We start from the raw sequence: 144179 nt of genomic DNA, 5'->3' as shown, positions 1-144179 counted from the left end.
GTAGTAAGTTGTTTAAAATGTTATTTGTGTTCTTAGCTTGTCATGTATTTTTCAAAAGTGACATCTCCTGCCCTTTCCAAAGTTCTATCGAAAAAAAAAAATCTGTCTGGCTCGCCATGGAACGTGAATATTTATGCAAGCTTTTAGATGACGGAATAGAGAAGGCGAAACCAGTATTGGAGGTAGGATCTGGCACATGCCTGGGAGAGCGGAAGTTTTGATCATTTTTCAGAAATATGCCTCCTTAAAACAAGAAGAAAAAAAAGGGGGGAGGGGTGGATAAACGAAAGGAATAAAATCCACCTGTGCCGCAGGTACTATGTGCCGCTTGACACTTAATGCTGCGAGGATGAAATAAAACAGGTTGATGAAAGACAGACGCTTTCACACACGTGTCATCTATCACATCTCCTTTGGCACCAGTATAAGTGGGATTGTGCGTATATGTTGTGATGATAGTTATTAATGATACTGAGGAAATCATGTTTTCGATAGAAGAGATATAACAGTAGGATTAATAATTGCATTCATAGTATTAAAATAAACAATAGTACACGAACACTCTGTATAGTTGTTGTTGGGTTTTTTTTAAATCATACAAACTACGTGTATTCAAATGATGGAAAACAGTACGGACGTGTCAGTAAATGCACTAGAACCCATTTGACACATGGCAAGACAAATTATTTTTCTTTAATGATTCACGTTCTTGATCATGTTCAACATTTTTTTCAAACACTGATGATCTTGAGCATTTAGTTCTATTCAAGCATAGTCATAGGTATGAGGTCTCGATGCCTTTGCTGCGGCTTCTGATGACCGTAATCTCTCGTTTTAACGCCAAGCGATCCACCATGACAAATTACATCAAAGGGTTATTTGTAAAAGAGTAAGAGTGCCCTCCCTACAAAATAATGTTTGACCCGACAGGGAGATCAAAGAAAAAGTCAAAATCAAGGGAAAACGACTTCGCCTCTTTATTTACAGAGGAAAGTCGGTCTCCTTTTCTGTCTCCATGTCAACCAAACCGTCCAGTGCCCGACTCAGTTCGCAACCTGTTCCACCTGTTGGCTGTCGTCATAACGACGCAGTTTCTCCAAGGGGAGGCCTCCGAGTATACATGAACTTAAAGGAGCATGATACATCATGGATGATAGAACATGAAGTCGTGATGAACTGCAGAGAGTGAGAGAAGAAAAAAAAAAACCCACGACTCTAGTCTAACAAAATGTGATAACGTTTACTCTGTCTATATTTGAACGGCAGTTCTTCAGTTAACATGAAATGATTTGTAAATTTGAATTATAACATAGGTGACGTCATGGTTATCTGATTGTTTCGTCATTTAACATTTTCAAGAATTTATTAACCCGGATCCTTTCATTCTGAAGATTATTTTCCCACAAAATGTGTCTCAAATCAAGGTGAAGAGTAAAAATACCCCCTTACATTCACGGGAAAATGCAACATGATATTCTTGTCATTTTGACTAGAGAAAAGCAAGCCAGCGGTATAACACAAATTATGACCAAAAAAATGTTACGCAAGCCATACATCGAACCAAATATTTTCCCGTTGTTCATCCAATTAAGCCAACAGTAGTTGTGTGTTTTTTTTTTTTTTCATTGGTGGCCGTTCTTAATCCAGAATTTGTTTTTACCTAACGTTACTCTCCTTTAAGAATGTCCTCAATGTCACGAACGACATTGGCTGCTAATCTAGAGCGAGTTAACACGCCGCCATCTTCCGTGAAAATATTTAGAGCATATCCCATTCGATCTAAGCTCTCTTCACACGTACCTGGGTTTTGGATGCAGGGCAAACATGAGGACAATATTGGCTTGCCGCCGAGATCAAGGCGATTTGTACAAATTTAGAATACAATGCATGCTCAGAATAGGTCTGTGGAAGTGTTACTTTTCTGTTTTTGTAATGTTCACTGTAAGGTTTTGACTTTCTATTTTGTTTTGGTTTGTTTTGAATGGATAACACCAGTTTCATCGCGGTAATGATATTCCAACGAAGATCTTTCCTCCATGCGAATAAATGCATGTTGATCTTTGCTACATAATTGTTGTGTCTGTGATAATGAATACTGATTGGACCTGCATGTAGGGCCTATATATACCGATTGGCATATTGTTAGGACAATCCTCTCCCAGTCGCAGCGTTGGCCTACAATACGTTAGACTGATTAATATGATGTACACGAGAAATAATGTCGCTGGTTATTTCATCTGACATTTGATTGTCTCAGAAAAGCTCTATGCGTCACTTGAAATTATTATTTTTTTCTTCGTTTGTGTTTGCATGTGTTTGTATGTCTATACACCGTAAAGTCGGAGTATCGAATACATGGTTCTGACAGTAGCGGCCTTACATAACTGTCTTTACTCTTTTGTTCCCTCAAAATTGTTTGTAATATTCTTGTTGAAAATTTCCCCTATATGTGCCAATGCTATTGTGGGAGAGAAAATTTAACAAAATTTACTTATAATCCTTTTTGGTATGATAACAATCAACACAATTTGTTGATTCAATTTTTCATAATTTTATGACAAAATACACTTGTCACATGCTAGCAAGGACTATAGGCCTATAGTGTGTACCGTTTTGTGTATCAAAACTCACAAACAAACGTTCATCCCTCTTAAAAAAAAACAACAGCTGATCCTGTCTAAAGATGTTCAGTACAATAAACACAACTTAAAATAATATACTCTTGTTTTGTTTTTATTGTTTTTATTATTACTCTTTTCTTTTTGCCTGAGCAATCATGGCGAGGATCGCCATGCAAACAAAATCGTGTCATTTGCACAATGCAAGAAGAGAAATAGACGTCAGCAAGACGTAAAAGAGAACAAGAACCTAAGAATCGAATGAGAGACAAGAATGGGGATGTGAAGACATGGCGAGTAGACATTGTGACGAAATTTCAGTCACGCACACCTAATGTCCGTGAACTTCGGTCCGCCGCCACCCGGCGTGTTCTAATGGCAATCCGTCGCGCGGTGTAGCTCTTTCCGTTCAGACGTGACCGAGATCGGCAGGAAATACGTCGTCATTATTACACCAATGTTGTTCGGAGGCGTTGACAGATTGATCTTGCCTTCACTTCTCTCATTCTTCCTCGATCTCTGATCCCCTTCGGTGTTTTCGTTATGACGTCTCTACATTTGTCTTTCTTGTTTCCCTAAATGCTGTTCTCAATCCGTGATAACGTTGGCTAACACATGTTCCTTCCTTATAGTAAATCTGACAGATCGGTGCTCACGAAGGCAGCTGTAACAAGCACGCGATTCCTTGGCAGAGAGAAGGGATGCGGACTTACTCCGATTATGGTTTAACAAGATTTCATCGCAGTGCTCCCGTAAGGCACAGACGTATAGCCATGCAGGCTATTCGATCATTTCTCTAAGGTTGAGCTAGAAATTATGATTCTCCCGGTGCGGTGCAAGGCGTGTCTGTACAAGTTTGGTTTTCGAGAATATTTTCCAGCTGAGTGCATCTTCTTGGAATGCGGCTCCCTTGAAGAGCTAATCGCACTACTAATACATACAGTATGTTTCCTCAACTTCAAACAAGTACTTTATTAACAGGTACGCTTGGTGGAAACAATACATAATTTACTGTGCTGTCAATGTTCACGCCTTTGTCGTTTGTCTTTTGTTCACTTCAGAAAGGAACATTTCACATCATCGACCCATGACTCCAAACCACCACTCTTCATCCGGGGGAAGATGAAGGATGTAGACAAAAGATAGCAATCAGCAAAGTTTACAGATCGATCTACTGGAGACGAACCGAGGGGACGCCATAGGGATTCGGGACCGTTGTGAAGGGAGTCAAGTTGCGGTGATGTGTGAATATCCATTGTTGGCAAGAACCTACCATTTATTAGCGAGTTAAGCAAAGAAACAGAATGTGACTGCCACGGCCTCATGAAGATCGTTTGGATGATTCCATTAGACTCTTGAGAAGGAGAGGAGGGGAGAAGAAAGGAGAGGGGATGGGGTGCGGACCGGAAGGAACGAAACCAATGTTGCTCCATAACGTATCAACAAGGAGTAAGGCCGAACGTTAATCATTCGAGATCCTGATTGAAAATGGGACAAAAGAGAGCGGGAAAATCCACCTGTTCAGAGATCTCGTTCGGTCGAATGTAACCAGTCGACGTCCCTCGAAACTCAAGGTAACTAGCTCAATCTTCATCGTGTTCTGGTTGTAAACTACGAGCATTGAAACAAATCAAATTTTGCTTAAGTTTACGATAAAATGTAATTTCCATGAAGCTCTGAAAGAGTAAATTTTCAACCACTTTATTCTGCTTTGCAATGATGAATGAATTCGATTTATTCACTTTAAGTTTCGTTATCCGAAACACGGTCCTTCATATCAGAAACCTCCGTGTGAAGTCGAGCGTAAATCAAATTTTCTTTTAGCGTTAGAGACGTCATCGACAAGTTCGGCAGATTAGGAGATTATTCTGAATTGACCATGAGCTAGTCCGAGACTGCTGTAGAACAATAACGATGTATAGGATTTATCCAAAAAAAAAAAAAGATTTATTAAAGAAAAAATCAGCACGTCCAATTATGCTTCTCTTTAATTCAAGCTTATTTCGAGGATTGAGATCGCAATCAACGTTTTTTTTTTGTTTCTTTTTTTATTGATTTGATTTACTTTTTTTATTTCAACATGATTTCACACATGAATCAGAATTCATTTCAGTAATATCTTAGAAAACATCGACGTATATAGATTACAATGCAGATGATTAAAAGGAGAAAAGATAAATGTATACATAGATTCCATAATCAAAATGTGTTGTATAACTAAATTGAAATAAATACCTGAGAAATTATGCAGAAGAAGGACTGCCACTATATAAGAGGGTGATTTTGTTTGTTCTTTTGTGTGTAATGGCAACACACTCTGTAGTGTATCACTTTTGGGAAATAGTTTGTCGATATTCAGCTCTACTGAGTGGATATATTTCTCTGAAATATGCAATATAAAGATAAAGTAAAGTTATTTCTATGATTTAGAGTGAACCAGAACACTGCCATGTGACCGTACGTAACCGTGTATTGTCACTGCATGATTGTATTTCGTTTACTCTGTATAGCCTTGCAATGTAGAGAGACTGAACAGTGGAATATGGACTGCTTTTGAAGGCAACAGTCATTCAGGTGGAATTTATCCCCTTGAGCATTGATGCGCATTATTCTATTGTCAGAGTTGTGAGATTTCTTTGACACACCTTAACACACCTGAACGGGAGCAGCAAATTCTATCAACACGTTCCGCTATCAGAGGGAGGGCAACTACTTATTATTGATGCTGAAGTGCCACATGTGATGGTCGCTTTTTCTACATCAACGTCAGGCGTGAAAGCATAAGACCAGACTGTCTATGAGGTCACATGTGGTTCACGATGGTATGATTTTGGTTCTTTTCTCTGTGAAGATTTTGGCCGGATTCCTATAGGCCTATAGGGTATAAGATGACAGGTTGTTGTTTTTTTCTTATATAATCAAAGTGGTTAAGGAGACGACAGTATTTGTTTGCTTGTTTGTATGTTGTTTGTTTTGTTTGTTTGTTTTTGTTTTTTTTTACAATTTTTAAGGAATAGACGATCTTTCTTTTGCATGGGTTAATCTTTCCGAATTCTTGTATTGTACTTTCAGATGTGGCCTCGACGCTCGCTTCGTCTCTTCGACCGTCACCATTGTCCCGCTCGACGGATCTTCACCGTCGTCGGAATCCTGGTCATCACCAACACCGCCTTTCACTGGGCCATGGTCGAGGACGTCAACTCGCGATCGAGCCATGATCGTGGCGGTGGTGCCACCCTGGATTCAGGGACTGCGAACAGCCGCCGAGATAAGGCAGCGTTATTCCGCGATCGCGTGGCCAGCATCAACAAATGGTACGAAGACTTGAATGAGCGATACCAGGAGGGGAAGGGCGTGGCCATTCATTTGGCAAATGACCCGAGGGGCGATGAAGAGAGGGAACCACTGATTACCTACATCACACGGAAGCCTTCGAACAGGAGGCCTCTTGGTGAGACGCCAAGCAGACGGGAGGGGGTTACCAGTGACTCAGCAGGGCAAGAACATTTCGATAGAAAAATAAATGGAAACATGACGCGAAAGAAAACTCTGTACAAGGCAGGTGCGCAAAATAGGAGTGGTGTGCTGAAGAGGACTGGTGCTAATCGCCAACAAATTGATGCTTTAAGAGAAAGCGTTCGCGTGAGAAAACAAGAGATTAAGACCGGACGCTTGGAAATGCGGGAAATTGTTCTTCCGTTCTTGCGAGAATCGAAACCTAAATTGCGTTCCGCTCCCGACTTGAATGCACAAGGCGGCAGAATTAACGGTGAGCATGTCGCGAAATTAGAGCGCACTTTGAGAGCTGTGATGGGTCGCCCTATTATTGAGGTTTATTCGGATCAGAAGATTCGTTTCTACAGCCAGCCGAGCTGGCTTGACAGTCGGGATGTAGAAGCCATGAACGCCTTGGCAGGTTCGTGGATTTTGGGCAGGCGACAGGTTGAGAATTCGACAACCATAAGCCATGTCAGCCACAATAATCATCTCGCCCTGGTGTCGAATGCTGAAATCGAGCGTCTGGCCAGTTACGCTGGCGAGAAATCTGATCTGAGCGCGGAATGCGAGCTTGCCAGGACGTCGACTTGTCAACCGGCATGGTGCCGCGCCGATCTCGGGCTGGTTGTGGCATTCCATTTGGACCGGGTAATTGGCTTGAACGTCACTCCACCGACGGTTGCCCGCGAGCTTCGGGTTGGGACAGGGCACCCAACCGCGCCGCGACATGTCATGGGATCGCGGGAGGTGCAGAATGCGAGTTCACAGATCGCAGCAGATCGACTGGTACGAACCGTCGCGCTGGGCGTGACGTCAGCTCGACCTGGAGGCATAAACTGGAACCCCACTGAGCTGGAAGACCGTGATAACAAGCCATTGACTCGGGCGACATCGACAAATTTGGAAGTCCCTCCGGATAGAGTCGAGAAGCTGTCCATCTTTTGTTTTCTGTTAAAGGTAATATCTGTTGAAAGAAAAAGGTTTGTAATTCGGTTTTCCACCAATGTTATGATGACCCGACCTTTAAGATCAATTACCTCAAAGTCAATTTGGAGTCTCTGGCAGGACACTTTTCAATAGTTTGACGGTTAGGTCTCATTTAATCTTCAAATTATGAAATGTAACAGACCGACGGCTATAATGAAAAGTGGTGTTATCGTGCTATCTCTCTCCAATTCTTTTTTTAAAAATCATGTTGGAGCCTACCTGAAGGGGTTTTCTATCAATGAAGCATTCCCTAATTTATGATGCACTTGAAATACAAATAACCATTCAACTCTATTACACAGTAGACAGGCTTATTTCTATTGGAACATACAAGACCTAATAGAAATTACTGACCGTAGACTTTAAGTTAATTTTTTCTTCATTTTTTTTTTCTTTAACAACAGATCTCAGACTGTGAGACGAATGTGCTAGTATGGGACGGGAACTCCGGCAATACGCGGCGCCCTCAACGTTCACAGGGGTTTAATCAGGGAAACGCAGTGTTTCCCTGTGCGGAAGCGGAAGGTTCGCCGGTGCAAATCTTCCGCGAGGCTGGTAACTATGACGATGCAGACGATCGCCAGATAGAGAGATTGAAAAGGTGTGGTTAATATCTGGTTAATGTCTTTCCAATATTTTTCTCGCAATTCGCGTCTCTGTTTTTGGTTTTGCTTTTTTTTTTGCCCTATAGCATGAAAAATACATAAAACTCCCAACGAAACGAATGAAAGAGGGCATCGATTATCATGTATTGACAGCTGCGTGGATGAATAAAGCCCGTTCTTTATTTCTTTTCTTTTTTTGTGGGGAGGGGGTAGTTCCAGCAAACACAAGTTAGGCCATAGACGCTATTATCAAACTTCTTTGAATTTCAACCGAACCTAAACAGATGAAGAAGAAAATTTCACTCGATCAAGTGGGAAGTCATGAGCATAATATACTCATCATAATGGCACAACAAAAATGGTACTCCATTATAATGATATAAAGATAATTGATCAGTGAACGTGATGTAAATTGTCGGTACGTTGTGTATGTGTGTACTAACAGGCCTACATGATTTTGTGTATGCTTGAGTTCTCTAGTTTTCCCCCAGTCTGTCTCTAATTCCCCAAAGAATCTGTACAATGCATCATGCAGCTTTTTAGTAGGTTCCTGCACAGAAGCTTGGTCTTCATTTGATCTTAGTTGAAGAAAAAAAAATTCTCTTTCCTCCATCGACTTCTATGATTTTTCCTTCCTTCCAAGATACCATTGTAACTGAAAGCTTTTTTTTTTTTTTTTTTTTTTTTTTTTTTTGGGGGGGGGGGGGTAATTATACATGCAATCACTAATTTGTTATCTGCTTAAACCCTCGCAGACGTATGCTCTGGTGTGGTATTAAATGTATTCTTTGAATAGTTTTGTAATACCGTTGTTACAAAATTATCATCTATAATGCTATGATCTATTGTTTCTGGTGTTGCATACCCTAATTGGGACCAAACAATGTGATACTAAATGTCATTAAATTATCTAAACCTGAAAAGGAATCATACAGAAGACGAAACTACTGCAGCACACTAAGTCTTACCCAGCATATTTATAGCTGTTCGTACAGTTTACCTTAATGATAACATACCTTCCCTCCATTTCGTCCATTGATATTCCTACCGGTCTTCGCTCTCCGGTCGTCTGGCAACCAGAATTTCCCGCGAAAACCTCGTCTTCCTACATTCTGGCCTGGTGAGACAACGTCTGCTCCAGTCGCTGTTCATCGACAAAGTCTTCTGGACAGAGGCGGGTGGGCGCCGAGGAATAGAGGACGCCCTCAATGTCATAGACAGGCGAATCAAAGAATTGGTCACGTTGATAGCTAGGCGACCGATGAGGACCTATTCATGATTTTTCGTTTGTTTGTTTGCTTGTTTTGTGCGGATTTTTTTTTTTCTACAGTATGGAGTATTAATAAGATTCTGCTTGCTAGTGCTGTAAGTAAAGTCAACAACGCGCAAGTTTAATCCTGAACGTATGATGGGAAAACCATGCCAAAAAAAAAAAGATTCAAACAAAATGTTGTTTTCATAGAAGAACTATTAAGAAGAACTATTGTCTGTTGATGACAGAAACATGTTGTCACACCCGTATGTTTCAACTGTCAAACAGGCAGGTACGTTTCGTAAAGACAAGCAATTCCGTCCCAGTAGTATCAAGGAAACATGGTCTTCAGCAGATATAAGTAATTTGTTGTTATGCACATGACACAATCAAGAATACACGACAGTTTGTTCATTCATGTCTCCAGGAACACGATAACCTATCAGTAAGTATCATACAATTTCGCTGGGCTTCAAGATGAAGATGGGGATAGAGATTACGTTAGAAGTTGTACACTGACATAATCTTCACCAAAAGCCCCTTGCGTCGAGCAAAATCAAATATTGAGGCGGAAAAAAGGGTGGCTAATTAAGACCAACCTAGTTTGCTCCCAAGTAACACATCTCTATAGCAATAGTTTCATATTATGGTTAAACCGAAATGCTTTATCATACAGCGTGTCCAAAATAAACAATACACTTTTTACAATGGCTCCAATGTGAAAAATGAAAGATAAAAAATAGAGAAAAAAAACCGGATCTTTTTCTAAAAAGATAGATATGGATAGCTGAAAGTCTCTTCTATCACTTGTCCAAAAATATACTGCCCACTTTTGTAAAGGACATGGAAAGTACGCCGCGCATTAATAGTCACTTTATATCCATTTAGTCGGCTGGTGTTGTTGTTGTTGTTGTGTTTTAAAGAAAGAAGAGAGAGAGAGAAAAAAAAAAACCGGGGCCCTAATATACAACAAATAATTTGCCCCAGACAATACTGACTTAAATCAAATATAATAAATCTTAAAAGTATGAAACAAGATTATTAGATATACCATAATGAAGTCTCTACGAGGGAGCTCATTTTGGAAGTCTCCGCAAGGGAGCTCATAAAGTCTTCATGAGGGCTTGGCTGGTTGGCTGGTTGGCTGGTTGGCTCCACGAGGGCTTGGCTGGTGGCGAAGCATAGACCTGTGGCTGTGAGAGCCCCCGCAAGAAAATTGTTTGGGGTAAGAAAAATATGGGGTGAATGGTTTAGAGTGGAGTAAAATACCAGCTAGGCATGGACCTATGACAATGAAATACGCCTCCATGAATTGTGACATGTCTCACACACTCACACACACTTTCACTTCACCCTATTAAAGTGGATAGCCAATTCCTGCGCAACCTTATTTTCACGTCCTATGTAAAAGTGGGTGGTGCTTTAATACTTAAGCATAAAGCATTTTCTGATCTTTTTGGCGTCATGAGATACAAGAGACCTTCAGCTACCCATATCTATATTTCCCCAAAAAATTGAATACGAATTTCATTTTTATTCAATTTCATATAGGAAAACTTCATTTTGGGACCATTTTAAAAGTGTGTCGTTTTATTTGGGACACCCTGTATAACGCCTGTATGCATGATATATATAGGACAACACGTTTTGCAGCTGTAGCAGCTATTTGTAGAATTCAAAGCTAATACCGTTACAAAATCGATACATCACTGTATCACCGCATTTTGCATTCAAGTAGGCCTACTTGTAGTATACTACAGTACATGATTGCGTTGACTTTCACGCGAATGAGAAATGCGGTGTTAAGTGTCTGTTCAATTGCCTTCCGTGTAGACGAAGGAGTTTATAACATGCATGACAGCGCATAGTTGGCAAAGAAAGAGTGCTAATACGTTAATTATTTATCAAATGAAAGTTTCATGCATTAGTTTTTAGGGTTTTTTTTTTTTTAAATTTTTTGTTGGGGGGGGGGGCGTGGGTATGTAGATGGCTTAGAGGAGATTTATAGGCACACAAAGACGGTATCAATGATAAGAGTTTTCAATTTTCGATTTCGAAACGCGGAAGTCAAAATAACTATGGTAATAAAAAAAAAATCAAATTATCACTTACAAACGCAAATTTTAAAGGAAATATATTAGGATAAAAGAACTCATTTCTTTCATTGTATTTCCTTGAAAGTTCGTGGCTTGTCTTTCTGATATCTTTCGTAAATTCATAATAACTTCCCAAACCGGCCCGATTAATGAAAAAGGTCAGCACCATAACAATAAAACGAGATGATAATATGTTACTTAGAGGGGGGAATGATTACTATGTCCCATCAATGTAAACAAAATTTGTTTGTGTGTGTGTGTGTGTGTTGTATTGTATTGATACCGAATTTATATGGATGCAATACATTATTAAGATGTAATCTAATCAATAATCTTTTGGAAAAAAAATGATGTAAAGCCTTTATCAACATCGTTCAACAAGACGTCCAACAAGACATGTCTCGGTCGACAAGATATTTGATTGGGTGTTTTGTTCTTGTTACGTTTTGCATTACATGTATTTTTTTTTTTTAACCGAACACCAAAATTGAGGCTGTACACCGCTGTAAAATGTTTAAGTGCAATTCAAGCCAGTGTTAAAGTTCTGTTTATAAATGCTGAAAACAGAAAACCATAGTCATATCTGAGATATTAAAAAAAAATACAATCTGGATTAAAAAAAATTTACACTGTTTCACGAAACAGCGATATTAATCACAACCATAATTAACGATTTACGACAAGTTTGATTGCAAAGCAAGTTCACTCCACTCCTTTTAATTTCAGATATTTGCGATTGAAGCTGCTAAAAAAACGAAGAGAGTGATAAGAAAATAAGGGATGTTTTAATCATAACTCCAGGAAGATTCCTTGTGATGTAGTAAGTGCGGTATCACATGTGATCACTGGCAAGGTTTGATTTTGCACTACCTGACGATAGACTTACTTTAAATGGTCGGTGACGCTTACTAATCCATTTTGAGATCAAACTCGACATATATTATGCAAATCCAGAGTAATGATGTCATCTACTCACAATTCTCCAGTGACCTGTTACAATTTGTCTTCGCTAAATTTTCTTTGTTGTCAAGAAATCCTTGATAATGAGGTGAATCCGTGTCATCATGTTATTATTCTTTGTGATAGAATACCAGCGATTACTTTGTTGGGGAAAGGGGGTTGCAACTTCTAACTTACGAACCTCCCCACCCCATCCCCCCCCCCCCAAAAAAAAACAAACAAACAAACAAACAAACAAACAAAAGTGTTGTCAACAAAATAAAACAAAACCAAGCAGAATTTTGGAGTAAGAATCCCCTCTCTGATCTGCATATCGTATGGTTGATACCAGAAACTCGCATTATTTTGGTGGAAGCGTGTGAAAGTTTTGAATTACATTTTGATAAAATCTCGTTCATTTCGTTCGTCTGATCTCGCTCTACCATAGAAAGCAACTTAAACATGACATAGCTGTAAAATGTTTGACACATTGTCTTTGTGCTGTGTCTGCTTTGCATGGCTCTGATAAGTTTCTCTAAGATCTTAGAAATAAATTGCATCTGAACTCTGATTGAATGCATACTGTCGATGGTGAGTTTTACTTTACTCTGTAACTGTAATCAGTTGTTGTTGTTGTTGTTGTTTCGTAGGGTGACGTAAATAAACAGTCATCCATGCCTGAGTCCATCTCGTAGAAGTCGCAACAAAATCATGTTTAAATCGAAAAGAACAACAATAACAACAACAACAACGACAATAACATGTGTTTATTTTATGGCGTAAGCCGAAGCTCACGTATTAAAGTTAAAGTTAATTAAGCGACGTTGACTGTATATTTCTTAAACATCTGTCTTCATTATTATGTTTGCTTTCTATGTGTGTTTGTGTTTGTGTGCGTGTGTGTGTGTGCGTGTTTATTTGACCTGAAAATAGAGATGATAATAATGTAAAAACTCAAAATTATCCACTGTTACACGTACATTGGGTCATAACTTATTATGCCAATTGAGACCAGATCTGTGGAAACATTATTGTTGAATTGACTGAATAAGTTTATGTACGGAATCATTTAGCAGAAAGTAATTTCCCTTCTTTCACAGCAGTTTCAAAAATTATTTTCAAATTAAAATAAATCATGTTATCAAGGGATGAATAACAAACTACGGTTGATAGACGAAAGCTTTTTTGTGTAACAGCCCGTAACACTCGGAATGGTGCACGGTGTACGCGTATTTTATTCTCTCATCGCTCTTGTCACGCAGTACACTGCTAAACTGTTTGAGAGATTAAGAAAATGGCGATGGCAATCAATGAATGATTTGTCCACTTTGCTCGTCCCGCTGTAATTAATTTTCAAATGGCGAGCGTCAGAGTTGCTCGCCGGATCAGCGATGTGATGCGGGGCCATCACGCTCTATGCAGCCAGGGATCCCGTAAAGCTCCATGATGCGTCCGCCTATCCAGGGCTGCTGCAGATGTGCCTCGTTAAAACCGGGCGGAAGGTAGAAACTAGCCAGCACTCACTTGTTTTGAGGGAGAACGAACTAAGTGTGGTTGTCGCCGCACGTACGGCGGTGTTCTGCGATATTGGTCGACAGTTGGCAGGTGTTTTTGTTTATGTGAATTAAAAAATAAAAGATATTGTAAAATTTTCTGCCACCTTCGACTCTGATGGCGTTTCTCTAGATGTAAGTTCTACCATTGTACACGCCAGAAAGAGTGTGTTAGTACATATTTTGGAATTTGGATTTTCCCTTATATTGAGAAAGAGGATCACGAAGCGTTTTAGCTCTACACTCTTTATCCAACCAGAACTGAGCAGGGTGCTTCGACTACTCTTGGACACCCAATGGCATCTCTCCCACACTTTGCGCTTCTCTTTGCTCTTGGTAAGTTGTGACGTTATTCATTATGATTGTTTACTGAATTAATGTCTAAATATTTTAAAGAAAAACTTTTTAAAGCTTTGACAAGGCTTTTTGTAAGAAGCGGCATTAAATCATGAAATCTGATGTTACTCATTAAGATTGGATATTTTTGTCATCCTAAAATGAATGGAATGATTGTCAAACAAACTCTAGAAGTGTTAACAGTACTTTCATTGAACAGAGAAGACCTTGAAATTTTGGATGAATTTAAATGTCTTTTTTTTTCTCACTCTTTCAATACGCCTAAGAAAAGAAGAAATTTGAAGTTGCATGATTCATATTCTGAAAGTTAGTTTTATTACTCTCCTGAAACTTGTAATGTTCATTCTGTGTACGCAATTAAAGATAATTAAAGTCAAAGTGCCCGACCCTAAAAAAAAAAAAATAATAAAGAAATATATAAAGATCTTCGTAGGGTATTCATGTACCGTATTACTAGGTGTCAGCGGTACAGGAAAGTCCCATAGAGAAATCCAGGCTGGGCTGAAGAAATGTGGATTACAACACACACACACACACACACACACACACACACACAAATCACTAAAAACACTTCCTCTTGAGAGATGAAACTTCATATTGTCGTTTGAAAGACGATAATTCCATGAGAATATTCAGATATCAGGAAATAAGCGCTACTGACCCTAATAATTATCCTCCTTTATTTTATTTATTATTTTTTTTTACCAAAGTTGAACATGACGTGTGCATTCTTTTTTTATTACAGTAAGGTGTTTCAAACTCGCATATAGACGGTAGAAGTGTGTGTATGTTTTTTTTTTTTTTAGATATTACGCAGAAAAAAGTCCGGTGATAAATTTGAAACACCGAGAAGATGTTAGATTTCCGGTGCTCATTTATGGTGTTAGATTAACACCTCCGGGTGTCATTTCAAAATGTAAAATTGTCTTTTTGATTTATAGTTTCTTAGTTACTGCTCTTCTTGTTGATTTTGAACTTAAACAAGACGATCAAAAATTTTCCGACAAAGTACTTGATTTTTGAAAAAAAAAAGTGTGAAAACATTTACATCACAGTAACACCAGTTGGTGTGGTCTCCTATTGAAGCTGGACGGGTGTTATACCATTGATATTAACTCCAGCAATATCAAATCAACACCATGCGGTGTCATTGTTGAATTAGCACCAGTGCAGTGGCAAAAATACACCAGCTACAGTGTCAAATTAACACCACGAAGTGCCAGATGAACATTTTTCAACGCCATCACAACATTACTTTCTACGCCTGTGGGTGAGGTCCTCTATTAACACTTGACTGGTGTTAGATTTAACACCCATGGTTTTAAATCTAACACCGATGTTTTTACAGTGTACAGTTCTTAAGAGTATGAAGTTGTGATTTCCACTACGATCAAATCATAATCAATTATTTTATTGTTATCGTCAATATGAGCCGATGACTTAAAATAGGACGAGCAGGATATTATGTTTGATGAGAGGAATTTGTGTAATTTTTCATTTTACTGATAGTTATGCAGTGTCAATGCGTCTCTCTGTCTATGCGTAGTTTTTAGATTGTACAGAAAATACCATCTTTCGTACACGGTAAAAAGAGAGGTGTTAAAAGTACGTTTTGATGGTGTTGAAAAGTGTTCGCCTTTCCTTTCCTGGTGTTAATATATAGCTGGTGATATTTTGACACTGTACTGGTGTTGATTCAACAATGACACTTCTTGGCGTTGATTTGATATTGCTGGTGTTAATGCCAATAGTACAACACCAGGACAGCTTCAATAAGAGACCACACCAACTGGTGTTACTTGGGTGTAAATGTGTTTACAACTGGTTTTTTTTTTCTTCCAGATATCAAATACTTTATCGGAAAGTTCTTGTTGTAGTCGACTTATTGAAGTTCAAAATCAACAAGAGCAACAATAACTAATTACCTATCTAAAAATTAGTTTCATATTTTGTACTGATCTGACACCCGGAGGTCTTAATTTAACATCACAAATGAGCACCACAAATTTAACGCCAGCTTGGTGTTTCATAATTAACACCCGTTTTTTTTTTTGCTGTGTTTATTTTTTCCTCCTGTTACTTGTCTGAAATATGTAGAGGTATGTCGTACAATAAACCACACAAAGCCAACACTCGAGTATATATATATATATATATATATATATATATATATATATATATACATATACATATACATATACAATGTATCTATATCTACCGTAGATGTACGTACAAATACATGAGTACGTACTATTTTCATACATACGGATACATTATACATACACCTATATCACGTATCTGTGCGCATACAAAGTGTGCGATGAACCGACACCCGAAACAGTGGAGCCGCCCTGTCTCGCAATGCGGGGGATGGATCGGCGATTTTAATCCTCCGTCGTGCTGCTTGTGATAAAGTCAAATAATAATGAAAAAAAAATATAGAAATAACACTAGTGCCCGGTTCCCGTAACAAACATATGGGTCAAGGAAATCGATTCTTTTTTTTTTTTTTTTTTACTTCGACTCGGTTCCCATCATTAAATTCCATCCGCCCGGCAATTATTCTGAGTAAACGCACAGATCACGAATAACTGTTGCGGAGATCATGTCATTTTGGTCACGAGCATATTTCCGCTTTTGTCAGGTTCGACGTTGTATTGAAAAGCGAGTGAGAAAGAGAGACGGAGATTATTAGACGTATATGGCAAGCCGTTTGTGTAAAAAGTCGATAAACTCTGTTTTTCACCGATAAACTCTGTTAATCACTTGATAAACTGAGTTTATCAAGTGATAAACACAGTTTATCAGAAAAACTGTGTTTATCAACTGATAAACATTGTTTTTCAAGAAAAACTGAGTTTATCAAGTGATAAACAGAGTTTATCAGAAAAACTCAGTTTATCAAGTGATGAAGTCAGTTTTTCAGATTGATAAACTCTGTTTATCAGAAAAACTGTATTTTCAGTTGATAAACTCAGTTTATCAAAGAAAAACTGTGTTTATCAGTTGATAAACACTGTTTTTCACTGATACACTCTGTTTATCAGTGATAAACAGAGTTTATCGACTTTTTACACAAACGGATTGCCATAGACGTACATATGAGAGACGTAGAGACGTACTTATGTACGTCCAATGTCAAACTCGAATCATCAATATTAAAACATTGGCGAGTGTTTTAACGAATAATGAAATGTAATATTCTCGCTATAATTCCTTATTATATACTTCACTGGTTTCCAGGCTAGCAATATTCCTATATATAGAACGTTGTCTGCATTCTCACTTGAGATGTATTTTTGATGGTTTTACATAAAAGAAAGAATATAAAATGAACTATAGAGGAGTACGAGTACTCCGAGAGAGCGGACCTCCGCTAGTAGAAGTGTTGTCTCTACAACACGAACATAAAATAGAGGTACAGTGACATCTACAAAATACATTTTGTTAAAATCTTATAATTCATTGTTGAGTTATTTGGAAAGTAAATTCATTTTATGTCCATTATAACCGTATAAACTTTGACACCATGAACCCAAATTTAACTGTTACTTTTTTACTCCATTTTGAACACACCCTGCAAGTTTAATGAAAATCCGATCATCTGTTATTCAGTTATTGGGCTTATTTTTATGTCCTTAAAGATCACTATGACCTTTTACCTATGATCTTATGACCCCAAGATTTAAAGTTTTTTTTTTCTTACCTCATTATGAACAAACCCTAAAAATTTCATTTTAAAAAAGTCGCTCAACCGTTCTCGAGTTATCTTGCACACATCATACACTGAATCTACTGAATCTATTGAATCTATGAGGGTTTTTTTTTTTTCTGTTATACTATACCGTATAGCTACATGCACGGACTTGCAGAATAACAGCCGATGACTGAGCAAGTTCCTTTTTATTACCGTGTTGAAATAAAACGAAAATGAAATAAGAATGGAAATAAGACAGACAGAGGAACATACAGTACAAACATACGGAACCGAAAACATAACTTCCGCCGACCGTAGGTTTCACCTACCTGATGAGGTAATAAAATTGGAAAATGTAAGTGCATATTAACTGGTATCATCGGAAGCAGTTATTCATCATTTTTTTCATCAGTCCGGAAATTTATTCCAAATGAAGCTTTATCATTTTATGCACTACTCAACACATCGCGCTGCCCGTCAACCTTGAAACTTACTTTAGCACATGTACAGTGTATGTGTACATTACTATGATTACGAAGGTAACATGGATCAAAATCTCGTGCGCTAAGCTTTAGAAACCAGCATGGTATAATGAAGACCGATCCGGCTTCATTAATTCGTGTCATAGTCAGTGTTGATGAGGCGATTCTTTGTAATATATACACGTATATATATATGTATATATATATATATATATATATATATATATATATATATATATGTATGTATTTGTCCGATTTGTCCTCAGTCTTGATAAAGGGCAGGGCCCGAATGCTCGAGAAGTAAAATCAAATTGTGAGGATTCGAAAGCTACGTCTACCGCCTCTTCTTTATTCTCACATATACACTCAACCAAAAAAAGTAAGTTCCCCCTAGCATTTTTGGATATATCTCAAAAAGTATTTTACCGATTTTCATAAAACGGGAATGGATAGGGAATTTTATTACTCATAACATGAACGGCATATCATTGCCACCAGATATCATCATTGGTGTGAAAAAAAATGCATTTCTTGTCAAAATGCACTTGGTTTAGCACTTGGATGATCGTGTAACCGCATATATGTGTGAACGCAATGGACAGAAGTTGGAGGGAAGGTATTCCTGACAAGCTCTACAAAAATCCTAATTTCTCTTTGGGGTTTTCTGTAAGATGTTGGTAATAAATTATAAGTTTATACCCTGTAACTGTACTTAGATTGTTCGCTTTTTTTTAAATTATATATATATATATAATTTTTTTTTTTTTTGGGGGGGGGGGTTACATTCGGTAAATATACTATTGCATTTTATTATGACAGAGACTAATTAGTATTGTAAAGTACAGACAAAAGCAATTTCCTTGTTGTTTTGGCACTTTGTGAAACACCACCACCAACAAACAACAACAACAACAACAACAACTTAGAAACCAGGAGCTAATTATGGAATGAATGGGTTGCTACACGGTCAATGACATCATGCAGTAAAGAGGCATGAATCATGCATGCAGGACTTAAAATCACTTTAATCAGGAGATTGAACGGGTCAAGCGAGACTCAATGCTGAAATGCACACGTATTCCACTATTTTCCATTTGTTTGCGGATGAAACAAAACCAGGTTTTAGTTATTCATAGTTCTATAATGTGAGTTAGGAAAAGAGACAACCAATGTAAAAATGTTAATCAGTGTAGACGTATTGTTAGATATACAAAGACTCGATGCTGAAATGCACACGTATTCCACTATTTTCCATATGTTTGCGGATGAAACAAAACCAGGTTTTAGTGCTTCATAGTTCTAAAATGTGAGTTAGGAAAAGAGACAACCAATGTAAAAATGTTAATCAGTGTAGACGTATTGTTAGATATACAAAGACTCGATGCTGATATGCACACGTATTCCACTATTTTCCATATGTTGGCGGATGAAACAAAACCAGGTTTTAGTGCTTCATAGTTCTAAAATGTGAGTTAGGAAAAGAGACAACCAATGTAAAAATGTTAATCAGTGTAGACGTATTGTTAGATATACAAAGACTCGATGCTGAAATGCACACGTATTCCACTATTTTCCATTTGTTTGCGGATGAAACAAAACCAGGTTTTAGTGCTTCATAGTTCTATAATGTGAGTTAGGAAAAGAGACAACCAATGTAAAAATGTTAATCAGTGTAGACTAACGTTTAGATATACAAAGACTCGATGTTGAAATGCACACGTATTCCACTATTTTCCATTTGTTTGCGGATAAAACAAAACCAGGTTTTAGTGCTTCATAGTTCTATAATGTGAGTTAGGAAAAGAGACAACCAATGTAAAAATGTTAATCAGTGTATAGACGTACTGTTAGATATACAAAATGCGAACAATAGTTCTATTAAATTGTTTATAGAATAAACCGCCTAAAGATATGGTTTATTGAGGAAATAAATAGTGATATATCCATATATTTTAGGCTTTTTTGCGAAATTTCTTTCATGGTCAAATAATCTGTGAAACAACTGACCTACATACATGCGTCAAATGTGATAATTAGAACATTTTTTATGATCATTGCTACCAGTGGTGATGATAAACAGTATAAATTGCGTTTGTGTGTGTGTGTGTGCGTGCGTGTGTGTGTGTGTGGCGCTGTCGGCTTATGAGTATATATAGTAAAAAAAAAAGAAGAAAAGAAAAGAAAAGAAAAACTGCGACACAGGCACACAAACATCGATTTTCTCCACAGTATATTATACAAATACACTTTGTCTTGAGAAAGTCACGTTGAAATTAAGATAGTAAAATGAAATGACGTAAAATGCCTTTATCAAACAAAAACATCGTTAACAAACATAGTATAACTCATTGAATTAGTAGTCAAGAACATTAAAGTCGGTAAAGAAGAAAGCAATAGCAAGCAGGCTAGTCGGGGCCAGTCCTTTTACAATACAAAATTAAAGCACGGATTTCGTTATTTACAGAAGTTATTATTAAAATAGTGCAAAGGTTTTCACAGGGAATCATCAGACGCCGTTTTCCCAAGAGGTTTTTGCGGAGAAATCATTTTGAAAACCTCTCTAAACTGTATTACTTGCATGCGTCATATATTTTTTTACCAATTTCAGATTTGATTTTTTTTAAAATTTTGTTTTAGTTTTGTACCATAACCATGCTCAATGTCGAAGCAATAATCAGATACGCCGTAAGTCAGATTGTAAAGAATGAGGTCAAATATTACACATCCAATCACAAATTTGTACAAGTTATCAATATGATTTGGAAATTATGTAATAAAGGTCCAGTATATGCTCTCTAATCCCTTCGAGGTAGATTGCAAGTATTAATTTCTTCTGTAACAAAAAGCCAGATTGTAGATATGAATGTTAGGTATGTGCGTCTCTAGACCATAAATTGTAAATGAAAGTACGGGGGTGTTACATTACCCTTGTAAGATTTGCCTAGACACAAGCTATCTAATTCTAGATCTGATTCCAAATTTTTCCTCACTTCAGAAGAGACACGCTCAGTGTGTTTTTGCCACAATGATTTTTCGTCTGTCTTACCTCCAAGAAAATAAATGAATGGAATGTACCTGTTTTATCATATTTGTGCCTCTGATAATATTCTCATTTTACTTTGAAAAATCGTATTTGTTTCTGACGTTTTAATTCAAATTCAAATGAAATTTAAAAAGAAAAGAGAAGAAATAATTGGCTTGTATACATCGCAAATTAACTCCTAGAGCGATGGGACAACACTCGTGTTTCTCTTAAAGTAAGAACGTCTTCCCGCATCTACCTACACTGTACTTTAGTGATTATATGGCCAGAGGTAAGGACAAGTTGAACTTGAGGCACCGTGGCGCATATACTTTGGTCAGACAACCCGAAATAGAAATAATATTTTTGTTTTATATTTTGGATCAAAAACTTAGACAAAAGAAGGGAAAATTATGAGGTGCGAAGTTGTGTGGTGGATGGGATATTGTGGCTGGATCCTACAATGAGCGTACAAAGCAGAGAACAATGTCAAATTTCTTAATATCATTTTGCAAAGTTATTACCGTACGAAGCAGCGATGTCACAATTGCGTTGTGACGTCTCTATACCGCTTTGGGACATCATTTTCCAAATAGTATACCACGGTGTGTCAAACAGGTCAACATCCCGAAATTGTTGAAAATACATATAATCACGTGAAAGTTCTTTCATACATTCAATACACGGAGAGAAGAAATTGTTCTGCATTATTAGCGTCCAACAATTTCTAATGATTGCAACAGGTTTTCAACGTTAAAAAATTTGGTTCAACCGTTAAAAGTTGTTATGTAACACAGTATTTTCTTATCTTCTTTGATACAGAAAAGGAGGTATTGACCTATGTGTGAGATGTTGTGTATTTTCGTGGAATATAATGTGTACTCGCGCGTACTATGTTTGGCTCTATTTTTACATTAAGATGACCTTGGAGCTTTTCAAACAATCCAGTACAATTTTCATGAGGCGAGAAACTAAGAATTGTAATCATCACTGATCATTTGAGATAGTATGCGTTTGTCTCATTAATCTATTTTCCTCGTTTAGTTTGAAAACCCCACATAATGTTATCTAGTTTATTTGATAAGTAAAATATATAAACTATGAATCTCCACAAATCATAACGACACCAATCACAATTTCCAAGTCCCGTAATCTCACCTATGTAGTAGTAAAGCATCTTGACATAGGATATATCAAGATATGAATAGAAATTGTCCCTATTTTATTGTTCTATTTATTTCTCCTGTGTTAGCGGAAAGGCGGTAGTGCAGTGGAATATTCCTTCCTGAAATAGTTATATGCAAAAACGTCCGGGGTCAGGGATTGGATGTTTGCTGCCCGTACGTCAATGCTTTAATGAGATTAATTGATTTGGCAATGGCAGGAAATTTTCCATGATGATGCAGGGCGTAGTGCATGGCATATTAAAAATTAAAGAATTATGAAATGTTAACAGGCGCGAAATTCGTTATTACTGGAAATGACTTGAAGGCTATGTTGATATATATAGTTGGTTACCATGGAGCTCAGTGGTGCTATTATATTGCAGAATGCTATCACATAGCAAAAACTGGTGTGTTTTTTCATACTGTATCCAATGAAATGCAATAAAAGATTCATGAAAGATTGCAACAGAGAGGGAAACAAGCAAACTTCTCGAATCAAATATTCAAACAGCGTAGGAACAAAAAGAATACCTAAACACCTAATTTCGCTGCCCGGTCCTATCAAGGGAGGGGAAGAAAAGTGAAGGGATACGTCTTACCATGGAGCAACAGCAGAGTAGCCCCATGGTCTTACTGGTGTGGCGGCCTCTTGGGCTGGTGTAGGCGTATGAAAAGTTAATTGTTAAAGTGATGGGCAATGTCTCTCATGGTGTTTCTGTTGTTTCAGGAATTGGCAGATTGCATTACAAGTATAAATGCAGTTAAAAGGATGGTAAAGTATCGGTTGAAACCTGGTTTCTAACTTTCTTTTTTTATGAGATCATGAGAAAACTGTTATGAAACATGAAAGAGCATTTTATTCTAAGAGGAAATCATTGTTTATATGATGAAAATTGTTTGTAAAATGGTGGAGAGATACAAAACAAAGCTATCATAACAAGAGGTTGAACCCATCTTTTCTCAGGATCGCTTTGGTCGTTGTTGGTTCGCTTTGTTTTTGGATAGCTCAGTCATTTCAAAACCGATTTTCAACGAATTAACTCTGAATTCATTTTAGCGATTGTCTTAGAATAGTATGCTCTGTAACTTTTCAAAAGTGATTTCTTCATATCTCTTAAAAACTTAAAAGCTCAACCCTCACCTCCACCAAAACTATATCACCCCTTTAAGCTGGAGATGTCTTCCCTTAATTAATGATGTGATAAGTAAGTAATCGTGTATACATTTGCATACATACTTAGAGTCAAGATACTAAAAGATACAAATATGATTAGTATGAATATTTTTGCATTCTTCTCGGCTGCTATCGGAAATGGTTGGAATAAGTGACTGTCGCGAATAAATTCGGAAAGATACCCTACTCACGATACTACACTGAAGTCGTTATGGCCTATTGTGTCCGGCTCATGAAAACAGACGTGCCAGGCCAGGTGTTTGTAATGTATTAAAATGGGGGAATTGAAATGCTCTTACAAACATGTTGTACTGTCATTTTTTTCCTCCAATGTTGTATAACATAATGACATGAATTCTGATATTATCATTGGCTGAGAGCTATCATTAATTGACGAGTTTTGACAGGGTTTCCCCCACGGGCCCAAATCTCATCTTTTTAACCAGGAAATGACGGTTCATACAGTACTCGTCGTTCCTCTTGAATACGCTCATTACCTGTGAAATTTGAATGCAATGCAATATATAGTTTGCGTACGTATTTTATGTGCTGTTCATTTAGCTTGGAGCTGGTGAAGGCCTGAGGAATTCGTGAAAATGTCTGCCGCAGAGTTTGAATCATGCCTCCACATTACTTAATACAGACTTAAGTAAAACCCTCAGTTGCTTTGGGGCAGTCTAAATCTACTACATTAAATAGTCTGTAATACATGTAATAATAGTCTGTAAAGCGCATTGGTGTGAGTGTGAAGTAATGCGCTATAGACAAGCTAGCTATTATTATCATTATTATTATTTAATGTCCTGTGAACGTGAACGTGATCATGGTAACGCACATTAACACAATTAGTTAGAAAAGCTGAATGAAGCCTTCATCATGATAAAAAGTCAATTCATTTCATTGTGAATTCAATTTCACCGACATGACCGAAATATAACGTGCAAACACTGTTGAATGATTATCTCCTAAATTTGTCTACATTATGATATACCCATCTACCCCTGGGGTAAAGACATGCAGGTACTGGTTACAACATTGTGTTCCGATAGGCCTCCTAAACCTTATGTATATAAGATAAAGAATACCTACCCTTCCATAAATAGGTTGGAAATAGGTCCTGTAGAGTGATAACTTCGAGCAATTAGTTAATTGGTGCTATTCTTCTTCACTTGAGCTCTATCATTTTAGAGTTTGCTGTATGATTAAAAAGTTCGCTTCATTTCACACAAGATGGCAAAGTAAGTACATTAGCCCAACTCGATTTAGTGTATACATTCTCAGTCACGTGTCACGCCATTGGGGAGAGAAATCGCGGAACAATGTTCACGTTGCGACAGAGATTTTTAAATTACATTTCAGCGCCGATATTTTAATTCAACCTGATCTTAATGCTCTTTGCTTGGCTTGCTTTTTTAACACATTCCAAGCGGGATCAAGGGTGATTGTTAAACTGGCAGAAAATTATAAAAAAAAGGAACAAAAAAGTATGTGTACACAGGCTAACTTGGCCACCATGATGCTATGGCTAATTTGTTAATTTACTTTCTTTCACGTTAGTATTTACGTCTCTCTCTTTTTTTCTTTTTTTTTTCTTTTTTTTTTGGGGGGGGGGGAAGGAGTTGGGGAGCAGGTAGGATGGAGAGGGATATTCATCTCTCTCTCTCTTTTTTTTTTTTTTTGAATTTGTACTTCACATGTTTAAGATTTGCAATACCCCGTCTGTATCTACATCAGGTTGGAAAATAGTGTTTACAATCTATCATAGTTATTAAGTTGATTTTAGGAAAACTTCTTATCATGCCACCTGTTTCTATGTTATTCTGAGGTCTATAATAGATTTTTAGTTGAAAAGAAATAAAAGAAACTGATTAGATTTTTTTTAATCATTGACTCACACGAATGAAACAAAACAAAGCAAAATTGTAGTCACAGACGAAACAAAGTACATAGAGACAGAATTAAACAATGAGCTTAAAACAGAAGAGCTACAGCCTTAAAGGGATGAGTTGCAGCTTCGGTTGAGATGAGACACAGGTTTCCAACGTTTTTTGATGATGATTTTTGGAGATAATGAGAAACTTACTATGAAATATGAAAGAGCATATAATTCTAAGAGGAATTCAGCGTTTATTTGATGAAAACTGATTTTGAAATGGCTGAGATATCGAAAACAAATCAATCTTAATAAAAGATAGGACCCGCCTTTTATTAGGATCGCTTTGCTCTATTTTGTTTCTGGATATCATAGCCGTTTCAAAACCGATTTTCATCAAATCAACTTTGAATTCCTCTTAGAATCCTATGCTCTGTAACATTTCACAAAGTGGTTTTTAATTATCTTGCATAAAAAGTTAAAGGATGAATCTTCACCTTAACCAATACCATACCATCCCTTTAGTGAAGCAAAGTTTGAGGTACTTGTAACGTTTGCAAACAGAAAGATTATAGGTACGCGACTTGCTTTAAGGGAAGAAGAGAAGGAGAAAATTCCAGTCATTGTTGACTGCAGGAAAAGGATAAAGAGAAATCAGCTATCGCACCTGCAGCGAAACATAAGACATTTATGTTTTCCGCTTCTTAAAAAGACATTGAAAGAGTACTGCCTGTTTATAAATTTGACACCATACACAGGACAGGTTATACACATTAACATAATATTTGCATACGTATGAAATAAAGAGACAGCAGTTTGAACTGCTGTTCAGACAGCACTTGAACTGATTGTAGTTTTAAAAAAATTGACGTTGAAATCATATTGTATAAGTATAACGTGGGACGTGGAAATTGTTATTTGAAATAAACATTTCCCACTTTTCGGAAGCATGTTTCTATCAAACTAGTCAGACATTTAACGAGTGTAAAGTAAGTGTTTAACGCATAAAAAACTATGAGAAAATTGCCTAAAAATCAATGCAAAAGATTCGGAATAGCTTCAGCTCAAGATCATGAATGTGTGTGTGTGTGTATACACTCACCCGATTGCGAATAAAGTACTTATATGTATTGATAACGATGATAATGATAATGATAATAATGATAATAATAATAATAATGATAATAATAATGATAATAATGATAATAATAATAATGATAATATTAATGATAATGACAGTAAATCAATCCATACAGCGCAGAAAATGATATGCTTATACATGTATGTACATATACCCACATACATAATCATGACTCATGACTCATGATGTCACAATGACTCCACTTTTGGAAAGGACGTGATACCTATGTGCCCTCAAAAAGACTTGAAATCAAGGTGAAATGAGTATGATATATACACCGTACATCAACCATTTTTCTACATCAATCATGTTTTCCATCCTTGAAACTTAATATCACGAACCTCGAGGGGATGGATAATAGTCAATTCCTCAAAACGATGACTTTAATGAGGAAGTCTCGAACGCGTAGTTTTACATCGATAAAATAAATCATAAGTTCGGCACGCGCATGACATAATGAAGCATAGCGCTGTTTTGTTTTTGTTTTCGTTTTTCCAAGAAGCAGCACAATTTTCGCAGAACATCTCCTCATTTGCCACCGATTGCCACAGCATTCGTTTTAATATGATTTTTAACCTTTACGAGAATGTTAAGATATTCGCATGAGTTTGTGCAAATTTTTTTTTTGTATTAAATGTATATATTTTATGTATGTATGGTATAAAACTCATGTTAACTTATTTCATGATTTATATTCTTCATTTATGCACCTCTATCTTTATGTATGTCCGAAAACAAAATTTATGTATATCTTATACATGACAATAAATTATCTTGAATCTTGAATCTTGAATCTTGAATGTAAGGATCGTAAATTGTAAACTTTGGAAGTCATGTTAGTCCTATCTATCACATACAGCCGCTTACAACAGAGTAAGCAGAGATATAGAGGGTGACATGAATTCGAATAACTGATAAGTCCCAGAGTGTAATGTTAACTATACAGTCTGAAGACGATGATAAAACGTGTTTTGCAGAAGATTATTGACCAGCACCGTACGTTCACATTGCTGCTGCTAATACTACACCAAACTTGTAAATTAGTAAGCACCTTATTTTATTTATTTATAAAGTCTTCTTTAAAAGCAGGGTAGTCCCTTTCAGTGCCACAAAGGCCTGTTTTACAAGGGAGCCCTGCGTTGATATATATATTACAAGTGCACACAATAAAAACGAGAACGAGAAATATGTTACAGCTCAAGAACAATAGGTTGGTAAGAGCATATATAAGAAAGAACATAAAACGAGCAAAGAAAATAGATATCTGAGGAATGCATAGCTATAGTGCAAGGGGTTCATATCAAATGAGAGATTGATGTTGGCGGACACGATTCTTAAATGTTTGCAATGAAGAGGCTGTTTGAATAAAAATGGGTAACTCATTTAATGATTTGCTTGCAGCATATGAGAAGGATTATTCAGTTCTAAGTTTGGGTATATGTGTATATTTCTCACTTCTAAACCTGTGCATTATGGTAGCGTTGATTCGTTTGAACGCGTATTTGAGAATGAGATGCTCAATTTATACTATTCGTGCTTTCCTCTGAAGGCCCCAGTGGATAATTCGTTTTACGTCATTATGCAACGGACATTTTCTCATTACACTAAGGGGGAAAATGCACAAAGCTATCAAGCTAAAGTGAACTCATTGTGGGTAGACATATGCTCATCCACTTCTACCCCCGGGTCCCTCGGTTGAGGTTAAATTAATTCACCGTTGGATCATATACAAAGCAATTAAATGCAGGGTTCGATGTTTATAAGCTCTGGTTGGTTCAAAGTCAATAGGAGAACACGAGTAAGGCTATCGTCGCTGAATCCAACAGCACAATAGTCACCACCGATCGAAGTGGATAGCCAACGAGATCGACAAATCATTGTCGATTATGGGAACGCGCCAGTGAGTAACCCAAATTGAATTAATTTGCCTTTAATGGGTGAATTCTTCAGTTTGGCAAAGACACATTAAATGGCTGAGAGGAATTTTCTGCCATCTCTTGCCATAATCGTGCGCCGCCTCGTGATGAAATAGTTACAGATTTAATTTTTGCTTAATTTCTTCCGTCATCTAGTTTTTCTTTGTTGGAGATATTTTGCAATGACTGCCAAGTGTTGACATAAGGACACAGGTAGTGCAGAGAAGTAGCAAAAAGATACAATTCCATTCTATCTTGAACTTACTAGCTATAGAGTAGATAAGGCGAATGGGATATTAGAAGTTTCTACGGAATCGGCCATACAATATCAAAGTATTGAATTTGGTATTTCACTTGTTTTCACCGAAAAATGACACTGATCTTGAATGAGTCAGTTGATGATGTCATACCCTCACAATTTTTGATGTATCATTATTTATGAAATTCAGAAAAATATGTTATCTTTAGCTAATACGGGCAAATATCATATTTTCATACCAAAATGTATCAGAGGTAACATTTGTTTTTGTTTTTTTATTTTCGGTGGTTTAAGACAAGTTTGATATCTATACAGCTGAAATATGAGATTTTTGTCATTTCTGTATATGAAATGGATAAGAACTTGTTAGAGCCATATGCTGAGTTGACTATAATGTCAAGAAGTGTTTGCGAAAAATTTTAGATTTCAGAATGTCATAACTTTCTTATTTTTAATCTGATTTTGTTTATTTCGGCACTGTTCTGCTAGGTTGTTTTTTTTTTTCTTTCTCATAAAACTGATCAAATTGTCTTAATTTATTCTTCTTAAAACAAACAAACAAAACGTGTAATACGGAGTCTTGTGTGCAGGTCACTTGACAATCCTTGAAGCGATAACATATATATGCCTATGTGGTTATTCCTATGTGGTTATAATTATTTCATGGAAATGTGTGGAATGAAATGTTCAATCTCTTTTTGCTTTGGCCCAATTCTGCTGAAGCCTCTGCCGATTTGTTGATCTGATACTGTACAAAATTGTCCAGTGTTTTGTAAGTTACATATTACGGTCGGGAATGTCCTTTTTGGGTCTTTTTGGGTCTTTTGGGTACCATCGTCACTCTCATACCCCCATTACAAATGCATCTCCCAACTATACCAGTATACATGAAAAAGGATGGGGACAATCAAATAAAAATTCCTTTCAAAGAATTTCGTTGAAAATGATGAACACTTTTTTTTGATATCGCCCTTGGAGAAAAAACACAACAACAACCGGGGAATTATTGTATGGGTAATCGTCATGGCAACGGCACGCGCATCTCTGATGATGCGTGCGAGGGGTAAATGTGACCATACAAAATAATCATTGAAAATAATCTGCATTATGATTTCTTGAATTGCGTTCATAAGCTTTAATGTAATGATAACAGCGTCGAAATTTTCAGGTTCCGCTCTGGTTTTACGACCAAATAATGCGGATTGAGTTGATGAGAGGGGTATAAGGCTTAATACCTAGTAAAACGATAGTCAACAAGCCATGTCTGGCCGTGCATAATCATATTGCTACAAGCAAGACCTCAATAAGCTACGATCAACTATTTTGTCCTTCGGTGACACCGGTGAACACGAAGGGAGATAATCAAATTTACCACGGTTAGCTGTCCCATGCTTTGATTACACGCTTCAGTCGGCCAGTTTCAACAGGCCAGCGCACTTCTTTGGTCATAGCGTGACGCAAATGCATATCTATATTTATAGCCTTTACTTTTAGAAAACTATTAATTAACTTTCCCTTTTCTTTTCAAAAGATAGCTTGGGACTTATGTCTTTGATCATCCAGCATGTGTGCGTAAAATTTTCTGGCATTCCTGTTCTCGAGAGGAAAGTTCTCGCTGAAATAAGATGATTTGTTTGTTTGTTTCATTTCCTTTTTCATCTTGTTTAGTATAATCTTTTTCCTTTCATTACCATCATTGCTTTAATTACATAACATTCAGTGACAACTGCCGTTACCGAAACGTAGTATAATTCAAGGAAACAAACTATTTCAAAAAGAGGGGCTGGTAAACCACCTTGACATTTCCGTCGTATGTTCATACATGTTTGAGTGTGTTACAATCTGTAGAAAAAAAAAATGCAATCGGATAACTTGATGGCTGGCACAAGCCGGCGAAATATTCATTACAATACTCATTAAAAGCATTCCACACAAAGCTCCACACTGTTTCCCCACTCGCTGCGATCGACGCAAATAATAAATGAGGCTTAAGTGCTGTAATAGGTTGCTGTGTCGACACCAAATGTACGTACATCGTCAGCGGCAAAATTTTGAAAAGAGACTTTCTGACAATACATTTTGTTCAACACATATTGCACCAAACATGTCTGCGTTTAATTGAGACGTGAAGCAATATAATTCGTCCATTTCCACATCTTATTCATTCGTCATTTTGGGCTTGAATATTCATATCCAGTGGCGGATCCAGAGGATCCCCCTCTTTATTTTTGGTCTAAACAAAAGAAATAAAAAGAAAAAATGGCGGGATGCGTGCGCCCCCCCCCCCTCCCCCCTTTAATTTGCAAAGGCGCCTCCCCTTTACGGAATTATTTCCGGATCCGCCCCTGCAATTGACCATTTCATGGATGGATTGAGTTCAGCAACTTTCTTGATGATCTCTCACATTCGGGATTTCCCCTAGGAGCTACACATGAAATGGGGGAATCAAAAATTACGCAGACTCCTTTGTAATTGGTCTCACAGGAAATCAGTCTACAAATTAATGTCGGTTTCTGTCTACAAAAATAAAGCCGCGGTGTAATTTGAGGTGCACACAGTCATTTCATTACTGTCGTCTGTACCATAATCGACGGGGAATACATCTTGTCTGACTGTTTGATGGATATTGATCTACTAGAATCGAAAATTTGTGCGAGAACAACACTTCAACCTTGACTCCCCAACTACCTTGTTGTAGCGATTCGCTTGCATTGCGTAAATAGCCCGATCTAATTTTGACTGAAAGGCTTGAGAAATATCCCTTGCACATGCACTTAACACAATTTCACATATTAAGTGTAAACACAATACTAGTATTGTTATACATTGATATGTATATACATGAATATATAAGTATACTATCTATATCGTGCAGATAGATAAATATAGATAGATCTATATAAGTGCAGATACCATGTAGATTTATAAGAAATTCATCTATTTATATTGTTCTATAGGCTGGTGCTTAGAATGCAGTCACAGGAGTAGAAGTCACATGAGTACGTATACAGGGAGATTATGAGGCAAAGTGTGTGTGTGTGCGTGTGTGTGCGTGTGTGTGTGTCTGTCTGTCTGTGTGTCAGTGTGTGTGTGTGCGCGCGCGTGTGCGTGAGAGAGAGAGAGAGAAAGAGAGAGAATGGGGGAGGGACGGAACGGAGGATCTGTAGGAATATCATCAACTCAAGTCAAATCGTTAACCATCAATTTTCAGTTATTGATTACCATCTGAAATTACATAGGAGCACGAATATCAAATTAAGTCATTTCAGTTCACTTTGAAGTCTGCTGAAAACTAGTTTGATCGGATACCAGTTCTTGGGTTTCGTTATTTAAGCTGAAACTTCAAAGCTAAAATACAAAACTGACTTCTAACGTCCCCTCGATTTTTTGTTGTATCTTTCTCTCTCATTAGCTTCTTACAGATGGTGCACTATATACAGTGCAAATGTTATTGTGATCAGTACGTAAAACCACAAAAGAGGTAACTGCGAATCATTATTGAAGATGTATTCTGGTTTAAACGTTAAAGGCATAATTTACCATTTGCAGATGAAACAAAAACCCAACACTAGTGCTTTAGAATAGTTCTAAAATGTGAGTTAGGGATAGAAACAACCAGTGTAAAAATTTGAACCAGTTAAATATACAAAATGTGAACAGTGGTTGAATTAAGAATGTGTCCAGACTAAACCGTCTATATACAGTTATGGTTTAATGAGAAAAAAGTGATATCTCCTTATGTTTTAAGATTAATTACACAAAAAAGAATTGCATGGTAGGATGTTTTGTGATAAATAACTGACCCAAACATACATCAAAAGTGATATCTCGAACATTTTTAAAATCATTGCTCCCAAAGGTAAACATGGACCTTTAACCCTATAAGCTATTTTGACCCTTTGTTATTGTTTGATTTATCATCGTCATATTTGGCACATGGGTAGAGCAACTCATACTCTACATGACCGCACATTGATTTTTTTAAGGTTACCCATAGAGGGCGCTTTTTACCAAAATATAAAGAAATACACAGGAAATATGCTAAAAACATTATTTTCTGTATAATTTCTTTATCCCCGGTATATATGTCTTATTATAGATCAATCATTTTCATATCTGCCATAAATGATGTACAAGTCGAATCACATTATTTGTTATGGTTGAAATTTCTTAAGGTCACCAGATGGCAGCGCTGTTCATAACAACATAAAAAATACACTATGAGACCTGTGATGCATTGTTTGGAATAGGTACGTGCATATATAGTTATCACATTTCATATTTCCATAATGTTGGAATTTCAAGTTTGTAGATTGATAATCATTATGATGAACAAATGATATATTACAGGCATAACTTGGGTGAAGGAATCAAAATGACACAAAATAGAAGGGCAATCTTTGGAAAATACTATTGTTTTCAATAAGGTTTCAATTGGGTCAATCTCTATTAGATCTATTTTTTTATGTCCTTGCCCCACAAAAACAAAGGGAATAATAGGAAAAACATTTCAGGGCCATAATTACTTCACATTCTGTTTCTTCAGCAAATTTCACCCAAGAAACATTATAATATTGTTAATTGAAATGGAACAGAAAAAAAAAAAAAACTAAATCTGACTGACATGGTTGCCAGTCTATGGTTGCCATGGCAACCAGCAATATCAAATATAGCTAAGTTATATACCAAAATGTTTGCAATAAGATTTTAGGAAAGTCACCAAATTTGGTTGAAATTGGATAAAGGGCGAAGGAGTGGCAAATGAAAATCTTAGACTTTATAGGGTTAAATGAAAATTGTCACAATAAGAAACCTGTTTATTCCCCAGGTTCTTCTCTTGACATGTGAACGCAGAGTTGAACTACACATTACCTTTATCAGTGAGGGGATGAGGGAGTTCACGGTTGCGATTTGCGCATGTGCAAAATAAAGGTCAAATGAGAATGTTTGTGTATTTGCCATTGACTTTCATTGACTTTGTTAAGTTGTGTGTTTTAACTTGTTAGAACGCACAGGTGAAAGTGATTCATCGATAATGTTTAACAAAAGCTGCACACGCATTTCATTGACATTGATTACAAAGGTGGCATGATCCAACAAAAATGCTCTGTCACAGGTCATTTCCATGTTATTTGAAAGTCTGTGGTGTAGGGGTCAAATGAGACATGCGCTAACCATGAACTCCCTTATTGTTGTGATGGAGGGGGCGTGCTTTACCCGTGTGCTTTTTTTTTTTTGAACATGTTACAAGCAGAAACTACGGACGGTGAAAGTGAAGAAGAGGATTGAATGTAAACAGGGATAATAAGAGGCAATAATTTAAGGCTGATCCCAGATAACATGGTGAAAGAGAATTTTACACATAGGTAAAAGGAGGAATGAGAGGAAACATTAAGGATAGAGCAAAGAACAGAATGAGCGTGATGAGAGAGAGAAGGAAGAGATGCGCTTGATACGCTTATGTCAGATGCAGTATTTGGTACCCTGGGGTACCAAATGAAAATTCGCCATTTTGTTGAATTAATTTTTTTTTTTTCAGCGCTGTACCCTGGCTTACCAAAAAATGTGTCAAAATACTTTTTAGTATTATTATGCACAAAAATGTTTTCTCATTTGTGATTATGCATCAATTAATGCATGCAAGTGTACTTCGAAAAACACCTATATGGTGCTAGTTCATTGCAACGACTTTGCCGTATCCGAATTCAGAATCGGCGTGTCTGAATTCGGATACGCATTATAAATAATGGGCATGAGATGGCGCTATACAACGCGGTACCCCGGGTTACAACGGTACCCCGGTGTACGGCGTGCCGAATCTTCTTTATTGAGATGAAGGGGAACTATAGAAGATTAAAGGAGACCTCCGGATGATTTTCAGACTTTTACATTTGAACAACTATAAATTAGTGCTACTGAGTACAGAGTTTCAGATTTCATACTGATTGGGGTGAGGAAGAAGAATGTTTTCAAAATGTAAAACAAATTGCAACGAACGAGGTTGATGACGTGGCAGTCTCACCGTAAGAATGCATGAGTTGGGGCTCAGGGATCTTGCAGAACAAAAGAAGAAGGCATGCATAGATTTCACACAGGTGAACATGTTAAGCAAGCGGTATTGTAATGGAATTACACTGCTACATTTCTGAAATAATATGTGAGGCTCTTATGTTATCAACACTGTTCAGTTTATAGTATTGGTTTCTCTGCTCAAGAACCACAATAAATTCCAGAAATCTATATACGGAGCTGTTGATTTATGTACTACATAATGTGGAAATATGAAAATAGTCTGGAATGCCCCTTTAAGACAACAACTCTGTAGGGGAGAGCGGGGAGAAGTGGGACATTATTTAAAGTTCGCCGATTTTCTTCTTATATCTTTTTATAGAGGAGATGATTACGTTTCCTTTCGGGCTTGCATGAAGGTTCATGGTATAGGTTACATAAAGAGCTATAAATTGGGGTGGCACTGTTCTCAATATCTTCTGCAGTTAATGAAAAGAAAAAACTTTATTTTGGGGGAGAAGTCGACCCACCCGTGGGTAAAGTGGGACAACGGCAAGGGAGAAATGGGACGGTGTTGGTAAAGTGTGACATCCTATAGAAATGTCGGAAATGTCGAAGTTGGAAGGCGTAATGAAACATTGGTAATGAAAACAGTCAAACATGCTTTAAAATGTTCTTTATTTCAACAAAACAAGTTTGAACAACATGTTTGAAAATCTGAACTGTTTTACATGTAATGCTATTATGAGGGACGAATGGGACACGTTGTCCCAACTGTCCCTCACATGGCATCTGTCCGTCTGCTCAAGCACGGCTTATAACGGCGGCCCTCTGCATCATATGTATATATTATATATTGTACTGTGAATTAAGTCATTATTGGCCATATAAACATTTTGTATGTTATTTAACGTTTCATTTGTCTTTACATACAAAATATGACATACTATGTAATATGTCAATAATTTTCAGAATTGTATTTGTGTAATTGAACCTGCCTTTGTTATTTTTGTTATTCTGAAAGAAAATATGAAATGCAGAAAATAAAATCTTTTCAAACAATAAAATATACATAAATATGTACGACCGCTCAGTAACCATGCAGGCATTTGTCAAAAACAAGTTATATTAGTTGCATATCAATAAGGCTCACCACCAGCTTCAATTGTGCCCTTGAAATCATGAATACAAAGACAACAGGTTAATTAACCTGATTTCCAAAAAAAAAAAAAAAATCATATTTTGGGGACAATTTTCAACAACAATTTATACATACTTGGAATTTCCGAACTGCAGTGTGATGTATGGTTGCTAGGGGTTTATTGTAGATATAAGCCAATCGCTGATTGGTTGAACAGTTTTTTTATTCAGAGAACGTGTCCCACTTGACCCGCGCCCCAACTCACCCCGCTCTCCCCTACCGATATTGTTTCACTCCGTGGTTTAGAATTGTAATCGTCTTCCAGTAAAAATTAGTGGTAGTTTGGTGGTGATACCATAAGCGTATTAAGCGCATGGATGTGGAACTGCAAGGTCACCGTAAAGTCATCATTGAGTGTATTTTCAGACGCTTCACTTCCCATGATACAGGTTGTAATAACGATGGAAGTAATTGCTGGGTTGTAATTTGCTGATGGTGGTCTTTGTTTTACGATGGAGATTGAAAGATGACGCAGATTAGTAACTTAATTACCCAAATGCCGCAAGGAAATTGAATTCTTGCAAGGTCAACTCTTTAGCTGGGCATAACAAACGAGTTTTTTAACGAGTCATTATGATGGAAATTGTGACATTATTCATAATGATACCGATAAAAAAAACAGTCAAACAAAAAATAGCCAAAGTTAACGAGCATTTGGTTAATGCGGGTGTAGTATCACGTACACATTCCTTCTAAAATATCTTTAGGTCTCAAAATTGCTAAATTATTTGTCTTTGCAAGGAAAACAATACAATGTACATGTATGTATCTATACCGTATCTTATAACAAGTTAATCCAGGACCACACAAGTGTAATGATCCATTTCTATACCAAAAGTATTAATACTTATTATCAAATACTCAAACAAAGTGACCTTTAGATAAGTGTTTTCATCTGAGTAACTTATATATGCTAAAAATCCTGTTCAGCTTTTTAACTGTTGGCTTTCAAGTGTGTTGTCAAATCCCTATGCAATGACTATTCCTCTCACATTCATAAATAAGCATGATACGAGCAGCGGAACTAAATTCTGTTATACAGTGAACCCTTTAGCAAACACAGATTTTGTTATTGCTGAATATTAACGGCCGTAGTAACAGACAGAATGTAAATGTTTAGCTATAGGCATTTTCCAGCATTATCATCTGTCAAATACGATTTGTGAACAAAGAACTAATTAGTGTATTCATTATTTTTCCAAGTAAGTTCATAAAAGATAATGAACTGTCATTTTATGGTCCATTTTCCTAATCTCTTTTTCTTATTCTTAAATGACTTTCATCCCAGGAATCTCTTGTTGTTGCACCTCAGCTTTCAACTACACCTGCAAATACGACCCTTGCCAGAATGATGGAACCTGTTCAAACGTCATACGTAAGTTTCGCAATCTGCAGAAGTCGCTTTCCTGCGATCCCACACAGTCGTCAGTCGATCCGAAACAAGACAAAAACATGATTCTATGCATTTCCTCAAACAATGTTTTGTTTTATCGTAAAACGTAAGCTGCATTGATTTCGTTTGTATATGCAAATGTAACATACTGTGCTTTACACCTTTATTTGAAATGAAATGATCCCAATTGAGGCAACTCGACATACAACCAATAAATCAACAACAATTACCTCTGTCGCTGTCTATTGACAATAGTTTTATATTGTAAACTATAGAGGAGAGAAATAAACTGGTTTAGTTGTAAACCAGAATAAAGAGATAAACTAGTTTAGCTTATAGTAGAATCTAATTGAAAGGGCTCAGTGAGGAAATTTAGGGCATTATGAAGAGAAATGTATGTTAGTAACTATAGTGGGGCACTGTGGCATAAGACTCCCGACTCCCAGTCGGAGGACCCAAGTTCGATTCCCGCCCAGTGCTTACGTCCTTGGACAAGTTGTTTTTACCCACTCTGTCCCTCTCGACCCAGGTGTATAAATCGGTACCTGGCATCAAAAGGGTAATGATTATGATAGCAGGGCCCTCTGGTAGAGCAGTGGCAACACTGAAGAGGCTACCCTGGATATAGATGACCTTATCATTATCATTACTATTATTATTATTATTGTAATTATTATTATTATCATTATAATAATGATAATTATTATTATTGTAATTATTATTATTATCATTATGATAATAATGATAATAATTATCATTATTGTTATTATTATTATTGTTATTATTATCATCATCATCATCATCTGTCATCAGAAGTAGAAGTAGAAGTAGTAGTATTAGTACCATTATGTTTTGTATACTGTGTTTGTTGGTGTAGCTGTCTCTCTCTCTTTATCAACATGTAATCTAAAGACAAATCCTTTAAAGTTCATTTTACCAATATGCAGCTCGATTGCTCGAAAAAAAAAAAAGTTGTTGAAGAATAAACCGTTGTGCTCATCAATATAATGCCACGAAAAGCGTCATTTTAATGGCATAGTTTCGTAATTCATTGTAGGTCCGTTTCCTGGAACCGTCAGCTACCTGTTACCTGACTACCGGTACTACGTCCTCTTCCAGCTGAGCATGACATGGTGGGAGGCCTCCGAATTCTGCGCGAACTTGACTGCAAGTCTTGTGTCATACGAAAATAAAGAAGAGGAAGAACTGGATGGGACAGTTAGGGAAAGACTGAGTACGTATTGAAAGATGAATATATCCTTAAATCATTTTACAAACTTAATAGTTCATTGATTTTCCTGTCTTCATTTTGCAGGGTTTTTGTTCTTCTTTACACCATGTTTGCTGCCTTCCGACGGAGCTCCCTCAATTGTTTTGAAACAGTTGACATTTGCATATTACTACTAACAGTATCAGACGAGAAGTGTTCATCACAAATATATCCTTTATGTGTGGATGCTACAACAACTGAATAAAGCTAACGCATTATAAAGACTGATTCAGTCAATGGTGAATTATTTACCTCTTTTGGAAACACCATCTCGCATGTTTTACAGCAAACAGATCGCCCAGATGTGATCTCGCAGTTGATTGCTATTTCTACACGCAAGTATTCCACTTTTTACACATTCCTTTCTTTTTAAAAGATATATCTATCGATGTAGAATAGATTAGTTGTCTGTATAGACGGATTTTTTTTTTTCATCAGAACCGAATATATTCTGGACGAGCGCACGGTATTACAACGACAAGGAAAAGTGGAAATGGTCCTCAACAAATGTCAAATTCTCCGACGCCCAAGCTCCGGGTGAGATTGGGGAATGTATGGCCTTCGAGGCGCTGTCTCATGGATTTCGAGAATATGTGACGTATTGCAACTCAACGCAATTTCTTATGTGCGGTGAGTAATTTATTTAGTCTATAATACATTTATAAGCAAAAGCATATACATATTATGATATTTATATGCTGGTAACCATAATAGAAATAGTCTCATAGCGCTCCGTTGCTAAAGCACCATTCAAATAGCATAAACCGCGGCTGGATCCATTGACTTAAAGTATAGTTGTTGTCGTATATGTGACCCTGCACCACAAAACCAAAGAAAACAGTTGCCAGACATGGATTTTTAGTTAAGGCCGGATTCTCAAAGAGCAGATTTTAAGCTTTAAATTAATGTATATCTCGATTCAAATGGACTCTCTTAAACTATCTAAATGTTGGAAAGAAAGCACAAGCTTTGGAAAAGAAGTGTGTATACTGAGAAAAATGGCTCTGAAGTATACAGCTGGTATAGGGTCTATTCAAGCGCTTAATCTTGCAAGTCGTTCACTATGCACTTTTAATGGGACCAAAAAGATGTATAACTCCATTACAACAACAAAGAAGGGATTATCATGTTAAAATGGCATTAATAATGCTCTATCAACACATCCATGGCTAATATCAACTTTCCAAACAGTAGCAACATCCTTTCGAATGTTATTACAGTCCAAAGCGAAGAGTATGAAATAGGTTTTTCAGAAATGAAAAGAAACCTATAAGACATACTGAATCACATTATGCGATAAAAAAGTGCATTAGAGAAACTGCTAAAAGACACTATTTCATATTCGTTTTATGATAAAACTTTAGAAAAATGTAGAAGAAGAATATTGCTTTTTCAGACAAAATTAAAAATCTCGAGATTGACTAGCTTGACCCGTTTCAATTATTTTTAGTAGTCATGCAAAATCAGGGCGTGCGACTTTTTGTTGGTGGTTGTGATGCATGGTCATAATTATATTTTTCTTCCTTATAACAGATCTACTCGACCGATAAATGTAAGCATTGCTGCAAAATAATGATAGAAAAATATGTGAAAGTTAGCGTGCAAACACACACACACACACACACACACACACACACACACACATACGTACTAGCAAGCATACACTAACAGCATATTGAATCGTGAGATTCGTCACTATCAGAAGAACACCGTACTTCTCATCTGACTTCTTCGTTAGATGACTCGGGATTTCAACCCCGAGCTATACGCTCCTATAAGCTCCACTGTGATGGATCTTAAAATAACAAAGTATCAATTTGCATTTGTAAGCCAATGGTCTTCATTTTCTAAAGTACAGATACAGTTCCACAAATTGTCACCATCACAATGTTCTTCCCGCAGAATGGCCTACTCCCCCGCTGACATCACAATGCCAATGTCCACCCGGCTTTAGCGGGATGTATTGCGAAATTGCAGCAGGTGGTTCCGAATTAGAAGGTATGTACTCTCTTATTATAGCTCCTCCGTTTGGAGATTACCAACATCAACGCACTTAATCCCTTACTCACCATTATGTACTAAGTGCATACCACGAGCATAGGTGATATCAGGTTCTGTACCATCCCTGTGTTCAGTGCAGGTGCTAGTGTTAGTGTTATTTCAACACTAGCAGCATGCAACAATTATTCCGAAAAATTGAAATCAGTCAGTGTTTATAGTAAATTATAATCCAGTTCCTGTAGACACTGTCACACCGTTGTATGTATATATATATATATATATATATATATATATATATATATATATATATATATGTATGTATATATGTATGTATATATATATATATATATATATATATATATATATATATATATATATATATATATATATATTGTGTGTGTATGTTTGTGTGTGTGTGAGTGTGTAAGCGTGCGCGAGAGAAAGAAAGCGTTTATTATTGTTGTTTTTGTCAAGTTTTGAAGCAACTTGTTGTCATGGCACAAGTTACTAGTACATCAATCATGTGTGATCTTGTAACCTGAACAGCAATGTTTCAATTGACGGCTAGTACTTCTACAGTTCCTGTAGACTGACAGGAAAAAAAGTGCGCTGCGATAGATTAATCTTACTGATTGCCAGGGGTGCTGCCGTTTTAATATGATGTCTGATATTAATTTATTTTTCTGCAGGTTTATAATTCATCGCGGCCTTTAGACTAATTAAATGCCCTATCATTGATAGCACAGTGGTATCCATTAAAAGCACGCGTTATTGCTAGATCAGCATTACATTATTGCGCCACATGTACTCCTCACACCCCCCCCCCCCCTTCAAACAGTGAAACATGTTGGTTGGTCGGAAGAAAGCGGTCATTAGATTCCAAATTCTACGTTGGTGGTAAAAACGGGGACCCTTCTCTCAATTCGTATCATACAAATGTATAAGGTTTAGTCATAGCTGGCCAACCATATGCCAGAAAATTTGAGAAAATAGAAATACTGGTGAGATTTGGAGTGCTGCCTTCATCTTCCAAAAGAAGATAATGCTTAAGTCATCAGACCGGGGCGGGGTGATTTACGGTCCAAACAAGCCAGAGAGAAGGCGATCAAATTCGAATTGAAAGTCGAACTGAACTGAAAATCATAATGTACATTTACGTTCAAACAAGAGCACACACGGACCCATACACACACACGCACACGCACACGCACACACACACCCTAGTCCCTGGTATAATCATGTGGGCATTGGTGGGAATTATTATGTTGCACCCCCCCCCCCTAATTTGAGCAAAAAAAGGAGTATAATTGCAAATTGTAAATATGTTTTCATCGTCATGTTTCTCTTTAATCCTGAAGAAACAAACTCGTCGAAGGTGACGATAATGATAGGAAATACTAGGTGTTTCAAAAAACATTTTCCACTTTTGATTCCTAATAATTCATAAACTATATATCAGATAACACTGTCATTGATATGAGTAATAGCTGAATAGTGTACAATTTGGTTGAAGGTAGTTTGAATATGAAAACATAAATCCGTTTCATGAAATCCATGATTAATTTCACAGTTAGGTTCCAGATTTTGCTCTATTTTCAATCCTCTGTACAAAATTTCACTTTGCACAGGGGTCAGTGGGTGTGTATGGGAGTGTGTGGTTAACACCCTGACAATGGTCCTAAACAATGGTTAGGGTTTGAATGCTTCATTATTTATTCAGGAGAAATTCCACTATCCCAACTAGTCTTTATTCAGCCTCTGGCAGTATCTGTGTAAAGTCAAATGCCTGCCGATATTGTCGTTGGGTCTCGGCAGTGCTCTCCCTACTTCTGAAAAACGAAATTACAATGAATACCTTCTGTTCTATCGTAAACATGATGACAGGAAGCAAAGAAAATCAAGTAGAGTATACACTTGTGTAAATGGAGCCTTAAATTAATCCACTGAGAAGCATATCGCCCCAATGATAAATGCTGCTGAATTCTTAACCAAAAATTATTTCTTTTTATCAAAAAGCGAAAAAATTGTCAGACTATTTAATTAGTAGACAGTTGTATCAAAATGAGGAACTTTAGATCATTTATGCTTATTTATATCCCAAGTGTAGTGATATGTGAAGCAAAAATTGAAAATGATTGCCAGCTGGAATGGAATGTGGTGTTTGCAAGCACAAGGAAACATGTGCTCCCTTTTTCCATGTGCATGCAGTTTACCCTTTACCGTGCATGAATCCAGACTAGCAGTGCCTATAGGGCAATCCACATGAATTATTGATTAAGGACTCATGTGCTTGGGCGCACGAGACTGACGCCTAGTCAACAGGTGGTTCAGGAATGTCCATTGTTAAGGGTTATTGTCAGCACACACTCACATACACATCATTGGTTCCTGTGCAAGGTTCAATTTTTGTACAGAGGGTTAAAAATTGACCAAAATCTGAAACCTTACTTCAAAATCAATCTCAGATTTAATGAAACTGATTTATGCTTTCACAATCAAATTACCTTCAACCAAATTGTACACTATTCAGCTATTATTTATATCAATGACAGTTTTATCGGATGAATAGTTTTTGAGCTATTAATGACCAAAAGTGGGAAATGTTTTTTGAAACGCCTAGTATTAGAAGAAGAGGAAGAAGAGGAGGAGGAGGGGAAACACGAAGAAGAAGAAGAAGAAGAAGAAGAAGAAGAAGAAGAAGAAGAAGAAGAAGAAGAAGAAGAAGGAGACTACATATATATTGATAATAATACACAAAAAAAATTAAAAAGTCTCCCGAAACCTGTCAGGGATGCATACCCCCCCCCCCCCCCCCTCGTGTCTACGCCCCTGGCATCTTTGCGCAATTTCTTGTATAGTGAGATTAGGATTTTAAGACGAAACAAGACCAAAGTACGCTTGGTAAGTTGTAATAGCCTTGGGCGCCGGAAGATGAAACACGAGTGAATTTCTGATAAGCAGTGGAGGTTTACAGCAGCACGACCACTTCGCTGGCTTTTCCAGGCTCTTTACAATTTTGTAATTTCCGTTCTTACTGCTCAACATCTCCGAATAGCTTAACCCTATTATAAGCCCAAGCTATTTTGACCCTTCCCAGCCCCCTATATAACTTTGTTATTGTTTGATGTTTCATCGTCATATTTGGCACATGGGTAGAGCAACTCATACTCTACATGACCGCATACTTGAATTTTTCAAGGTCACCCATAGAGGGCGCTAATAACCAAAATATAAAGAAATGCATAGGAAATATGCTAAAAACATGATTTTTCTGTATAATTTCTTTATCCCCAATATATATATGTCTTATCATAGACCAATATTTTTCATATTTGCCACAAATGATGTGCAAGTCAAAGCTCATTATTTGTTAAGGGTGAAATTTCTTAAGGTCACCACATGGGGGCGCTATTCATAACAAACTAAAGAAATACATTATGAGACCTGTGATGTATTGTTTGGTATAGGTACATGCATAGTAATCATATTTCATATTCCCATAACATTGGAATTTTAAGTTTGCAGATTGATAATATGATAAATAGATGATATTAGAGGTATAACTTGGGTGAAAGAATCAAAATGACACAAAATAGAACGGCAATCTTTGGAAAATACTGTTATTTTCATTATCTCTATTATATCTATTGTTTTATGCCGTTGGCATAGAAAAACAAAGGAAATAATAGGAAAAACATTTCAGGGCCATAATTATTTCACATTCTGCTTCTTCAGCAAATTTCAGCCAAGAAACGCTCATTTTATACATTATTATTGTAAATTGGAATTGGAACAGAAAAATACGCAAAAATCTGACTGACATGGTTGTCAGTTTATGGTTGCCATGGCAACCAGCAATATCAAATATAGCTAAATTATATATCAAAACGTTCGGAATAAGATTTTAGGAAAAGTCACCAAATTTGGTTAAAATTAGATAAAGGGCGAAGGAGTGGCGAATGAAAATCTGGTAGGGGGCACAATGTGCCCCCCCCCCCCCTTGGGCTTTATAGGGTTAAAGTGATAAAAGTATTGAAGACAAGCATTATTTCAAGCTCTACCTGTCTATTCTGGAGTTTTCTAGTGCATTTGCTATATAATGGATACGTCTTCTCTTGAATCTGCAGTGATAGTCTTTTAGTCTTTTCTGGTGTGAGAGCGCTAGTCCCAATTTCTGAAGCTCTCCTTCGTCACAGCACCGATTACCATAATGGGTACTATCTGTAGTTAAGTCTGTTAAGCGCATACCTTCTCGGCGGCGGCTGTCATGACTTCTGTGGAGGGCAGAGTAGTTATTTTTCAATCTGTGAAACCTCCCTGGTTTACCGAAGTGGAGTGTAGACGTCATGGTAACCATGCGGAGTTGTTCTCAGCAGCAGGGGATACTTGTGCTCTGATTCTCATTGTAATATATATGCAGAACCCGGAAATGCAGATCATATTCATGATCGTACCTATCAGGAAAGAGAATTTCATGTTTTGTCTTCCATTTCTGTTTTTCCTTTTTTTTCGATTAAAATCACGAAAAGAAACATATACCAATCTGCCGAACGATACCGACAACAATGCGGGCGATTTCGAGTGCTCCGACGGGCGAATCTTGGTCGAATACGCCGCACACGGGTGGCCTGAGAATACATCAAGCCAAGGAAATAATTATACATGCATTGAACCCCTTTCGCTTGTTGAGACAGTGAGCAGGTAAGATTGAAACATGCAAAATAAAAAGACTGATAACACCAAGAGTATTATTATACTCGCCCACTTAAGCATTGCTTTTACATAATAACTATGTGCTTGCACATATTGACCATGTGCTCGCCACCACATCCACCAGACAGCAAAAGTGGAATTGGCGATATCATTAAAGATGATAATAATACATTAAATGAGAATTAATAACATAGATACTTTTTTAAAGTATATTTGGTCACCTGGTTTCAAAAGTTCATTCTTTGTTTGAACATGACTGATGAATTCCGTAAATTGTTACGACTATGTTTAGTTTTGTCTCTTTGAAACAGCTGCCTAACCAAATAAGAAAAAAGAAAGAAAGAAAGAAAGAAAGGTCATTTTTACCCATATCGTCAATCATGAACTAACTCCGAACTAACTTATTGAATTAAATGTACAACTTTTTTCCTCTCCTTTTGGCTTCTGAGACATAATTCTGACGTTGATGATAAGAATTATGACAATGAAGATAATTATAAACAATGATAAGAATTACATGTCTGCCTCTCGATCCAAAAGACCCCGGTTCGATTCCCGGGTCCCACTGAGCAATGTTGTATTTAATCATACTGTCACCTCTAGTAAGAGGCAAAACAATCTGTCTCTCAGATAGGACATGTGTCCCGTGTGTGAGAGAGTCAACTCATGCGCGTAAAAGATTCCGCTTCATTTATTCATCGCAAAGAGAAAGGTGTTTAACCCGGTGCGGAAGTGGTTCCTCCTCACATCCAACTGGACCCCATGAAACACCAGCTATTGCAACTAAATATGGGCTATCCAGCCATCTTCTCAGATGGAAATGAAACAAACAAACAATGACCATTGTTTACTGTTCCTTTGGCATCTTCACATTAGTTGTAACGGAGAGACGTCCTGCGAATTCGACGATGATTTTTCCAAAAGGTTGGACCATTCTTGCTCTGGCGAGAAGACTCTGGACCTGAGATACAGATGTGTGGACGGTGAGGGCGTAGTTCTACAATCTGACTTTGTATAAGTATATGAATAGTCAAACTTTAGTCAGACTTCATACGTTATGACGATGTCATGACTTCGTGGATATGCAGGAAAAAAAAAATACATCGGCTACGTTCTGGGTTTTTTTTCCCCCATAAAGTAACCTGTTGTTTTGTTTGTTTGTTTGTGTGTGTGTGTGTGTGTGTGTGTGTGTGTGTGTGTGTGTGTGTGTGTGTGTGTGTGTTTTGTTTGTTTGTTTTTTACTTATGTACCCTCTTCCCATCTGATCTGTGTAGTAGTGATTAAAAGTAGCAGATGAAGTTTGGGGTACGGCAGCCTCGCTGACCGAATAGTCTGTCATAAAATGGTTATCAATATGGAAAAGGATTGCCACGTGTGTCGAAGAGGGTTCCGAACTATAACGGCAAAATCCACGAGTTGACACTGACTTTGTTGAAGCTTACAAATAGGCCTAAATCTTCATATTGATCTGTGATTCTCATCAATTGATGGGTTGACTGGTGACCGTGTGGTGTATGCATACCCGGCCCGTAATTATTAATCTATAGTGTCACAGAATATAATAACTCAAATAATTGCAGTTTACATGTTTGTATTACATCTACAAATCACATTTTCATATTTCCAAAGTTCTATTGAATCACTTACGTTTGTTTGTTGTTATTGTTTTTTTTACTTACACAAAAATCATGAACACCAAACTCTACAGGAAACTTCTCCTTTGAGGACCTTTCTTACGCACCTCCCCTCGACAGTCCCCCAATATGTGAGGAGACGGTGCGGAATAATGTGACTTGGGAGGCAGCTGAATTCAATGCCTTGGTCAGCAAGGACTGTCCGAGCGGTTTCCTTGGTAATTAGCCTCTGCTCCGTGATTGGGCGTACAATATTACAGTTTTACAGAGTAAAGGGCGGCGAAACCATACAAGAGCTTAATGATCCAGATATTTGGGGGTTGACCTTTTCCACCTCCTAGTTTACATAATGTCCTTTTGGTCGCATCTTTCTTGTTTCTTGATAATGGTAATGAAAGAAATGTGATTGCTGAATACATAATATAATATCTTATGTGTTTATTTGCCACTTTAAAGTGAGTTCTGAGAGTAACAGGCGGACAAACGTATGTTGACCATGTTGACATTCTTGTTAAGCTTACATGAAACAAGATGTACTTTATGTAATTCAGTAGGCCTATATTAAGAGCACATGGTCTGAATGCAATCTTAACTATATAGCAGAAGTGCAAGTGTTGATGATGCACTAAGGGTGCATTTACAACATTAGTTCCTAGATGCATGAATTTTATAGGCCTTTATAGACTAGTGCTCAACAGTGCGAGGTGACGCAGTAACGGGAATGCTATATAGATGGTAATTCAACCATCTTTATCGTGCATCATTAAATGTCCATATTTCATTTTCTGAACAGGCTTCATGACCTTACGCTGCGAGAAGGGAGGAGTGTGGCAGGCGAGTGGGCCTAACATGTCAGACTGTGTGGAGGATACCATACTGAATGAAATCAAGCAGGTAGGCGGGCAGCTGACGCGATTAAAAACGCTCACCTGCGAGCGAGGGCGTCAAATTGCTTTTGCACCATCCCATAGTTATAACAACGTATAACTGATTCACAGCAACATTGATGTGCATAATTCACCTTATTGTAAGGATGACATCATCCTATCTGTTAATTTGGGGATTCAAAGTTACTTCGGCATGATCCCTTCCATCATCTATTTTGTGATGTGACATGTCGGGTATTCCCTTCATCACTTCTTTTGAAATTGAAATTGAAATTGATCAGGTTTATTGCCATCAGAAACACACCGACGGGTGAAAAGTCCGAAGACATCTAATTCCCGTTTAAAGGATATAATTCATACATAAATACATGAAGATACCTCATACAATACAAAGACTATCATTTTCAATAAACAAAGATTAAAATCGTGAAGAATCGTTACATAAACCTGCGAACAAACAAAACAGGCATATTACCGACAACCACATTCATTATGAATTGCGCTGTATAATACTCTTTTTACGCATATTTCTCCATCTCTTTTTTCTTTTGTTTATATTTCATATCAAGTCAGCCTCTGATTTTAGTCGAATCCAAAGGGAATGGAGAACATTCGGCGACTTACATGAATTTCAAATAAAACAGATTAATCAACAAAGGTGACGTAACCTGTCACCTTTGTGTCCAGAGCTTTTATATGTAACATAATGAGACGTTTACAACGTTATCATAATGTTAACCTGTAATTCGCTCATGACTTGCATACAATAAAACATATAGGCTACAAAGTAAGACGCGTGATGAAACTTCAGGTGTTACGCGGACGAAATGATTACTTCTATATCATTTTGGTGAAGATGGAAATCAGCAACTTGGTTGACCAAAATGATTCACACAGGCTAACCCTTCACCCCCCCCCCCTTCCCCAGTCTCGCTTGATTAGCGGTAAGTGAGTGCACGCAGGTTTGTGGAAATTATTCAGCGTCATTACAAGAAATCTCAATCTTCCGATTTTTATGCTACGCACATACTGTGACATAATAATGACTTGTACGATCACCTTTAACCACATTTTTACTCTTTACTGGAATCTGAAAGCCCGATAGACTTTGTACTTCATGTTCTCGTAGGCATCGGATTATGTAATGACGAAGTATCCTCACACCACCAACAGGACCTGGCGCAGCGTTCTCTCTTCTGAGCTACCTTTGCCTTATCTGTCTTGCTGGTGAACTTTTTTACATTTAAGAATCTCAACCACTTCGACCATCATCCCTCTAGGAAAGGCACAAAACTGCAAATCGTTTATTTGTCTTCATTACTAGTTTTATGAATCACCTTGCAGTGCGTGAATATGGGGATGTATTAATATTTCATTCATGTCACGGAAACTCTAAAATATTTCTGTCTAGGATATAGAGAACGGAAACAAAATGGCGATCGACGTCGCCAAAGAGATTGGGACTTTGCTCGAGAGCGAGGACGATACGGAGACCGTGTCCACCGAGACTGTCACCGATCTCCTGAGCGGAACGAACGATCTCCTGGTTCGACAACTGACGGAGAACAAGACGGCTAGTGAGAGACAGGAGGCGGCCACGGAGTATGCTGAGGTGAAGAAAGGGTGTCGGACAATTGATTGGGGGGGGGGGGGGGGCACCGGGCACATCCAAGAGGGTATGTGTAAGCCAAGAGCTTGACGATACTCCCACCTTTAATCCTATAATCCTTATTTGATCTGTACCATGCATATGTATAATTATATCCAAAAAAGATTGCAATTATGTTTTCTTCATTTTGTTACTCTTTCTTTCACATGTATTTTGTTGATTTACGTTTTTGCAATTATTACAAATACTAGTATGTTCTGCTTATAGACTGTATATAATTTGTGGTGGAGATTTAAAAAAAAAAGATAAATTTGAACTGTGAACTTTGAATTTTGTCCCAGAAGATCAAACGCTGTAACCAAAAGGATATCTGTGAAATTATCAAGTTTTACCCCATCTGCCCTCTTCCATACCCCTCCCCTCCCCTCCCCCAGATAAAAGAGAGAATGGGGGGGGGGGGGATTATACATAATAGAGGTTATTACCACTACGGGTTCATCGCAGATGACTTATTATACTAAATGTTAATCGAGAAGGGGACATGATAGGGGAGCAACATCAGCCGGGACTAATTAGCCTGTTTTAGAAAAGTCCTGCTGTAAGGTTGCTTTTCCGTGCTCTTATTTGTGATATAGTTTTAGTGGAGATTCCAGTATATAATTATTACAAAGATAAAAATCAACCCAAAGATTTTCTTTCGATTACCTAATCAGTTTTAAAAAGAGGAGAATATATCCTTGTATCAGTTTTAATGAAATGACAGGATATTCTTACTTTTTTCTATCTTTTTCCCCACTTTTTTTTTTTACAATGGGCTAGACAAATAGATAGGAAACGTAGTAATGTTAGATCTGCACGCTGCTTCATGCACATAAAAATATTATGTGGCAGAAATCAAGCGCCACCAGACTGTATTTCTTTTTACGTTCCTTGTGGTTACTCTCCCGTAGTCTTCTGTTGTTTTGGTGTTTTTTTTTCAAGAAACAATCGGCATAGTTCTGCTATTTGTTTCTTCCTTCTTTGTTTTTGTTTTTGTTTTTTTTTTTGCAACCGGTATGGAAATGAAATGACAGCTGCAATCATTTCTTTTTCATCCAAGGTCCCGTAGTTAATGTGTTAAAGTAGATATTCTTTTTCACTGACTATTGTAAACAACCTGCTGGTTATGTCATTCATTTACGAATTTTGATTGTCTTTGTAGGAAGCTATCAGAGTTTGTGAACTGGCGTTTTCACTCGATGACGACGCATCACCAGAAGAGGTTTGTCGTTTTATTATTTTTGTTGTTGTTGTTCATTCTTTGTTGACAAGGGTTTATTGATATTTAATTACATTGCAATGATAGTGTGGTGACCTCGTGTCGGTTGCAACATGCTAAAATACAAATCAAATTAGGGAATGTATTGCTGCTCATCAGAACACTCAAAATCTGCATTTCAAGGCTGCTGAACATGTGTAATAAAGTGAAGTGGTAAAGTGCCTCTTTCGAATAACAGGCGTACCGATGTCAGATGATTGCACATGAAAAATTGCCGCAGAAGAGTTTTGATATCATACAGAGCGGCCCTATACACACTTTTGTTCTTTGGGCTTTGTGGTTTCAGTATCTAACTAATGCCATTAATTCATTTGTACTTATATCTTGGCCCATGATGTAGTTAAAAAACAAAAACAAAACAAGGCTGATAAGCAACCGAAAATTGAAACCTTTGTGTTTTGATAACATGTGCTCCGGTACTTGCCAGACTCTACTCTGTATGCTTGAATATCCTCCTCCTCCTCCTCTTCTTCTTCCTCCTCCTCCTCCTCCTCCTCCTCCTCTTCTTCCTCCTCCTCCTCCTCCTCCTCCTTCTTCTTCTTCTTCTTGTCTCTGCTTCTTATGCTTCTCCTCCTACTACTGCGAGCCCTCCAACTTATTTGTATTGCCATTGTTAAATTGAATAAATGAAAAAAAAAATACTGACAACCCATTTCAAGGGTATGATACACATACGACGCAAAGGAAAGTGTGTACATGTGCTATCCATGTTTGAATCTTTAAGAGCGCCTCGGCAGATGTTGCAGAGATTGTGGACGAGATTGCTTTCATCGTTGCCGGAGAGCTGGAGGAAAACATGACCACAACTGTGGAGACAAAAACTATCAGTGAGTCGATCCTCCTTGGAGAAGAAGTGACCACAATTTTCCTTCTCTCTCACTCATTAGCGGTAGTAACTACAGCGCGAACACTAAGGCCCGAATTCTCAAAGGTGGAATAACTTTATTGCACCGCTTATTCCGCCGATTTATTACGCCTCTTATGCAAATCAGGCCCTCGTGACGTAAAATGACGCGATTTATTCCCCGGAATCTATTCTCAAAGGTGGAATAACTTATTCCCCCGAATAACTATTCCGCGGAATAGTTATTCCAGCTTTGAGAATTCGGGCCTAATATTTCGTAGAGTATATAAATACGACTGTATGTCTCTTTTTTTTTGTACTGATCACATAGACATGAACATGAACATGTTGTTATCTCTGGCGGGTTATGTATATTTTCAGCGACACGCATGTCAAATTTCACATATTTCTTTGTACATTCTGTAAAAAAAAAAGGAAAAGTGAAATTAAAGTTTGAATCATTGAATCAATACCGTAGAGTCAGACGTTGCTGCATGAAACAAACAATAAAACAAAGTTATCAGCAGGGTGTTCTTTCAGATAATAGTAATAAAAAAACAACAACAGAAGATCTTGGGAATATCGGAGCATTATTTTGTCTAAAAACGCTTGAAATGGTTTGTTTGAAAAACACATTATAACAAATCTTCCGTTCTCGTAGCGTAAGTCATCAAAAAACAAGGTAGCTCATTTACGGAGTAACCATGCTGCAACACTACAATTTAGGAAGCGAATACTTGGTTGGAAGGGAAAACATGAAGATACCAAAGTGACGATTGGAATTCGAAAGGTTGCCCACTTAAAGTAGGCCCTTCGTGACTCCTGCAGTATTTCATGACGACTCGGTTGTCGTTTTTTTATATAGATATTATAACTGTGCAAGCGATGGCTGTATTTTACTTAAAAATGTAAAATGATTGTCCGATTTCAAATATCAAATCAAAACTCCTCTTGTCCGAGTAAATGTACAAAGTCGGCATTGGAGGCGCCTCAACTATTTCTGAATGATATATGGCTCTCGTTTCAACGCCCAATGACTAAGAAAAAAAAAAAGAGCTGGCAATTATAAGTTTTCATATCATTAAAACTTCATTTCTTTTTAAAAATCGTTTTAACACTCCTCTCGAATCTGTACTTAACACGAATCATTCTTTAATAATCATTTTTTAATGGTATCATATTTTAATTTCCATGTTTACTTGATATTATTCTGTCAATTGCATTATTTCTAGTCGTTTAATTTCTAGCTAAGGGAAGGGGGCGGGCATTAGTAATTGTATATCTCTGTGTTTGTGTGTGTGTGTGTGTGTGTGCGTGCGTGTGCAAAGTGAGCGTTTCTGCATACGAAAGCAACGAGCTTTTTTCAGTTGCAAAATCTCCGTTTCATACGTATTAATACCCATAATGGCTTCATCACACTCCCATAATCGCAGCTATGACGGTCGGCGTGATCCCCCCAAGAAGGAGAGAGCTAACGTATCCACGGGACGGAATATTTACGATAGGCGAGAAAAGTTTGGCCACAGGAATGCTCCCGACTTCTGCTTTCAGCGATGATATCGGCCTCAGTAAGTTGAGGAAAATTGTTCAACAAAACTTTCGTTTGACATCGTCAATTTTATTCAATTCAACATCCAATAGATCTGACAAATAGTAGTACATATACGAACTGTACATCTTTTATTATTGCATTGATAACAATTTGTAAGAAATAAAAAAGCGTATAAAAGAAAATTCAAAATATATGAACGAATGAACATAAAGAAACAATACACATTTTACAATGGTGAAAAAATATAACAATGGAAAAGAGTGATCTAATGAAAAGGGGAACTTGTAAAAATGGATCACATGGAAAACAATATTCAAATATCATAACTACAGTATCCAAAATTTATTTATGTACAGTTACAGCATTATTTTCATAGATTATTGTAGATAGTACTAAATATTTCAAAAGTATAGAGGACATACAAACTTTACAAAGGAGATAAGTGTTACGGCACTGGCGTTATCCATTGGGCCTATAGTGTACCAGGCGTGTTTCAACAAAGATCCGTTCTGTCCTTTCCATTACATACAGTCAGCACGATATTGTGATACACGTCATTAAAGGAGACTACCATCATAACAATCTTTGCAGCACTGTAGGTTGTAGATTCTCAAAGGATTTTCTGTCGATGGTCTGCGTGGAGAGGTGTCGATTTCACTTTTTTCTCGATGTCTGCACCTCAAATGTAAACTACTTGTAACATTTTCTCTGCATCTTCTATTGTGTTATATCATAATTATCGGGGTATGCACGAATATGACAGCGCAGTGTTAATATTTCCAGAGCGCAGGCAGAATTGTAAAAACAGACAAAAAGACACTAGAGCGTTGATGTTCATTGCAGCACAAGGAGAAAAGGGGATGACATCTTACACCATGTTGGATCTGTAAGGGATGGGGCACTGAAGATTAATGTAGACAACTTACTCTTTCCTCTCCATCCACCCCACACTTACCTCGTTCCTTCCTATTACCAGATGATGTTCGCTGTTCCGAAGGTTTGTTATTCCGAAGGTTCGTTAACCCAGAAGTGAAATAAGGTTGTTATTGGTTATTGTTGTTTTTTTCGAAAGTTCGTTTATCCGAAAATGAAATGATTACAGGTTCGTTACTCCGAAGGTTTGTCGGTACACACCTTCATTTCATTTTCAGATTAACGAACCGTGGGAATAACAAACCCTTTCATTTTCGGAATATGAATTGTAACCCCCTTATTTGCCATCCTGTGCCCGTAAAACGTGAATGAATAACATGGCTGCATTATTTCTTTTCTCTCCAGAGAACCAAATTGCCTTTACGGAATACCAGCAAGGGATCACCCTTGGGGCTAGGCCGTCCTTAGCCAGGTACGGTCATATCAAAAGGGAAGTTAGTCTGAAAAAGTTAGTCTAAAAAGGAAAGAGTAAAACCTTACATGCAAGACAAAGAAAATTTGATAAGATTCGGATGAAAATTGCAGGAATTGTGAAGTTCTGCTAATTTATATTGATCCTTGAAGAAACACACTTGAATATGCAAATTGTCAATTTTATTGATGATGATGCCATTCAATCACAATTTGTCGTGCAGTATGTACACAAAATCATAAAATTTCTGTTGTAGACAAGAAAAAAACTGATATTTGCCATTTTTTGTACACGATCAGTGGTAAGTTTTAAGATGATGACGTCATCAGTTCATTCATTTTTAAATTTATTTAAATTAACTGTTCAAGTATTGTTGAACAAATGAACCCCATCTTTGATCAAAGTGTAACTGTTGAGCTTGTCATAGTTTACTTTCTTTTCAGATCTACCATTGCCTACTTTTAACTAGTCTGGAATTCACCATTAAATGTCTAGAGCAAGTTCCATGACATTCATATCCAGTCAAAAATGTCATCCTTTATGAACAAGAGAACTGCTTATTTTGCTTTGACATATAGTAATATTAAGAACTTGTTGTCTGCATTGTCGTGTAAGAACTATGAAATATAAGCCTTTTTTATCGGTTAGGATACTTTGTTGGCTCAGCTGCATGTCCTCCTTCTCATTGTCACTTCTGCTATGAATCATATTTTTGTTTGTCTCTTTGATTTGAAGTGATTTCATTAATTGAGTTCTCTGCCATCATCATACATACATTAATCAAAGTAAAAACCATCATGTTTTTACCAGCAGGGGTATATATGTATATATTTTTGTACAATGAGTATGGGGAATAAATAAACCGCACGGTGATACGTTCAACAAGCAGAACGGCTACTAACAAACTTCTACATAGGGAGGTTTGATGTGAACGCAACCTCTGTGACGAATTTATTAATCTTGCTCAGAGTGACTTCTTGAAAGAAAGAAAAAGGAGGAATGATAAAATGGAGAAGAATGTCCTGCTTTCATCCAATGTGAGATAGAATGATGAATAGAGCGTCATTATCAACTGAGGCGTTTGTTTTTTTTATATTTCTCCATACTCCTATCAAACTCCCAGCCGATAAACGATTTCGACGTCGGGTCATACTGCATAACAATTCAGGACAGCGTGAAAAAGATGTAGAAAAGGGGGTGTAATTAACCCTTCCCTGTCGTAAACTAAAGATGCATATATGAAAACAGCTTTATGTTCTTGAATTACACCCATTTATTCATTGATACTTTTTGCCCCTCAGGGTTCAAAATGTCACAGAAGTGCTCAACACATCAGTACTAAATTCAATCGTCTTCGGGGTATCCGCGACGCAAGGCAACACTTCTGTGACGTCATTTAACAGCGGAAACGGCGAAGAAGAATTCAAATTCATCTTAACGCACTACAATGTGAGTATGGTGGGAAGGAACATATATTGTTGCACATAAGGCATTGGACTTTCAAGTGATTTATGTTACGAACAACATGGAACAATTTAGGCTCTACTGTGTGTAGGTATAGTTGCTGTGTGTACATCGTCATTTCAGACCGAGGTTTGTACAGCGTACTCAGGTCGAGAGATTTTGGAAGAAAAAAAATATTCAAACCAAATTATATTATTCAAATTCAAATTCAAATAAAATCTTATCTCTAGCACTGTCCAGTATCACTTTTTTCCAGATACAATTGCAACAATTCTAATGTAATTCAAAATGCATTAACATACATTTGAAAGCGGAAAAGAAAATGAGCAAGTATGTATCTATTGAAACATTTTAGTCAAGATCATTGTGTTTTAGAAAAAGAGGGACCAACGTCAGAGACAAGCACGGTAGAAATGTGGGGTACTCAATAAGCTGGACTTAAAAAAAAAACTGTTGAGTAATGAAAGCATAAATAGAGACACACAAATGAATGGGCAAACATAGACTAACATAATAAAGAAGCATTAGTTTAGGCTTGTTTGTTTGTTTAAGTGGTTGTGTAACAAGACAAACAAATCAGGCTGCATTTGAATTGACCGTGGTCATAATTTAGTATGATAATTATGTGACCGCGATACGAGGAAAGAAGATGCAAAAAATTAATATCATTGAAAATAAACCAATGACAGAGTTCTGTAAAAAGAGAGAAATAAAATTACATGTCATGCTGAAAAAAAAAAAGAATCTTGTACGTATCAAGACAAGTGACAATTCAAGTACAATGTCACAATTAATTTCGAGGAAATTTAATTGAAGCGATCATGAACCTTGTAATCGCCGTGCACATCCGAACATTATAGTTTGTATAGTTACCTTCAATCAGATTTTTGTTTTCTCTCCTGATTTCTTCATTCATTCTAGAAAAATATAACAGGAAACGTGACGTGTGCCTTCTGGGATACAGAAGATAGGTATTCACACGTTTGCTTGTTTTTTTTTTTTTTTTTTTGTTCGTTTGTTTGTTTATTATCTAGTCAGTTATTTCTTTGGTTTGGTAGAAGACCGTCTCAACATGCAGTACGGAGATGACACCAAAACTCATTCAGACTCAGGCAAACTCCATATATTATGCCAAACATCAAACCTGCCATTTCAAACCATCCATTGGTTACCATCAACGACAAAGTGCACACCATTCTACATATTTGCATAATTGTTAAGACGTCAAAAAGAAATGAAGGAAGATAACATTATCCAAATGTTATCCATTGAGAAGAGGTCAAGATTTGATCATTAGTCTACAGAATATGCACAAATCGAAATGTGGCTTGCATGGTATATACATTGTACCTCCAGTAGCTTCTAAAGACACCACCGTTTCATTCAACGATACAATGCAAAGCCGTTGCTCATCGCACCTGCGTATAAGAGAGTACAAATGTGAATGATAGTATGTCTTGGTCATCAAATGTGCTTTGTGGTGTCTTCTGTGAGAACAAATATTGCCCGTTCTTTCACTGTGGAATTTATGGGTAGTCGCATGATTGATTATAATTCCTTTCATAGTTCCTGTTCAATTTGTTGGTTTTCAGTATCAGTGTTGTACATGAGAAATGGATGTGATCAACTAACCGTGTGAGTTTCACATAATCAGCAATCCAACATTTTTAATTATTCAAGCGACTGCTAATTCTCCAAAATTTCTTATTGATTAATTATCTAATTAGTTTATTTATTTATTTATCTATTTATTTATTTATTTATTTATTTATTCATTTATTTATTTATTTATTTATTTATTTATTTATTTATTTATTTATTTATTTATTTATTCATTCATTCATTCATTCATTCATTCATTCATTCATTCATTTATTCATCTATCTATCTATTTTTCAGAACTGAGAGCCCGTCTGGATCGTGGAGGTCCAGAGGTTGCCGTGTGATCAGCTCTAACCGGACCCACACCCAGTGTGCCTGCACTCATCTCACCAACTTTGCCATCCTGCTTGACGTCACGGGCGTACACAAAAAGGTATACTAACCAATAACAGAAAGGAATCCCCTTCCATTTGGCCCTCAATTTTCCATACGTTTAAGCTATGCTTATTATTACGGACATCTGCACTTTCTAAAACCCTTTTATTACCGATATTTATGTTTCCTTATAATGCAAGATCAACTTGGTCTATATTTAAAGAGCTTGCTCCCAAAAGGCGCTAAATCCATCATTTTTCAATGGATTTAGCGCATTTTGGTTGCAAGCTCTTCATTTATATATTTTTGTTTTGAGTAATTTATTTCCATTTAATATGGCTCCTTCTGCAGTTAATGAACTTGTTTTAAAATATTGTAAAATATCAATTTCTGTGTTATTCAATTCAATTCAATTCAATTTAATTCAATTCAATTCAAATGGTTTTATTTCCATATAAAGTAATACAAAGCAATATATATAACGCTTACATGAGTACATGATAAATTTAAGGAACTTTGAATCACATAAAGTTTCAACAAAAAATGGATGCAATATTATGGTAACATCGACAGCTAAAATACTAGTAAAGTAAATAAACGAGTAAGAAAAACAATCTTATTTTGTAACCCTTATGGAAAAGAGGAATTCAGAAGAAAAGCATATCTTGTAAAATTTGTGAATTACTCAAGGAGATGAGGGCATCTCAGTTACAAGATCGAGATCTTGAGATGAGGGAGTCTCAAGATTTACAGGAAGTGCATTATAGAATAGTCCTTATTGAAAACGGAAGCAAATGAAAAATAGACTTGTCCTTTGATATCATTTTACTCTTAGTTGTAGGCTTTAATAGCCACTACAATCAGCGCTGCCGATAAGCAATAAACTCTGACCAAAAACGCATATCACGATGATTTTACCACTGGAGAAAATGATAAAAAAAGAAAGGTCAAACATTAATAGCACAGACAAAGGGACTCTTAACAGAATTAATACAAGCACATTATTTACTCAAAACCAATATTATTGATCAGCATTGCATCAACTTTGTGTGGATTTAGATTGCAAACCAAGACACCCACAATACAACGTGTCTTTCATTTTATTTTCGCGCCAGATTGCTGATGGCCACAAGACCGCCCTCGAAGTTCTGACCCTTGTCGGCTGCACGATTTCCATTGTCTGCCTGGCCATGTGTATCTTCGCCTTCAGCTTCTTCAAGTACGTCACAATGCCAGGGTCTCCTAATTGTTTGCCGCTGAATTTATTCAGGGACTGTAGCTACTGTTTGTTCTGTTGTCGTTGTTTGTTTGTTTGTTTTTTTTATAGATAATATGGAACGGTATGATCTTTTTTTTTCAGAACTCACCCATTTCCGGATTTACAAGTACAAGAATAAAGATTATGTTACTGTAACTTGCTTACTATCCCTGTCAGCATAAACGGAAACATTTTTTTTTTTTCGGATAAATGTTTTGTCGTCTACTGATGTCGTTTTATGAGGTGTCAACAACTGCTACGGAACAGACCATTAATCCTTTGATGAAGATCCTCTTGTAACAGTGACATCCATGTAGCACAACAGCTGTATGACCTTAAATCACACATTCAATGAGCATTTCCCTTTATTGATCACATGTTATGGGAAGAATGACCAGGGTTATTATATATTGTAATGTGTGTCAAGTATATTCCGATTTACAATACTATTACCATTACTACTACTACTACTACTACTACTACTACTACTACTACTACTACGTATTATTATAATTATAATTATTAATATAATTATTATTGTTATTATCATTATTATTATTATTATTATTATTATTATTATTATTATTATTATTATTACTATTACTATTACTATTATCATTATCTTTATCATTATTATTATGTTATGATCATTCCTATCACTATCAGAATCAATGCCAAAACAAAAGAAGTAAGCGCCCTCTCTCGTTCTCTCTCAGGTCTCTGTGGAACACTCGCACAACGATCCATCGAAATCTCTGCATCTCGCTTCTTGTAGCTGAGCTTCTTTTCCTGGTCGGCGTGGATCGCACGGAGAATGAGGTGCACACCTTTGTTCGTTTGTTTGTTTTGTTTTTCAATCTATCAAGCTCAAAACTTTTCCTCTAAAAGACGAAATTGAATCATAAACTCAAGGTTGACGTCGTCAGCATTGGGTCATCATCTTCATCAACGTCATCCCCATATCGTTTGATAACATCATTATTTTAAATGGGATGGTATAGTTTTGGTTGAGATGAGGATTCAGCTTAGAAACCATTTAATAAAAATAATGTTAAAAGCATACTGTTCTACGAGGAATTCAAAGTTTATGATAATAAAAACCGGTTTTGAAATGGCCGAGATGTCAAAAAAAAAAGCAAAACAAAACAATCTTAATAAAAGGTTCTCCTCTTATTAGGATCGCTTTGTTTATGAATATTTCAGCCATTTCGAAACCAACTTTAGGCAAATAAACTTTCTATTCCTCTTAGAATCTGTGCTCTTTCATATTTCCTAAGAGGTTTCTCATTTTCTAAAAAAAAAAAAAAAAAAAAAAAAAAAAAAAAAAAAAAAACCATCATCAAAATAACGTTGGAAACCTAAAGTTCCATCTCAATCGAAACTATACCATCTCTTTAAACAGTATCACTGTTATATTTTGGCCAGAGCTTCGGTCTCTTAACACTTTTTTCCCAAAAGCTACGCTTGGAGAATAAGGCTTGTCTATGGCCCTTGATGTGGTCATGCATTTTGTATGAGTGGACAACTGGTATGTGGTACAAGGGACGTATTAAAAGCAAAAATATATGGGCGACACTGCTTTTCACTTTCATGATTGACTTAATTTTGTTTTGCTGTATTTCTTTTGATTCTTTGACAACGGTCTTCCCAACTTTACAGTCCCTGCGTAAAGCTGACAGGGGTTGCAAATTTTGGAGTTTGGTTTCTGAATAGGCACGTATGATAGGAGTGTGTAAATATGAGTCTTCTTGTGTGAGAGCATGTGTTTGTGTATGTGAATAACAGTTCTGAGTCCTTACTACCATTTCATTGTACCCGCCTTCCAGATCGCGTGTTCTGTCATAGCCGGCCTCATGCATTACTCCTTCCTCTGTGCCTTTGCCTGGATGTGTCTGGAAGGCATCCAGCTCTACATCATGCTGGTCCATGTATTTTCTACCACCTCCAAGATTTTCCCGTACTACCTTGGTGGCTATGGTAAGTCACCTAATGAGGGCGCTGGTCCTTTTTAACGAAATAGAAAGCCCTATCCCTTTCTCACAGTCAAAGCACCTATAGAACTATACCTCGTAAGAATTTTCTGTGTAAAATGATGGAACTAGAATAAGCAGCAGCGACGTTAACCCCAGAGAGAGGATTAAGTATTTTTGTTTTTCTTCTGTTACAAGAATAAAACGAAAACTGTCAGCAGCAAACATAAGATTATCAAAACGATCTTGTTAGCATAATTTAGACTTAGTGCGGAATTGATTTCAGTCCATACATTAACTGAATTGTAGATATGGGCATTCCAAAATTGACTTTGAAAGATATATTAATGATCAGTTGTCCACAACAATAAATAAAAAGAGCTGAAACATTAACACAAAATAATGTTACTGGTAATCTTACCATGCTTACCATATATAGTTATTATCAATGCCGATTACTTTGTTGCGACTTTCAACGAATCACTTTTTAAGAATATGGTTTTATTGGCAATTTGATGTATTATTCTTTTCTTCCCCCCTTTTTTTAAACAGGTATACCCGCCCTGATCGTAGGTGTAGCGGCAGGGGCGACACAGGGAAAAGGATACGGAACACCTAAGAAGTAAGTACGCTCAGATGGTTGCAAGTACATTGCAAGAGGTTTAAAGGTAGGGAATCCCATTTGCATGCCTCAAATGAAGAGTTGTATAAATACAGTGTTATGTTGAAGAGAGTATCATTTTAGAAACTCCCATAAAGTATTGAAAGTGGAAGGTAACATTTAGTACATTTTTATTGACCGTTAGATTTTGAATTGAATTTTTTTCAGGGCTCACCGTAAATTCCAGTACATTACTAGGCTACCTTTGCAGACCCATGCACTGCATGTGTGTCCATCATGTATATTTTGTGAAGAAAGTTCATCAAAACTTACAAACATTTCTATATACATTCTTGCCACACACCTATATGTTATACTTTTAGATTTGTGTTTATAGATAAAAAATACAGAAGACAGCAACAAAAAGGCTTAAGTGTGGCTGACGCACAGAACTACTGAGTAGTTGAGTTTTGTGCATTATTTAAATTGTAGATAACTGTTTACTTCCAAATTTCTCAGCAGTGGCCTAAACAAGTCCCCTGAGGTTCATATTTAATGTTTTGCTGCATTTTGGGAGGTCTGTAAAAGGTATCCCCTACCTTTAAGGCGTTATGATTTGCCCGTCATGATGATGTCGTGAGAACGAATAAATTGCGCGTGTTGTCCGTTCTCTACCACGTCCACAACTACTGCAATAGAAAAAAAAAAAATGGATTTCACGTTCCAATCATTGAACATATTCGGAAAGACGGAATGGGTCTTTGGTGCGAAATGGTCAAAATTGCGAAAAACGGGGACAGGTCTGAGTGGAAAAAAAAAATGTTCCACGTAGTGAATGCGCGTCGAATATAATTTGAAAAAAGGATTCAAGGTATAGGTGGTCATGGCGAGAATTACTCTGGTATAAACATAGAAAAGGGTTAGGGTCGTCCATGTCCGCACACTCACATTGCCTTTATTGTTATCGACGATTTCAACCTAATTGACAAAAGAAATGTAGCTCTACAGTCACGGCTAGGCCAGGATCACAGCGTCCTCGTCTCGTTCCTATCATTATCAGCACTTTCTTATCATGAAGGATTGTGCTTTATGTGTGATTGCTGATGATAATTAATCACTACTCAATGACAGAACAACTACAGAACAAAAAAAAAAAATGTACAACGAGATTTAAATCATTAGCTTAAAACGTACAGAACGTATGCGTGTGCATTAAAGGAAAACAAAAATAGCCAAATCTCCATGTCTTAGTTGATCTAATTCTAGGTTACACTAAATATTTAGACATAGAACTTTTCTGTGATTAAAACAAAACAAACAAAAATAACCCTAATTGCTAAAAAACAACAACTTAAAACAAAATTATTAAGAATGTCTGCCTGTCTGCCAGAGTATTGAGAAAGTCATCCCTTAAGTTTTGCTGCGGTCAAGTTAGGCCGTCAGCACGACAGACAATGTAAAGACAGTATGGCAATTTACTTCATGAATATCTTTAACAGTACAAAACATTCCGACTTTTTAAAACTTAGTCAGGAACAAATGGTTAAAAAAGAAAAGAAAACAAAAACGATTATGCAACAAAATATAAAAAAAAAAAATTTAGCGTTTTTCAGCCAAATTGCCGTAGGTTTATTTTTTCTCCGATTTCATGTCCACGGCTTAATTTTGGCAGAGTGGTGACGGATTACAATCAGTATGCTATGAATGAATGTTGTACTAGTGGAGACCCATACATTCCTCAATAAGTGGCGAGCAATCCAGAATGTTGTAATATGTTTCATCATAGAACGGGGGAAATTTGCAAAGTTGAGCTCCCTCGTTGATCACTGAAAGTTACTTGAAAACGTGATGAAAGATACATCATTGCATACGCAGCGGAAAAAGATAGAAGGCTGCGCTCTTGTCAAGTGTCCTTGTAATGTTGGTTGTCTAAAATATCAACTTATCACGACCATTGTAAAGGACGTTACATTCATACATTTCTTTTGTACAAGATTTATTAATGAATGTCAAAGAATAGTGCAGCAACATGACATTGACGAAGTTCCGCAAACACAATGTAAGACAAAAAACAAAAACAAAAACACAACAAAAACTCGCATGGCCTACAAACGAATATATACACACAAATATATGACCTACACGTGTGTGTGTCTGCGTGTGTGTGTGTGTATGCGTGTGTGTGTGTGTGTGTGCGGGCGCGCGCGTGCGTTTGGGGTATAGTGTGTTAGCTTATGTATTCAGCTGTCAATATCATTATTTTAACTTTCCTAGCCAACGAAATCTTTTAGCTACAAAATGTTTGTACATTTAATTGCCAATTCCTCTTCACATGATTTATTTTTTTGCGATGGCCAGAAATCAAAAATTGATATGATAATCATTTACTCTCTATGATACACCTCCCGCTCCCCCCCCCCCCCAACAAAAAAGAGCGAGGGGGAAGAGAAAGAAACAAAAGACGAATATTTGAATATTAGTCCATTATTTTTTATATCACTTTGAAACATTCGAAATATACTTAAAACGTTGTTTTCTCATGTGATCGGTTTTGTTTTACATCTGACAGGGAAAACAAGACCTGGTCGTTGCACCTCTCAATGTTAAATGTTTAATTTAATTAAAGAAACATTTCTGATCTCGTTTGCTTGGAATTTTTCTTTTTCTTACCTTCCCAATTGCCTTTCTTACTCAAGTTGCTGGCTGACAACTGATCATGGGTTTATTTGGAGCTTTGCCGGCCCGGTGGCCCTCGTCATTGTGGTAAGTAAGCAAGGGCACCAATTATCGTAACGATGAAAATCAAAAATTTAAGAAAAACGTTACTTCAGTGCAGAATGGAACTTGACACGAAATATTGTATTGTTTTGTGTTGTATTCTATTTTATTGTATTGTATTGTATTGTATTGTATTGTGTTGTATTGTATTGTATTGTATTGTATTGTATTGTACTGTATTGTATTGAATTGTATTTGTTTTCCGTCATAAAAGGATATACAAACAAGGATATATTCCATGAAAATAGTCACTTCAAACATGTCAAAGAAGGGATGACCTTACTCAGCGCTGCTATCGTAACAGCGCTGTTTTGCAAAGGGGTCCCTTACATAAGAATTTAGATTCGTATGTACACTATCAATATCGTGAGAGAAATATATACACAACTGTATGTCATCGGCATATAATCGAACTGAACAATATCGGTATGTATCTACACAAATAGTTGATAAACACGATAAACAGAAGGGGACCAAGAATCTATCACTGCATGTGGGACCCCAGAGGATATGGATGATAGAGTTGAGAGCTTTGAATAAGAGCGCCTTGAGCACGTTAACTATGTGGAACTGGCGCATTATAAGTACCCTGTATTTATTTTATTTATTTATAAGTGAAGTACAAATGGGTCGCCTCTTGAGGTAACCAGTATAGCCATGGTAGAAACTCATCTGATATCCCAATATTGGGTAGTTTGAGTAGAAGCAAATCGTGATTAATGAAATCAAACGCGCCTTTTTTTTTCCAAGTCTATAAGAAGAATGTGGATAGAATCTGTGCCGGCTAAAACTTGACCTTTTATTAGAAAACAGAAAAACAGCAAGCCACTGCAACAGGTGATTTCTTTTATTTCTTTTTCCGAATCCTCTCATTGCATTTGTTGTGATTAGCTGTATGAAGTGAAGTGCTTTTCACAATTTTCCTAAGTTCGGGGGAGGGGGGAGGGAGTATCGCGTCGACGAACTTTCAGACTTCAAGACAGCAAAGCGTGGTTATGTAACAAGTCTGTGACGTCGTCTTCTGTTTTTGATATATTTTGTGATTCTCATGACTATAGGGTAAGGGAAGTATGGCAGCTCATTTGTGAGGAAGACTTTGCATTTTAGTAGTGATTGTAAAATATGTAAGATGTGTTTTGCAGAGGTTTCCTTTACTTGCTCTTGATCTCTGTGAATAAGATCGTATACTCGATTTGTGTTATGAGTACCAAGTGAAAAAAAAAAAATGAACTATGGCCTGGGATGTGAAACTGCATCTCCTAACAGTTGGACAATGGAAACAGGTGTCTCGCGCACGCGCAGAACATATCAGGAGCTCACTATTATATATATATATATATATATATATATATATATATATATATATATATATATTTATATATGTATATATATAATTATAATTATAATAAATAAATATAATAAATACATAAATTTTATACATATATATATATATATATATATATATATATATATATATATATATATATTATAATAATGTATGTATTTTTTGTAGAGGTTTTCTTGCCATCAATTTTTATCCCCTTCTGTGCAGGTCAACGTGGTGTTTTTGGTGGTTTCCATCCGGGTCGCATACAGCGGAAGAGCAGCTGTTAGCAAAGATGCCACTTCCTCACAAAACATCAAGTACGATAACTCGCCTTTACATTGTCAGCTGCTTGTCAGCTACTGTTCCTATTTTGCCCTTTGTTTGAAGGTGATATTGATTTCATTTCATTGTTAGCATCTGAGCAGTAATTACCTATTGTGTGTTGCTTGTTTTCAACCAATAATAACTAGAGTTTCACATATATCGTGCATATTGCCTTGCTGTTGGTCTCATTGTTGCCTGTAAAATTGATAAATCCATCGATGAAAATTATCCGGTAAATTTTTGCACAGAGTGCAAGACTCATTGTGACGGGGCCGAAACAGAAAATCGGATTTACTTGGACCAATTTTACAATGAGCCCATTTTATGACGCACATGATTCCTTACCGGATTTCATGTATTGATAAAAGTGATATGAATCTTTCCATACAAAAGCAATTTGCATTAATACCCAACAGGTAAATGCAACAATATCCACTTGAATAATCCCAAGAAATCATCTTATTAGCACACAAAGCCCTTACAGGCATTTTGATTTGACATAAATGGAATTGATTAACAAATTTAAAAAAAAAAAAAGCTTTCTGAGTTCTTGTATTAGCATATATTCTATTTTGTACAATTTTCGTTTATAGTTTTATTACTGGTTGATTTTGACAAGCATTTGTTATGTTTTATCACGATGTTAAAATGCATCCGTGCCTTCAGAATGTATTGAACATGTATATTTGTGTGTGTGTGTGTAAAATTTATGCTGATGGAAAATTTACCAAAACCAACGAATGAAATGAAAAAGGTATTGGATGCAAGGAAACACAAATTTATGTCTCGTGTCAGATGCACAGCGGAGTTAAACTCTTAATCCTTAAGACACAAGAACGCAGATTAACTGTACTTGCTGAAGGTGATCTGATCCTTAAACCCTGCATAATTACACAGAAAATTTTGCCAGACACTGTAACTTGCTCAAAAAAGTGGCTTCGAGATGATTTGCATCATGCTGAAAAAAAAAGGAAAAAAAAAAGAAAAAAAAAAAGAGTTGAATGAACTATACGTTCAAGGACGGTGGAGGCCGCGTGTGTTTCCATTCAATTCAGAGGAGACAAGTAACGTGTATTCTCTGTCATATGTCTGTCCATCCAAGAAATGTATTGACTGGACAACGCACAATGCGTCAGCGTAATGCGTTGCCAAACAAAAAGCCAAAGGGTATGAATTTAGAATGCTTAAAAGTGACACATCAGCAGGCACTCTGCACTTTATTTTTTTTTATTATTTCTTTTATGGCCAAAGTATTGTTTTTCATATTTGGATCAAGGCTTTACATTTTTTTTTCTTGTTCCATATTTTACATTTCACATTTTCGTACAAATTTTTCATTCCATTTGATTTAAAAAAAAAATAGGTTTAACACAACAGTCAATTTGAGATAGAACTACAAAAAAGTAGAAAGACATAATATCATTGATGATGTGTAATGAATAATTATGTGGAACCTACTAATGCTTCTAGGATAGGCTCCAAGGTTAAAACGTTAAACACAATATGTCAATTACGAAAAATGACGAAACATGCAAGAATTTGTCGAGAATGTAACAAATTTTACGGAATGAACAATATTATTATCATAATGTTCATGATTAAACTTAAGGTATCAAAGGAAAAAAAAATATACGTACATTTTATACTTGATGCATAAGCTGTTTCAGAATAGATTCTGTAACAAGATAAAATATGATCAATTTCAAGTAAGTCATTGTTTAAAATCTATTGTTCAAATCACCATTGGATCAACTAACTTGCATGGCATAAGAGCCTCCGGACTGTAATTCCCTTTTTCGTGTTCGTTGCCCCATGAAGGGTTCCGCGTCTCTATTGTAACTCTTGATAAAGGGTCCCGATGAGTACCAGCTAAAAAAGGATGTGATGTTGTGACACTTTCAGAAGAATATTCAAAATGTGGGTTTTTCTCATTAATTAGAGTTTACGTTATAATCGAACTTCTGCGCTTTTCAAGCCTACATGATTTGATGGTGTGGGTTTTTTCTTTCTTTCTTCGTTCATGTCGCTACAGGGTGTGGATCAAGGGAGCGGTTACCCTCACGTTTCTCTTGGGAAGTACCTGGGTCATCGGGTTCCTGAACCTCGCTGAGGCCACCCTTCCTTTGGCATATGCTTTTACTGTTCTCAACTCATTGCAGGTATAGTGTACACTTCTGCTTTACCGCTCTCTGTACTTGTAATCTACAGACCACTGGCAGCTGCACTGATAAACGGGGATGATAACGGGGAGTTTTCCGGAAAAACAGGTTTAATGATTACAACCACATCAGAACCAAATTCTATATTCACACGTGTGCAAGTTTCTAATTCGCGGCTTAAAGATTCAAGCATTAGTTGACAACGAAGGTGTAGAATGTGTAACCCATGATGTGAACGATGATCAATGACTATCAGTCATCTTTGAATGCACTTTGCTGAACGTTTTTTGACATCTCTTCCGTCACAAGAAGTCTCGAGAACTAGTCATGATGAAGTTCAAAGTGGCAATTTTGGTGGGAGACTTGTCATAAATTCACAATGTACTATTCAACATTTTTCCTTAAACCGGACTTTACCCGACTATAAGAGCAAAACAAAACAAAACAAAACAAAACAAAAGTCAAGCAACTTTAGATCACCATCTAATCTTGAACAATGCATCGCCTTTTCCAAATCTTCCATCGATTTTACCCAAAGCGTTTCTTCAAACAACAAGTAACACTTCTTGTCCTGCTTCGCTTGAAAGGGTTTCTTTATATTCGTGTACCACTGCCTTGGCAACGAGCGGGTTAATAAGGAGATGGCCAAACTCCTGCTCCGTCAGAAGTGGCTGCCGGGCTGTCTCCGGGTCAGATTGGAACCACTTGCCGCCTCCTCCAGCACCACTTACAGCACTCAGCAAAGCCATGTGAGTGACTTGACTTTTCAACAATGCGTTGTACTACAAGAAAACCCCCGGTGTGATGTTCCTGTGCGGTCATCTTGTTATGATCCTAAACATTACTAGTATATGGAAGGAAATCTTTCAAGTGTATATATATATATATATATATATATATATATAGGCACATGTTGATTAAATGTAAGAATGTTGTAGTTGAATGGCGAGTTTCATTACTTTTTCATTTTGGCAGGAATTTTTTATTCAAATTCATGAAATTCTTCCGTCGAGATGTTTTCATTGCAACTGATTTGACAAATTGCCCCACCCTACGTCGATGTGGGGCAATTTGTCAATCAGTTGCAAGGAATTTTTTAGTTTAAGTCGCAATTATGAACAGCATTACATTACTGGCAAGCAAATAAAAACACAAAATCTGCTGGCTTTTAATGTAAAACTATATTATGCATTCTGAACATCCACTTGTACGATAGCAAAATCCCAATGTGAGAGTGCTTACAGCGTGGGGTTGTCTGATTAGGCAATCATTGTATAAATTCCACTAGCACAGGACTGTGTTCTCATGCCTCAAAAGCAACCACATTTTGCTTTTCGGAAAAATACTTGTGCCGTTATTTTTATTGTGAAGGCTTCTTTTAGGGTGATTTAGACCACACCTCACCTTGTCTTTGCGTACGTGACTGAGATTTTTTGCAGTGGTTGACAAGGAAACATGGTAATGTACGAGGAATGACAAGCACAACGTGTACTCAGCCTTTAATGTTGCAGAGACAGGAAAGAGCTAAAGCGTGATTTTCCGTTCAGGAAAGGCTGTGTACCTTATTTCGTTTGCGATTGTGTGAATACACCATGTGCAAAGATTGGCTCAAACAAATCGTCACGTTTTAATCATTCGGAATCTTCATGTTGTCATTCCATTCGTGTTTCTGTCAGACCTGACTGTAATTGAACGGTAATCAAACTTAAAAAAAGGATTAAATACAAATTCAGATTTCAACATTTCTAATCTTTTTCAGGCTGAGACCAAGAGCAGACACACCAATATTGACAGTAAGTTCCTAATTATCTTAATCCGTGTTTACATTAATATAAACTAGAAAAAAAAAATGGTGTTGAGAAAATCGCTGTGTATTTGTTCTGATGCTATATCTTGAGATGCAGTTGCTTTTTATGTGTTACACTTTCATCATGGTTGATATAAAAGTACGAAAGTGCTAATGTGTCCAAAGAGATGTCCTTCTGTTATCATTCCGAGGACCATGTCGTCTATCAATCGAATGGAAGATGGCAACCGAGGGTCATCTTATTGTCCTGTTTTTCATAATGACAAGTATACATGGTTGTAATCTCCAGATCTGGCTGAAGTAGTTAGTCAAAACAAGTTGCGCTGTTTTAATTCTGTGGATGTTTTGTAAAGAAATTTTAAATCATGTTGTATTCACAACTGACTGAATTAGTCGACCTGATCTGGAATTATGTCTCCTTTAACTGTTTTGAATAAACAACGGAATCTGAATGTATGAATTACTTTAGATAGTTATTCCGTTGTCGATCATTAAACAACTGAGAAAATTTCGCAGTCATTGAAGTTATTGTACCGGCCACAGACTGAATTACTTTCTGTCGATTCTTGAGTTATTACTTTTCGTTTCGGTTTTTTTTTTTCCATTTCCTTTGGAATATTCTATGTATTTCATTACCGGAAATGCGTTACTAAAAAGACATCAAAAATAAAATAAAATAATGAGACAAAAATAATTACAGCATTGTAGCAGTTACAATGAGTAAAACAATGGCGCAGTGTTATCATCGAAATTAATTGGCAATGTGGTGGGACAAGCACACGCCAACAAGAGCCTCGGCAAAAGGTTATTATAAGTTACAATTACAATTTGATGCCATTCCCAGCCACTCCATATTATGGAAGAAGGGCAAATAGCTGTTATTCGCAACAATTGATGTAATTTTCAAAATGGATGGGGGTGTAGAATCATAGAGACCCCACCCCCCAAAAAAAAAAAAAAAGAATTTTATTGTCAGACCAAAGACTACCTTCGTGTATTCCCTCATACGTTGCGTTTGTTGCTCGACTTTCTCGCAGCGGTACCCCTGGCAGAGAAGAAGGATACAGTACACCCTGTAGTCTACGTACAAGACGTCGATGTGGACGATGGACGACCTCGCTCCTGGCTCTACGATAAGAGTGGGATATCGGAAAGCAAGGCTAACACGACTCTCAACTATCCAGAACCTGATTACAATTAACTTCACGAGTTACAGTCAAGGGCCTGTACAGGGGAAGGTGACGAATTCCGAGATTTAAAACACATTTTGGGTCCATTTTGTTGGGAAGATATTAAATGTCATCATTGCACTTGAAATACATGATGTATTAATTAACACAATGGCTCACGAATATCTCGTTTGATTAATTCGTATTTCCATTTTTTAAAAGCATTTGTAAAAGGGAAAAAAAAAGGTCATTCCAGTTTGGAAGTTGTTAACAGATATCTATATCATTAGTACGTGCACCTCACCCATGCCAGAAAGGAGAATGTTTGCATTCTGACTTATTGTCGTTTAGATCTGGTAATAAATGTATGGGCATTCAGTTCAAATTAAGTTTAATCCTCATAAAGGAGAATTGAATATTATCTAGTTATGATCGAATGGTTAAAAGTGCAATGCAGGTTGCAGTACAATAGAGAGTGATAGACTCCTTATTGACATAACTTGCACCTTGCAATATTCTGTTTATTACACCTTATAGGCTTATGTGCTGCAAAAAAAAAAAAAATCTATATGCAATTGACTGATGTACTTTATATTTGGCACAATGTATGGGGTGAATAGAATTCTACATCGGATTGTAGCATCTTATCCACGTCAAGAGAAAAAAATGTTCGAGATGATACAAAGCTGTTCATAAATGTGAGGGGTTTAGAAAATTAATCGCAATGATATTTCAGGTGTGGGAAAGTTATGTCCAATTTATGAAATAAGATTGAAATAGTTTGAACTGTTGTAAATAAGTTTTATCATGTTTGGTCTTTACTTGATAAATGTAAATATCTTCTTATTTATTGACTTGATTTTGTTTCAGTAGCTAGGTAGCTCTGTCATATTGAGCTAGAAACACTGCTGTTCACTGAGGCCCTACACAAATATAAGATTTAAAGATACAGACGTTAAAAATAAGAAATCAGATAATGATGATACAGCTTCAATTGTAATCTTACAATATAAGTATACTGTTAAGTATTATTACAATGAAAGGAGATGATATTTTTAATTATAACATTAAATTTCACTTAAATATGAATCTGTTGTAATCTCTTTTTTTTTCCAGCAAAGATGGTTGACATGGTTTCAATCTTTGTTATTTTTTTTTTCAAACGAAGTTGAGTTAAACTTCTCACCTTGGATTTGATAGAATGTTCAGTTGCTCATTAATTGTCATAATAAGACTATGCATCAAACGATGATAGTTCAGTGTTTTCTATTTCAAAATACGAATGCTTAGCAGAAACCACGCCCTCCAACGCTCAAGATAGCAGTAAATAAAAATTATGTAATGATGGATGTAATTGCACATATCGCATACTTGATGAAAAGTAAGAGAAGTAGAATTTCCTTCGTTGTGCAGGCCTAAGTCGTAGAATGTTACATCAGTACTTTAATTTGATTAGTTTAATAGGCTCATATGGATTATGTACAAAGAGTATTAAGGCGTTTGATTGATTTTTTTTTTTTTTTCAAATTATGCGTACAATAGTGTGTGTATGTTTATTCTTCACATTTGTTGTTTTCCTATAACGGATAACGAACAGCGCACTACACAAAATAGTCATGAGGTCATGTAAATAGAAATAATCTGTAATGCACAATGTTTGATATGCATAATTCAGCAATAATGATATATAAACCTTTACAAGTTCATTGAAGGTCATACACAATAGAAGCACACTGTTATAGTCATAGTTATGCTATAAAGTTTCAGTTAATGGGCCTGTGTTCCCTTTGTGTGGTCATTGGTGACTTCATTTACCGGATGTCTTCGGTATCTGCTTCACTAGATGATCAAATATGATCAAATAGTATCAGCCCTTGTTGACAAATTGGATTGTGTTACGGTTTTAACTTCCACCATTGTACAGCTCTTGTATTGAAAGAATACATCACGGCTTTGTAGGCTTTCCGCCACGTAGTTCTTCGTTCTGTTTTTTGTTTTTTTTTTATTTCATTTTGTTTTGTTTTGTTTTTTGCTTATGTTCTTTTTCTGCAGGACAAATGGAAGATTGTGGCATTGACTAAAATAAACATTTCTTTTCCCTTTTGTGCAAACGACAATTGTCTCTAAACGAGATTGATGGTTGTGGTAATTACCTGGTTTGTGGCGGCTTTTGTTGTCTATATACCTTTACGTGTTTTGTTGTTGTTGTTGTTGGTTTGTTTGGATGTTTGTATGTTTGTAAGGCGTACATGGTGTTGAAGAGGTGTAACTCTGGCGTCCAATCACTTGTTTTCAATTTACAGTGGAAGCAGCTTTGTTGCTTTTTTTTTTTTTTTGTCTATTGGATGCCTTGACAGTAGGGAAGTTGAATGATCTTGCTATACCCCCGCACATGATAGGAACGTGGTGTATAACAATAATTGTTCATTCGATGTTGCCTTGTGCTATGAAAAACTGGCGAACACATTACAACTACCGGCTACACCATGAGTACTTACCATTTGGCTCCTTTTAATTTTTATACAATTGACCCATATCGCCTGGCAGGTAAGTAATTCATCAACAGACTGGCAGAGATGATATCGGGACCGGGAACAATCGGTTATATGATGTGAGGGCTCTTCGTTCATATAAAATCAAATTTTGTTGTATATAGTATTTTATTACGATTTCAAATTTGAAAAGAAAAATATACGACTAATTTAAGCAAAACATACACAAACACAAAACTTTGAACAGCGGTATCCATGAGCATTGAAAACTTCCGCTATGGGATGATCTCAGTCCAAATTTCCGACCACTAAAAATGAAAACCACAGACATTTCTGACGTTGTGAATATCACTAGGCGATATGACATCATTTTTATCACATCACATTTATGGTCTTGGCATCACATCACATTTATGGCCTTTTACAGATGTCTTGTGTTTGTTTGTTTGTTTTTTCAAAAACATATTCTCCTTACTAGGGATCCACGTCCTACAAGCTTAGCTTTTTTGTGGATCGCTATTTTCCAAAATTGAAGTTATTTTCTGAAAGCTCGCGAAGTATACATGTATACGCATCGTTCCTTCTGATTATTGTACATATGTTGATGCATATAATTTATTTCGTATATTACATGAACCTTTTGTAAAAGTGTAGACAATATCATTTTATGATATGTATACTTTGCATTACGTTTTGATTTTCTTTGATTGGAAATAAACTATGATTGAACTTGAACTTGAACTTACTAAAATCCTGAATGGGCAGTTATGCACGTAACAAGTTTACTTTCACTCTTTCTTCTTTTTATCTTTTTCTCTCGTTCACTACTGTTGGAGATTGTCATTGCCATAATTTCACTATACTGTAACTAAATACAGCAATGGCATTATCTTGGACTGGTTTTCGGGATGGATTATAATCACAGTGTTAACGTGGTTAATGTGAATGACAGATGAAGTCTAACATGCCTAGGACTTCGTAAAGCACTTATTTAACACTTTACCTTTTGGACGTCGATGATTTATAATGCTTTTTTCCCCTTTCATTTAAATATTGTTTTCTGGTTTTACTGTGCGTTTTTTTTTTTGTGGTATATTTGCCGTACGTGATATGCATTTTATTCTGTAAATGTTGTTTATGTTAAGTTTTATGTTAATTTTGGGTTTGATGGCGTAAAGATTTAGGCCAAAATGTAATCAAGATGCCAGAAGCTGTCCCTTTAAGGCCTAGTGCAATACATTATCATATGTCTATATTTCATACTTTGATTTATATGTTTCCATGGCGCCGTTCAATAGACCACGCTTCATCGTAAGGTCCTTTAGTTGGCTAAGGACACACATATCCCCTTTCCCACCCCCACGCACAGTATCCAGGTTCACAGTCTTTCACACACAAACACACACATACAACCACGCACACACACGCACACACACACACACACACACACGCACACTGTTAAACATATTATACTCCGCCAACTTGACCATGAGGTGGCGAAAAGGGAATAGGGACAATAAATATTATTCAACGTTTTCGATCTCTACAGAAATGATGAATAACAAAAGTGTGATGTAACAAAGAATATTATTGAAAATAGTGTTTTCTCAACGTTCCTTATAAGGCAAGTTACGGCTGATAAGGATATTCATCTACAGATGCAAATTGGCGGGATGGTATCGTGCTACGGAACATTGCGTGACATTCATTTAAGCTGTCAATTCAATGATTTATTTCAAGTTTTGAACATATGCCAGCAAACAAATGGGATAGGGTCGGTTTAACAGTATTTAGTTTAGGAGGTGGTGGGAGGCAGTCCTTCATAATCAAGGAGACAAAAATATCGACCATACACGATATGCTACGTGCAGACTGGATCACGATGTCAACCCACCAAAACCAAACTTTGAGCTTAGTTAGTTACTCGTGTAATCTTGATTCTCCATAATACATTTCCATACACGCGCCCACACACACGCACACACACACACACACACACACACACACACACACACACACACACACACACACACACACAACCTTATATATATATATATATATATATATATATATATATATATATATATATATATATATAAATTATGCAGCTACATATTGCAGGGCTCGACATTTGCGGTGACCCGTTACATATATTATGTATAAAATTATAACATACATACATGCTTACACGCACATAAACTTGATAAAGAAAGCTCCTTGCATTGAGTATCAAATAAGATGATGTCAAAAATTCACGGATTGATACTTTGAGAATTCCTACTTCGACTATGGTAAGCTAGAGTGTATGTTTTTTTTTTATATCAACTTGCTGTTACAAGACAGTTTGCTTATAATTACAATGAGACAAGCTGTAGAATCGGTGTTTCATTTGTCACTTTTATAACGTCTATAATACAAATATAAAAATCTTTAATTCATCCAGGTTATGAATGGTTATGATTATACGTAAACGCTTTGCAACTTGTTGGAGAAACAACGAAGACAGAAACTTCCCTTGATATGGTCAATTTTTGCAGGGTCATTAATTTGTCTCATAAACAGAGCAAATCGATTAAAAGACAAAATGAGAATGGAACACTGCTGAAAACCTCAGTTGACGGAATACAATCCAACCACATTATCGCTTCTCCAACGAAATGTGGTTTTATCATCCGACAAGTCAAAGCCATTAAAACGAAATAATAACACAAAAAGTTTCCCTCACTGAGGTCAAAGAGCTGTCAGATGACTGCTATTGTTCTGAATTGTTTTTTTTTTTCTTCTTCCTTTTATTTGCACTGCAACTATTCTCAACTTCTCAGGCACACTTACTACCTTAGCGTTATGTCTGCAGAGATAAACTAATCAAGTGTGAATTTCTGGTCATCTCGGCCCCATTTCATCTAAGATGGTAGGATAGAAACTCTTGTTGGAATGGTAACTTCACATAGCAACAGCCAATCAGGAATTTGGATTTTGTCATTGCCATGATAGTTGCCACTCCAGCAACAGTTGTTATCATATCAACTTTTTTTTAATGAAATGGGACCCAGATAGGACGCATATCAAAAAGAGCCCCCGAAAGCCAAGCTTATATTAGTGCGGGATCATTGATTAAAAACACAAAGGCACACGTAAACACACCCACTCTTCCGCAAACACGCTAACACCACGCACATATTCATACTTGCCTAAATTTCCGCGCGCCGTATAGTCTCAATCTATTCGACTGAATTGTGCTTTATTTTCATCCAAAAATGGTAATACTAATACAAACTATACATCTGAAAAATAATTTCATAAATTATCAACATTTATTGCCAGCACTTCACCCACTTGATTCTTAATCTTGTTTCCAGCAGTTTAAACCTATTAGATGATACGTTACAATCAGTCTTACATGACAGTTATATATATATATATATATATATATATATATATATATATAAGAGTTTTGGTGAGGTGTTGATTTTTTCATTTTTCTCTGCGCGTGTTTGGAAGAGTGAAATAATGATGCTGATATACCTTAGAACTAGACCGGAAGTGGGAATAGGTCATGGAAAGTGCAATGCGATTCAATAGTTCCGGTACTTTCGATGACTAATGTGATAACTCAAAGATGACAACAGAGCAAGGCTATACACAGGACAGGAGCAGCTAGTTTCGAAAAAAAAAAAGTTTGCCACTTGTAAAAGCTTTATTCCAGGGATCAAAACACAAGAAATACCTGGCGTCCGCACAGACGGTCATGCTTCTCGATAACATTACTTCAACATGTATAAAAAAAGACGAGTTACAGAGAGATGAGTTAAGGAGGCCATTTGGGGTGCAGAGATACCATTATGTAGCCCCACAAGAATACACCCCTTCCGTGACCTATGTGAACATATATCCAGACGCACTGCCCACTACAGTAGTAATAGAGCATTCATGCGACATGCCCTGACATTTTTGGACAAAACTCATTGATATAATATGTAAGAATTTCCTTCAAAATCTTTACCTGGAATCGGGACACGCACGTCTGCACGGGTTTGGAACCATAATCGTCTATTGTTTTCTCATAGCACATGATTTTCCGTTGATGTATGGTTAATAAATGGTAGGGTTAGGTAACATACTTATAGTACGTACTTATAGTACGTACTTATAGTACGTACTTAGGGTTGATAAATGGTAATGTACCATGCAGAAAACAACAAATAGAATAATAAACACAAGTCTGGTCTACTCTGTGTGTATTACTAAGAAAGGTAGTATTCCAAAGCTAGTTAGGTAGGTCCTACTAGTCTAGTAATCTGACATACGAACATGAAACCATTATGTCACCCACTGAGCCGCGTTTCAGCGTTCGTTGTATGACGCGCGGTATACCTGCACAACAATTCAATAATACCTGACGACGAGCATTCTGACGAATAAATATAGTATTAGAAGTTGTAAATCAAAACGAGTACTCCATTGCCTGGAGGGGGATGGGTGTCATGATTTGGTAACTAGTTACATTGTTCTATAAATGTAGCAATTACTCTACATTATAGTTGTCGATTTTTTTTCGGGGGCGGATACTAAAATCAAACACATATGGCACAGTAGACTGGATGTGTCTTTTTGTTTTTGTTTTTGCGTCCAGTCTTTGAAAATCATATTTTCGGGAACATTTGTTGAACGAAGTCCTTGTATGGCAGGAACAGAACCTACAGAAATCAGTGATTATTGGGAAAACGTTAACAACGAATTATTCAACTAAAACACTATCTTGAAATCTTGGAATTCCTATCGCTCACATATTTGCCTTGTTTTGTGTTGACGTTATTGGACTTTCATTTGATTTTTTTTGTTTACTTTTGTGTAAATATGTACAGAATGAAATTGATTACTCACTACCTGGTATCTATTTTGAAAGAAAATGACACACATGATTCATAAATATTTCAAACTTAGGATTACTATCTACATATTTACACATAATTCTAATCCATACATCACAATTCATGATAGCATAATATTTTTTTACACTGTATACATTTTTTCCATGATGTATATTGGCAGTGCACGTATGTCTGTATCTTTCCTGCGGCTTACTAGTAGTCGGTGCTCCATTCTCTCTCTCTCTCCCTCTCTCTCTCTCTCTGTCTATCTCTCCCTCCTTCTGATTTCATGTTCCTTTTGAACAATACGAAAAACTTATGGAATGTATCCGCTGGGCATAAACCAGCACTACCAAATTTCTTGGTCCACTTAAGCAAAGCTTTCCGCTCTGTGGAATCATGACAGAATCAAGTATTGTAAAGCAGAACACTTGTGGTTGAGCAAGTCTAAAAGTCACCAAATTTTCTTGAACTTTCTATCAATGTGCCAGACTATGAGAACTTATGAATTATAGCCAGCTTGCTCTCAGATCTGGACAACAATCGCTGATTAAAACAGAGTTCCGAGGGCCAAGAAGCCCTTTCTCCTTAAGAAGCGGTGTTCAGAGGAATGCGTAGCGTACACTTCCTGAAGACACAGCTCTTATTGTATCACACTAAGTTTGACAATGTCAATTTCAGCGCCAAAGTGTCAGATCAATTCTTGTTTGATGGTTGATTTTCATACGCTTTGTTCAGCAAACAGTCTACTCTTTCTCTTTGAGCGTGGAGGAGTAATAGGCCTACTTTCCATGTTCTCGTATATTCCATTGGTCGAGCTAGCACTGTTAGAATTCGGGACGAGACCAACTATTGAAACCCGGGGAGATTGATACGGACAATCTGCTGATCTCGGGTTGTCGATGGAAATAGTGGCATAAAACTCTCCATCTTGATTTAAGTTGGATCGATTTTGCATGTCCATGTACTCTTCATTGCTGACGGCACTACAATCCGACCGTTCAATGACCTTTTTGCAACCCTTTTTACCGAGTTTTAATTGCCTGTATTTGTAAAGTAGCACCGCATTTACAGTAACAGAGAGCACAAACAGCATGACGAAGATCGATAAACACGTGGTGAGTTTTTGATACCTGCTGCTCTGAATGGGTACTGCACTTTCGGACTTGCGAACGTCTGGTGTTGGGGAAAATGTAGTCAATTGGTCCTGGGTTTGAGTCCTAACCGTTTTCATTGACTTAGTCGATGGGGGAGCCGGAAACCTCTCTGAGGGCATACCTTCGTCCGCCTCGTTGACAGAAGTCTCGCTGTAGCTATAAATTGGCTCAAAGGGTGGAGCTTGATCTACTACCTCGATAGGTCCAACTTTACAGGTGGATGATCGACCGGGATAGGCGTCACTTGTAACTTTGCAAGTGAATGTCATACCATCGTGAGAGGCTGCTGCCGTAAAAGAGAGAGTGTTTTCCACGTAACCATTATGGCGACTTTCCTGGGCGAAGAGGACCATGTCATTTGTTCCTTTCCACCTGGTCCTGACTATGGGCTCACCTTCACCAACAGCACATTTCATTACCACAGGAGACCCCACTGCGAACAGATTGCTGCGACCTTCGTGATGACAGAGCGGAGGGTTGGGAAAGTATCGCACCCTCAAGTCCACCGAGTCACTGGCTCGCTTCTTTGGGAGGGTGTTGTACCAGTCCCGAACAATCACCATGCAAACATAGTGACCGGCATCGCTTCTGTTGACGCGATTGATTGTGAGGACGAAGTCCCGTCGATCGGAAACGCCGTCAATCATGACGATACTGTACCTCGGGTCCGGCGAAAGAAGCTGTTGTCCTCGGGATATGACCACACCATCGCGCCTCCACTCCATGCGGAACGATCTCGCTCTTTCACCCGACACGTTGAAGACTGCGCAAGACAGCATGACGGCCGCAGCTCCTTCCTCGACAACTTCCCCTCCTACGAGAATGGCTTCGGCCCCTGGATCGGCCAAACCCGACGCATGATGGACGCCGATGCAGATTAGAATTACCGTGCTGAAAAATCCAACCTGTTCCATTGTCCGAAGAGTATTGAATAATTTGTGAGGCACTAGCTTGATCGACTGAACGGACGTCAACTTTATCGATAAAATTAGTCGCAGTCAATCTATGATGTCCACCTAGGAGACTGAGACAGCATATGCTCTTCTTTAGACGATACTGCTTGAGTAACTTCCTAACAAGAATAGCCAGCTGCTGGGAAATATTTCGTCGACTTCGCCGTGCGATGAAGGACCATTAGTTTCGCTATATACTTGATAGAAGGGTCCATCGGTTGCAAGTGGATATAGAACGAGGTGATGTTTTGATTTCTGAGACCACCAATTCACAGGGATGCGGCGAATAGTATTGTTCTCAATGCAAACATACAAACTGATGCGTTGCAGTGACATTCCTTTTAGTTACTGTAATCCGCACGCTCTGACTTGCACACCACAAAATGAAGTTGCACACTTTGTGACAGCTATGTTTATTTTCAAGCATGAGACAGACGTTCTGTGTTTACGCTCAAGCGGGAAATGGCTATCAAATGCAGTGCGCAAAAAGTTCGGCCAAAGTCCTACGAAGACTGCTATTGGCTGATCGTGATTTATGTACATCCCTAGTGTAGTGCTTGATGGCAATCTGTCGACATCCAGTTCCATACTTCCTCTGGCCTAAAGAGGAACAATGGTGCAACCGCAGATCGCTTTACACAGAGAAAATACATTACCAGTGAACAACTCTGTGCCCTGCGCTAGAGAGACGAGAAATATAGTAACAGTTTTCAATTGCATCTTACTCTTAGAGATAAGTTGTATATATTCACATAGTAAGCAAAAGCTGGGTAAATATCAATCATGGAATCCGATTCTATAAGCTCTCTGAAATGTTATGTTAACAAAGTTATTAACAATATTTGGTTCTCTAAAGAAGAGAGCGAAATACACGTATATTTCAAACTCAAAAGCACGTACATAATATACATATACCCACGGACAGATTGTGAGATTATCAAATACATAATACACAAGACGTCCCATGTCGCTTATGTGGTACATTATGCAGGTGGATGAAACAGTATACATTTACACCTAAAGCGCTTCATACATATATCTTTCCCTTTATACAATCTTCCAGTTTCACTTCTTCAACATAAACAAGTGCATGATTGTCGTTTTACTATCGTTTGATGATACTTTGTGTATTCTGTACAATTACGTTACATTTTGGGTAGTTTTAGGTACCAAATTTCTCAAAAACGGTGAGATATCTCTGTCATGGTCAGTGCATGAACGACTATTTGTAAGATAAGAAGCCGTCCGCATTACTGTATACTGTTAGTAGTTTTTTGGTTTGTTTTTTTATTGTTCATCCTAGGGAGCATCGGTCTTGCTGGTATAGTTGATCTAGAAATAGCCACACAAACGGCAAGGCAACAGATGAATCAAACATAAACCTTTCCCCACCGAGGTCTGTGATTACGTCACACACGAGGAGAATTTGTGCAAAACAGTTGTATTCGATTGTCACAAAAACTCACGGAACACCGAGACAGACTATTGCCTGAACACACAAACTTGACTGAGGAATGGGTGCTTCCGTTACATGTATTTCAATGTTGCCAGCAAGAATGTTTTGCTCAGAGCTAGACAAACCATTCTTTAATATAACTCCTCATTTTGGACAGCTAACCCAAAAAGCCCTGGTCACACCTAAGCGAAGACCGGTAGCCGACAATTCTTCAACCTCTGAGCTCACTGGCAGCTGGTTGTCACAGGTTGTCATACGGTTCTTTTATGGAATTCGGCAAATGGTTGTCAGGGGTCGGCGACCGGTCGGCGACCGGTTTTGCTTGGCTAGAGGTTTGTGTATTGGTGCACTGAAAACATTTTTTTTTTTCTGGTCTTTAATTGATCATGAAAAGGTTCTAAACTGGTTGCCGACTGGTCGCATATCTCTTTAGGACTGGTCCTCGTCGATTCCTGGTCTTTGGTATGACGACTTTTGGTCTGCAACCAGTTGCCGACCAATTGCCGACCATTTTGCCAAGTGGTCGCCGACCAAATTATAACAATCACTACTAAAACCAATGTTTGTTTGTTTTTTTCTAGAGTATCTGCGTCGATATGTATCGCGTCCATATGCCAAGTACTGGAAGTGTTTCAGGCAATCTACATTCTTTTATCATGTTCATGCATCGTTTCGTGACAACACCAAGCGATCACTACAATACTGAAGACATGCTTAGGGAGCTCGAGAGAATGGTAAAGCCAGGGGTTAGAGACCGGAAAGATTACAGCCGAATGACAGTGATGGTAGCCTTATATTCACAAGACCAAGCAATCTTGTGTTTCTGAGACTGAGGGAAAGAGAGCAATATTTAAACTGTTGCCGAGCGCGAGACGAACATCAGCAACCAATCGTCAACCAATTTTTAGTGGACTTCGATGAGTTGCCAACTATTCGCCTGCTAGTTGCCGACCATTTGCAAACTTCTCTGCGAGCCGTTGCCTATTCATCAGCAGGATTTTTGATGTGACTAATACGCTCGCCAGCCAGTCGCCAATCACGCCAAATGGTTTCCAAACGGTCCGTAGCCTTTCGGGAACCAGTCGTCGATCAAATATCTGTTGCCGCCAGTTGGTTGTCGATGGTGGCCAGTCGGTTTTTGTTGCTGGAGGACGGTGACCAAGCCCTAAAATCAAGCTCACACTTTACGAAGGCCTATATATGGTTAAGTGAATTTATGGCATACACGTGGTTTACTGAATTTATATCATTTTAATACTTTGATTTCGTTTTAAAGGGTTTTTGATTTGTTGTTGTCGTTGTTTTTGTTTTTGTTTACTCGTGAAATTTTGCTCTTGGATCGTGATACTTGCTAAGGCATCTATAACCTGGTACAAGGACAAATTGCTTTTAATCAGAAGTATACAACGTGATAGGTCCAATCCCTCTTCCTATTTTTGGCACCACCAGCACACGTCAAACCAACACTAACCCGATGTCAGGCGAATGAACTCCTAAGGCGGATAACCTCGAGAGTTAGGGATTCTGCCTGGAGGTTTCCTCGATTTCCTCGTATCCCAGGTACCCCTCTGCCCCGGCAGTCACGGGGGGAGCGACGTTTCCTGTTCGGAAATGGGATTCCTCTGTGCAGGTTTGATGTGGTTTGATAAAGTTATTTGAATGTTAAGTAATTATCTGTCACCCCTGCTTCATTGTAACACAAAACATATGAACAGGAAGGTATGCAATAATATTTAAGAGTTGCTGTTCTTTCTTTCAATATTGGCTCCTTATTCGATTCGGAAAAATCCAATTCCTTCGAAGGAAGAAGATGGTACAGAAATACATCTCTACTATGGACCACGTCATATTAGAAGTTTCCTTGATATAACGCCTGAAAAAAAGGGAAGACATCACTCTGATTTGATTTGATTTGATTTGATTTGATTTGATTTGACTACTCTCTAACGCCAGAGGATCGCCACAGGATAGGAGTTTACCATCGACACAAAGCATTTGGCTGATTGCCAGTTCAGGGTGACCGAACTTGAGAGCAAGTGAACGAACGCAATGACAAATGGCTGCATTGCGAATGAGAAGGTAACCTGTTCACAAAACCATATCCCATGCTGTGGTTGAGAGCTGACCTACATTTAGAACTTTGTAAATACAAGTAAGTGCCAAACACCAACAGTCTAGGACACCTTACTTCAAAGAATAACAATAACGAACAAGTGTTCCAGGATTTCACAAGATAAGGATTGCAGCGCTAAACCTAATTCTTTGTCACGCAGCTTTGAGGTCGTGTTGGCATAGTATTTTCATTTTTGGCCTTTTCTTAGACTTTATGTTTTATCAAATCCAACGTCTGTTTTTCAAGTGAAGTGAAGTGAATTATTGGTAGATCTTGAGCAAAAATGATAAAAATAATTACATGTCTGAAAATACCGCAGAGGGGTTTTTTCCGTAAACGAGTGTCGCTCCATGATTATAAGATTATTTTGTGCAAATATTTCCGTGGATGAACATGTTCTTAAAGACCCGTATTTTGGTTAAATAGAGGAATGCAACATTAAAATTAAATCAGACGTACGATTACAACGGTTGGAATGTCAATTTGAGAGGCGAAAGTACTTCCGAGCGAAAATGTATTTATTTTATTAATTATGGCACATCGTTTCAGGCAATGCATGGTCTAATATACATGAGAAGAATTACACACCAGGTGTATTGTTTACAGAAACGATTGGGGCAAGTTTGCCATGCCCCTGGAATCCCCTGGATAGCCATGCTGGTGATTTGCCAATATCTGAACGCAGGTACACCGGCAAGCTGTTAGTTCTGCACTTCATCAGGCTTAATTGTGGCGCCCTGGGTGGAAAAAACCGTTCTCTCAACATGGTCAAGGCCTATGGACAATTTTCACGGAATTCAGCTCATATCAAATCACATCATCATCATTATCATCCCTCTCATATCAGAGAATATTTCTATTCCTAATTGACTCTCATGAAATTTTACAAGTGGTTTGATTTATCTCTTAGAACATCGTGCAAGTAATCTGTATCTGGTCCTCATGAATCTTCCTTTGTACAAAGATGAGAACTACAATGCAATTCTTCCCTTCCAGGCCCAGAATCAACCGACATACCCTCAGTACCTCAGCTAGATATTTGTGATAAGAATGAATATGTCTTTCAATCGAAGCTGAAAATGAGTTGCCATTAGAAATCCGCTGTCGGCATGTTTTATGCCACAGGCTACATTCCTGCGTCTACATGGTCTATTGCCGTAAAGAAAAGACGCTCATAAGAAAGGCAAATAGATAATTATCCACATTGACATCCTGCACATCCAACAGCGCTTGTGCCAATCCTGTCTTTGCTGGACTGGGAATTAACCATGGTCCACTGGGCATCCTAACTGGACTATCCCTGAGTAGCTTTCGAATTCAAGTGTTCTGACATGGAGTTAGGCCCGCTTATTGGTTTAATCATTCTAAAAGTATGTGTTTCTCAGGGAGTTAAGGAACCATTACCTGACAATGATTCTTGCCATATATCTGAACCAATGCGTCGTTTAACACGAAAGACGCCCTTTCAGTATAAAGTGTTCCCAATTTTTTCGTTGTTTTTTTTTTCCATCAATCTTGAAGAATGGGTCACCTGCCAGTGGTGGTCCTAACAAGTGTCATCGCTTAATTCTGGCCCTTCTTGCCACCTCCACTTTAGTAGTTTGCCGGATGTTCAAAGCGGAACCAATACTGATCAGTTCATTACAAATCGGGCGAATATCCTCTGCCATTTTTGATAGTCAGTAGCTCTGGGAACGGCGATATTTACTTACACCTGTGCGCACCTGTTCCGCACAAACAGAAAGGAAAACAGTGATGTAAACCTGAATTGACTGGTCCGAAATTGGGACAATGCCTTTTTGTGAAGCTTCCAGATCTACCCTATGGCCTACTTTCTTTATCCCTCTTTCTTTATTTCTTTATTTATTTCTCTTTCTTTCTCTCGGGTCGGGGTGGGATGTTTGACTCGAAAAGTAGGCCAAGGACAGCTTTGCCTCGACAAAATTTCTTAGCTTTGCTTCATGACTTTTGTGAACATGCTTTCAAATCTTCTGAAGTTCTTTACCCGCCATTTCACAAGCGTTTATTCTTGAGTTGGCTTTCGTTTTATTCGGTTTTTTTTTTTGTATTTATTTTCTGCATACCAATTTATCTTAAGAATTATACGAGTTATATGGTAAGTCAAACATATAAAAGTTTTGACTCCTCAAGCCTTTTATAAATGTTAAGATTAACACTGAAAATGTTGGATTTAGCATCTCATTTTTAGCTTTAAATAAATGGTTAATCCAAAATTTTGAGTTAATGTTAACATTTATAAAAGATTGGAGGGGTGACATCATTTAAAATATTGATTTACCATTTCATTTTAGAGTGCACGATAACTTTAAATTTGTTTCCCAAAACAACGTCATAAAATATTGATTTAACATTTCAATGCAGAGTGCACGATTACTTAAAATTTGTTTCCAAAAGCAACAGCATTTTAATGATTTATATCACTCTTGAGTCATCTTCCTTTATATTTGAATTTAATCTCATTGTAAAAATATTGTTGCATATGTAAATTTGACTTTTCTGCCCCGTCCTCCTTTTTTAAGAATGATTTCGTTTGTGGTGTTTATTATATATATGCGTACTTGTTGTTCATGTATATTGCATATTGTATGTATGGCCTATTACTGTTACTTGTATTTTTTAAGTGAGGTACTAATATTCCCTTCCAATATGTGTTTGTATGAGTGCATGTGTGTGTTGGATCCTGCAAGTGATACTGGCCTTGGCAAAATGAAAACTCATAGAGAATCCCCCCCCCCCCCCAAAAAAAAGATAAATAAAAGAGAGAGAGAGACCAAAAATATAATGCTGACTTAGAATTTTGAAACAATACGTCGGGAATAGTTCCCGCAGCCCTGTCTCACTTTGTCAAATCGAACTTTCATCTTCCATCACAAATGACGACTGTGTATAGTTTCTCTGTTATTCAGCTTTCGAAGTTCATCGCTTAAAGAAGTACATGTATTATTCATCTCTAAACAAAGCAACAAGAGACGAAGCCAGACATGGATATCCCCTTCAGGCGTGAAAGACATAAAGGAGCAAACCCCCCACCCCACATACGTGTTACCTAGACATGGGTATGTAAAACATTTTATAGTGTGTTGAATTCCCGTTTTCCCTTATTTCTTAGTATGTTTGAGCATTTGTTTCTGGAGGGATTGAGAGTGAAAAATGACAGATTGGCAATTAAAAGAAAAGCAAAAACAAACAAACGAATGGAAAAAGCACCAACGTAGAACTGTAGTTGAATATCAAACTCGTATGAAGAGATATACAAACTGTTATTGAAACTTTAGCACCAGCCCATCTAAAAATAATCTGATTAAAGCTTCGGAATAGGTACAAAAAGAAACGAAAATCTGGGGCTGCATCGCGTTAAATTTGATAACAAATAAAGGATGAAGGGGGCCACAAAACATGGCAACACGATCCAACCCTCTTGATTAACATTCTGTTGCGTCTATTCGACATCATTCATCTGAGACACAAGCGAAATTGATCAATAATGTCTTTAAAACAGCCATAAAGACAGACGCCGTTGTGTATATGTGTGTGCGAGTGTGTCACTTTTTTCTATTCTATATGTTGAATTACAGCAATACCACATTGCATTTTTTAAATGTCTTAACATGTTTAAAAATAAATTTTGAATGAATTATTCTGGTTCTGATTTCTCAAAACAATATATAATGTATAATATATATATATATATATATATATATATATGTATATATATATATATATATATATATATATATATATATATATCCATGCAGGTATCACCCGATGAAGCCACACGATGCTTTCATTGGTTTGAGTACTATTTGTGCAGTACAAATACTATAGTTGATCTCAATCTTTGTCATGGTTTTCTATTCGACAAGTTTGCTTTTTTTTAAAGCTGTTAACAAAAAACAAAAAACAAACAAATGATTTCTTCATTTACTTTACCGGTCGTAATGATTAATCTCTATACAGTATCTTTTACACTTTCTTCATGTGCAAACTGGCATTGGTGCAAAAGAGAAACAAAACAAACAGGACAAAACACAATATTACGATATTCTGTATTGACTACCGACTAACGCTGCTATAATGTTTGACACCGCATTTCTATACAGCCTTGTAATTTCGAGTTGTTGTGGATAACCAAGGCCACTAAACGTCATTTCGTCAAATCTGTTTAGTAACAAAAGGATATCAAAAATTGTTACATCACCGACGCACAGTGGCACGAACTTGAATCGGATGGACAGAAACACTGCCACGTGTTCAAGCACGGGTTGCTGTACTGCTTTTGTAATAGTGAAGAGACGTCAGGATATCAGACATTGCAAACAAAAAATCCGTTGGAGTTTGACTTCCTCCGCAATTTTTCTATGGCCGGAAAGTTTAAACGCCCATGAACTTCTCTCCTTCCCGTCCTGTTTGTTGGACGGCAATCCCTGGATTCCCGAATTTTGCAAATTTCCTCTATAAGCTACTTTGAAAGCGATATTGAGATATTTACAGTCATAAAAATAAAATCTAAAATTTGTTTGATATTTCTAATAGAATACAAAGGTGCCGTTTCATTGATTAACTATAGGGGTGCGCCTCATTAAAATCAGAAAGAAGGGAGAAATTATTGGTAGCATTCTCATGGACATCATCACTTTGGCATTGGTAGAAATTCACCTGTTGAGGTGTGTTGGCAGCATCTCAGTGCATTGACCGAGGGTGCCGAATATTCCCATAATGAGAAAAACGGTCTTTCCAGGGGTCCTTGGTATGGGTGTATGTTCCAGCTGAAAAGTTCATGCCCATAACCAATTTTTATGGTTCAAATGTTACCACTGTCAGCCTTCCTATTTCCTCTCGTTTTCTCAAACTTTATGGAGAAAGGGACAGAATAACAAAAGAGCGAGGATTTTCTGGAAAAAATGTCATTAAAGATCTAAAGGTTCGGTCAGCAAAACTCCTAGCTTCCGAACACAGAAAATTCTGGCATTTTGATTTCTAAATGCAAAGTTTTGATTTTTGTAGTCAGTGACTTGATGCGTTACTTGAATGGTTCTTTTTTATTCTGTGTCATTTTGTATTTGCCATTAATTAAGGTAATGAAATTACGTTTGCCCATGTTTCTTTTAGTAGTGTTCATAATTGAGAAAAACAAAATGCAATGCTCTCAGCTGATTTATAGAATATAAAAAAGTAACCATGAAAAATTTTAGCTTTATGATTTTAGATTTAGATTCATGACTTGATGCATTTTTTGAATGGTTCATTTTTATTTTCTGTCATTGAGCATTTACCATTAAGGTAATGAAATGACGTTTGCCGATATTTCTTTTAGTAGTGATTATGATTGAGAAACAAAGTGCAATGTTGTCAGCTGATTAAAGAAGATACAAAAGCAACTACGACAAATTTTAGATTCATGATTTTAGATTTACATTTAGATTTCAGATTTATGACTTGATGCATTATTTGAACGTTTTGGGGTTTTTTTTGTCACTTCTCTGTCATTTAGTATTTACCATTTCAGGTTATGAAATGACGTTTGATCATATTTCTTTTAGTAGTGATTATAATTGAGAAACAAAGTGCAATGCTCTCAGCTGATTAAAGAAAATTCAGTAGTAACAATGGAAAATCCTATATTTATATTTATATTTTAGATTTATGACTTAATGCATTATTTGAATGGCTCTTTTTTATTATTCTCTATTATTGAGTATTTACCTTTTCAGGTAGTGAAATGACTTTTACCCATACAGTATTTCTTTCAGTAGTGATTATAATTGAAAAACAAAGTGCAATGCTGTCAGGTGATTTATAGAAAATGAAAAACCAACGATAAAAATTTCAATTTTATATATCTATTATGTATACAAGCATGCGGACAGCAAATCACGCGGTCGCTATATATCTAAAAGCTTCCAATTTAATGAGAATAAGACGATGGGTGGACTGATATTGCATTTGATCGTATGATTATCTATCATATATTATATTATAATATATGATATAATATTATATCATACTATATTATATTGTATTATCATATATACTGTATTTCATCGTATCATTATATATTATATCATATATATATATATATATATATATATATATATATATATATATATATCATTATGTTATTACTACATAACCAGCATGAACAGCATATTATGCAACCATAACGAATTGAATTCAATAAATTATTGGAAGGAATGAAAAACAAAAACAAAACAAAATACTACATATAAATAACGAAATTGATATCAGAACATGAGATATTCAATTATATACTAATGATATGATATAAAAAAAAATACGATGCAATGTATATATCCAACTAAAACACTATTGTAACCCTGCATCATAAAACCAACAATAAGTCGAAAGACATAGATTGATTTTTAGTTCAAGGTAGATTCTGAAAGACAAGACTCTGAGCCTTAAATGTATAAAATCTGTAACTCAATACAAATTACATCTTTAAAATCTAAATGATAAAAAGAAGGTACTCACTTTGGACAAAAAAAAGGTGTTTACTGAGAAATGAGTCTTTGAAGTTTGAAATCTATATAGTCAAGCGCTTAATCTCACCAAGCTGTTCATTGTGCTTTGAATATAACAAAAAAAAAAAAACAGGAGAAAATTCCTTAGCAAACACATTAAAGGAATATCAGATTAAGCTGAAATTTGTGCACTCCATTAGCACACTGCAATTCATTGCTAATGCTAACTTTCAAATCAGTTGCACCATATTTTCAAAAGTTATTAGATTTGAAACTGAGGAGTATACGAAGGGTTTTTAAAAGAAACTAACCAATTCACACTATTCAAAAAAAAAAAGAGAGAGAAATCTATAAAAACTGCAAAAGAAAATCCCATTCGTTTTATAATCCTAAAGTTTAGAATTATGTAAAGGAAAAAATGTTCGTCTAGAAAATGTAAAAAAAAGACACACAAAACAATAATTAACTTGGTTGAATTATTTCACCTATTTTGATTATCACGGGGCATGCGACTTTTTGTTGGTTTTGTGATGCGCGGTCACATTTGGTTGTTCCAATCAGTTTAAAAAAAAAAATATTTAATGTGAAGAGTACATCGTGCATAGGGCCTACGTGTTATGATGTTTGATAAAATCTTTCGGCTTTAAATCGCTTTTCTGTTAAGCAAAATTTATGACACGTTTACTGGAGTCAATTCAGTGTTTAATGTTGAACTGAAGCAACCGACTGAGATATTGCAATCGCTTTGTTACAAACTCAACCATGTTTCTCAAATTCAAATTTTATTTACGTACCACTCATGAAAACTGATTTGTAGGTTTCAGGGACAGTCAATTGTTTCATACAATTCTAACAAGAAAGAGTTAGTTGAAATCATGACTCAAGTTTTCAATGTACTGAAAGAATTTCCTTTGTACTCAATGATACCTATAAAATTTCGGCCAGCTAAGTTTCACGCATAACAGCTTAAAAATGTAGGATCGCGTGTACTAGAGAATAATGTACGTGTCCATTTCGACATAAGAACCAAAAACAACCCCAAGAGAAAATAAAAGAAAAACAGACCAGTATCCCTTTAAGTAATCTTTCAAGGTACTGAAGGCCACACTAGATAAGGAATAGCGGAAGTGACTCACACACACAACAATGATTCCCACTTTTATCGACCCAGTTCCGATTATCCAATCGACATGCATGTCCTTAGATGCATATAGTCTTTAATTTCACCGCGTCAGTCGGTCATATATGCATCCGCCAGTGAAAACACTGGCTTCCGCTCCTATATCGGAAGCAAATGTGTTGTCTTGACATCATCATTGGTATTTCTCATCATAATTTTTTTTTTTTTTTACATATCTAGAAGTTTTGAAACTCTAAACCGCTAACGCTACTACGAGGTTTCAATATCATTGGCATTTGTTTGCTTCTGAAACAAAATATCTATGGATGTTTGTTATTCCTGAGGCTCGTTAATCCGAAAATGAAAGAAGGTTCGTTACTCCGAAGGTTCGTTACTCCGAACACATAAAGTCCTTATAAACTACTCAGGTGTTCGTTCTGTCCGAAAATGGAATAGGGTTCATTAAATAATTTTTATTTTTTCGTGGCGTTATTCGGAAGGTTAATAAATCAGAGACTGAAATACATTTGCAAGTTAGGTTTCCCTGCGTAGAGTCATCTTGGGGAAGACTACGGCTTCGCCACTCAAATGGTTTCACCATTGTAACTTTGGGTTCTGAAGCCAAACTTCCGGATCGCACCTTCTTTTTCTGAATCTACGCCAAAACAAATAAAGTCCTCTGGAGCATGGTCGTAACCAGATTTCTTCTTCTTTGTTTTGTTCAATAGTGTGATATTGTAATTACCCGTTAACTGTATCACTGCATCTTTAACCAAGAGTAAAAAAAAGAAGAAATAAGTACTTTAAAGATATCAGAATTCTGAATGCTAAATACTTATTTCATACTCTATATACTGTTATGTATTCACAAACCCTCTCATCAAGGACTGTCGTTCTATTGCCATTATTCCAGGTTGTGTATTTTTCTTGGCACCTGCTAAGTTGAGCTCATTTCTTTCACTTATAAAGTCAAGGCTGAACTGGCCTAGAATATTCCTGAGCCTTCCTTAATCTTCCCCTCAGACTTCCTTTCAGTCAGGGTTCACGTAATCAGTGAAAAAAAAAACAAAAAAAAAAACTTTTGTTTAAATTCAATCAGGCTCTTTTTTTTTCTCCTCCTTACGATGAGATGTGTCACAGAATCATTCCCTCAATAGCATTTTTATTTTTATTTTTTTACTGTTAAAATGAATTAGAATTGCTTAATTATGTCATTCGGCATTTCAGGGCCCTGTTTTACGAAGAGTTATAATCAATTATATAGTTGTTTTCCATGGTAAGTCCATGGCAGCCTGTGTAGTAATGAAATTTATAATCGATGCTATCTTTTGATAAAACGGGGCCCAGGTTTGTTTGTTTGTTTGTTTGTTTGTTTGTTTGTTTGTTGTTTGTTTGTTTGTTTTTCTTTTTTATTGACATTCAAAGCTCAAGTTTTCTTGTTTTCTAGTTCAGTTACTAGCTCTTTTTTAATATGTACTTCCATACGAAGGGTAGGTACCTATCATCACCTATAGAGATCAATTTCAAAACAATTACCCGTGTTTTAGCTAGGCTTCTGATTATACCTTGCCGTGGGCATTTTAACAAGACCTACACGTAAATAACAATAAAAGAAATCATTCATTACTCAATTATTGCATTTTATTGGCGACATTGCCGACATTTTACCTGGCGTAAGGAAAGACGGAATTAAAAAAGGCGGAATCACAAACACACACACACACATACATACACATACACATACAAATTGATTTTATTATGGATTTAAGCAGCAAGGCATTATATAACTTGATACCTTCAAAAACTTTGTTAACCAATACATGTACTTTATATTGGGAGAATAAGTTTCATTTACAAGCTGACTGGGCCAGTGTTTTCAGATATCATTTAGAATACATAAAAGAAAATAAGTTACGAGAATTTAATTCAAAATTGTTGTATAATTTATTGCCTGTGAGAAGCAATCTATGCAAATGAGGTTTAAGTTGTGATGATTTGTGCCCAAATTGCAATGTAAGAGAGGACATTCTTAATGCTTTCATTGAATGCAAACTTAACGGAAAAAAATTGTATACGTAAGGATTTTGTTACAAGATGTATATACCATGCACCAGTAACACGTGTCAACGTTTCACTTTTGTTGAAAGTAAAGTGCAGATGTCAGTATAGTTTGTTTTTGACAATAGCATTTTGGAGTATTTACGGATTTATAAGCTTATTTTGAAACGGAATGAAACCAGTAATGATAAAAGAAGCTGTTCTTTTAAACATGTGCTTCAGCTCATCAGTTTCAGCTCAGTTCATCAGCTTATCTCAACAAAGGGTTTGATTCTACCGTCGGTCTAACCGTAAGGATAACAGTGTATGTACGACAACAACCCTTCATGTTTCTTCTTCTTTTTACATCTTCAAATGAGATTCATTCCGTCATTGTTCTCATGAAATATCATAATGTAAAGTTTTTTTCATCTATTTTTATTTAGGAAGAAATGGCGGAGAGTGATATAAATGCATGTAAATGCATTCCAACCTTCGGGAGAAGGAAAGATCAGGTTAAATGTATATTTAGCTTATGAGCAAAAAGCATTGGACGTTGCGATCTCACAAAATTTAGAGGGAGACAAATTGAATAAAACTCATACCTCAAACCAAAGCAGATTTAATGAGTTGACAGCTAAAAATATTTTGCCAAATACATGGTATACAATTGAGCGTTTTGCGAAAAGATGCCCTGCTGTATAAACACATTGTTCCACACTGTTAAATTCAATGTGAAACACAGCGTCAAAACATCGTGAACACAGTGTGAAATCTCTTCACACTGTTAAATCCAAGCGTTTTAACAATGCGAACACACTGTAATCATCAAATCAGCGTGAAATAGAACATAGTATGTGAACTCTCTGTGGAAATCCACACCACAGTGTGAAATCATCTTCACACAGTGAGCGTTTTCACATAGTCGATTTTGTGAACACATTGTGTTATGTGGGACACTGTTCTTTCCAGCAGGGCTGCGACGGCCTGTGCGTAACGTATGTGTCACTAGGCTATGTCAAAGAAGAAGAAGACGAAGTAGAAGAAAAAACCCATTGAACACCAAAGGGATGATTCATTTCCAGTAAACTAAGACATTGGAGGAAATCAGGCGGTTTTGCCAAAACATTTGGCCCGGTCTCTCGATCAATATCAATACGTGTAATGTTAGCAGTGCATAGTAGATTGAGAAGTGAGACACAGGCATCATTGCATTCTCACTTTCGGACATTGACAGTTTGTGTGTTGCTTTGTAAAACATATCAGTCCAGCAGAAACAAATTGTCTGTAAAGCGCATGAATGAACACACATGCAAGTAATGTTTTAGTTAGAAAGCGTTACTCGAAGGCGTTTTTTTTTTTTTTTTTTTTTGGGGGGGGGGAGGGCGTACTAATGAAAATGATATGAATTTATTTGTATAAAATCGAATTGAATTTGACTAAGTTTCCCTGATCTAAAGACCAGTTATAAAAGAAACCTTTTTTTTTTTCAAAGAATAAACTGCATTTTTTTTTCAAAACATACGTCGTGATCTTTTGCGAATAATTATTCGACGAAGACGAGGGGTCCATTTTTTTCTGTCGAATTAACTTCCTCAAATTTGTGTGTGTTTTATTGTTTTATACACTTATATCTTAACAATGCAAGGTAAGCAGCTATGAATATAGTGTCAGTCCTTACTGGTTGTCATATTATATTATACGGCTTTCTAGAATAAGTAATTCTGCTCATGTCTTTGAGGGAATGTTATTGTGATGTGAGCTGAAACACTGGACAACTGACCTCAAATTTGTAATCACTTTCCAATTCTACCATAATAAACCAAATGACGCCGTCCCAGCAGATGCTTTATTTCGGGTGGTTTTTTTTTTCTTTCTTTTTCGGGACTGACCTGGCGACAAACTCTACAGACGGTACACGTGGGAACTGATTGTTTCTAATTGCACGCATTCAGGTGTTACATCCATCGGAAGTTCATGTCGCTGTGTCTCAAACACCGTGGGAACAATACACATTCGTTGCCAAATAAAATAATAAGATATAGAGTATAATAAAAACAAAACAGAAACAAATATGTCTGGCCGTTATTCGCCGTGTTATTTTGTGAAAAGGACAGTGTGCATGCGATCTTGGACCAGTAAACAATGTGTTTCATTTTGATGTTTAGTGTAAGTAAACAGCTAAAAATATGTTTGGAGAATGCCAACAAAACTGACAAATTTCCTTCAATATAACCTCTACTTTACAAACTCGCTACATAAGTTAAAGGGGATGGCTAGTAACTGATCAGTGGGAGTCAGTGGGAATGCTGGGGGATGATTGTTCCAATCCTTGTGGGATTCATTTAAGAGTGCATTATATATCCATTGTTGTGTGAAAATTATTTGCTTCAGAATGGTCTCATATTCAAGCAATGTGCAGTTTAATGCTTCAAAAAGATGACAACGCAAGACCACATAGAGCGAGACTTGTGCGCAATTTTCTCGAGAGAGAGCGCATCACTTGAATGGACTAGCCTGCATGCAGCCCCGACCTCAACCCTATAGAACATCTTTGGGATCAACTTGGCCGAGCTGTAGGGAAGAGGGTCACAAATGCAACGACTTAGGCAGGACTCCGTCAGATACTTGTTGACGAGTGGAACGCCATTCCTCAGCAGCGAATCACGAAGCTAATAAACAGCTTGAGGACACGGCACCAGGCGGTGGTACAAGCACTTGGGTCGTCCACCAGATACTGAGCCCCAATCATGTTCATTGACCATATTATAAAGACAAATTGACATAAAGTAAAGACAAAATAACGACAAAATGAAGAAAAAATAAAGATGAAACTCCAATAAAATCAAGACCATGCCATTTTACTTCTTTATGTCTTTGTTGTGGTTAATGTGGCGAGGTTCTGTGCGATGAAATAGTTTGAGTCATGATCGTTTGTGTGTGTGCGTGTGTGTGTGTTTGTTTATCTGTTTGGTTGAACGCATACATGCTTGACTCCATAAAAATGTGGATGTTACAGCAAATGAACACCAAAGAAACAATGGGAAACTCACTCATAATGAGCAAGCTCCATTAGGGACGTCATAAATTGGGCCATTTTGCAGCTTTTAAATTTTTACTTTACCTCATATTTGTAAGCACTGCACCTCCATGTATATGATAATCATAACAAGTGTGGTATCATTTTAAAGAAAATTAAACAATCTCTGTGTGGTACTAAGCAGAAATAAATCATTTCCAAGAAAAATGAGAATTGATTGATCAAACTCAGATTTCCTAACTTTTTGGAGGGGTTTATATAATGCACTCTTAAATGAATCCCACAAGGATTGGAACAATCATCCCCCAACATTCCCACTGATTCCCACCGATCAGTTACTAACCATCCCCTTTAAATTAAGCTTTGATAATAACTAGTCCACATATTGAAGATGTTTCTTCACTATGCCAAAAATAAAAATAAAAAAATTCAAATGACAAATTTTCACCGAGAGTTGTATTAAAAAGAGAGAGATCGCTCATGTGATATATCGTTCCCTTTCAGTTGCACACATCTTCCCATGTTCACTTTATTTCTCATGTTGCAAACTTAGAACATATTGCACTTTTCAACCATCAGTCAGTACGGCCCTATACAATTGTTATTGTTAACCTATTTAATAGTTTGTGATGAATGCTGTACTACTGTCACATTCCAATGATTTATTCGTTAAGGATATTCGTGATTAGAGATATGATAAAGTATACTGGAATATGCAAAATCAACTCTTCAATAAGTACAGTCACTCCAGGTGTGATCAGAATGAAAACTTGGATGATGAATGCACAATGAGGTGTATGTTATATATTTATATATATATACATATATATATATATATATATATATATATATATATATATATATATATATATATATATATAGCAATGATAATGTTATGTTACAATAGAAGAATGCATTAAATACCAGTTACCTTGATTTTAATTCAAGATCCGAATGTTCGGGGGCCTTCCCACTCGTCAGGGATAAAAGTGCTAATGAATTTTCATGTTCATCCCTTCTATTCTTCATTTTATTCATTCTTCTATTGTGACATTATTATTGCTATTTCAAGTACTGCCAATACGCGGAGCTATTACATTATATAATCTCTCTCTCTCTCTCTCTCTCTCTCTCTCTCTATATATATATATATATATATATATATATATATATATATATATATATATATATATATATTGCATAAACACTGACTATATTACATTTACTGTTAATTATTACCAATATAGGGTGCAGGGTGTAAGTGTTGCTAAAAGCACGGAGCTGCACTGTAACTCCATGGTATGTGTCATTGGGACTAACTTATAGCTGCTGTGTGGATGTGGACACCAGGCAAGGAAATCACATTTCAATGTCTGCGAGGTATCCCTGTGTCTTTGCCATTTCCACGTGTTAAACTAACATGATGTTTTCTTCTTCTTCTTTTTTTCTCATACCGAATCAGTGAAAAACGGTTACAGTTCGTTTTTCCTGCGGTTCGTTTATCCAAATGCTTGTTTTTCTTACGGTCTGAAAACTGAAATGGAGCGATCGAGGCTCGTTAACCCAAAAATTAATACGGGTTCGTTTAATCCAAAAATAGATTGTTACTAAAGTACTAAAGGGATACGTTAATTCCCTAGTGAAACAGTTTTAACTACTTCGTAAATCAAAAACCTGCACTTTCAGAGAAAACTACGATAAAGTAATTTATAAAACAATTTCAAAACAAGTTATAAAACATTAAATTAAAAAAGTTTGAACAGCAGATGGTCACTATAATTATAGTATCTCTTATAAGGATCTCCATTTCACTTTCGGAACAACAAACATTCTATTTCTGATTAACGAATCACATCTCATTTCCGTATAAACGAATCTTCGGAATAATAAACCATGAAAAGGATGAACCTTATTGCAACAAGCATTCGGATAAACGAACCTCTTTCGTTTTCGGATTATCGAACAGACGGAGAAAGGATTTTTGCGTGTTCTTTTTGCGTGTTTTGCGTGAAGAACGAGTACGTTTTAAAGGAACATATCGGAAATAAGAATCCTGGCCAGCTCAAACATGTTGTCAAACGATGAGACAAAATAGCATACAGAATAAACACCGCAATCACGTAACATCAACTTGAAAATACACAATCAAAATTGTACTCGATAACACCTTCCGTTATTCATAGCGTAATATTTATTCATTTTTGTTTGTTTTCTTCTTCTAGCAGGAAACTACTCAAGCCTGTTATTTTTCGTGTATTGTTTGCTCTGGTCATCAACCATTCACCGATTCACTTCTCCTGTCGTATCAGTGTGATATAATGTCCAACGTTCATTACAAAAGAGTTTCACGTCTCAGGTATTCTATTTTACCTCTTTCCTTTTTATGTATGGCTGTACGTTTTGAAATATTTACACACATCGAAAATAACTGAACGTCATAATCGTCTTCAACTCTTGATATACCTAGATCATTCTCCGCCTCTGGACTGCCTAGTTCATTTTTTTTTTTCATTCAATCGGCGTGCAGTCGTTTTTCTTTTTCTTTTTCTTCTTCTTCTTCTTCTTCTGGGACGTCTGGTTTAAGTGTTCAAGTAATCTTTTCGAGTTCCAATTTCAATAACTTGAATGTCTCTTAATGGATGAATTTAGTTTTACTACTATCTGATGTCTTTAATAAACATGCCACAGGAGAATTCACATCTAAGCACTGAAAATTGAGTGGGAACATCGACGGTTCATTCGACCTTCGGTCGGTCGGTTGGTTAGATTCATCATAATACCTTCGACTTGTCGGTTTCATCACGTGGGGTGAAATAAAACAATGTAGGATTTAGAACATAAACAATATATATTATCAAATACAAAAATCGAAATATAACATCAATTAATACGTTGCAACGAGGAAGAGTTATATCATCCTGTTGCCTATTTGGGAGCAAATGTGATTTTGCCAAATTCGGAGTCTTCATTTTAGTTTGTTTCCTTTCGTTCCTTAATTTGGTGACGTAAAGGCACATTCCACATACTTCCCCAGTACTCAAACTGCTATGTTAAAGCAGACGTGTGTTCATTACACTTTGTATACAGCTTTTCAAGATCTACATAATCTGGATACATTCAAAGCACATTTCGGTGGCCGTTTTCATAGATTGAATGTCAAAAAAGGAGGTGTATCAAAAATAGTATTTACAACACCTTCGGTTGATCTGAGAAATAAGTTGAACAAGAAATAGACAATAGGTTGTAAACACAAAGACTAATGTATCTCTTCTGTCCGCCTCTTTAACCTTGAGTAGCCACGAAAGGGCCAAGAAAGAACAAATATAGATATTCTGAAGTCTTTCAACTACAGAAATATCAGGTCTCAAATCAATTCTAGAGAGAATCTATTTTCTTTTTCATCCTAACTACAACCGCTTAATTCTGCAAATGCAAATAATATTATCAAAACAAAACACTACAATAACATATGGGTTTCTAGGTACTACTTGCAACACTTGTCCAAGCCAAAATAAATCAATTCAATACATTAGCCTGACTTGCGTAAAGATTTATGATGATAAACTACAATGCAAACTCATCATCACCATCAGCATCAAGGCAATGAAATTAATCATGCGATTAAAATTAATGGATTAGCCTGCACATTGATCAGATGGCTATTGATCAGATGGCTATTGATCAGAATGAAAGACGTTAGCGATATTGCTGATATCAATTTTGCTAATGCTAAACAAAACGCACTGAGTTTTAATAATATTATCTTACCTGTACGTGTTATACGCATCAAAATGTTTAATGAGAGTCCACTGTTTGCTTTTCCATGCACTTTTTCCATAGCTAATTTCTATCCCAGGAAATGAACGCGGCTACAATTTATATTCCTGCACTAAAAGTAAACGTGTAATTCAGTGCAGCAAACTAATCAGAAATGTATCTACAAACGACAAATTTCAAAACATTTGTCTAAAATCATATATGTCTTCATGAATAAAGGTACGCTTGCTACTGCTAAATCAAAAGTACATATACACTTTAAAACTTTTATTCATTAATACTTCAAATAATGAGTGATTACATGATTGTTTTTTGTTGTTGTTTTAGACGTAAAAATTATATAGCATTTCAGCATCGACAAAATAAGAAGCAACATTGTTGAAACGTTATTATCAAATTCATACATAAGATGTCATTCAATCTGGAAAACAAACATGGAACTTATTAAGTCCGAGACTCCATTCATATCATTTAATTTCCTTGGTTTGTTGGTTTCTATCGAGACATGCTCTGACTACGGACAGGCTTATACCAGAAGGCAGCATCACATTTCCAATGATTGCAGCGGTTTTAATCCTTCTTGGAATATTTCTAAAATCTATCCCATTTCATGAATGAAATTGTACGTGTGAAATGAATCAGTCACAGTTTTAAAACTCATTGGACTGGCAGCGTTTTGACTTTCGATTCAATCTAATCAAGGATGGTTTTTGGATTGGTTACCTTGTAAAAGTTGTTGCCAGGTCTAATGAAATGTGTCAAACATTAAAGTGACTTTGCACGCAAGCAGATGAGATCCAGACAGGGTAATAGCAATGCGTATATCACGTGTCTATGGTGTTATGTGGTTGAAACTGATGTCGCAACAAGGCTAAAGAGTGAACAAGTGCTATTCACCTTTTTCGACTTTGATAACTAATTGGCAAGGTAACCGGACAGATAAAACATAGTTCAAGCATTTTGGTTTAAGTCACGTCCTTTTAAACTCATCTTGCTGTAAACCATCACATCGCACTGATATTGTTTTATCGTCTTATTGGTGAGCAACCAACTGTATTCCATTATCGCAATAAACAAGAATTCTCCGATGAGGAATTCGCTCTTGTCACACTCAAACTGATTCTCATGAAATGCTGATTTGTTAGCTCTACAACAGGGCGTCTAGAATGTATAAAATCATAATAAGATCCGTTTACTATTGTCGTTTCAATAAGGATTTAAGCGTCGTAGATAGATTGCCTCTTTGTTGCTTGTTTGTCTTTCGCTTGTTATTCCTTCCTTTTCTCCTATCAAGTTGAAGGACTTAAATTTACTTTAACGAATCCATACACCGAAACTTCTGGGAACTATTCACCGTGACATGGCGTGGAAGGGAATACCTCTATAGATTGAAAATTGTAAAAGCATAATTCATGTGTGCACGGATTCTGGGATCAGGCGCAAAGAGTGTAACCTGTATAAATCTACCGGCTCCTTACCTGCAAGATCTATGGGAAATTTTGGATCTGTGTTCACGCCCATTCCCGTTTCTGTCCGGTCCCACTTACAGTTCACTTGAAATCATTTCCTATTCTAGTACCACGAGGTTGCTATTACTCCCTATCTGGCTCCTGAAGGTTTCAACAGTACATAACTACCAAGAGCCGGCTAGGTCCTTTGCATAATATACCAATGGCTCTTACCAAAGAAATTTTTAGACATGTAAAAAACAAAAAACAAAACAAAACAAAACAAAACTCAAACACATTGATAATGAAATGTCAGATTCACAGCACTTCATTGAGCATATACTTTTCAGGAGATAAACTTCCCTCTTTACTACAAATGAAACCTTATATTCTAAGGCAAGAATGGATTCCTTTGAATTTGATAAACTACAGAAAAAAAAAGCGGCTGAGATGCTCAAAAGGTGTGCAATATTCGAAAACACTCAACTTTCAAGAAGGGATCATAAACCCTGAAAACTAGATTGAGGGAGAACACGCAAGCTTACTTGATTGCCTGATTTTTTTTTTCTTTGTTCACTCCAATTCGAATCATTTAAAGGAATGGTATAGTTCTGGTTGAGATAGGGCTTCAAGGGCTTTCCATTTTTTTTTCTTCGGGGGGGGGGGGGGATAAAATGAGAAACCTCTTACGAAATATGAAAGAGTATTTGCTTCTACGAGGAATTCACAGTTCTCTTCATGAAAATTGGTTTAAAAATGGCTGAGATATCCAAAAACAAAGAGGTCCTAATAAAAGTTTGGACCCACTTCTTATTAGTACGAGTTTGTTTTACTTTGTCATTGGAAAATTTTCTTTTTTGGAAATCTATAGGTCCTATATTTGATATATAAAGGCGGAAACCAGATGTGTCAAGTTTTTATTCCACGGGACATTTCCGTATGTCGGATGGATCATGTTCACACACCTGATTATCTGCGATTACTTACAACCATGAGATCTTGATAACATAAAAACGATCAAATTCTAATAGACTGGGGGGGGGGGGGGGGGGGGCAAAGGACAATGTATGGAGTCCTGTAGTCCTGCCAGAATCTAAATGGCCTGAGCCGAATATAGTTCGGCATGCAGGGATATGGACGACCGTCCACCTCCCTGGTTTCAAGCTCTTTCTCTCTATCAATGTGATCTTAACCTTCTTCGATCCCCTCCCTCGCTCACCTTACCCATCGCTCCCTCCCTGAGCTCTTCCTCCTTCAAACAATTGTCAAAGCGAATAATGAAATGATAATGTAGCTAGTTAGTAATAATCTGCTCCGTCGACGTCATTCTTTAAGTTAGCTCTGTCATTCAGGACCCCGCTTTTATCGTAGAGCCACGAGTGGGGCTTTTCGTCCGACACGTCGATATCCTGAACGTAGGCCACTGGATGCACGGCATCCTTCTTGTCGGTCAGCGCCACACCTGTGAATGATGAGGACGAACAGAAAGTGACCGTCTGACACGATTACAACTTTCGCGCCATATTACGGTGCGCAGTGTTGCACCATGCATCATGGTGCGCACTGTTGCGCAGTGGTTTCTGTCGGTGGTGCATCCGTCAACTCTCCCCGACATCAGCGGATCGTTGTGAAGAAGCTTCAAACAGTTATTCCGAATCCAAATTTGAATAAAGCAACTAAGCAATAGTTGACCAAACTTTGGCGCAGAATGAGTTAAATGAGTTAAATGCCCATTTCTAGTCTAGGTAATGCCTTATCATCAACATTTCAGCCTTTACTTTAGAATAGTATATTCGCCTAATTCTCACGACGTCGGCACTAATCCCTGAAAATGAATTTAGGTTGAAATGATACCATTCGATTTTGCGAATTAGTCAACCAAGTTAGGACAATCAATGATCTTTGCATTGTATCAACCTAGCGAAAACAATTTGTCTGGGTACATGGCATGTTTTTGAAACTCTCCTCTGCGTTGTAATGAGGAGATGGATACAAGGCAGTCGGGAAAGGGGTCGACAGACCGCCAGTTTGCAGGCACAAACAAGGTGGGGAAAAATATTTTAACCTCTAATTTGCTGTGTTAAAGTGCAATACTCACATGGACAATGTTATCCATAAGTACATATTCTGTCATCTTAAAGTATTCATCATATGAGAGGATAGCGAGACATTGAATTATAAACCAAGGAAAGCACAAAACTCACTGTCAGTCTTCTTTGTCTTAGTGCTATCCGCCTGTTGAAAACAATCGCAAGAAAATACAGCCATCATGAATAAGGACATCTCACATGCCTGACTGGCCTTTAATGGATGGCACTCAAAGAGATAAAGGGATTGCACAGTTTTGGTTGAGACCTAACTTCAGGTTTCTAACATTTTTTGGTGAGAAACTGTAAAACCTCTTATGAAATGTGAAAGAACATGTAGTTCCAAGAGGAATTTAACGTTTATTTGTAGAAAATTGGTTTTGAAACGGCTGAGATAAGTATCCAAAAAAGAATGACCCTAGCAAAACGTGGGACCCACCTTTTATTACAATCGCCTTGTTTTACTTTGTTTTTGGATGTCTTGACCATTCTAAAACCGATTTTCATCAAATAAACTTTGAGTTCCTCTTAGAATGGTATGCTCCGTATTATTTCATAAGTGTTTTCTTGGTATCTTCAAAAACGTTAAAAGCCAAATCTCCAACTTTACCAATACTATACAATTCCTTTAACTTATACTCTTATTTGGCACGAAGACAAGACAGATCAAATTGAGTTTGCTTTAAAATCGATTAAACAGATCCTGAACTTGAACTTTATTCTCCTTCATTTAAAAATAATATTGTCCAAAACAAAAAGAAAACAGAAGATAAGTGTACAAACATTCAATACATGAAGAGAATTATAGATGTTACCATGTTTCAATACATGTGCAAGATGGCGAACGAAAGGGACTCAGTATGGATGGGGGAGGGGTAGTTGATATAGGCAGAGGGAAAAAGCAACATGTGTGAGAGGGGGGAGACGGGATAAAATTTTAAGGATCTAATGAGTTTGGAAATGTAAGACTTAAAAAGAAGAAACAGATATTATGCATCATCTAGTCTTGCCGCTCACTTTCTTGTCCACACTACTCTGCTGTGTGCTGTAGGTGCTGGTGGTGGAGGGGACCAGTGGTTCCAGTCTGACCCGGAGCCAGCTCGGCAGCCACTTCTGACGGAGCAAGAGTTTCGCCATCTCCTTCTTGACCCGCTCGTTGCCAAGGCAGTGATAGATGAAGATGAAAAGCCCCTTTGTGGATTGAAGCAAAATCAATGACAGTTCAGAAAATCATCAACCCGCCATTAAATCATGCTTTCACAAAAGCAAAGCAGGAATCAAAGAGCGAAGTGCTCCAAAGTCCATCAATACATTTGAATTTACTTTAACGTCTACATGTCTACAACGATCACCTATCCACTGAATTGAATGCAACTACTAAATACGATTCCCTTGTGGAGCAGTTGATTGATAAGGGAAACGCTCATAAAGACTTGGTTATGGTTAAAGCTTCTCTATGTCTCCCAGTGTGGCCTGTAAAAGAACGATTCACTTTAATCCCAGGTTAAAACGAAATCTCTACAAACCAATGTTAATTCAGTTCAAGCAAAAATTCATTTGTTCAACACAAATAAACAAAATGATGTTGGCTTTTGTGTACCTGTTAATTTATATGGGTTAGCATGTGCTTGGAAGAGCTTATAAGATGAAATACAAACAGTTGAGATAAAACTTTCAAAAGTTTGTTTTTATTCTCATAGTTTGCTTGTGTTTTTGCTTTAGCTTGTTAATATCTGCCCACGCTCGCCCTTCCTAACAATCAATATTGACCATTGAAAATGCAAACATAAACAAGAGAGAAGATGTATGTTTCCGTTCCATCTACAGTACTTATTCATTGATCATGGCCAAGCTTAGATATCATTTTATTGTCATCTCTTCTGCTACAGACAGTATACCCTTAGCATGCTAAGCAGTTGTTTCAAAGAAACCCTGATTTCGTTCCCACATCCAAAATCAAACCACAAAGCTCTGCAAGTTTAGTGGAAAAGACGATCCTTCCACTTTAATTGCACGCCTTTATCCTTCAAAAATACAGTATCATTATGATCGATTTTAAAACTTTTTCTCACTTTCTTTACAGTCATAAGCCCCTATTTTGAGCTGATGTGACAACATCGATAACAAATTCAAATTACAGACGGAGCTCTGAATCACATGAAGTTCAAACAAGCAATGTTATAACCGCACAGAACAGTAGACTAGTCGTACCATTATGTCCCCGCTATATAATCGTATATCCAGGACTTGCACATTCATTATTTCCTTCCATTAAAAATAGATTTACAATTACAGCGGAAAATTAAACTTGTTGAAGTTCCGCTAGAATTGATTTTTGACACGCGAGTCTCTGGATGTTTAAAGGCAAAGGCATTGTTGCAATGTACTTCCTGATGTATAGCCCGTGTTCTCATGGGTTATTGACATCTCACAATAAACTGCTCAATTTATTACTGCATGTCTGATTTCGTCTATGATTAAAGACATTATTTACCATTTGCAAATGAAACAAAAACCCAGCTATAATGCTTTAAAATGTTCTAAAACGTGAGTTCGGAATAGAAACAACCAATGTAAAAATATTAATCAGTATAATCAATATCGAGTATTGTTAAATATACAAAATGTGAACAATGGTTATGATGAAATTGTTTCTAGAGTAAACCGTCTACAGTTATAGTTTATTGAGAAAAAATAGTGATACCTCCTTTTATTTTAGGCTCTATTGCTAAATATTTATATGGTAGGATGTTTTTATGATACAACTAACCTACGCATAAGAATCAAATGTGTTATATCTCAAACATTTTTCAAATTACTGCTCCAATGGTAAACAATACCTTTAAAGGCAACTGAATTAGACTCGCACCCTCCACCTTATAGGCGGATACTGCGATGAGAATTATCATATTCTTCAAGTTATTTACTCTTCTGGTAAAGAGACATATTGGAATTTAAAGAGATAACCTTTTGATATCTCCATTAAAGGTTTTCATTCTTGGAAACGTATGTGAAAGAAGAAGACAAAAAAAAAAGATATTTCAAGATAATGTTCTAAGGAATGAAATTGATAATTTACATTCAACTTTATATGTTTTGGTGTCATATTCTTCTTTCTGTGTTGGTTGTAATTAGCTTAGTCAAAACTTTTCCACTTTTCTTCTTTAATTTTTATCCAGCCTGAATGACCCAAACAAAAATGGGAACCGTTCCCAAACGCAATCATTTTGGCAGGCAAATTGGAGTCACGTGACCAGTACGAATGTTGAGGTCATTTACCGGATGCTGTGAATATAAATAGATATACCTGCAGAGAGTTGAGAATGGTGAAGGCATATGCCAAAGGAAGGGTGCCCTCAGCGAGATTCATGAACCCGATGACCCAGGTACTTCCCAGGAGAAACGTGAGGGTAACCGCTCCCTTGATCCACACCCTGCAGAGGAAGGAAGTGAATGTCGACGCGTTCACCTGGTTGACTTGATTGAAGCACTCTTCTAGAAACTCTTCTGTTCACTATGTTTGATGTGATGTGATGTGATGTGATGTGATGTGATGTGACGTGACGTGACGTGACGTGACGTGACGTGACGTGACGTGACGTGATGTGATGTGATGTGATGTGATGTGATGTGATGTGATGTGATGTGATGTGATGTGATGTGATGTGATGTGATGTGATGTGATGTGATGTGATGTGATGTGATGTGATGTGGTGTGATGTGGTGTGATGTGGTGTGGTGTGGTGTGGTGTGGTGTGGTGTGGTGTGGTGTGGTGTGGTGTGGTGTGGTGTGGTGTGATGTGGTGTGATGTGATGTGATGTTATGTTATGTGATTTGATTTGATGTGATTTATTGGTTCCTGCATTATCATTTTACATGAACATCCATGTTTATTTGTAAAGTCGTTTACAAAGTAGTTTTGTCTCCACTGACTTAACAATGCATAACAAAACTTATCAGCGATACAATCAATGATACAGAAGGGCTATAGCTTAAGCGTTCAGTTAAGCGTAGCTTGATTTGCTCGCAGCCTTTGTACATACATGTAATATTATACATATTGAACAAAATAGAAGGAAGGGATGACTTGCGTAAGGATAGGAGATGGAAGAAAAGGAAAGTGGTACTTGTTAAAGAAAGAGAAAGTGAAAGGACACGGGATTTACCCAAACTTACATCACCTGGATCCCTGATCAGTATACCTAAGGACAATATTTTCTAACCCAGGTATAGATAAACAGCGTTGTATATGCAAGGTTATGTATTATTTTATGAAGTACAGACCATGCTATGATAATAAATAGTCAAGACCATGCCGAAAACATCAGTTCTTTAATAACAATATCTCTCCCATTTTGTTGCCCTGGAGGCCCCCCCCCCCCTCTCTCTCTCTCTCTCCCAATCACGCAAATCATCTGTGAGACATGAACATATGAAATTCCCCTAATCAGGACAGGTGTGTTTCTCAAGGAACATCCTGGGCGCAGTGGTTCTGATGAAGGTCGACTGCAGGAAACTGTCGGTTCCTCGAAATATTATACACTAAATTTTTTATCTTCAGCACTGGTGTCAAATATTTGTGAAGATTCGTTTCTTGTGCTATTTATGTTTCGATTTACACTGGTCATGTCTTAACACCATATTTCATTTCGCCAACCTCCAAGCCATCTTAATTTTAGAGTAAAGATGTTGTTTGACTGTGTGCTTTAAATTGTTAAAACTTGCACGCAAATACTGTTAGGTAATGGCTCGGGCGCATATTATTATCAAAAAGCACGCCAGGACATTATATTGGTGGTATAGGATCTACAATTGAAGAACTGCTCTTTCGATTCAATGCACCCAGATTCAGCTACCAAAGTTTCCTCACTTGATATCTTGCGAAGACGTGGCATCCTTACTGACCGCAGCTCGTCCGGAGTAGGCCACCCTCAAGGACACTACCATGAACACCAAATTGACCTGCAGTCAGCGCAAAAGGGTGGAAGAGGAGTAGTTTTTGATGTGACGGTATCAGACCGCCGATCTCTTTATGCAGATCAGCGGTTAAGACCTCTAGTCAATAGTTCTATTTCCGGGCTGGTAAACAGAGGCATTCGAAAAACTAAAACATTTACAGGGTCGTCAGTGGTCGTTACATCACCCAGTGTCTCACTGAAAATGTTTACTATGGCTGGCGCCACTTGATGGCCGCTTTGACAGCTGTGCTCCTACGTTCTCCACCTCCGCCATGTTTCGTTGCTAGGGAGCCTTATCACGTGATGGCCATGGCGCCGTATGCAACGTAATGGCTGAAACTAGGTGCTCATAATTATTTCAGCCACCATTCAATGCTAAATTAAAAGGGGAGTCCAGAACTCTGAGTCACTGACAAAAACTTGTTTTTCTGGAAGCTTTCATGACATGTTAGGCGCCATTTTGTCACCCGTTCATCACATTGTCTCCTATGTTTAGATTGTCATAGCTACAGAATTTCATGAAAACCCCATCGCGTTGTACACACTGTGCAAAGTCCCTAGCATAAAAAGGGTTAATCGTTGACCTACAGCATGATTTCAGTAATAGTTTGTGTACCATCCGTTTAGAGATTTCGTTTCCAATTAGCAGGTACTTGATGAAAACAGGAGAAAATTTAGAGTGCTTTTTTTATATATCTATCCGATTTTGATGAAAATTCCCGTCATTCTGGTTGTCTAAAATTATATATCTAAGTTAGCATGGCGTGTAATAGGGGGTTTGTCGAGGTTTTCGTCTGACTTGCTTTGCTTTAGATTAGTTCAGGTGAGCAATGGTGAGCTTAATTAGTTGAATAGAGTTAAGTAGAGTTTAGGTTTGTTTTGTTCTTGTTTTAGTTTAGCTTAGTTTGGTTCAGTTTAGTTTGGTTTGGTCCTGTTTGGCTTGGTTCAATCTGGCCTGAATCATTTTGATTTATGTTTTTATGATTCAATTTAATTACAATTGGTAAGAATAGATTTAATAGGCATCAATCATTTCATCCTCATCAAGCTCTCGGTATCATGCATTTTCCTTACCACAATGATGAGGGCGACAGGTCCGGCAAAACTCCAGATGAAACCGCGATCAGTGGACAGCCAGCAGCTTTATGATATGAAGTGAAAAAGAGTAGAGATTTAACGTGTGTTTAATGTACAGTCACAGGAGAGAATAATGATTCAGGGTGCTAAATGAAGTCGTTGGCCGCTGGTTCACAAATATGGCGGAAGGGGAGTAATCGTATACTTAAGACCTGCTGCTTTATGTTAACCAATCAAGATGATCTTTATTTCATTCTCTCCCTCCCCCCCCCCCCCCAACTCTCTCTCTCTCTCTCTCTCTCTCTCTCCCTCTGTCTTTTCACTGAATGCACAAGAAGCAGACAGGTAGAATGTTGACATTATCTTACTGTTTTCAGGACTAAGAAATCAATTTCATTCATTCATTCATTTCTTTTTCCATCTCCAACAAAACATGTAAATACGATCTTTTTTTTTTTTTGTACAGAGCACATGAGTGCATTTTTATATGTAGAAGATATCGACATCGCAAAATGATTAATTGTAAATGGAATTTATGGATGTACCATTGACAAGGTAAAAATAAAAAACACAAAAACATTCTGAAATATTTAAAACGCTGGAAATAAGATGGAAGGAACGCTAGAAAAAAAGCAATGCTTGTAGGATGCATTCCCCCCAAATAAAACAATTATACATACATACACCATTGACCTTCTATTTTTGTACATGAAAAGTGGAATTACAATTCCGAATTACACCAACGGGGAATATAAGACTAACTAGCCCTAGACAAACACCCAGACAAATCCAACACTAAGTCGCGGTCATGCACTTAGGGTACTACAGTCATTTGACTATAGGGACCCTAAATACGATATTTTTCAACGATTTTTTTTTCTCTTTATCTCAAAAGAATACACTCAAACAATGACTTCAATTCAAGAAGTGTACAATCATTTATTATTGTCGTTCTTCACAAGACTCCATTTGCTCAACGACGAATAAACAGTAAATGCTCTCCATTTACGTAATGCCGAACAATTTGTGTTGTAGGCGTGTTGCTATTTACCTTTGTTTTATCGTTGTGGTTATAGCTGCATCAAGAAAAAGATTATGATATGATGCCCAATAGCACATGTCGCAAGAGATGTTTGATTGTCTGTTTTTTCTTTAACTGTGTCATTTGTGGTTTTCATAAAAGTACGGAATAGGCAATCTTAAATCAAGGCCTATCATACCAACACTTTGGCGTCTGTCTTCGTGACAGTATGCATACTCTAACCACCCTGTTTCTACGTCTAGGTTTATTTATTTCTCTTGTTGCATGACTCAGAAACTGTGAGTTTGGTCTGCGGAATTTCGCCACTCTGGTCGAATCACGGGAAGCATATAGCCTTGTAATTTAGAAAGCCATATATTTGTATAATTCTCTTCAGGGACTTTTGTATCATACTTTGATACAACAGTATACAAAAGAATATTCAAATCAGTTGTTATGGCATTATTTACTCATTACAGTAAAAATAAAGTTATTCCAGAGTCTTCTATGGTAATTGACAACTTGCAAACAATTAGAGAGTGCATGAGTGATTAATCACGTTACTTACTACATGTCTGTGCCGTACCCAGACCCTTGGGTAACACCGGCCGCTATGGCCACGATTACAGCCGGAACTCCTGGTTAAGGGGAAATCGGCGGTATGTCATTAATGTACATGTATATCAACGTTTGAGTCACTGCAACTGATTGACAAATTGCCCTACATCGACGTAAATAAGCACTGAATTGATCAGTGTTTTTTAGTAGTAGCCATGATAAAAAATCATGGGCGTACATACTCGAGCAGGATTCGAACCTACGACCTACTGATCAGGTTCGAATCCTGCTCGAGTATGTACGCCCATGATTTTTTATCATGGCTACTACTAAAAAACACTGATCAATTCAGTGCTTATTTACGTCGATGTAGGGCAATTTGTCAATCAGTTGCAATGAAAACATCTCGACGGAAGAAATTCATGAATTTGAGTTTGAGTCACTGTTCTAAGCTAGTCATTTCATAGGATGCGGTTCCATTATCGCGTTCGGAGGACGCTAATCGTCATTGACAATTGAAAGTGTCGTATTCAATCACCAGTCACATATAAAAGAGACAAATCTACATGTACTGGTATATCATATAAACGTCCTTACAATTTGATACCAAAGAGTAAATCTTATCCCCTATACACTTATTCGCCTAATATGTCCGTTTGGTGGAGTCAATGGACTGGCTTCTTTCTTTCTTACTTTGCCTCCTCCTTTCGTGCAGAGATTGTCATGAACTGGTTGTTGTTGTTGGTGATGGTGGTGGTGTTGTTGTTGTTGTTGTTTGATATATGCCAAAAAGATGAAATGTATGGTGTCGATTTAATCCAAAACATTTCAACCATGTCAACGATACAAGAATTATTTTCAAGCTCATCAGCGACGCGACTTCTCGTAGGCAGTAAGACTAAAGGAGTAAAGTGTCCTCACGTGGCGATCGACTCACCGTAGCCAGCAAGATAGTACGGGAAAACCTTGGAGTTGGTAGAAAACACGTGGACCAGCATGATGTAGAGCTGGATGCCTTCCAGAAACATCCAGGCAAAGGCACAGAGGAAGGAGTAATGTATGAGGCCGGCAATCACAGAACACGCGATCTGGACAAGGAGAATTTTATAGAAGACAATGATCATTTTACGTGCCGTGGGAATGTTGATGTCATTGTTTTATCATCTTTTTGTTTGTGTTATCGTTTTGTTTTGCTTTTTCTTTACTCTTCGTGGGGGTGCTACAGTGGCTCTTGCTTCATTATGGGGTCACCTTCTTGTCTATGTACATTCTGTAGGTTGTAAGGTGTTGGATTACAGTGAATAAAACAGTTGCAGGGGACTGCATCATTGGCATACTATCAGTACTATAGCCATCTCATCTGATGATTACACTAATCCGCCTCATCTCCACAGAGCCATCTTAATCCATCAAAAATGGAAACAAAAACTGATGAGAAGAAGCTTAAGAGTGAATGGATCCTGTTTCTCCCCATTGTCGTGATAATTGTAAGTCATTATCAAGGCTTTGCCTTTCAGTTGTTTTGTTTGTTTGTTTGTTTGTTTGTGTTTTTTTTTTTTGGGGGGGCGGGGTGGGTGTCGACACATATTTTTCTGCCACCATTAAATCGATGTTTTTAATGAGTACGTCCTGTGACGTGTGATTTTGGGATACCGCCTGTCGAACAGATTTTGATGCTACTCCTTACATTCCATCCTCGGGCAGTTGTGAAATTCACAAGCAAGCTTGTCCTTTTGTCGGACAAAAATAAATAAAATAATGTTGTGGGAGGGGGGGAGGGGGGTCAGGGCACATGTCTTGATTGCATCGGTGTTTTCTGTTCCAGGGAATTCTGCTTATTCTTATCAAGTTGCTTTCTTTTTCATTGTCCTGGCACTTACTTTGTTTTCTGTTCGCTCAACGCCGACCAGGAAAAGAAGCTCAGCAACAAGAAGCGAGATGCAGAGATTTCGATGGATCGTGGTGCGTGTGTTCCACAGTGACCTGAGGAAGAACGGGAGAGGGCGTTCGTTATTATAGGTACTTGCTCTTTGTCGCTTCTATGTTCTATCCCCGTGTCAAGTACACAGGTCTGGACCCCGAAACACCAGTTAGTACAGCTGAATATGGACTACCCTGCCATTTATCTTACTATATGGAAAATGATCAAATAAACGAAGAAACTGAAGATGTCCCCTATACACTATACATGACGAAAACATAGGCAATGATATGTCTCGTTATAGAATAGCAAAGTGTGACGTCATAGTGATTCATCACTATGGAAACTGGTTCTAAACAACCTCAGCTGGCTCGAGTATTTATGCGCGCACCTTGTTTCAACCCAAGCTATAACAAAAGACTGTAAAGCGATATCGTCGGTACTCAATAATGGCATCTTGTAGTTCACAAAAACCACATGGAAATGGTAAAAACGTGCAAAACTAACACCCGACTATAGTTTTCAAGAATACTAGTTGTCAAATTACGTGTGAACGTTGGCCAGCATTCTTAGCGATTCTGAACATAAATGAAATGTAAGAACGCTTTTACACCAACATAGCAGCAGTCCGCAGCCTAACCAAAGTTAATGAAAGGAAAACAAATGTTGTATTCTCACTGTTAGACAGGAAGGATGTCGTATTGATAATGCCTTGCATCAGGGGGATGTTTCATCAACGCTTGTCAGCGCCGACAACTGTCGGCGCTGACCAATTTCAGCAAAATCCTTGGTTTTGATTGGCTAAGATGCTCTGGTCACTGACGGTTACTATGGTGATTCAAGTTGTCAGCGCCGACAAACGTTGATGAAACACCCCCTGATCTTATGAATCCATACCCTTTCCTGTCGCTAAACTTTAAAATAGAAATGCATTCCTTCCGTTAACATGAACAAACCAGGTTGAGTATCACGTACTTGAAGAAGCTGAAGGCGAAGATGGAAACGGCGAGGCAGGCGATCGATATGGAACAGCCAATAAGGGTGAGCAGTTCCAGGGCGAGATTGTGAACCGCAGGAATCTGATTACACGAAAGGATTTTTTTTTTTTTTTTTTTTTTTTTTACATTGGAGCATTTTAGTACATCTCGAAGTTGAACATTTCCATATAGGTAATATTAGATTGATTATACTTGGAAATATATCTTAAAGGTGAACTTGATGACATAGCTTCCTTATTTTCAAGATTCTTGCTTAGATTCATGCAGAAGGTATATGTTTATCACAGCATAAAACTATAGTTTTGAAATAATTTCGTGGTTAAAATCAGAGACACAGAATGGAATAACTGAATCACTTCTGAATCTACACCTAAAAGACATAGGTTTTAATCATTTTAGAACTGAATTCTTAATTCTGCATGTTTAATGATTCACAACTCTTTCTTCTTGGGTTTATACAAGATAATGTTGGTATATTTGTAAATATTAGCACAAACAATGTGAGTAAAATCATATCCTAACTTCGATATAATATTTAGCTTTTGATTAGAATATAGTAAGATACCCGATGATTAAAAGTACCCTAATGAATATTATTGATGCGACATGACTACGTGTCTATAGAAGCCATCTCCAGAAGCCAATATCACATTCTCTTCACGTTAGATAAGTGGGATATGGTTTGGGATCATCCTCCCTTTGGGTTTTTCAGCGTTTTTGTTTGCATTTTTGTTAATATGTTGTTGTTTTCGTCACCAGCAGCACCCCATGCTTACCTCTGTGTAAACGCCTGTGACGTCAAGCAAAATGGCGAAGTTAGTCAGATGATTACAGGCGCACTTGGTGTGGCTACGATTAGATTCCACCACCCGACACCCTTCGGATGACCAGTAACCGCTACCATCCCTGATTGGGATGAAGAAAGACGGTGGGGAAGGGGGGGGGGGGGCAACAAAACCAGGAGGACAAATCAGTGTACTGTGGACTTTTCCGATGATATCCGGACGTTTCTTACACGTCTATGAGAAAACATAGACCGAGGACATGAAACTCGACCACGAATGAAACAGATCAAAATATGACAGTGAGGAGATATTAATTATCATAATGTTAATGCAATCACTATCCTAGGAAATACTTGAGCAAATGTGCTGATTTTTTTAATGATCAGTTTGTTCCGTTTGAGGAAAAGAGACACCAAACCCTTTGAAATACAATATAGTTTCCATGAAAATGTAGTGAATTGTTATGAATTTTAATCCATCCACGCAAATGTTTGTGAATACGGTAGTAAGCCTCTTATCGATAGTCGCATTCACACGAGATTTTTTGCAAGCGTTCGCAGGGACAAAAATAGCAGGATAACGATCACGTCCAAACCTGGACATTTTTTTTTTTTTTTTTTTTTGCATGCGTTCGCACGGACAGAAATATTCTGCTAATTGCCGATCGATATATCAATAACTCTATTGTTCATGAGCATCACAGTGGGTTTGGTGCGCACACTGTTGATGTGGTTCGCAAGTTGTTGTGATGTGCGCTTTGAATGATGGGATATGAAATCTCGAGATTATTTGGCCCAGCGTTCACACGGTCATGGCAGGGCTAAGCAGTGGGATAATTACTGTATAAGCGCAAGATTTCTTGGGATTTGCAGCGCGATGCTGATCACGATAATTGGTGGGATTTTTTTGTCTACACTGCAAAAAATAAAAAATAAAAAAATGAAAATAACGAGATTTTGATCACATTGCAAATCGCGAGATTTGTATCGCGCTGATTAACGTGTATAAATCCAAATGATATATCAGGGAGAAAACCAATGTGCTACAACAAAGAATAAGGGATGGATACTCACTCATCTCCATACACGTAGAATATGCACGACACATTTCCCGTGATATTCATCTGAAAAGGTAAGAGGAAAAAGAATATTCCATGAGTTCGGCGCAAAAGTTTAGAACAAAGCAGAAGATTTATCCAATTTTCATTGTTCATTCGCGGCTTATTCATGTTTCTTGTTCGTGAATTATTATAATCATTTTCACAAAAAGATCTATAGATATTTTCCTGTACAAATTCAATACGTTTGGGTTTTTTTTTTTCAATCATTTTATGTCATCATGTGGCAGAAAGCCGTTCGTCGATAGTCTAATATATCTTTGGCATGATAGATTTGTGGAGGAGGTAAACGCTTTGGAGATACAAGAGTGAATATTTTGAAGGAATAAAGATACATATTAGGGTATTTATGCTAAAAGCCATCGCCCACCATGTGTGTCTGTATTGTACCGGAAGAATTACTCCCGGCTCAATACCGGTTAGTGAGATAGGGTTAGAGTATAGATTAAGGTTAGGGTTAGGTTTCGGGTTAGAATCTCGGTTATGGTTAGGATTAGGATCAGGATTAGGATCAGTGTTAGGGTCCGGGGAAGAGTCTGGGATAATTGTCCAGGGGAGGGGGGGGGGGGGGTAATTGTCCTGGTACCATCTGTATACTGAGTACATGAATGTTAGAGGAAGCGCATGTCTAGTCGTTGAAAGAGCGCCACCTATGATGGCATTACTTACATTGTCGTGGCTGAGGACGAATTCTACCTCTTCCCCTTCGTTGAAACTTGTGAGTGAACCGTTACACGAGGTTGCCGATACACCAAACACTACGGAGTTTACTACTGCTTGGTTCTGTAGGCTCGTCGCGTTTTTGGTACTGGAATTATGTTTGGTCAATGAAATAAATCCAAATAATACGCAAAAATCAACGTGTTTACTTTCATAAAGCCGATTATCACATCACATCCGAACATCACATCCGATTTGAAACATTTGTATTTCTCTATTTGGTCAATTTTTTCACCATTCAACACATTTATTTGTTCAACAATAATAAGATGCCAAGACAATATTCAGAATCAAGCGCAATGGATGGATGAATCGCATTTTCTCGAACTGACAATGATTTAAGCCTTGTTTTTGTATCATCACCATTGTTAGGGATGTAATGACTAAAATCGTTATCATAACCATCAGATTGACTATTACTATTTATTCTTCTACTACTACCGCCGCTACTACTGCCACCAATGCTATTCTACGAATACTTTGTATCATAGATTAATCATAATGCACTATAGTGTAAAATTCCACTATTTCAAATTTATTCAATAAAGGAGAGCTCCAGATGATTTTCAGACATTTTCATTTGAACATTTACAATAAATTGGTTATACTGGGCACAGAGCTACAAAATTTATATTGTTTGGGACAAGAAATAAGGGTGTTGTTTTTTTTTCCTTCAAAATTCATAACAATTCACATTGAATAGGGATGACGACGTAGCAGTATCACATAAGAATGCGTGATTGGGTGCTCATGGAAAGTAGAACAAAGGAAGAAAGCATGCATAAATTCTACACAGGTGAACTTGTTAAAGGGATGCGGTACAGTATTGGTGGAGATGAGAACTGGGCTTTTAACTTTTTGCGAGATACCAAGAAAACACTTATGATATAGTACAGAGCACACCATTTAAAGGGGAATTCAAAGTTTATTTGATGAAAATCGGGTTTGGAATGACTGAAACATCCAAAAACAAAGTAAAACAAAGCGATCGTAACAAAGTGTGGGTCCCACACTTTATTAGAATCGCTCTTTTTTGGATATCGTAGTCATTTCAAAACCAATTTTCATCAAATAAACGTTGAATTCCTCACAGAAAGACATGCTCTTTCATATTTCATAAGAGATTTCTCATTATCTAACCAAAGAATTTTAGAAACCTGAAATTAGGTCTCAACCAAAACTATGCTATCCCTTTAAGCAAGTGTTATTGTGATGGAATTACATTGCTACATTACTGGAATATTTGAGCCTCAAATGTCATCATCCTCGTTCAGTGCAATTTGTTTTGTGTTTTCAGAGTACCGATTTATCTGCTCAAGAACCATTCCACAAATTAATATATACATGGCACTATCGATTTATATGTACTAGGCCTGCATGATGTTGAATTATGCAAAACATCTGGGAATTCCTATTTAGAGGGAATTTATGCTGAAACCACGATTCTAGTGAAACACAAAAATTTGTATAGTGACTAGGTTTATCTGCGTTTAGTGCCAGCTTACCTCAGCGAGGAACTCACATTACCCAGCGTGATTCCACTCTTAAACTCTATTATACCGATTCTGGTGGCTGGAGAAGGAGAGGAAGGGGGAGAGTAAAAATGCAATGTGATATAACTGCGTCATTAACCTGTTCGTATTAATTAAGGGATATATATAATAATATATATATATACATATATATATATATATATATATATATATATATATATACTAGTCGTGCTAGTATATAATATGTATACATACATACATTTCGCACATACAAAATGGCGTCCTCATGTCGCTAGTCCTAGTTAATCCCAGCTGAAAATTTGTTGTTCCGTACAGGCCGTATACAGATACATCAATAATACAGACCAGCTGACCTTGTTGTTAGCTCAACTCATTACGTTTGATGCTTGCATCCTCGGCTGATTGAGTAATCCTTGATAAACGTCGATATGAAAGTTGAAACCATGTCACTATTCATTAGTCAAATGACAGTTCCGTTACAGAAGAAAGACAGCGAAATAAATGACCGGAAAATTCTGTTGCGCGCTGAACAAAAATTTTCGAGGATTTTGCTTCAATTCAGTTAGCAGTGTTTTCGTTGGGAACGCATCCTCAAAGCATCTTATTGTCCTACCACCAATCTGTAACAATAAAGAATCGTAGAGTAAGGATATTTCTGCAGAGAAAAAATGGCGAAAAGCAAGGGAAAAAAATATAGAAGGATAAAAAGAAATAAAGCAATTATCACCCACTCACCAGTGTCGCAACCGATGTCAAAGGATGATGCCGGCAAGACGACGCTTGCCTTGGTACTGGCGACCTGCTCGAAGACATCGTCGCTAGGATACGAAAGTGGCTTCACTCTTATAGGAATGGAACCGCAGGTCATATCTGAGATGATGGAAGGTGGGCAACCACGGGGGTAAAATGATGAAGAAGGAGACGAAGAGGTGGACGAGGATGAAGTGGAAATATTTCTTTCCATTATCCTTCAATTCATCTAGTCCGTCATCATTTCAGTCTGGTTTGAATCTATGTTCTTACAGGACAGGAGCTAAATTGCTTAATCTCCTCCCTACTGGAAAGAACACAGTGTCCTACAGTGTGTTCACAGTGTGTTTACATAGTCGACTATGTGAAAATGCTCGAATTTAACAGTGTGAAGATGATTGCACACTGTTGTGTGGTTTTCACAGAATGTTCACATAGTAATGCTTTGTTTCACACTGTGAATTGATGAATCACATTGTGTTACACACTGTTAAAACGCTCGAATTTAACAGTGTGAGGAGATTTCACACTGTGTTCACATTATGTTCACACTGTGTTCTTTCCAGCAGGGCTCGTACACCGCAGGTTACTTTCTTTCCGTGACAAATTGAAACACAGAAGAAACCATGGTGAATTCAGAGGAATCTACCTTATGCAACCGTTACTAATTTGACTTGAGTTATGTTTCATAGGAATTCCACAATAGAATTCAGGCATGATGCAGAACTAACTCTGCTGGTATAAGATACACTATGTAAAACTCACTGTCTTTCCATTTGCTGGTGCGTGGGCAGATAGGGGAATCCAAACATTTTATGCAACGTGACTGACAATATTCATGAAAGTATTTACCTATGTTCTCTGTTGTGACGGTTGTGGTTATGTTTTCGGCCAACTGATCCGCCACGGATTGAGTAACGTCTTCCATAACTTGGGTGATGGATTGAGAGGAGCTCTTTATTAAAAAAAAAAAAATACATAGAACTTTAAGAAAGAGAGAGGGGAGGAAGTGTCTTCAAATTATTGCAAAACACAACTGCAGTTAGCTTTGATAAACACCTCACAAACTGCAAAATCACTACAGTATTTCAAAAACAAAGATAGAAAAATAAAGCAAGACGAGTTCAGTCACTTTTGTGACAAAAGATTAGTATTTGTTGACAAGAAACAGAAGCGTCCCACGTTTAGACTCAGCTCTGTGACCCATTCCTCTCCCTACACAGACACACACACACACACACACACACACACACACACACACACACACACACACAGACACACACACACATTCACACAACGTGAGAGAAAGAGAACGAAAACACCTACGCCATCTTGGTCCATCGAGATAGCTGCGCTTCCAATTTCGGCGGCTTTCTGTGATAAGGGGAAAATTATTAATATGAAGTGATTATAAGTGGCTGATTACTTGATTTTGTAGAACTGATTTGATTTTATTGGTTTAGTGGTCAAAGAGAAATTGTGTTCACACAAGCAACCAAGTGCTATTAAAACTTGAAAGAATCAGACCCATGACATGCTTTACATCGATCTATATATATCTTTGACCACTTAAAGGCATAATTTATCATTTGCAGATGAAACAAAAACCCAGCATTAGTGCTTTAAAATAGTTCTAAAATGTGAGTTAGGGATAGAAACAACCACTGTCAAAATTTGAATCCGTATAATCGATGTTAAGTGTTGTTAAATACACAAAATGTGAACAACAGTTATAATAAAAATGTTTACAGACTAAACCGTATACAGTTACGGTTTATTGAGAAAAACCCTGATATCTCCTTATATTTTAGGTTTTATTGCAAATATTTCATATGGTAGGATGTTTTATGATACAACAGACCAACACATATGCATCAAATGTGATATCCTGAACATTTTTGAAATCACTGCTCCCAAAGGTAAACTGGACCTTTAACCAAATTGAATGGCGTTTTCTGCAAAATATAGCTAAGATGTTATATTATAAGACCTTGAAATAGCATTCTGACATTTTTGTCATATTGGAAGTTATCAAAACAAAAATCCGATTATGATTTTTTATTTTATTTTATTTTATTTTATTTTATTTTATTTTATTTTATTTTTTTTTTTTTTTTGGGGGGGGGGGACATACTGTATACCTTACTTATTGATGTATTGAAAAGATGTGAAATGTATGCTTACTTTGGCAAATTCGTCCACTGCGTTCACCTGTTCTCCGCCGTCCGATTCTGTTTCCTGGGTAACGAAGACTGTTGTCAGCACACTCAGTATCTCCACTGTCCCCTCGGCGGTGGCGCCGCCGCTTTCGGGATCCGAGATGAAATTCAAAACGTCACTGGCAAATTCCGTTGCAAGTTTGTCACCTTCAACGATGTTCTGCGCAGACGCGAAAGTCACGTGTAAGTGAAACCGCCGAAGCCAATCAACAAACCAAGCAAGCAAGTAAACAAAGAAACGAACGGACGAAAGAACGAACTAACGTTCAATTCAATCAATTCAAAATTTACTTTCATTTTTTTTTTTTCAACAGAATCAATACATTGTAAAGTGTGAAAATTGACTTGCATTTTATCGAATGATATACGGGAAACAAAGTATAACAGCACGCTCATGCATATGATCAGTACAAGATTTTCTTTTCTTTTCTGGAGGAGCATACGGGTATTCAAATACATGAAATTTTTTCGTCGAGATGTTCTCATTACAACTGATTGACAAATTGCCCTACATCGACGTAAATAAGCACTGAATTGACCAGCGTTTTAGTAGTAGCCATGATAAAAAATCATGGGCGTACATACTCGAGCAGGATTCGAACCTACGACCTCCTGATCACCGGACAGGCGTCATCTCCACTAGACCACCGAGCTTTCGCCCGACAGTAAGTGTTGGTTCTAATCCTAAGTATTGCATGCAGCGGGTACTGCGTAATTATTCAAATTTATGAAATTCTTTCGTCGAGATGTTTTCATTGCAACTGATTGACAAATTTCCCTACATCGACGGTTAGTTATTAATTATTGTATCATAAATGTATTTTTTCTGTTATTTTGGTTGTTTTGCATTGTGCTTAGGTTATTGTGTTTGCTAGTTTTCTTGTATAAATAGATCCAGTGCACTTAGAAACACCCGTATAAAGCGACATATAAATGCAATTATACTGTTTTAAAAGGTCAGAAAATGTTTATTAGTGTTGGGAATTTCTTGAACGAGATTTTCTCTAATTTTTGTGAAATATGTATTGCAGCTATTTGCAATATCTACAGAATTATTAATAATCTCATTATCATGTCTTACTTTCAAAATTCTTGTTACTAGTTATTACATTCATTGCTTGTTTTAATACATTCCACGGAAAGTTTATATCATATTTGTATCTCTGTATTTGCTTTTTCCATCCGAAATATCTAAAAAAAAAAAAAAAAAAGGTATTCTTATATACGCAGTATATTTCATTCGTGCTTGCTCAGTTCTTTCATTTTAAATGCGTAAAAATAGAAACCTATTTTTCCTATTATAGAGTGCAGGAAGAACTTCAAAGCTCAAGGAAGGTTTGATGTTGTTTTATAGATCCCCCGTTTATCATTTTAGGGGTTTCAATGTTCAAATGATTACAAGAAATATTTAAAAATATTGTTAAATTCATCAGGCAATAAAATAACAACTAAGATTTTAGACTGCAATGACATTGTCTGTGTTAAGAACACATGATTGCCCCAATATCAAATGAACTTTGGTTATTATTGTTAACATTTTCATAATAGCCCAATTGTCTCGCATAATATCTTACAATGCATTCCGATCAATTTTTTTTTTTTTTGTTGCCATTGTACTTGTAGATTCACGACGATATCGCCCACGTAAGTAACAAAATAGCTACTACGCTCTACATTATCTAAATAGATCACTGTGTAATTATGAAACAGAGTACTTCCATGCAGCAGCAGACATTAAGCCAGTTCGTAATTAGCTCATGTACACATTGGTACAAATGGCCTTTTTTTTTCCTCAGTTGGTTAGGCACTTCACTCGTTTTCAAAGCGACATAATACACAAGCTTGCCTGACGTGACAGTTTTTGGAATTCATATTCAAACAAAGAATGAACTTCCGTTTAGACCAGGTGACCAGAATGGCCAACTGAAATTTTCAGGAGGTATCCATTTCAATTGTTTTGTATTGAATGCATTAACAACATTTTCTTTTGATATTGTCAAATACCAGGCTTGCTGTCAAGTGGATGTGCTGGCAAGCACCATCTATCAATATAAGGATACATTAATAATCATCACATCACAGATGCTTATCCGAGTGAATTAACAGACCAAAATGCCTGTTGGTACAAATGACCTTTTTCTGCTCATGCGCAAAGTGGAACTACGAACTGGTCTACTTTGATAGAATACATCACATGCTCTATAGGGCTTTTTACACTTGTGTTTCTTAACCCCGGACTTTCTCTGACCCAGGACTATCGTTAGTCCCGTACCAATTTTTTTCAGCTTTTACACTCGCCAATTAGTCCCGTACTATCTCTTGTCCGGGGCTAAGGAGAAAACTGACCTTTTTACACTCGTATTTCTTAGCCCCGGACTTTCCAAACCACATGAATATTCATAATTACGCTGTGTACTGTACACGTACACGCACGCACCGGCAGCGCTTGATTACCTCGTTTCTGATTGGTCAGTGAGGGTCGGACTTCGTCTCCGTTGCTTAGCCCAGGATTATTTTTTCGTTCTGTTTACACTCACTTGCTTGGCACCTCAATTGCGGTGCTAGCACCGCAATTGCGGTGCTAACCCCTGCTATTTTGCAGGGCCAGATAGTACCGTACTATCGGTGGGGCTAGCCCACTTTGGCAAAAACGAGTGTAAACAGAAAGTGGGCTAAGGATAGTCCCGTACCAACGGTGGGGCTAAGGCCCCCCCTTAGCCCCACCGATAGTCCGGGGCTAAGCAAAAATTTACAAGTGTAAAAAGCCCTTATAAATCATAGAGGATACAACACAAGAGGCTAGTATTGACAGCAAAGGTTTAATTAATTAGGTGAGCGTTGGCAAATGTGTAAACAGAATTGAACATGCTAGTTGAGAGATGAAAGCTTTAGGCGCAAAAAGGTTACGGGCTCATATTATGCATCAGTGAATTCTTCCGCCATCTTTGATCACGTGACCCACCAGAAAGAGTTGGTTCTCCTCGTTGTCTACCCGACAGGAAGAGTCATCTGGTCCGTCGGCGGCCCACGATCCACCCTCCTCGCAGTCGTACTTGATTTGCCCTGTAAATAAAAATACACACAGGCTTAAATGCGAACAGACCACGTGACCTCGGAAATCGATCGATTCGATTTTTGATAATGGCAAATTTTTGTGAAGCTTTGAGTAGGTCAATCCAAATAAACAACTGCATCGTATCGTTGTTTAAATGACTGGTCAGCTTCTACTAGACAGTAGTCGTGAATTTAAACTGCTGATTTACTATAGTATTCTTTTATATTCTTAACTGGTCAAGCTATTAAATGTTAATGAATTCAAATTAAAGTTTTGAGTTCGTCTTGTTCAATTTCCGTATGTGTGTGTTTTCCCCTTGTTTTAACTGACATCTACGTGATTGGTGTGTATACATGGTCAACGCTTTTATTTTTGTCGCCGTGCTAGAAGAGTTCTGATCTGAAAGTGGTGTCCATTTGCTAGATATTGCATTCTGTGACAGCTAGATATTCCCGAAAGTGTATTATGTATATCAAAGTATTATAAAGCACATCTCATAATCAATCAAATAAACCATTTGAACAACGCAACTTACTTATAGTGCGCGTAGAGCATACGGACGCTACTTTTATCGATTTTTATGAACCCGTGCAACGACGTCTAGAAACAAAAAAAAAAAAAAAATACGTGAATGAAAAAAAAAAATCGTGCTTCGCCAATTCTGGAAAGGTAGATTTCCCTGATTCACAGAGAACAATTTAATGATGAGAGCATTATGTCTAGGAACAGCATGTACTTAGTGGAATGCAATGCTTTCATAGCTTGAATTTGTTAATACCGATGTAGCCGTCGGGACAGTCGTGTATTGCCACAGTGTCCTCTCTCGTCCTCATCCACGTGTGAGCGCCTACCACTACCTGATCGCAGTACATAACCGGAGCAGCGGACAGGGCGGGAAAGTAGGGAGCATTGTAGATTTCTGCATCGTCTGCGAGTCAAAGATGAACAAAGGAGGGAGGCGTTTAAACGCGCTCAAAGTAATGCAGTTTACAATATGGGGTAGGTTCAAGGGGGAAAGTGAATGAGAATATCGCTACCATATCATGGCGGTATTCTCCTTCCATCTATTATACACAGAAAATAAAGGAGCGTCGGTTACACGGTGTTGTTATTTTCCAGCTTCAATACTGTTTACATGATTTCAATGACTAAAAAATAGGCATGAAGATAGGTATGGTATGAAAATCGGCATCACATTATGCACAGCAATATTTACCACAGATCGAAAAAATTCCAAAAATGATGATATGTAATCCCCTACATGTCATGCTGAAATAGCATTAAACGTTAATAGTCTTGACAGTAAACATCGCCGAAACTTCACAGACATTAGGGAGCTTTTGATTTTCGCGACGGGGACGTTCAGAGGAAAAAAAAAAATGTTTCACTGAGCATGCGCAAAGTCGCTTATCAGACGCGATCTGTTTTTAGCTCATAGTTTTCACTACACGTTCTAGGCTATTTTATTTTGTATTTCTGTTTTTATTGAAAACTATAACATTTGCCATGAAGCAAAGTACATATCATACCTGTGAAAGTATAAAGCTCAACGGAGCATAAATGAACACACAACCAAGACAACATAATACAATACAATACAATACAATACAATGCAATACAATACAATTCAATACAACACAACACAACACAATGAAAATGTCTCCCTGCATATGCAGTGGAGTCCCACCATAGCAAGAGCCATGGAAATAAATCACGTTCTATAAAATAATTACTACATGTATTGAAATCACACAATACATGTAACAGGGAAAAGCATTCACAATAATTTGAGATAACGGCCGGGTGTCACTTTTGAAAGAAAAAAAGAATCAAATACAGATTTGTCGACTGAGGTAAGCTCCCCACCAATCTCTCTAACATAATAACAAGGGCAAATGCCCCATAATCACTCCAAAAACACTAAGACGACTCTGCCCAGGTGGGGCTCCACTGCATATTACCCATGTCTGCACAAAATTAGAATAAAGTAACATTCCTTTATTGATTCATCACTGTGGTACATGTACGTATGGGGAAGAGGAATCAAACTATTATAAATGAAAGTGTCCGTTTTTTAAAATGAGAGCCCAATTTACCCCTTATCTCAGCTATTTCATGTTCAATTTTTTGTTTCATTCGAACAAAGGACATAAACGATAGAAAATTTGAATCTACCTGCTGAAATTTGCAGCGAATCATATAATATTTCATACATAAGAATAAAAAAGTATTACACCTGTCGTGCCTATTTCCAGTATCAACACCAAATAGTTAATTAAAATCAAGGTATACTGTAGTGACTCTCTTGTTAATCATGTTGTCAGTACAATCAGAAAGCTTTTTCCAAATGTGAGCGACTACTGTACAATCACAAAATATAATATATGTTTCAAGGTTTCAGGAAACTTCTTACAACAATAGCACAATGGAGAATCACTTCGACCAATTTCATACAAACATGAGTTGAGGGCTATTGCGTTGTGAAATATTTGAAAATAAAAAGACCTTAACTTGGTATCTAATGTACAATTAAAATTATTTGTATTTATTGCGAGCCAATCAGTATCATTTCCATCCAAACCAAGACATTCTTCCCACTTGTTTTTAACCTTGTTCTGAGACAAATAGTCTTTATTTCGTATAAAACAAAGAATATGCATGTTTAGGTACTTTGGGTTTTCTAACCAACTCGGAAACAATTTTATCAAAGATATTTTCATTGACGTCATGCTGATCTGTAAACCAATCTAAAAACAAACCATTCATAAGGGAATCGTACTTGCGACGGTCCGTTATAGGGATGTCATATTCTAATACTAAATCTTCAAAAGTCTTCACAAAATTGGCACCCCTATACAAGTGAGAAGCATACAAAATACCTCTTTCATACCAAGCATGATAGTAAAAATATGGTCTATGTCTTAAACTCGCATGCTTATTATACCAAATTCAATCTTGAATATGAAACTTGGTTAAATTCATGTCTTTTAATATCAAATGTCTATATTCATACCAAATCTTCAGAGTTTCAATCATCTGACAATTTTTTAACTTATTTAACACACATTGGGGAGCTTCTGTTTTCCATAACATTAAATAATCATTGTGAAACAATTTGAGCATTTCGATTTCTATACATTTCCATGCACTCATATAATCATTATTCAAAAAGTGCTTCACCCTGACCATTTTCTGTGATTTTGCATAGGTACAAGGAGCAATCATTTTCAGCCCGCCTTCTTCATATGAATCACAGAGTAAAACTCTTTTAACCCAGTCATTGCCATTATTCCAAATGCATTTAATATATAATATACTATCCAGTCTTTTAAAAAAGGAGTTAGGAATGTTGATACATAAAACTGAGAACAGGTACAACAACTGAGGCAGTAATAAAGTTTTAACAACCGTTCTAAGCTTTTTTGACGTCCGCTCAGTTGTTCACGACGCGTCGTAGAGAGCTACTTCATGCACCGATCATAATATGGGGGCGCCATTTTATCTTATTACTATTATTTTTTTTTTTTTACTTTGCGTCTCAACGTAACCTAAGCTGCTTTTTAACACGACGCAGGGAAGAGGAGAACGTCCAGCTCAAGCGTCGTCTCAAACGTCCGCCCCGCAAATCTAAAGCTCCCTATTAACAGGGCTTGTGCCGATGGGTTGGGTGGTGGCGCGTCGCGTTAATGGAACACCACCCTTCGTCCAAAGCCCCCCCCCCCCCCCGGTTTTGCCGAAAGGGTGCGTTGGGAGCGTTGGATCGCGTCGCGTTGACTGGAACCCCACCCTTCGTCCAAAGCCCCCCCCCCCCCGGTTTTGCCGAAAGGGTGCGTTGGTACTTTTTCTCATGTAATATTAAAAGACGAGTTTTGAATTTATATTTAACCTTCAAACAACCATTTCAAAGAGGCTATCGTCCGGATCGGTTTACACTCTATTACCACTTGGTCTACAGCCAGTTGGTCTAATAGACTGTTTAATATCAGTTGGTCTAATAACCAGTTGTTCTAGTCATCATTTCGTCCAATTACTGTTTGGTCTAATTGTTATTTGGTTTAATTACTATTTGGTCTACAGTCAATTCGTCCAATAATAGCCATTTGGTCTATTTTTTGTCTAGCACCAATTTATATCATCAAATACCGATTTGGTCTATTATGAGTTGTCATTCCATTTCGTCTAATCATCAAATGGTCTAAAATAAAACCAAATTTGTCCAATATAAATTTAGTGTAATGACCATTGATCTTATTGTCATTTGGTCTAATAGCCAGCCTCCTGGTCTAATCAGGTACCATTTGGTCCAATCATCGTTTCGTCTTGCAACTGGGATATTTTTTTTTTTTTTTTTTTGGGGGGGGGGCATTTTTATTGATGTGTACACCAAATTTATATTGGACAAATTTGGTTTTATTTTAGACCATTTGATGATTAGACGAAATGGAATTAGACTAACTCATAATAGACCAAAAATAGACCAAATGGTTATTATTAGACGAATTGACTGTAGACCAAATAGTAATTAAACCAAATAACAATTAGACCAAACAGTAATTGGACGAAAGGATGACTAGACCAACTGGTTATTAGACCAACTGATATTAAACAGTCTATTAGACCAACTGGCTGTATAGACCAAGTGGTAATAGAGTATAAACCGATCCGGACGATAGCCTCTTTGAAATGGTTGTTTGAAGGTTAAATATAGATTCAAAACTCGTCTTTTAATATTACATGAGAAAAAGTACCAACGCACCCTTTCGGCAAAACCGGGGGGGGGGGGGGGGCTTTGGACGAAGGGTGGTGTTCCCATTAACGCGACGCGCCACCATCCAACCCACCCTTTCGGCACAAGCCATTAACAGAGGGTTATTGACCGTTCGTTCATTATATAATTTCACAGAAACGGAATCAAAAGATAATGGTTTATTGTAAACTTTTTTTTTAAATTCTTAACGTGTTTCTTACGGACACTGGATACGTGTGATTGAACAGGTGTCCCATAATATGTGACTCTGAACCTCAAAACAAACAAAAAGTCGCCAGACATGAATTTTTAGTCAAGACCATATTCTGAAAGAGCAGACTTTAAGCTTTAAAATGATGTATAACTCAAATCAAATGGACTCTCCTAACCTATCTAAATATTGGAAAGAAAGCACAAACTCAGGAAAAGTGTGAACTGAGAAAAGAGGCTCTGAAGTACATTGTCTATTCAAGCGCTTAATCTTTACCAAAGCGTGCTGGCTGTGCGATGAATGGGACAAAAAACAGGAAGTAAACCACCAGAGGAACAACAATGAAGGGATTATCAGATTAAACTGAAATTAAGCATGCCTCATTAACACATTCTTTCCAAAATCAATGCCAAATTTCAAAGCAGTAGCACTATGCTTTCAAAAGTTATTAGAGTTGAAAGTGAAGAGTGTGGACAAGGTTTTTCAGAAATGAAAAAGGGATTGTAAAGACACACCTAATCACACTATTCTACCAAAAATGTTCGAGATAAACTGCTAAAACACACTTTCCTGCCTGTTTTATGATACCAAATTTTAGCATAATGTAAAAGAAGACCCGCTCTTTCAGACAATATGGAAAAGTCAAGTTCGGCTAGGTTGACCCATTTCACTTATTTTCAGTCCTCACGCAAAATCAGTGTGTGCGACTTTATGTCCGTTTTGAGGTGCACGGTCACATATTGAACGTCAAGTAAAAATCAGGTGCTGTTTGTACCTACCTTCCCCGCACCGGTACCTGACTTCGAGGTACTTTGTGCTTTTACACGGAATGCTCTGGAAGAATACGATTCCTGGATCCAAATCACAGTAGGGTTTTCCATTACACCTGATGGATGAATAATGATATTGACAATTGCAAGCACCCATGGTTTTAAGACTGACTAGTATGTGATTTATGTAATATCTACATGAACCAAGCGCCACTAAAATTACTTGATTTATACAAACACATGATGTTAATGCCATAGATAACACAATTTGCTGCATAATGGCAGGTGTCTTTTATTCATAGCTATGTATCGTTAAACAAAGTGAAACCATTAGTTCAACTATTACTCTTAAATCCGGAGGATTTTGAATATCAAGGACTACAGAACTACAGATTGCAACTATTGCAACTGATTGACAAATTGCCCTATCATTCATCTACGTCGATGTAGGGCAATTTGTCAATAAGATGCAATGAAATACATCTCGACGGAAAAAGTTCATGAATTTGAATATATTGTACAGCACTGGCCTACCAGAGCAGAAGTCCATTCGTTCGATTCAGCCAATTAATTTTCAGATTTCTGTTTGATCAACATGTTGATGCCACGACCACAATGGTAGTTATAACGTGATTTTAGATTTTGGAATTTTTAGCAGTCCTTTATAATAATTCTTTTAGAAAAGAAAAGGAGTCTGTAACAAGAGCGATAGAACTGACAACCCCTCCCCCCCCCCCCCTCCGGAAAAAAAAAAAAAAAACAGACACAACGCATTGCATGGTTGCATCATTTAGGATATGCTGCCATTAAATGGCACCAAATCTTATGGCTATCTCTGCAGGTCTTAGTATTGGTGCCCGCTGGTTATGACGATCAAAAAGATAAATTCCTAATCCGAGAAGAAGTGTCTAACAAGGATTAGAATATGAAATAACGACCAATCAAATTTCATAAATCCTCCCCAAATGATTACTGGGCTGTAGTTTTGAGGAGCGAGGTTGAAGCCACGCAGTTAGTGTCTTCTTCGTGAACTGTGGGGGCCTCGCACACCGTGTCGTTGATCTCGAACCGACCGAAGGCGGCGTACTCGATTCTAATCCGCTTATTGGACTGCTGCGTGGTCACGCATGTGACTTGGAATGGCAAACCCTCGCATTTGCTCCGGCGATCATGCCAGTTGGTCCCGACCGGGGACGCTGGCGGGTCTATAAGGGCAAAAAGATATGAATGACTCATGGACAAAAAATACAAAGATTTGGAACTTCAAGCCGCCTTACTTTGTTAGATATCTCTTCACTTTATCATTTGACAAGTAGAATTGAAGAATTGAAGTAGAATGAATCCAGTCTACGTCAAATAGATGTGATACCAATGAACATGATGATGAAAGAAGATAGTGGGAAAAAGTATCCAGCTCCTCCATTGAGATGTGTAATGACAAAGCATTGGTCAATCTCATTCTCGTTACTGAGAACTGTATTATAAACACGACTACGCGGGTGACATGACTGGTCTGACCAGTGAAACACACTACCAAAGACATATTATTCTGGTTGGTCAGTACCGTGACAATACATCAGCAAATCAATATTGTCGGGAAAAAAAGAATTTAAAAAGTCGATGGCTTATCAAGTTATGTCCACTGCGTAGAGATGTATCAATATACTTCGTTCATTGGCAGTTCATCTTACCAGGCATAATATAATATCAGTCTAGAATTATAATATTACTTTCATTTTGAAATCAATCAAAACTAATATTTTTTATGTTTCTGGATTTTATTGATTAGAAGAACAAGAGCATCCTCATTTTCGCAATTCGTATTGCACATACAACACGAAATCAACAATTTTTGACAACAGTGTTATATGAATAGAATAAATGATACGATGTGATAAAATAAAATAAAAATATGAAATAAAATGTAATAAAAGATAACATGAAATATAATGAAATAAAATGAAAATATAAAATAAAATGTAATAAAAAATGACATAAAATATAATAAAATGAAATAAAAATATATCAATAGAAAATCATGGAGTTAGAGGGCTGGCCCGGTTGGATATATTTGATAATCTCCGTAAAGAATTGAATACATGAATATAAGAACGACCCAAGTCCATTAGAGAAAATGTAGGAAAAATGGAAATTAATAAAAAAAAACTTCCTACTGCCTTTAGTGTTTTCGGTTATTGGGATGTTATTAATTCAAATTTGAATATAAAACAGTCACTTGCATGATTATCTGTATTTGCATGACTTCGTAAATGACTTTCAAAGGCGATTGTCAGATTTGGACTTGGGTCGTTCTTATATTCAGGTACTCAATTGTGTACAGCTTTATAACTGAATATCATGTAAGTGCACAAACAGTCGAAGAATCTCGATTGGGATCGACGCTACAGATGAGCTTACGCCTCTGCTAGTATTTCTAGGATGTGTACAGTTCTGGTCGAGGTGAGGATTTAGCTTTCAGCGTTTTGCGAGATATTCAGAAACCACTCTGGCTATGTGATGTCAAAGAGCATGCAATTCTAAGGGGTATCAAAAGTTTATTTGATGAAAATCGGTTTTGAAATGGCTGAGATATCCATAAACAAGGTGAAACAAAGAGATCCTAATAAAAGGCGTGGCCTGTCGCATTTTATTATTTTCACTTTTTTGGATATCTCAGCCATTTGAAACCAATTTTCATCAAATGAATGTCGAATCCTTCTTAAAATTACATGCTCTTTCATATTTCATCAGAGGTTTCTCATTATCTCACTTAGGAATGTTCAAAACATGAATCCCCACCTCAACCATTACTGTACAGTCCCTTTCAGGGAGAACACTCAAAAGTTTGACGTACTTGCGGACTCGACAGGCTCGATTTCGCAGTATGGACCGTTATAACCGAGCGGACAGCGGCACTGGGTCACCATAGGCGCATAAGGCCACTCTGTAAGCAAATAATCATGTGGGAAGAGACATTCAACCTGTTATATTATTATTATAAAGGGGTGATTTTCCATAGCTTGGCTAAAATATCAAAATGTCACAATTCTACGAGAGTCGAATGTGTCTTATACGTACTACTTAGCAAATGAGTAAAAAAAAAACAAAAAAAAAAACGACAACTAACCACTAGTGTCTTCATAATCATATCCGGTATTTCAATTCAATTCTTTGTTAATTCAATTTATTTACTCAAATCTGATAAAAAAAAAAGACAGTTATATTGTACATCACAGCATACACCATAAAGGCAAATGAAAAATATACAAAACATAGGCCTTATATTTCATCATAATTTAATATAATTTTAACACGTTCAAAGAATTGATAATAACAAGGTAAGTGCAATAATGTTTCTCGCCCATTCGCGTGCAAGAAATTGTACGTGAATGGGATATAACAGATAAAAGGAGATATAAAAGGGTAAAAATGTATGGCAAAAAAGAAACGTGCCATAAAAACTTAACATTGGGCTCTAAAAGTTCGTTGACCCATGCTTGTGACCATTGACCTTGTGGTGACCATCCACTCCCAAAGGGATATCTACCATCCAAGTTTAGTCACAAATGGAGTTATGGATCAAAAGTTATGACCCATAATAGAGACGTGCCATAAAAACTTAACATTGGGCCCTAAAGTTCATTGACCCCTTCCTGTGAGCTTTGACCTTGAGGTGACCTTCATATATGGTAAAATGTGAAACTTTGTATGACCCCTCTTCCCTCAGACGCCGCAGGCGATCCCTAGTCTCCCCTCACCTCCGGTGGGCTCGACAAAAATGATGTATTATGCTCAAAGTGTTGATTCTTATATCGATACCGTGGCGTTATCATTACCATTTGATTCTTTTATTTACGATCAATACCTACGCCATCTTTCCGAAGGCGTTCTCGTGCGAAGTATACTATGAGCATTCGGCGGTGAAGAGTGGTTATTCGTACTTACCACACATGAAGGGTAGGGAGGAGTTACAGAACGACTGGACAATCTGGAATTGGGTATAGGTCGCCTTGTAGGCCAGGCACTCTCCTCTCTCACCAGTGATGTCACCAACATCCGGGAACGTCACGTTGGATGGGGACCACTTCCAGTCTCCGTCGATGGCATGGTAGCGGGCGCTCGTCCAAAATGTTCTTGAATTTTCTTTGAAGACTTAAGATAAATGATGACCGAAATACGTAGGACATATTGTGATTTGTTTTTTCCTCTTGTAATTCACCGGTGCATGAACACAGACTGTATAACAAGTGCTTAACTTTGTACAGAAACACTTAGGAAATAATATTGCTTAAATGAAAGGAAGATATTATTCAGAGGGGTGAAGGCTCAGGTTTGAGTTTCTTCAGTTTGTCTCCCTCTACAAATGAAAATTCGGAGCTTGGGTATTAACATTTTGTTCCATGTTCATCGTGTCACTGACGGCAACCAGGGACAGCCTGGTGCTAGTGTCGCTGCCCGGAAAGCAGTAGATGACAGGTTCGAGTCCCACTGGTTCCTTTTTTCCGACATGTTTGTTAATTTACAGATCAGCAGTTGCGATCATAACAAATTTTCATTGAGAGGGAGACAAACTGAAGAAACTCAAACCTGATTATATTGCTTGTAGAGCAATTTCATAAAAATATGATAAAAAATACATTAAGCAATGATAAAACACCCATCTATGCTAAAATCTCTCAACTGTTAGGCAGGTTCGTTGTGGTTTCTGTCATCCCTCTAATACGACATTTACAATGCATACTTTGTACTTGGTATTACTGTAATTGTTAATTTATTCATTTATTCATTTAATTTCGTGGACATTCTCACATACATAATCATATCGGTTCAAAGTCAGAGCATGCCTACAAAAACATCCATCTGACATTTCAAGATTCGTATACAGACTAGATTTGCTTATCTGTATTTCCTCGTGAGTACTTAAAGGTAGGGAATCCCATTTGCACGCCTTAAATGAAGAGTTGTATAAATACAGTGGTATGATGAAGAGAGTATCATTTTAGAAACTCCCATAAAGTATTGAAAGTGGAAGGTAGCATTAAGTACATTTTTTTGACCGTTAGATTTTGAATTGAATTGTTTTCGGGGCTCACCGTAAATTCCAGTACATTACTAGGCTACCTTTGCAGACCCATGTACTGGATGTGTGTCCATCATGTATATTTTGTGAAGAAAGTTCATCAACACTTACAAACATTTCTATATACATTCTTGCCACACACTCTATATGTTATTAAATCAGCTCTTGTACTTTAAGATTTGTGTTTATAGATCACAAATACAGAAGAATGCAACAAAAAGGCGTAAGTGTGGCTGACACACAGAACTACTGAGTAGTTGAGTTTTGTGCATTATTCAAATTTAAGATAACTGTTGACTTCCAAATTTCTAAGCAGTGACCTAAGCAAGTCCCCAGAGGTTCATATTTAATGTTTTGCTGCATTTGGGAGGTCTGTAAAAGGTATCCCCTACCTTTAAAACTGACTGTAGGCAATGGTAAGATTAAAGCTACAATACAAATTCGACTATTTATATTTATCTCGAATGTAATGGGAACGTACTATTTCGGCGAAGCATTCCAACATCCTCCTCCTCCGTTTTATTTTCGTAAGAAACGATTTCCCCCTCGTGAGTCTGACAGTAGTTGTAAGCCTCGAACCAGGTCATGTCCTGCTGGAAGAAGACGTAGAAGCGGTGGTCCTCTGCATGGTAGTGCATGGTACCAACGATGGCCCCGAGGGGACCTAACGTGGATGTAGTCATGTGTGTCACAAAGACGAATGAAGAAACCGGGATTAGATGAATATGAATTTACGGTACTATTATCATCATCATCATCATTTTCATCTGTTCATTTAATGTAGTGGACATTATGATTTACACGGTACTATTATCATCATCATCATCATCATCATTTTCATCTGTTCATTTAATGTAGTGGACATTATGATTTACGGTACTATTATCATCATCATCATCATTTTCATCTGTTCATTTAATGTAGTGGACATTATCACATACGTAATCACATCGGTTCCAAGTCAGAGTATTCGTACAAAAACATCCATCCGATACATCATGTTTGACTTGCTTTGATTTGAGTTGATCTGATCTGACTTATTAGTTTCTGCATTATCAATGTGCATGTACACATTGTTTATAGTAATTCTACATACATCCGTTGCTTACAATGTCGTTTAACAAGTGTATACACGGTACAATAAGTAATAAAAAAGGGCTACAACTTAAGCGTAGCGTGTACATATTGTGTGTGTGTGTGTGTGTGTGTGTGTGTGTCTGTGTGTGGTTGTGTGTCTGTGTGTGAGTATATTATGATTAACATATATAATTTATTGCACCATCCATAGTCTTTTCATCTTCGAAAGCTATTGTGAACATAAAACAATACTCAGTATCTTTTAACTGATGCACTCTTTCTCATATCGTCAAACCATGAAGAAAAAATTTGTATGATTCCATACTTCTTCTTTTTTTTTAACTTGCCACGCTGAAGCAAATCGTTCGTTTCAGAATATATTTTGTACTGGGCGTGCTGGGTATGGAGGAGGGGCATGCTGCAAGACAGAGGTAACATTTTCTTTTTTTATCTTTTTCATTAGCATTTGACGAAAAACCACACAACCGTGGTGAATACTGAAGTATACTCACGATAGACGTTCATACACGTTCCTCCATTCTGGCAAGGGTTATACACGCATGTTTGGTTATATTGCTGTGCCTGACATAGGGTCATTCCTATGAAGGAAAAAAACAAACAAACAAGCAAAAATCAATCATGCTAATTTAGCACCGAAGTGTTCATACTTGGACAAGGGGGGTTACCATTTCATCTGTGTAGATTACAGCGACACTCGAATACTAGAAGTGTTGTGCACATCGTATAGTATAAAAAAAATGACTGCTATCAGGGGCACAGTTAAAATTATGGGCCCAAGGTGATGTGAAAACCGTAACTATGCCCGAAGCGAAGCTGAGGGCATGGTTAAGGTTTTCACATCACCGAGGGCCTACATAATTTTAACTGTGCCCCGAATATCAAGCAGTCATTATTTGTTTTATATACCGAAAATATAGATTCCGAAATATAGATACCGAAAATATAGATTCCGAAATATAGATACCGAAAATATAGATTCTAGTCTCTTTTACAGCACTCATAATCAATGCTGATCGACAGCGCGGCGGTTGTATCATTGGTGCGTACATGAGTGATCATCTATAGAATACTGTCTATGTGTACATACAGTGTACGTGGTTGCGACTGTTTCCAAGCGTATTTACAGGGCACAGTGACCGCTAGTCTCTTTTACAGCACGCTGATCGAATGCGCGGCGGTCGTATCATTGGTGCGTACATGAGCGATCTATGTGTACGGGGTCGCGACTGTCTCCAAACCTATTTACAGGGCACAGTTGATTTACTGTGCCCCGGTGCCGGGCACAGTAGATCAAAAATGGGGCACAGCTATTTTCATGACTCCGCTTTTAACCAATCAGATGAGAGGATTCTATATATGAGGTATATTATAATATTTACATTCCTGATAATGTTCATAATGATGATCAGATGGGGTAGTAGTGATGCCAATATCACTGTGATCACGATATTGTAATAAAGATGGCAGTATGGTGATGGTGAAAACACCGGCAATTAACGTTGCATTATAAGGGAATTTATCTGCAGTCGTGCAGATTATTGCACCCCCCCAAAAAAAAAAAAAATATTGCACACAAAATTTGCCGTCATCCTAGGATGAAAAAACAACATATTCTTAATTAAAGTACACATTCTTTCGATTTGTTACTGTGACGAAATATCACATTCAGAGTAAGTTAGGCCTATTCCTTTGCCTTCTGAAAGACAAGTGCTCTTTCGTTATGACCCCTTATGCCCCTCCGCGAAAAAAAAAAAAGGTCCTGAAATATGCAGAAGTCTTTATGTTTTTCTTTAAATCGTTGCCCTGCTGTGACATTACAAATTTCTGGGGTTTTCCTTATCCAGCAATGACGACATGTGGATTCAACGAAAACTTAGATATTCATAACTTTTACAATGGATGTCTTATTTCAATCAAACTTCGCCATAATTCACTATAAAATCCACACATAAGAGAAGGTGACTGCGATGACGACTATAATGCCTCAATCTGATGAGTGTGATGTTTGGCTGATAACAATGTGTAACAGCATTGCTATCCCACCAATTCTTATTTTACTATACTCACACAAAAATAGACACACACACACACAGACACACACAGACAGACAGACAGACACACAGACACACAAACACACACACACACGCACATTAAAATGCCTCTTTAAATGTTTTGACGCGCACAATCATGCAGGAGGCTTGGGAAGTAAGTCACTCATTAATCGCTATCATGTTTACATCTATGCGCTCAGTATGCAAGTCATGACCTTGTGTAAAAGTAACCTTGGGTAAAAGTAGGCCCTACTTCGTCACTTGTAGTCGAAGTGTTTAGCAGTTTAGAGCAAGTAAAGCTTTTCAACCAAATTTCAACAACTTATATAACACTTCAATGTGTTGAATCGATAATTGACAAACTACATAGTGCAGTGATCTTATACCTGCATCAGCACTTCTGAGTAAAGTAATATTGACAATCACACATTTATAAAATACTGGTAACCATTTATCGCATTCGATTGAAAAAGGTCAACTTTCGCATTTGCAGCAGCACCAAAGCAACCCACAACCAGCAAATATCTTAAAATATCATACTAACATTTGAATGATTAAACGAAAAAACGACATTCGTCCCTTATGCCCCTTTAGGATATTTACAAACAGAAAAATAAGATCAAGGAGTGAGTAAACAATGAACAAGACAAGTGTATGTTAATCTTTTAAAGGCAATAATACCATAATTAAACGCACTATGGAGGTTGTAATCTATGTAGCCCGATATTTGGAGGTGCCTCTTCTCGGAGCAAAATGAAGCTATATACCAACTTCAGAATTTCACCATCCCATGGTGAATCTTAAAATAATAAATTCTTCATTTTTTCAGGACAAATTCTGTGCAGCAAGCTCCATTGTCAGAGTATTACAGAAAACTGCGGAATTAATTTCCCAAATGTACAATAGCTGACAGAATGTAATCGTCGTAAGAGCATTTTCAATGCCCAGCTGCTTTTTCGAGATCGATTTTACAAAGATGATGATAGGGAGCTTTAGATTTTAGACTCGTGGACGTTCAGAGGTGGAAAAAACCGTGTCCGGGCAATTACCCCCAGAGGGCAATTACCCCCCGGCCAAATACTGGTTAGTGGTAAGGTTAGAGTAAAGATTAGGGTTAGGGTTAGGTTTAGGGTTAGGAGCTTGGAATAAGGTTAGGGTTAGGTTCAAGATTAAGATTAGGATTAGAGCCAGGGAAAGGGTGCGGGGTAATTGCCCTAGACCCGGAAAAAAACATGTTCTGAGCGAGCGCAGAAGCGCGCGTCAAGTTGATCTATTTTTAGCTTGCGTCGCCTGAGTTTTTCACTACGCGTACTGTGGTCTGTTTTTACGTCCGCACAGTTTGCAACGTACAGAACTACTTCATGCACTGATCATATGGGGGCGCGATTTTATTTTTTATACGTTGCGTCTCAGCCTATAAATCTAAAGCTATTTTTCAACACGACGCGACGCAGGGGAGAGGAGATTGAACGTCCAGCGCACTCGTCGTCTCAAACGTCCGCGCGTCAAAATCTAAAGCTCCCTAATATGAATACAATGATACCAGTAATAATTGATGTGACAGAACCATAATTGAACGTTATGGATGGCAGCTGATGAGGCTGAAACTCTCCTTGAATTCGAAACGTTTTAGGGCCGATATGTTATATCATGGTGATGAGTTTCCGGTGTTAACTATATTTATACCAGACTAGACGCATCACAAGCAGGTTAGTTTTGAAATCCGTCCGACCAGGAGCAGACGTTTACCCTTGTGTGTATGTCTGCTTCAGAAACGGATTTTAATCTAACATCCCATCGCATCCTGGTCGCTGATGAAGAATGCGATGACTAACCAGTTTGGTGTCTTGTTTTCTATATCATGTGCTTTCCTCGCCAGGATAAAGCGTTTTAGTCTAATGCCATTTTAGGTTTATGTATATATATATATGTATATATGTATATATATGTATATATATATATATATATATATATGTATATATATATGTATATATATATATGTATTTATATATATATTTATATATATATATTTATATATATATATATATATATATATATATATATATATATATATATATGTATTAGAAGAAAGAGTCTCAAGTACGCCATGGATCCAACGATTACAAAAAAATTTTATTACAAAATTTTCGGTCTGCCTCAGACCTTCGTCAGTGCAAAGACAATGATGGACAATGATAAACATGATATTCATGTTTATCATTGTCCATCATTGTCTTTGCACTGACGAAGGTCTGAGGCAGACCGAAAATTTTGTAATAAAATTTTTTTGTAATCGTTGGATCCATGGCGTACTTGAGACTCTTTCTTCTAATAATTACAACATTCGAAGTCCAACACGTGGAAAATTCCTATATATATATATATATATATATATATATATATATATATATAATATAATATAATATATATATATTATTTGTTTGTTTGGTATACAGCACTGAACTAACAACGAACTTGTTAGCGGTAGCGATTTCCATTTGTCTGCTTAGAACGAAATAGTTGTGAACAACAAGCATGACAAGCCAGTGCATATTTATCGCAGTCAGTCAGATCGAGTACAAAAACATCCTCTACACCCTGCTGCATGTGATCATTACTTTTAATAGTCGACACTTCCCGCACGCAATTAAGTCTTCTGAATATTTCACGATAAGCTTTCAACGTTATTAAACGTACTCTTAGAAATTGATTTCTGAAATTCACTCGTCCATATCGCATCGATAATTTCGATATTGCACTTCATTACTATAACAAGGCCATAATCAACTGACAATAGCAAGTGTGCGATGAAGTAATATTTTTCCCTCTTTTCATTTGACATGACTTCAGTTCAATTTCAGTACTGCATATCTGCCATTTTTATTGATCTTATGTGATCAAACATATTCACATAAGAATTAGTACGGGAAGCTCAGACTGAAACCAAACTGTCTGAATAATAATAATAATGATAATAATAATATCATGATAATAATAATAATAGCAATGATAATAATAATAATAATAATGATAATAAAACATCAAAGTTCCTTCCTTACGATTGCAATAGCTCAGTCTCACAAGGCAGATAAACAATTATCAAGGCTGGTTTATCACGAACACTATACAGAACAATAAAATAGCGGAAAGGAGAAGAGAGAGAAAGGTTGTGTAGTACGTTGAATTGAGATTTGCTTTCTTCATGTATAGATTGTTACTATTAGTCACCCTGAGAAGGCAAAAAAATTATCTGACGCTTAAAAGTTATTGACCAATGACATCACCGGGTATTCCCATTCATAGCCCACTTTGAGAGGATAAGTAGAGATGTCTGGCATATGGGATTTTTGCAGACCTCCCAACCTTTCTGACTGAAAAATAGGGATGGTTTGGCTCAAAAGTACGAAAGAAAGAGCAGTTCCCACGGGACTGTGTAGGGGTAAAATTATCACGAAAAATATAAAGATCCTACTGAAACAAGAGCTGGGAATGGTCAAAATTCAGATTCTTTCCTCCAAATTCAGAATGGCTGGGAGGTCTGTTTTTGGTTGGTGAATACATGTGACTTCGTTTCGAGTCCTATAAGGTAGGCCTCTATTGCACGTCACATTTAATACATTCGACGAGTGAGGTGACCCGTGTGAACCGACGCACCACTAACAGAGCCAAATTTACAAACTGAGTGCCTCTTAAGCCCACCGCACACTACACGATTTTGCCCCGATTCACCGGTCTTAAGACCTGGAGACTAGAGGTGTGACGTCACAGTCTTGCCATTTTCTAGTCGTACGACTGGGTCTTAGCGCCAGTCGTAGAGATTTGACATGTTGAATTTCTACGACCGGTCGTAGGCTTTCAGCCATTCACAATGCAGTAAAATGCAAGCGCACACAGTGCGCACTGCGCCCGCTTTACAGTCGTAAGCCTACTCGTATATTAGGGCAGATATGTAGCAAAAATTGGTCGAGATGCTCACATCCGGCGGAAAGTATGAAATTTTGCATGTAGAGGTATTTTGGGGCGCTGATTTCAAAAATTGTATGCACCTTGTAATGACACATACTCTGATGAAGAAAAGGACAAATTCTTTGGAAATCTCTCAGAAATTATCAACAAGATCCATGACAGTGAAGACCTCTACGTCATGGGAGACTTCAGTGGCAGAGTAGGTGAGAGAAGAATGCCATGGACACCACATCTTGGCCCACACAGTGACCATCGAACACACTGCAACAATGGCAACCATGTGCTGGAACTGTGTGCAGAGCATGAACTTCTGGTCATCAACCCAGCCATATTTATAGCTGGTATAAGTGGAACGACATAGAAGTAAGGTCTCAGATTGACTTTATTCTTACAAGAACTGGTATGAGAAATATCATTACGGACGCAAGGGCCATACCAAACGTGTTCCTGGACACAGACCACAGACCAATCATTTTGAAACACACAGCACAGAAAAAGAAGAGGCCAGGCAAAAGGAAACAGGCAGAGAGAATTAACACGAGGAAGCTTCAAAATACTGAGGTACAGGACCACATCCTCAACACGGTAGGCCAAAAGCTGAAAGAAGTGGACCCCACAAATATGAATGTTGAAGAGGCCTGGAGCACCTTCAAAGCTGCTCTTCTGGACACCTTGCAAGATGCCTGCGGCTTTAGAAAGGCAGGGAACGGAACAAGAAAAGCGACAGCATGGTGGAACGAGGACGACAAAGAGGCAATCAAAGAAAAGAAGAGGCCCTTCAAGGTCTGGCTGAAGTCAAAGCAGGACGATGACTACAAAACGTACAGCCTCGCAAGAAGAAATTGCAAGCGAGTGATAAAAGCAGCAAAGGAGGCCTCGTGGAAAAAGTATGGTGAAGACCTTAGTGAATTGTGCAAACACTCCCCGAGAGAGTTTTACAAAAGCGTGAAAGCCATGCGGGTACGTGACAAACCCTTCGACCCCACCACTGTGATTAATGACGCAAATGGGCAGCCCCTGCAGGAAGAGGATGAGATCATGCAGAGATGGGAGGAATATTTCAAGGACCTGCTAAATCCATCAGGAGTGAGCGACACACAATCACAGTTCACTCCCAACCACCCAGACCACTCCGAACCAACCATCTTGGAGAGTGAAGTAAGATGGGTCATTAAGAAAAGTCCTAAAGGAAAATCAGCAGGCGTAGATGGCATAACAACAGAAGCTGTCCTGGCCTGTGGAGAGACGGGAGTTGAATGGATC

General features: G+C 37.2%; 3 protein-coding genes across 3 annotated transcripts; 2 read left to right on the top strand and 1 right to left on the bottom strand.

The window, feature by feature from the left end:
* Positions 1-5690: 5690 nt before the first annotated feature.
* On the top strand, positions 5691-8987 carry LOC140236683 (uncharacterized). Its single transcript, XM_072316602.1, has 3 exons — positions 5691-7073; positions 7508-7704; positions 8789-8987. The coding sequence occupies exons 1-3, from the start codon at positions 5691-5693 to the stop codon at positions 8985-8987; spliced, it is 1779 nt and encodes a 592-aa protein (XP_072172703.1).
* A 27171-nt stretch (positions 8988-36158) lies between these two features.
* LOC140237131 (adhesion G protein-coupled receptor L1-like) lies at positions 36159-71277 on the top strand. The gene is made up of 24 exons (XM_072317074.1): positions 36159-36183; positions 37158-37220; positions 38296-38371; positions 46099-46205; positions 46931-47074; positions 47650-47750; positions 49155-49355; positions 50554-50613; positions 51395-51497; positions 52948-53082; positions 54345-54411; positions 55713-55860; positions 56797-56846; positions 57775-57910; positions 58968-59071; positions 59827-59945; positions 60896-61087; positions 61633-61702; positions 64378-64444; positions 66012-66103; positions 68143-68269; positions 68857-69018; positions 70029-70062; positions 71114-71277. The coding sequence occupies exons 1-24, from the start codon at positions 36159-36161 to the stop codon at positions 71275-71277; spliced, it is 2547 nt and encodes an 848-aa protein (XP_072173175.1).
* Positions 71278-103510: 32233 nt separating this feature from the next.
* Positions 103511-136484, bottom strand: LOC140237130 (latrophilin-like protein 1). Its single transcript, XM_072317073.1, has 23 exons — positions 136283-136484; positions 134667-134873; positions 133576-133665; positions 131695-131926; positions 130731-130837; positions 125772-125921; positions 124901-125001; positions 121904-122098; positions 120572-120674; positions 119697-119839; positions 119016-119027; positions 116692-116741; positions 115610-115739; positions 114811-114914; positions 113795-113897; positions 112852-113002; positions 111925-111994; positions 110333-110399; positions 109171-109262; positions 107607-107733; positions 105317-105490; positions 104417-104447; positions 103511-103674 (listed from the first exon to the last, which is right to left on the bottom strand). Exons 1-23 carry the CDS (start codon positions 136482-136484, stop codon positions 103511-103513), a joined length of 2805 nt encoding a protein of 934 aa, XP_072173174.1.
* Between the last annotated feature and the right edge of the window lie 7695 nt (positions 136485-144179).

This window comes from Diadema setosum, chromosome 13, assembly GCF_964275005.1.
Source record: "Diadema setosum chromosome 13, eeDiaSeto1, whole genome shotgun sequence".
Taxonomy (NCBI): Eukaryota; Metazoa; Echinodermata; class Echinoidea; order Diadematoida; family Diadematidae; genus Diadema; species Diadema setosum.
Note: the sequence above shows the minus strand (reverse complement) of the source record. Positions and strands in the feature narration are given on the sequence as shown.

Bases quoted from the DNA above. Each gene is read 5' to 3' on its own strand.
- LOC140236683 (XM_072316602.1), top strand. From the start codon at position 5,691: ATGTGGCCTCGACGCTCGCTTCGTCTCTTCGACCGTCACCATTGTCCC. The intron at 7,074-7,507 runs GTAATATCTGTT...CTTTAACAACAG, and splicing joins TCTTTTGTTTTCTGTTAAAG to ATCTCAGACTGTGAGACGAA. The intron at 7,705-8,788 runs GTGTGGTTAATA...TCTGGCAACCAG, and splicing joins CAGATAGAGAGATTGAAAAG to AATTTCCCGCGAAAACCTCG.
- LOC140237131 (XM_072317074.1), top strand. From the start codon at position 36,159: ATGGATGTGGAACTGCAAGGTCACC. The intron at 49,356-50,553 runs GTGAAGAAAGGG...TTGTCTTTGTAG, and splicing joins CGGCCACGGAGTATGCTGAG to GAAGCTATCAGAGTTTGTGA. The intron at 70,063-71,113 runs GTAAGTTCCTAA...ACTTTCTCGCAG, and splicing joins CAGACACACCAATATTGACA to CGGTACCCCTGGCAGAGAAG.
- LOC140237130 (XM_072317073.1), bottom strand. From the start codon at position 136,484: ATGACTACATCCACGTTAGGTCCCCTCGGGGCCATCGTTGGTACCATG. The intron at 109,263-110,332 runs GTAAGGAAAATG...CGCTGACTGCAG, and splicing joins CTGTCGCCCTCATCATTGTG to GTCAATTTGGTGTTCATGGT. The intron at 104,448-105,316 runs GTGAGCGGCAAG...TGTTTTCAACAG, and splicing joins AGAGTAGTGTGGACAAGAAA to GCGGATAGCACTAAGACAAA.